The following is a 118,515-nucleotide window of genomic DNA, read 5'->3' on the forward strand; positions in this document are numbered from 1 at the left end:
ACTGTTTTGTCTTTTTCCCTCAAGCCAATTCAAATCAACCTATTTATGGTTTCATTATGCATGTGTGTCGGTGTTTTTAGAGAGACCATCCTTCGACTGGTACACACTTGAAGCTCCCCTGCTGATGTGTCCTTAAGCAAGGCAATGAAACCCCCTACCAGCGTTGTTTAACAGAAGAGAACTGACCTGCAGGGCTCAATAAAGTTTCACATTATACTGCATGAAACATTAGCAGAAAATGTTGACAGAGTAATTATGAGTCAGCAACAGTAAAACACCACTGGGGCTATCATTTTACAAGAGCAGCAGGCCTTTTTCTACCACTATGCTGGATGAAAAATCAGTTTTTGAAAAGCGGAGGAAGGTTTCAGAGAGGAAAGTTGTTGCCTAACCCTTGTATAATAGTTTGTGTCTATCGTTCTTATAATTACATAATAAAGGGTAATAATAATATTAATAATCTCAGATGCATTTGGTGGTTGTTAATATGACTCTTTGTATTGCCACCTTACTGTACAGTTACCCAGTCAATTTTGTCCCCTACATTAATCCAAGTTAAAAGTACAATGTGTACTGCAAAGGGCCTGAAGTGGTTCTTACATTTTGTCTCTTTGTCAAAGTCACGCTTTAACACATAAAAATCTAGTTTGAATACATACAAGTATATGAAATATCTGTGTATATAAAATATCTGTGTGTTGTTACGAACACAACCACTTGTGATTATTTCTTTATAAATATACATTCACCTTGCCGTTATCAGCACCTTTTGCTCTGCTGTAGACACTTTGACAAACCTTCTTCCTCTCTTTACCTTTAGTACTATTTTACACTAATAATACTTTTCACTGTTGTAGCTGATAGTAGTAGAGTAAATTCAGAACACACTGTCTTATAGGCTCACCCTGTGTTTTTGTGTGATAAAACCTGAATTCACAGAGTAGGTCCAACTATATTTCAAATGAACTGAGTTAGAAGTAACTTTCCTCTGCAGGCCTGGTGGGGTAAAAGAGTACGACCCACGTAGCTATGAAAAATACACAACAGTACAGCCTAAGAGCCTCAAATGTGTACTTAAAATAGGATACATGATTGAATGTAGGGTTCACCACTGAAAAGCAGTACTTCAGGCTCTTAATTAGGCCCAATTTCATCTGAATTTTGAATGCAGTGGACATGAGGAGTATTTCACATTATGCTAATGATTTTACTTGGGTACAGAGTCTGAATACAATCCAAAGCAGAAATATCAGAAGTAAGCTATTTGACCATCGTCCAGCATCTGTCTGATAATTTTCCTTGTGTGGTTGAAATGTGAGCGTCACGGAGCGCCCACCCCCTCCTCCTCCTCCTCCTCCTCCGTCTCTCCCCGCGACTGGAGTCCCACTGAGCGGCTCACAAACTTCAGTGTCGAGCCTGAAAGCGGAGGACGAAGAGCAGGAGCCGACAGACGGAAAGAAGTCGCAGTCAAACAGCCCCATTTTTTTCACCGGCGACAAACAGCGCAAACGGCCGCCGTGAAGTCTGCAGCTTATCTACGCTTTCTAACGGTGGCTTTGGGGATTTTACACTCAGCTTTCCCTGTTTGATTTTAATGATTTTTTTCCTCCATTGTTTGTCGAAGTTTCCGACTGTCACGTCTTAGTTACGGACCTTTATCGCTTCTGGCCGTGGGATTAATCAATTTAATTCAGGAGCGAATTATTCAACACTTAGCTGCTTTCCACAGAAAGCCGTTTTTGGAGGGTTTTCTCCTCTAACGGAGCGGTGACGGTAACGGTAACATTTGGACCAGCCCTTGCCATGGGGAAATAGCGGCGATATCTCTGTAACCGACCCCCGTGATTTTGACTTTTTTTATGGACGTTTTTGAAAGACTGAGCTCAGTTTTAGACTAAAATAATGAGCATGGACGGTTGTCCGTTGAAGGTGGTGATTTTCTTGTGGTGTCTGTTGGTGATTTCTGGCTCCAGCTTTGAGATAGGCTCTTACGAGCTGGAGCGAGGCAGACCAGCCAAGTGCGAGCCCATCGTGATCCCCATGTGCGAGGGGATCGGCTACAACCTGACTCGGATGCCAAACTTCATGGACCACGACGACCAGAAGGAGGCTGCCATAAAGCTGATCGAGTTCGCCCCTCTGGTGGCTTACGGCTGCGATGTGCACCTCCGCTTCTTCCTCTGCTCCCTCTACGCCCCCATGTGCACGGACAAAGTGTCGACCTCCATCCCCGCCTGCAGACCCATGTGCGAGCAGGCCAGGGAGAGGTGCGCCCCTATCATGAAAAAGTTCAGTTACACCTGGCCGGACTCGCTCGACTGCTCCAGGTTGCCTACCAGAAACGATCCCAACGCTCTTTGCATGGAGGCCCCCGAGAATGAAACCAGGACAGAGGGGAAGAAAGGCGAGGGCATGCTCCCGGTGCCCCCTCGCCCCAGGCAGCCGGGCACCAGCAGCGGCCGCTCTCAAGGCAGCCTGGGCTCCTGTGAGAACCCAGACAAGTTCCAGTTTGTGGAGAAAAGTCAGTCGTGTGCACCGCGCTGCTCCTCTGCTGTGGATGTCTTCTGGTCCAGGCAGGACAAGGACTTCGCCTTCATTTGGATGACAGTGTGGTCCATCCTCTGCTTTGTCTCCACAGCATTCACCGTCCTCACCTTCCTTCTGGAGCCTCACCGCTTCCAGTACCCCGAGCGCCCCATCATCTTCCTCTCCATGTGTTACAACGTTTACTCTGTGGCCTTCATCATCCGCTCAGTGGCCGGGGCTGAGAACATCGCCTGTGACCGGGAGAACGGCGAGCTGTACATCATCCAGGAGGGGCTGGAGTCGACGGGCTGCACCATCGTCTTCCTCATCCTCTACTACTTTGGCATGGCCTCTTCCATCTGGTGGGTCATCCTCACCCTCACCTGGTTCCTGGCAGCTGGGAAGAAGTGGGGTCACGAGGCCATTGAAGCCCACAGCAATTACTTCCACATGGCTGCCTGGGGCATTCCCGCTCTGAAGACTATCATCATCCTCACAATGAGGAAGGTGGCTGGAGACGAGCTGACGGGGCTGTGCTACGTGGGAAGCATGGACTCCGGAGCGCTCACCGGCTTCGTCCTCATCCCCCTGTCCTGCTACCTGATCATCGGCACCTCCTTCATCCTCACCGGCTTTGTGGCTCTCTTCCACATCCGGAAAGTGATGAAGACGGAGGGCACAAACACAGAGAAGCTGGAGAAGCTCATGGTGAAAATCGGCATCTACTCCATCTTGTACACGGTGCCGGCCACTTGTGTTATTGTCTGCTACTTCTACGAGAGGCTAAACATGGACTACTGGAAGCTGAGGGGCGTGCAGATGAAATGTGGATCGTTCAACGGGCTCAGCAGCGACTGCTCGCTGCAGACGTCCGTGCCCACCGTGGCTGTGTTCATGCTGAAGATCTTCATGTCGCTGGTGGTCGGCATCACCAGCGGTGTGTGGGTGTGGAGCTCTAAGACTCTGCAGACATGGCAGGGCCTGTGCAGCAGGAAGCTCACAGACAGAACTAGAAGTAGGAAGCCCTGCAGCGGTGTCAGCTGCGGCAGCACACACTGCCACTACAAATCTCCTGCTGTGGTCCTGCACATGGCCAAGACTGACCTGCACTCAGACAACCCCACACATGTCTGAGAGGGAGCATCACACACACACACACACACACACATGCCCTGAGTAAGGAGCTGCTAAAGACTTTGTGAGAAGATGAGCGGTTGAATTGAACTGTCAGTTACTGCTCTGCTGCTGCCAAGCGACATGCAAGTACAGGCATCACTATGAGAAACTTTCTTTAAACAGTATTCAGTGCATAAAGGGAATTGTTCAGTATTGTTGCCCATATTTTTCTGTTTCATAGTGTTCTGTGCAGTAGACATGCCCAGTGTTTCAAAGCAAAAAAAAGAGGAAAAAAAGAAAAAGAAGACTGTTAAGGGAGGTATCATGGGAAATATTAGTCTATTCTCCTCCCTGAAAGTGGCATGAATATCTGTATAAATCTGTATAAAAGTTTTATTTATTGTAAATATATTTAATTTAAAGTTGGCTCTTATCAGATTTGTTGTTTAGATGCATTTATTAAAGGTAAAGAGAAATGAAGTGCCTTTTATAAGAGCTCTGGTTCTGGCCTTTGTGGAGGATAGCCTAATAAATTTGTGGAATCCATGTTCAGCTTCCTGAAGTTATTGTCATTTTGGTTACCATCTTAGAGCAACTCATAGTTAATATTTCACCATTTTAGCAGTCTCAGATTTAATAGTCACAAACGATTGCTCATTTCAGTCCTGGTTTCCTGATTTTCCTTCTCCTGGGATTCACATATTTTTATGGGGGTAGCCTGCTCCCCGCCAAATGTGTTGTCTTCCAAGTGCACGCTGCGCATCCCAGAGGCATCCCCGACAATAATCCTCAAAGAGAATCGCTGATGAATAGAGTGACAATCCGTGGCAAGTATTAATGTTTGCATCATCGTCTTAAACATGCAGGAGCGGTTTGCGGAGGAATATATTTAATTAATGGCACTTTTAATCCTCACACAGAATTGTTGTTGTTGCCCTCTCAACTGCTCCATTTGATCCAAACACTCAGCACTTTGATCTGAGATGACAAATCTGAAATGTATTCCAGCCTCATTGCACAGTTTCGCTGACAGTTTTACGTTGAGCACAGGCACTTAAAATTGTGGGTGCCCATTGAGCAGATGGAGTATTAACTTAATGTTTAGCTTATGTGGGGTTTATGTGATATTAATTATTAATTATTATTATGTCTGAGTTTGATTCACCGCAAGGCGCAAAAGACAATCCACTGTTAATTCTAAAAGTAACACCAGGTATAAATGGTCACTGACAATGAAAATAAACAAAAAAAAAACAAAACAAATGCAATACATTATTTTCATTGCAGACTTACCTCAAGTTGGTCTCTTGCAACTAACATTTCAGTAATACTCTATTTTACTATGTACAAGAGCCACTATGTTCTCAGATGGACCATAAAAAATGAAAATAAATAGCTTTTACATTACGGGACTTTAACAATTTAAGTGCCAACGAAAATTGCAGCCTCACACAGCAAGTCAATTCACAGCAAAACACTGTGGAAATTACAGTGTTTGACAGCAGTGGAATTCATTATTATGTCTGTGTGTGTGTGTGCTGTGTCACCAGCAGCACGTGGGAGTGATAGCATGGAAAAAAATGTGATGACCAGGAGCTTGTTTTCATTACATTACTGGAGCCTCGACAGTGTGAAGCAGGCGTGTGCTCGCTAACATCTCCAGAGGTTAAAAGTTGTTTTGTTTTCATTTTTCCACCATTTGCAATTCCAGCAGTTATAATAAAATGTGTGTACTACAGCTTGTCCCATGAACATGTTAGTATTCATTTACTAAACTCACACCAGTCGAAATCAAAGCTGCATTATGTCTCTGTAGTAAATTAACCACATTTCCAGTCGGCGCAGTGTTGTATGGATCTGCGCAACGCCTCAGTTAACTTCAATTACTTATTCCTTCCTCCTGCAGAATGAGATGTGGGTTAACTACCAACATCCTCCCTCTACTTTTTGTTTTCATTACTCAGCCAGTGTAGACGTTGTACATGGCTTGGCAGGCAAACACTGCAAGTCCTGGACTCTGACACCGTGTGGATCACATTTAACTATTAAAAAGGGCTGTTTTGCTTGGAGCGCGCTCGCAGCCAGAGACTCGGCTGGTGGTGTTTCAGCCACATGTTCCAGTTCATGGGCGCCTGAACAGGGGCGCGTGCTTCCTCCCCAGTTTACACTCCAGTGACATGACCCAGAGAAGCCAAACACTTGCTGTGTGAGACACAAACCAGCTTGTCCCACCTGCGCTGAGCTGTGCTGATTAGATAGGGAGGAGGTATAGCTACAGAGGGTTGAGGACGTGGGGGTGGTACAGAGGGCAAGTTTGTCTTCTGCAGCAGAGCTTTGTATAAATTTCCTTTCCTTTCTAAGCATTTTTTTTTTTATTTTCTTGCCCTTTCTGCATTTCTTTTTTTAAGTTTCCATGTATTGCTAAATACCACTGAGGCAGGTTTTAAGAAGGTCAACAGAAACGACTTGTTAAAGCGGCAACAGGATGTCTCTGTTTCTTTTCCCACAAATATGAATTGTATCGCTACATTTCCAGGTCACTGACAGCTATTTTTAGTTGCTCTGTTTTGCAGAGTGAAGGAATCACACAGCACACAGTGCCTCAGATAGAGGCAAGAAAGAAAGAAAGAATGAAAGAAAGGTTCATTCCAGAAACAGAGTTTGTTTGAGCTGTGGTTCCTTTGGCGCCAGAGATGTAGCTGCCGGGAACACACCTTCCCTTCACACACACACATACACCTGAGGTCTGCAGTGCTGGAGCAGCGGCAGCCAATCAACAGCAAGCTTGTTCTGAAGAAGACCCCACCCCATCTTCCAGTAATGTCCAATTTCAGGAGTAAGTAAGCTCGGTCTCACTCGAAAGATTTAGTTTGGCTGAGCCTCTACGCTGTTTTTCTTCTCTTCTGGCTCTGGAGGTTAAATAGTGTCAGTCGCACTGAGCAGCAAGTCTGTCTGGGCCAAAAGTGAGACTACTCCCTGAAAAGGCAACACTTTTCCTTATAGCTTTCTCAGGAATATTTCATTGTGTTGACTGTGAGCCCAACAGTGTATTTATTGATCCTGAAGAAACACAGAACAGGTTGGTTTGCACAGGATTTGTACGATTTGTTTTTTTTATTCACAGGCGTAAAAACACCTTTGCGCTTTAGCTGCTGACACTGTGTTTTTGCCTGCTCAGGAGAAATCCTTCCATCTGGTCATGGGTCTGATTAAAGGCGATCATTATGGCATCAATGCGCCTCCCTCATAGACTTAAACCCCTACCCAGCCCTGAGGGGGGAAAAAAAAGAGAAAATAAAGCATCCTTCATTACCCTTCCCTCCCTCCTCCTGCAGTCCCTCACCCCCTTGAGCACTATCCCTTTCCTGTGCTGTTTTGATGTGTAAATGAGCGTATTGAAAACCTGCAGGCCCCCAAAGAGATGCTTTCCATGAAAATGCAGCAGTCAGAGAGCACCAGAGTTCACACAGCTCACCACTCCTCGCAACCGGACTCCTATCAGACACCCGGTACGCTGCTGCTGTCTCGCCTGTTGGAGAGAGACACAAACACACAAGAAAATCACACATCGCACACACACACACTCACTCACACACAGACATATGTTGACTCATATCGTTATGCAGACATAAACATTTACGTGAGGTAAAAGCTTGCACTGGGGAGGTTGAGAATCTGGTTTTCCAGTGACTCTTTTGTTCGAGCGAGGATACAATGTCAAGTGTCTGAAGTGGCTGAAGAGATACAGCAGCTGAAATATTTCTGCAGCATCTATCACGTCCATGAAATGAATGCAGGCCGGCTGAGAGATTAAAAGTGTGTTCTGGAGTACAGAGGATTGGCTGTGTTATTCAGTGTCTTGGAATTTCAGAAACGCTGCAGAGGAAGGAATACTTTAATTTATTCTTTTATTCTGTTCAAAATATGATGATATTTAATCAAGAGCAACACATCCAAAAGAAAAAGAATCTTGATTCTAGATGGTTTCATGGCTGAAATAACTTCAAGCCTCAAGCAGATTTTGTACTAAGACATTAAGACTGAATAGACAGACTGATCAGTTAACATGGAGGTTTTCTGCAGTCTGCACTTGAGCTGACCTGAAGGGCTCCTCATGTCTCAACTTCCATACTTCATATTTTCATCTTGACATAAAAAAAAAAGTGAAGATCAGAACACCACTGCAAGGAAAGTCATTTTGAATCAGAATGAACCTTTGGTTAAACATTCACCAAGGAGGACCCACAAAAGTTTTGTTCAGCCCAAAATCACAAAGCAACAAGGTAGGGATGCTTCAGGGGCGGCCGGACATTCAACATGTTGTGTGTACAGAGTAGACTGAAACAATAACAGTAGCATAACACTGGAACTCACACTTGAAGGATGAAACTCGTGCCATTACAAAGAACAATTATAATATTATAATATAATATCTAATGAAAAGAAAAAAGTGAAAAGCTTGTGAGTTGCTTTCATGCAAAAATGTAAATAATAATAAAGAGAGAGATGCAATTCAAAATAGATGCAAGTTTTTGCAAAGAGCAGTAAGTTCAAGGAAGTGTAGACTAAAAGAAAAAAAGCTAATATTTTGACATTGCAACTGCAGCAAAGGGAGGGGATTTCACTGCATGAAAACTTCATCTCAACACCTCCTGCAATCAATGTCTGTTTATTTGTAAAAGAGAAAAAAATGTGCTTACAATCTTTGATGGCATCTACACCTAGCTCCTACAGTGACTGGATGCATGTACTGTAAGTCACCTTGGACAAAAGCACCTGGCAAAGTTGCAGGCAGATCGAAAATGGATGCAGAAAGCTGTGACACAAGGAAGTTAACAAGTATAAGTAAAGGCTGAGCAGGTCATATTAACAACACGATGCAGGAGGAGAAAGTTTCAAGAAAAAGTTTCCAGTTTTTTGCTGTATCTTCTTCTTCTTCTTCTTCTTCTTCTTCTTTTTGTGTTTTTTTCATGTCCTTTGATCAATAAGCAGAAGACAGAGAAGTAAAGCTTTCTCATCCCTCTGTACTCATTCCTGTGCTCCGTCTGCCTGTGGCTGAAGGAGAGATGAATCAGTGAACAGAGGGAGGTTCCGCCGCTCGCTCTCGCTCTCTGAAGCCAACAGCATTGCTGTGATCACTGTTAATCTCCTTTGCCACTCTGCTGCCATCTCCTCAAATACATTCATCTCATTTCCAATAGTGCTCACGGCCTCTTCTTCCTTTCTAATTAGGCACCGTCAAGATTTCAGAAGTCACCCTTTGGTGTTCTGCAGCAGGCGAGATTGCTCTTTGAGCTGAGGGGTCAGTGATGGCAAGTATTTGTTTGAGGGTTAAATCACAGCAGGCCTTTCATCATGTTGTTATGTTGCACGATCAGAGGCTTGGGATTATGTAGGTCAGACGTTGGTGAGTGAGAGCGCCCCTTTTGTAGCTGCCATTTTTATTCAGTTGCTAGGCAGCACCCGCTCTAATCTCTTGTACCAAAGAGTCTCTCCCCGGAGAAAAAGAGAGGGAGCAGGAGTTACAAAGGACGAGGAAAAAAATGTGAAAACAGCATCAACAAAGAACACAAACCCATGCAAGGACTGCTTTTAGAAAGACTCTAAAGGGAGAGAGTGGAAAAGGACAGGATTTGCGAGTCTAAGATCAGCCCTGAAACCCACTCTGGCCCTCCTGAACATCTTTAAACCCCTGTGGTTTGGTTTGTACCATTGACTCAACAGCTAAAGGATGATCAACCAATCGCACAACTCCAACAGCAGGGCCGATTCAACGCCCAGCTCTGTGTGCATGTGCAAATACTGAGGAATTTTCTTTGGGTCTCGAATCTGGCTTTCAAAAAATGAGTGGGATGCTTCAGTGGGTCATTGAAAGCAGGACAGTTGATGTGAGTCAGAGTTTGGGCACAAGTTATTTGCCAACATGCACCAAGATGGATCGGAACCGCTCAGATTTTGGGTCTGGGTCGTTTGGCAAGTGTGTCTGCTGTCACATTGGCGCTGCACCCCCACCCTAAATGTGCTCATGTCACGCTCTGCCATCAAAGGCTCACCCCTTGGCTCTATGTTCAGAGAGAGGAGGCGCACTCCCCCTCACACACACCCACCTCCCCCCACACATGCACTGATCCCCTCCCTCCCACCCCGGCCTCGGGCTTGGTGAGGATCTGCTATTCTCCGTTGCATTTCACACTCTTTGATTTGGAGTTTTGAAGTTTGTTCTTGTCTGCCTTTTTTTCCCTCTTCCATCACTTGGTTGTGTTTCACATTGTCTTGATTCATTAAGTTTCCAGAGGTTGTGTGCTCTGAAATTTTGACACTGCAGCACTGCTGGTGCTGATGCTGCCTTTAATTACTTGTAATGCACCTGCTTTGAATTAGTTTTTAAAAAGAAATGCAACTTCAACTACTACCTTTAAGGAACAGTTGCTCCGTTTGGGAAATCGACTGATTTGCCTTTTTGCCGCGAGTGAAAAGGACTGACACAAGTGTGATGCACGGACAGTAAATGTGACACTACAGCCAGACAATCAGCTTAACTTAGCAAAAAGACTGCTAACAGGAAGAAACAGCAAGGCTGTCCATAGATTAAGAAAAATCTGCCTATAAGCAAGTCCGAAGCTGACCAGTAGAGAGGTGAAGCCCTGATGTTTGCCAATTTACAAGGTAGTGTTGAAAACCAAGAAAGTCACAATTTGTCGTATTGTGTGACAGTGAACTGCATCTCTCGTTAGTTTACCATAAATACTGAAAGAGATGGAAAACAACCATCAAAACGTGCAAACAGCTGAGTTTACACTCAAGTTTCATAGGAGGTTATGTGTTTTCATTTTCAAATCAATTAAATATAATGTGTTAATTAGTGAGCTTTTAGGTGCTGGTTCCCCTGTTTGCAGTCTTTTGCTCTCATGTGATTCCCTGAAAAGAGGCAGATAAACATAAACACAAGTCGATCTGTTCTTTTAAAATTAACATTTATTCTTATAGTGACATGAGTGGGAACCCATACAGCAGTCTGAAACAGAGGGGTGATTTTACATGGCCAGACTGGCTAAAGGTATAAAAGTCCTTTGTGAACCCGCTCAGGTTTGTATGGAGGGATCTAATTGGCTAATTATGGCGAGGCTGTGTATGCATGTGTGTGTGTGTGTGTGTGTGTGCGAGGAGTTTTCTTAACTACTCTTAGGTCCTGGTTTCTGTTCTTGGTTTCTCTGAATGACCACGTTAATTAACTCACATCTGTATTTTTGGCTCAGCGTGCACGTATCTGCTGAAGTCACCCAGGGTTGTTTGTATTTTGTGATCAAAATGATGTAAAATTTGACAGGACATTCTGGGGCAGTTCAAACACATTTGGCCAAAAAAAGTTTCCTATCATCAATTAAGCCCTTTTTCCGGCCAGCACTGTTGACTCAGACTGATCACTGTACATTAGCCAGTCTGTGTAGTAAAGGGAACCAGCTGGGGCCACACTCACTCTAACACTGGACCTTTTGTCAAGGTCTCAGCCCCCCTACAAGCTAAATAAAAACCTTGTTGCATGAGAGATACTCTTTGTGTGAAGCAGACATTGTTCCTATTGTGGCGTGTAAAAGCTGACATGCCAGGTCCAGCACAGTGCTGAATAAACTGTGGTTTGTGTACATACTGTAACTGTAGGCTGTGGAAAAGGAACGAGGCAGCGGTCTGTGATGATCTTGGCGGCCAGTGAGGATTTGGCATGCAGAGCCAGAGCTGGAGCAGCCGTACCACATGCAGTCCTATCCCTCAGGATAATAGCTGCTTGTGGAGCAGAGAAGGAGAAAACCTGCAAGGATCAGCCTTCCTGTTCACACCCCATCATGCATGAGCTGGCAGGATCCCTGTGTTGTTATGGTCATGAGACATTTCCTGTGTGTGTTTTGGGGTTGCATCTGGGCTTGTTTACAGCCCAGAGTAGAGCCTCATTAAGTAGAACATGGTATTCGGCGGATGTGGGGGGGCTAAAGTGCCTATTAGTGGGGCTGGTCTGTAGCCCCAAACCAGAACCCAACTGGGCCAGGTGCTCCATGCTACAGCATGGTTTGTGCAACACAACCAAACAGCACATAACATGGCTTACTCATTAGAAAAGTGTGCATCATTAAGTTCTGCCAGAAAAAAATCCCCTCTCAAACATTGCATTTTATCACGATGATTTGTCAGACTGGACACTGAATTTCAAGGATGTTGATGCTCTGTGTCTTAGCTGTTATCAGCAAATCCCACAAAAACACCAAAATCAAGCCATCTCAAATTACTTTTCAACTTATGTACCCTGTGGCATTTGTAGTCCCAAGCCTTTTGGTTACTACTGAAGATAGAAATCTGTGAAAATAGGTCACAAATAAATTTTAAAAGAATGATACATACGTTCCTAAAACAGCTTAGTATCCAAATAGTTATGAATAGTGGATTCGTTCATTTCATCCACAATTTAATACATGTCTGTTAATGTTTTGTGGCAACAAGACAGCGTGTGGATGTGTGGACTCCAGTGTCCACATGCATCATAATGAAAGAAGATGTCTCACACAGCAGAAGTGTGGCTCACTGCTGATCGAAAAGCTCAGAGGAATAAGCCATAGCAGACTTAAGATTCATGCTTCTTAGCAGCAGCACTTCATTGTTGGTCTTGTGATAGTCCAAAAAATATTTAATCACCACACTTGCTCTGTGCATAGTGTGAGCATGGCCACTAAATGAGGAGCCAGAAATATGACTTAAAACAGTCTGAGCACAATGAGGTGACCTTGATTCATCCTTTTTTTCTGCTTATGCATGTGCAAGTAGCCCTTCCTTGTTCATTTTTGGTATGTGTGTGCGCGCATGCATAACTATGAGACTCTCACATCCACTGGCCCCTCTCTCTCTCTCTGTCTCTCTCTCTCTCTGTCTCTCTCTCTCTCTCTCTCTCCCTCTCTCTTTCAGCAGCAGCAGCAGCAGCTACATGAATTCCTCCACAGCTCCAGTGTGAAGTGTCCTGCAAAGACTAAAGCTGTGCAGCAGAGGACAAAGCGGAGAAGGATTAGCGTCCCCCCCGCCTTCGCCCCCGTCTTTCTGCTCATGCACACCCACACCGTGTAACACTCAACATAATCAAACACTCACCCAGTGTGACACACAACACAACCAAACACTCTTCTGGGGCTGCGCTACTAAAACAAACCCTGCACTTGGAATCCCAGGGGCTGAGGAGGGTGGCGGAGGAGCTGAAGAGGCGGATGTGAGGAAGGCCAAGAACCCATGGTGTTTATGCTGAACCACCAGAGAGTGGGAAACGCACGGAACACGATCCCCATGTTTTCCTTACCCCGGCTAATCCGACGAAACGACAGAGGGAGCAGATTCCATTACAGAAAAAGCTGCCACTTAGATATTTATCCTTGCTAAGGCAAACATCTGGCCCCGGCGGGCTCTTTTCATAGGACGATATGAGAGAGTGTGATATTCAGCTACATTTATTTGGGTGTGAAGTTTTAATTAAAAGTGAAAATGATGCCCGCTGGCCAGCGTTTCTCCCCCGAGCTTCATCTGAGTGTGGAATGAAGAGAGAAAAGCAAAATTAGAGAAGAGGAGACAGGCAGATGGCAGAAAAGGCAGAAAATAGACAAACAAAAGCAGAGACGTGTAGGAGAACAGACACAGACAGGAGATATAAAGTAATTAATCCACTCAGGAGGTGCTCAGGGTGTGAGGTTCCCCATCTTGCTGTTTGTTTTCAGTTGCACTCAGCTGAAACAGCCTCAGATCCAGACAAAGTGCCCGTTGCCCCCACACATAGAAGAGGGTGTATTGCTTACAGAAAAATCTGCCTACTATCCACAGTCTGGTTTTCCAGAGCCACCTTTCCATGTAAGATCACCTCAATCGGACCAGAGCACATTAAGAACCTTTACAACTCAGAACCAGGAAAAACTCAGTGCCATCATCCATCAATCCTGTTTTGTGGTTTTCACAGTTTTGACTATGGTCGGATTGTAATCTTCTTTGGTAAAAATTTTTTGTGAGATTTTTTTAAATGCTGCAGCCTTTTCATTGTGGTCACACTCAGAGCAACAGTTTACGAGTGAGACTGAGCTCATGTTGTGTTTACCAAATCGCCTCCGGATGAAAAGTGCTGGGGCCTCATTTATGAGCTGGCACATGAATTCCCTCATCACTTTAAACTAAAAAAAGCTCATTGTACATACACCTTGTTTATAGCAACACAGGTAATAAAGCTAAACCCTCCATCTATCAGTTGTAATTGCTTTTAGGAGACAGAAAGTGTGTGAATGAGCTTCAGGGCCCCCCACGTGATAAATGTTCCAGACTTTTTAATTAAAGCTGGGGCTGTTTTTTGTGCTGATGCACAGAAGGGAACTTCTACACATTTGTCAAGTTAAAAAACTACAAATGTATATTTTCATATGTAGTCCAAACGAAACTTTATTTACACAGTTTTTAGATATTGTAGCTTAATAACCGGTCATCACACCACGACACACACAGGGCCTCTTGTCTTTTGACTGAGGTTACAGCATTTTGAAGCAGTTTGACATGTTGGGAGCTACACTGAGACTAACTGCTGTCTTGTCTAGATTGCTGTCGCTGCTCTCAAACTTGTACATTAAATATGAGGCGACTGGTTATTAACTTAGCTCAGCAATAGGAAAACACCTTGCATGGGTTTAAAAACAATAATGAATAAAATAATAATAATTAAAAAAACATTAAATGAGAAAATCATGCCGGTGAGGAACTATGAAGCTGTCAGCAGTCAGCCTGGCTCAGCATAAAGGTTGTAAACAGAGGGAAACAGCAAATAACGACAAATAATCATTTTCTTGCCTGAGCGGTGACCTCCTGGATTCCTGTCGTCATTGTCACTCGTGAGTTAAAACACGCTTGATCAGTGAGCTTTAGAGATGCGTGTAAACAAATTTTGTAACTTTTGGAAAGAGCCAGTTTAAGTGTTACCTCCTGTTTCTGTGCTAAGCTAAGCTATCTGCACCAGTGGCTCTCAACCTTTGGAAAAAAACATTGCCTCTGGTAGCATGACCAAAAGACTTCCAGCTCACGGATAAGTTAATGAGTCTCACCCCACTTGACTGTCTGCTGGGCTCTCTGCTAGAAAGTGTCTGGCCTATCATGTGTTACCTGGCCGTGTCCGCACTGTGAGAGGATGTGAATTGGCGGCGAGGCGCCAGTCTCTCCCCTCCTCCCTGGTGTCAGGCAGAGCCAGGAAAGGTGGCATAAAGCCTGGCCTCGAAGTGTTCCAGACTCTGTGGGTCCAGAGGGAACCAGAATGTATGATCCAGTGTGTGGAGGCCATCCTGAGGCACACACCTGGCTTGAACTTGTACACTTGAATGGAAAGCCTGCCCATAGAGCAACACAGGGAACTCAAAGTATTTCTTTCACGAATAAAAGGGAGAATTATTTTCAATTTAAAAGCCAGGGTGGCTCAAAGAAAAACTTCTGTCTCCTGTTCAGTGCCGTGCAGAGTTCCCTCCTGGCTGATTGGAGTTCACCCAATATGTGTGCATGTGTGTGCGTGTGTCTCCTGGCTCCTGTCTGCCGTCTGTGTGCCTCCCCTGGATTGGACTCCTGTCGCCTTCGCAGTGAAGGGCCACTCAACCTGGGTGGATATTCTTTCCCTCACATCTGCTATGAATTTACCAGAGCCAAGCCATTCAAAGGCTCCTTTATGGAGCCGTCAGCAGTCCTGTGACTGCTTCCTATTAAGACACATGTACGCTTGGTACACATGCACACCTTGGCGCGCACACACACACACTTTATTACACACGCATATTTAAGTAGGTGTTTTCATATGATCCATTGTCTTTCTTTGCCCCTCTTTGCTCTTAGTCATATACAGTATAAAAACATACAAACACATACACACATACATGTACACACTCACTGCCAGTTTCTTAATAGCCCAAACCAAAAATCTGAACTTAAGTCAGCTCCAACAGCTGCAGCCCTGCACTGCTTTCTTTTTTTCTGCCTTTTAAATGAATCACCCGTGCATGGTGTAGCTATACAGGGGTGGTTATTGGGCCATTACACACTTTAATGTATTTATTGCTGACATCCCCCTCACTGGGCATATGCACACTCCAGAGAAACATGAGCCAGGACAGCAGCAAGGCCATCATGTAACTTTAGATGGATCTGATTCGAAGACAAAAGAGGAAAAAAAAAGATGTAAAAAATAACTAATATGATCCATGATTAGTGTGTGATCATCTTAATTCTGTACAAAAAATGTGCTTTTGGAAAACATGAGAGGAATTTGTATATTCTTCATCTCAAGGAGGAATGAGAGCTTCAGATACTGAATTTGTTTTTTTTTTAAAGTAATAGTTGACATTTTGTTACCTCATTTGCTGCCTTGCTAAAAGTTATTTGTTGTGAGTTTTTTTTTAATCCATACAAAAAAAATTTTTCAGCACATAACACCCATAAAATGACAGCATTTTACATTTTGTCAGTTTTGTTTGGACAAAGCCAGGTTTAGCTTAGCACGCAGTCTGTAAACAGGAGGAAACAGCTAGCCTGTTCATGGGTAACAAAATATGCTGACAAACACCCCTTAAGCTCACTGATTAACATGTTTCATCTCATTGTTTCAATTTGTATAAAAAACCACAATGTAAAAAGTGAAGGTTTTACGAGTGGTCATGAGCCGAAATCATTCGTTTAGGGGCAGAAGTAGAGCCCGTCTAGCTTTATCCTTCCGTCTTTATGCTAAGCTAAGCTAACCTTCTCCTGACTGTAGCTTCATATGTAACACACGCATATGAACGTGGTGTGAATATTCTCCTGTGAATACGTGTTGACACATTATTATATATGTCACACAAATTTGCCATCAGTGTGTATGAGTCAGTGCTGTGTCAAGTGCACGTGTTGTAAGAGAAATCATCTTAATTTTGGCATTTTGTTGTTGTTGTTGTTGTTGAAAAATCACTCTACGAGCCCACTCAGAACAGTGTAATGAGGTTAATAGGCTCTCTATCATCCAGATGCTAAGCTTTACCAAGAATCCAGATAGACATATATAGGCCTACTCAACATTTGGAATCACTACCTTGACTGAACAGTAAGATGAAGCCTCGGTATGAATCATGAAAGGCCTCAGCCCACTTATTACGACTACAAGTTTGATTGCCTTTCATCTTCTCCTTGGCGCACTCATCCAATTGTTGATGCTGCCATATCTGGAGCCGAGAGTTCAAAGACATCCTGGAGTGATTCTGAGGATATTCTCTTCGGTCATTTTTCAGATTACCTTCAACATTTTTCAGATTTGCGCCTTCATGCAAATCTGGAATTAAAATAATATTGACAAAAAAAGGGAAGCAACATGTAAAGAGTAGCCTACATTTACCTGTTTGATGAGAGGCCAGCTGGAGTAAGTGGACCAATCGTTTATCTTGTCACTGATGTGTGTAGTTGCAGTCATTGCAGAGTCGATCTATAACCGATATGTTAATGCTGTCTACAACGAAGATTCAGACTGTTTCAGAACGATCCCCTTTGGGTTGAGAGCTCTGGGTTCCCAAGAGAAAAGCCATCGTCTGAACTCCTCTGCTTCTGCACTCCCTCGCTTTTCTCCCCTTTTACTTTGGTTATATCATCAAAGGGAGAGGACACATACGAGTGGAGAAAATTGGGGGAGAAAGCTCTGTTTTGTGAATAATGCATTAATAATCATTTCTAGTTGCACTTGAAGCAGAGAAAATTTAGGGCATGTCACTGTGGCGGTCACATAAGTTGGTTTTGGCACTCAGTTTCCAGTTTCACCTTTATGCTCTGTGAATGATTATGTTACTTCTCTTCTTTCTGTTCTGGCAGACTGTCAGGATTTTTCTGTCTCTTTCCCCCTTGTCCTCATTTTCTCTGTGTGTGTTCCTGCAGCTGCCAGCATGATAGACTATTGACTGAGCTCATTCTGATGCGATGACACAAATCCAGTTTACGCTCACAGCTCGACGCTTCATGCACTGCAACGCCGACTCCGGCAGGAGAGCTTGACTCACTGTGTCATTTTGTGTGACAGCACCGGTGGGACAGGTGTCAAAAAATGCAGCAAGCATGTCTCAGTATAACCTCATCTTAAGCTGAAGACCTGTGCACATGCGCGAAGGAAGATATTTATAAAGATCTGATCTCAAGAGTCATCTGAAGGTGATAGCCGCTAAAGGTACAGATTAGTGTCTTGGTGTCCATAACGGCGTCAGCGTGTATCTGAACCGAACCAGAGGGATGAGAGTCCTTCTTCCTTCCCTCATTTGATGTTTGGTTGAAGGTGTTGTGCTGAGTGCTGTCGGCCCAGTTTGACATCAGATGACTGTGAAGATCTGCTTCACACTGAAGAGAATGTCAGTGGAAATTTCATTATATCTCCAGCACATGATTCATTTTTATGCGCATCAACCCAGTCAGTGACTCCTCATTCTCTGTGTGGAGGCATCTGCATTCATTATCTAGAACTATTAAAAATATTCAACTTTAAAGCGCAACCAATACCAGAATGAAAAGCAGTGTTTCACCGACTTTTCTGGTTGAAACTTTTCAGTGTGTGAGTCGGGGTTGAGCCATTTTTGTTTTCCAAAATCAAGATGTCTTGATTTGACTTTTGGGGAGGTCTCATGTCATCCATCTTTATATACACTCAATGGTCTGGACACAGTGTGCTAGCGACCTCTGCAATTAAGTTGAAACACAATTTCAGGGCTTTTTCTTCTTTTTCCCCACAATGACAAGTTTGTATCATACATACGAGTCGAAAAATGTCTCTTGATGTGCATGAGCATGACACGCTCTTTGCATATCAAACAAACTACCTTTGGACCGACATTGTGACAAAATGTTTAGAAGTCCACTTTTGATTAAAAACCTGCCTTTCAGAATAAACTCTCTGTCGATCGCTAACATAACTCAATTGAGTCAGTGAGTGAGCCGACTTTAGGCCTTTAGTCCAAACTAAATGGAGATGGCTACCTCTGACAGAAACAAGTTAAATAGCAATACAGACTCATTGTAGTCGTTCACCTTGAGATTTGTGAACATAACGCTACCTTTTATTGATCTTTTTTTTCTTTAATGATGATGCTGGCCAGCTGCACTAATGCTGGGTGCACCTGTAACCACACCCAACACAGATGTCACTGATGTTCAAACAAATTCATTAAGTGATTGTAGACCGTTTATGAATAATTGAAACACTATGTGTTGTTACATTCAGTGAACACTGTGAGTATCACATTGATGAGCAGTAAAGCCAAATCTTGTCTCAATTAAATGCTTCGACTGTCGTTTAATGTGCTCACCGAGCTGCGGTACATCATGTCTGGTGGAATGAGAGCAAGAAACACACTTGTTCGCTCCTTGCCAGATGCTCTCTGCACTGACTTGAACCTGAGGTAAATATTTGCTAGGTGGGTTGCTCCTCTCTGCTATTACAAACACACACACACACACACACATAGATATACACACACTGCACGGATGGCCTGTTCATATCCTGCTGCTGTCAGTTTGCACAGGGTTCAAAGATCAGTTAGTGCAAGGCCAGTGTTTGCTTGTTAGAGAGCGGGAGCACCTGCTGCTGCTGCTGCTGCTGCTGCTGCTGCTGCTGCTGCTGCTGCTTTATCCTCATAGGCCAGATTTTGAAATACAACAGGTGAGGCAACATAAAACTGTTGGAAAGTTCTGTATAATTTAATTTAATGCATCTAGACACACTAAATCAGTGACAAATCCTGAATTGACCTTGCGTTGCTCAGTAGCTTGTCTAGTCAAACCCATACCCATTGGCTACTACAAGAAACAACACTCACAATGAATTATTTACATGTGTTATTCAAACCATGTGTGATCCACACACAGAATATGTCTGAGACACAATTTCACAGGCTCCTGGAAGGGTAGTTCTTCAACTTGCAAAAACAAGACAACATGAATACAAAATGGTGATGTTAGACATGAGAGATCCCTGAAACATTTGTTGAAGTTGTAAAGTGGGTCTTTAGAGCTTTTTCACTGAGAGCAGCTGCCGGCTGTGGCATGAAATGAGGCTATGAGACTGGTGAGAGTGACCAAAACTGTAAAGTTTCACGCTGTACAGCTGAACAATGAGCTGAAACTCACTATAAAGCTCCCGTAAAGTCCAGGAGACAAGCAGATGTACATGATGAGACCTCTTTCATACTGTTTTCACATTGTCTTTTATTATTTTATAGTTTAGTATAAAGACATTACAACGTCTTTGTGCTACATGACAGCATGTATAGTCACTGATTTCTTTTACGTCATCAGGGAGTAAAAGCTGGGTGATTAATGGACATCTCAACTATGTTTCACTGCGGAGGATTCACCGCGTGAGGAATGAACAATCCTTCATGTCATGAGTTTGGAAAGACCCTGACAGACCCACCAAACCTCTGAAAGTTAATATATCATGACTATATTGCATTTTGTTCAAGCTAACAACAAATTCTTACACGTTAAAGAGTCCGAGCCTCCTGAGAGAGCAAAGTGATCCATTTCTCAGGGTTCACTAGAAGTTCACTCAAATCGTGCAGTTCATTTTGGGATGCAGAAATATCTGGTCTGTTGTGTCTCCGTATCTCAAAACAGTCAGCTACCAAAACTGGCTGTCAAGAGCCGCTCAGTCAACATAAAGTGTCAGCCATACCAATTAAACAAAACCTGCGATGGCTCAAAATGCAGTGATGTCCACAAAGATGGACGTAAATGACAAACTAAGATTTCCTTTCATTTTACATGGAACTTAATATTTATAATAATTAACTATATAAATAAATGGAAAGGACAATTAAACTTACCAAAGTGAAATGTCATTTTAGGTTAGACTGCAGCTGCCGCCGTGCTCAAACTGTCACTAACCAAGTGCTACGTTTCCACTGACTTTTCTCTCTGACCTTTACTCTGATCCATCCTAGCCTCTACACCTGTTTCCAAGTTACAGACGACCCAGAGGCTGTCAGCACCTCAGCAGATATTTCATAAGATCTTGCTGTCCTCCTCGCACCCTCCTCTGCTCCATACATCAGAGAAGCACTCCTCATTTTGGCTGCGTGACAGGTGGGACTCATTGCTGCCGCCTACCTACCTGTACGGGCACGTTTTCGTGGAGCGAGCTCCTTGTGAAACCAACTGACCGTTGAGTCCATCAGAATCATGATGGCGGTCATGAAGGAGCCACAAAGCCACTTTCAGTTTCAGTCTAAACGCTATAATAACCATGTTTAATATTTAATGTTTCTTATGTCCAGTTTTCTACTAGCCAAGCATAAATCATTCTACACGTCCTTAGACTTTGTCTGCCGGTCAAACTAGTGAAATGGTATTGATCTTCCACTGTACAGTTCAATATAGCAAATTTCAGCCAGTACAGAACCTGCTGTGTCATCAAGGCCAAACTTAACCGTCAGCCTCACCTTCCACAAATTGTTATCATGGAACTGGTTTAGTTGCTCGTATGTCACTGAGAATAATGAAATTATTTATCCTGTGTAACTTTGGCTTCCACACACCATGCAGATGTTTGTAAGTAAAAAGTCCACACCAGCAAGTAGGAAAACTGGTCTTTTATTAAAAAGTGAAATCAGACATCAGTCGGTGGTCACAGCTCACCCGTTTTCCCTCCCCGTTCATTGTCTTATCACAAGGTTTACAGATGGCAGTGATGTCTGTCTGTCTGACCTGGAGATGCTCCTCCTCTCAATGCAAAATAAAACAGGGAGAAGTACGGTCTTCGTCCATAGCCTTTATTGAAAATTCTTTACATGTGATTCCTCTCAACCTGCCCAAACCCAGCTTTAGAGACTATAAATATTTATATAAAAAAAGGAAGTGTAAAAGACTTTTGCAGTTCCTCCAGCAACAAAGAAAGCATTTACAGTCAGGTCTCTTGAGAGGGGCAACCACCTTTTTGTCTGTTTGGTTGGTGAACAGTGATTATTGACTGTTAATCATGTCAGGAACAAAGCCGAATTAAAACAAAAGTAAAATGGGGAAAAGCAATCAGTGGCCGAGTGAAATCAGTAAAGTCTTAGTGAGAACAGCACTAGAGAAACACAGGAGAACAGCACAGCACAAAACAGACAGAAGAGGGAAAACCAACTACTGCCTTTTCAGTATATATATTTATATATACATTTACACCACTAGCAACCTCACCACAAACTGCAGGAACTTCTGCACATTAAAGAGGTTTTCATTATGTGGGCATTGTGAAAATTAAATCAGTTTGCTGGAGCAGTTTCCCTGCCCGATGTGCAGAAGTTATTACAAGACAATTCGAAATGCCAAAATTCACCAGCACTATGAAGCTCTCGCTGACCAATGAGGGCCCAAAGCAGTGGGGGTCAGGAGTTGCATTACTCCAGCTAACAGCACTGTCACTGATTTACTTGCAAAATGCTAGGATGAGACTATACAAAGTGCAGGAGTAGAGCACCACCTGGTGACTGAACCAGGACAGGCAGGAAGCCCTCCGTTTCCCCAACCGTAATCGTGTCACTAAATCCATCAAGAGACTAATTCAGCTATTTCTGCTGTGACAAAAAGTAAAACAACTCTGACCTGTTCTCTGCATCGACTTGGAGAGCCCTGCTTAAACCTTCGCAATTTATTGGATTTGATTAAGATTGACTAACAAGTTCTCATTTACAATACCAATAAAATGTGCAAAAAATATCAAATATTCAAAAATGCCCATTTTCTTAACAAACGTCACATTTGTTGCTTTAAACACTGCTTACAAATGTATGCACATAATTTCAATAAAGTGTGGTCCTGCAGCTGCTGGCATAATAGGTGCACTTTACACAGGAGTACAGAGTGCAAACTGACGGAGCATTGAGGTACCGGTTCTTTTAAAGTGGCAGGGCACTACAGAGGAGGAAAGGCTACTCAGCTCTACATGCCAAGAAAGAGACTCCATGTTTGGTGTCAACATCTTGGCACCAAAAGCTGAGATTAAACTCACGTTTTTGCACTAAACTGAGGTGACAACATGTGTGATCTGCAGTCTCTGCCCAGCCTCTGACAATGAATGTTAACCCGGATCGAGAAAAACAAAAACAAACACACGCACAAAAAAAAAAACAGCTAGTAAAATCCAATTTTTATCTTTAAAGTTGCATTTGAAGAAAGATAATCTCGGAGTCAAGATGCTTAGTAGTAAAAGATTTACAGATGATAGGAAAATTTCACATCAGCCACCAGCACTGTTGGTATTTTTCCTTTTAGCAAAGAAATGCTTCCTATAGGGTTTTGGGTTTCTGGACAACATTATGTTTAACAAGCACTTTTAGGCAAAACGCAATGATTTGTGACAGAGATAAGAGTGAGACAAACAGCTAAATTTACCTATCCTGAAATACCCCCAGTAAAGTGCTGGCTCGACTACATGTGCCATGAGTGACGACAGACCTCTGATTACACTGTACTGGTGTTTGGTGAGGGCAAATGTAAAAACAAAGCAGTTCACTGGACAACAAGTCAAATTACACTGGTGTATGTGTGAGATTGTAAACTGAACTGAAATTCAAATCAAAGAGTCTTAAGCGCTATAAGGACCTCTCTGTTATCTCAAATGTCTCCTTTTTTTTGTCGGTTGATAAACAAAAAGCATCACCAATATTAAACATGTTACAAATATAAATCAGTTTTCATTTTTCAAAATATGAACAGAAATTCAATAACACAAAAAAGTCCTTCTGAGGTGTAAGTCTTGCTGGCTGTCAGAGGAGGTGGAGGGCTCTTGATCATTAAAAGAGCGAGAGAAATTTTAAAGCAAAGAGACAAGAAAACGGAAAGCACCCTGAACTTCACAAGCGTTTCTGTCTCTTGGAATGTCGCTGCTGGCTGGACCGATCCTCGTCGCTGCTCGCCCCCCCAGCGTCGCCCCGGCCCCTCCGCTGACGAGTTCTCCGTGTGTCCCGCTCACCATCGCTGTCCTGTTCCCTGTAATCCTTCTTGCCTGAGGTGGCAGAGGTCCTCTTACTTCTCCTCCTGCCTCCGCCATCATCATCCTCTTCCTCCTCCTCATCTTGGTCGTCATCCTCCTCCTCCTCCTCACTCTCGCTCTCGTCATCCTTCTGACCCCGACTATTTCTGGCTTTGTTGCTTTTCGATTTTCCATTTTGCATCTTCTTCTTCGGTTCCTCCTCCCCTTCATTCTCCTCCTCCTCCTCCTCCTCCTCCTCCTCATCTTCTTCCTCCTCAGATGTAGCAGGGGCCTGGCTGACGCGTTTGCGTGAGCGCCGGCGGAGGTAGCTGAGGCCAGGCAGCAGCTTTTGGAGCAGCTCCGTGAACGTCTGCTCTGTCTTAACCATGCAGGAGAGCACAGTGCTGCCTTGCTGGTTGTACTCCTCTGCGTTGGAGAACACCAGTTTCACGTCTTCCAGGAAGTCCTGAGCGTGTCGATACGAGCCTTGGCTGAACTTTCCCAGCATCGTTTGGAAATCCATGGGCTGGGAGATGATGTCCAGGTAGTCCTCTGCTTCCTCTGGGGACACAGGCTCCCTGGGAGAGGAGCAGAGCATGAGGTGAGGACCACGTTGGAATAAAGACCATAATAATTCATAAAGTCTAAAGTCAGTCAGGTCGCAGGATATGTTGATGTTGTACGTCAAAACAACCACATTTGCTTGTTCAGTTTGAGAGCTAAGAAAACCTCAACTGAGTACAAACTGAAGGATGCAAATGTTGGGCGTCCATTAGGGAGCAGTGCATAGTGGAGTTGGCAAATGGTTGGACAAGTGTTGAGAGGTGAGGCAACTTCATCATCCTGAACTGACACTAGTGCCAGACAATCTTTTAACAATACAGGAAACTAATTTAGCTGCAGCAAACAGCAGAGTATGTATAGGTTGCTGGCTGAATTATCAAAACGGGTTGACAGTTGAAGTAAGCTACTCTGAATGTAAAACCGATGGACAGATTATGCTCTTTCCTCACCTGAAAGGCCAGCTGTAGCGGAATTTCATCAGTTTCTTGAGGATCTCTTCACACCTCTCCAGCTCCAGCGCCTGCCTGCGCACCCCTGACTGGGAACTCTGCCGCACCTGCAGAAACAATAACACAAATGCTGATTTATTCTGCACTCTCCTTGAAAATTTAGTAACAAGATATATCCTGTACATGGGATCATGCCCGTGGCTTCTTACCAATTCATCAATGTCTGCAGGGCTGTTGGGGCCAGCCCTCTGTTTGCTGCTCTGACTACTTGAAGAAGACTGCTTCTTGGACTTATTTTTTGAACTCTTAAGCCGAGACGAGGACTGCTTATTTTTCTTCCTTGGTCTCACTGTAGAGAAATATTGAGACAAACAGGTCCAATTCTGCTTATGAAATGTGAAATATCAAGTATCGTCAATGGTCACTCATTTGTTACCCCGTTACACTGAATTATCATCAAACCCAGACAAACATTTGAAATGAGAAAAACAATTCTTGGGTCCGTTGCCCTCCTGTCTGGACTTATTCAGCATCAACGTATAAAACTGTCTTAATCGTTGACATGCCGGCTTAAACTGACAGAGGGGATCATCCTGCCACATACTCTTGGTGAAGCTAGAGTGAGACATGGCTTCAAAGCAAAGGTCCAGACCTGAGCTGTGTTACATGACAACACACAGACAATAGAGACAAGGACTGAAATTCCCCATCAGCATTCCTCTCATTCCCAGCCTTCAGTACTAACGCCTCCCTTTTTGTCTAACTCAGGTGTTCAAATATGGGACTTCCTTAGTTTTGTGCTGTAGTTTTTATTACAAGATGTAACATACTGACGACATGAAGATTGCAGTTTTGAGTTTCTAGGTATAAAATGTAAACAATAACCACTTTGGCCACATTTATCAACATCTCTTTACTGACGTGTGACACCAGCAGACAAACTTATGGTGAACGGTCGTCGAGACAATTTCATGAAACCTGGACTCAATTATCTCTGTCAGATACTCACAGCTGTGCCCCATGGCTTTGTAGTCGTTCTCTTCCTCATCCTCTTCATCTTCCTCGGAGTCCTCCTCTTCAGACTCCTCCTCATCTTCTTCTTCATCTGTGTCTTGGTTGTAGTTCCTGCATTGGAGGGATTAAACAAAAATCTTAACACGAATGATGAGACAGAACACGATGTGTAGTTACAGAAGAGACAGATGTGCTGTCGTGTTTGTTTTTAAACGGGGGAATGTCATAGTCTCACTAATACTAGAGCCACCGCCATGTTATATTCCTTCAATATATATTTTGTGGGTCGGGTGATGCACAGTGGGGGGGGGGGGGGTGAGATAAGTACAGTTGCTTCAATGAAACTTGAGCACAACTGCAGCTTTAAGGACAAAGCAAGAAAAGACATTTGTGCATCAGAGACCTACAACGATATCACATAAAAAGCAGCTTCATTTTATGTCAACGGTCATGTTTAATAGATCTTTGTCTTTGTAATTCAGTAGAGGCTGCCATGACTTAAAAGAATTTGTCCTACTTTGTCGCTTATAATGTGACTGGAAAATCTCTGGGTTTTGGGTTGTTCATTGGACAAGAGAAGCAATGTGAAGAAATCACTAATCACTCTGTGCTCTGGAAAAATTGTGATGTGATAGAGCAAAGAAATAATTTGCTGCAGCCCTACTCCCCCAAGTGAGGGAGGATAAAAACTCTGTAGTTAGACACAATAGGTTGCATGGACAATGGAGAATAGTTACCGTGAGCGGGAGCCACGTCTTGCAACAGTGGGCTGGCAGGCTGGGCACAGCCATTCTCCAACAGGAATGCGGTACAAGGCCGGACGTAGACAGAACAGGTGGAAGGCCTTGTTGCACTCATCACAGAGGATGAGTTTCTCATCATCACCTGGAAGAGATCAATATGTATCAGAAAACTTGGCAGTGTTGAAATACATTTCCTGTTCATACCTGAAATGTACTCAGTATGACCTCAGGTTTGTTCCTCCTGTTTTACTGCTTCCCGGTCTTCATAACCCTAAAATGCCAACAAACTTTTTCCTTGTGTATCTGTTTGTGGTCATTTGTAGTCATCTTAGGTTCACCTGTTGGCCTGCGGAGACGCTGGCTCTGTACGAAGACCTGCCTGACACTACTAGTCTGTTCTGCTCTGAGCCTGCCGCTGCTGCCCTGTTTGGATCTGGGCTTAGAGTCCATCAGCTTCAGCACAGATAGGTTCTGCCTGAGTACTAGGACAGGGGGCAGGAGACCGTCAGGTAACACTCAAAAGACACCTAGCAGTAAGGACTGACTACTGTGTAATGAGAATGAAAGCCATATCTAAAAAAAAAAAAAAAAACCTTTAATGTCTCTAAAGAAATAAGACTCTCATCTTTTGTAAATAACCTGTGATGCACATACAATTCCTGTCCTTGGAGACCAAATGAGTGAGACTGCAGCTGATGTCATTACCTTTCCTGCGACAGACTTTGCAGCGAGCGTTCTCAGCAGACATGTCCCACTTTATGCAGGCATCCAACATTCCCAGCAGGACATGCATACGGGAAAAGGTCTGGGCCTCTCGGATAGCAGTCCTCCATTTCTCTACCGCTGTTGCTACCTGAGAGGGAAAAGCCCAGAAAGTCGATTAGTGGTAGTTCTGTCTGTATATGGGCCTTGAGTGTGTTTGATGAGCACATTTCAGTTGGTTTATGGACCTTGTTCCCTGTGGGGGGCACACTTGAAACATTTCAGCTCTGTTCTCTTACCCTGGCCTCTTCTGCCAGTCTCTTCTCCTCATCCACCTCTTCAGCCTTGCTGCTTTCTTCCCCTCCCTGCCTTTTCTTCTTTTTCTGCTTGGGGGCCATGAATCCCTGCAGGAACTTTTTAATTACACAGGCCTGAATGGTGATGATGCACTCACCAAAGTCTTTCAAACTCTCCGTATCTTTCAACTGTAAAGAGAGGATAAATGTGTTTTTGTTATGTGTAAATACAACGTCTCATGCCCAACAAAGACATACTACGTAGGCTATAAAATCAGAAATAAGCCATTTCCCAGTCTTGTGAAATTTAAGATCTGCTAATACTGTATGTAGTTGAACTAATTACCTGATCCTCAATGTCTACGTTGTCATCCAGGTATCCCAATCCCCCCTTTTGGAGTCTTGAGGCTACCTCCTGGATGTCACTGCGCAGGTATTTGAGCAGTTCTGCGTAGCCATCACAGGTCCTGAGGCCCAATTTGGCCTTACGAGTCAGATGGATGGAGTGAACAATGTCCTGGTATCTAAAACAGGCAGATAGACAGCTCTGTGTTCAGCTTCACATTTATTCCATCATTGTAGTCGCGGTCTTACTGAAAGCAACATTGTCTGCTCTGGAGTGGAGGCATTGGGTTGCTCTTCTTGTCTGCTGACACACTTGGCTTTCCCTCTTTTCATATCAATTTATTTTCACTTCAAACATTTCCATGATCTACAAAGGCTAATTTAGAAATGAAAGGGCGTTTCTCTATAAACAGAAACTCGAAAGAAAAAAACTTTAAATAGGACCAATCACATCAACGGTTCCTTAAAAGCTGAGAGCGCCGGGCAATGCTTTAGCAGGTCTGACTGCATTCGTGTTTATTAAAGCAATTGTCTCTTATAATGAGAGTACCTGCTTTGAATGTTTGCCTTCAGTTCACTCTCTCGAACCCCCTGAGGATGAAGACTTTCCACTAGTTCTTCCAGCTCGGCTGGGTTGTCACATATGAACCTGTATTCAGAGACAGAGAAATTGGAATAAAAGATAGTGTTAAAAGAATGAAGGATGAAATAAATGAAATGAAAGAAGACAGAAGCAAAGCTCTCACCAGAGGTTCTGGCCCTGCTTGGGAACAGTGGTTTCAATACAGATATCTGTTGCTGCTCCCTGCTGGGCTCCCTCACTAATAGCACCATCGACGCTGCCATCATCTTTCTCAGCTCCTACAAAACAGTAAGTACACAGTAAACAGTAAGCATTTATCCAATATCAGCTTAAGATTTCAGCCAATAATCATTTGTTCACATAAACACAAACATTTTGATGAAGATGAAATATACTTCAGGTATTGCACCTTGTGAACCCGTAGTGGCCGACCCACTATCGTCTTCCTCTTCTACCTCAGGCTCAGCCGGTTTGTCCTCAGGTGGAGGAGTGAAGTGGTAGTCAATACTTTCGTGCACCCAGCCTTTCTCAATGTACAAACCAGGAACCACGTCAGAGAAAAGCCAGTATCTGAACAAAAACCATCACACAAATCATGGTTATAATTTACTGAAGTTAATCAAAGAATGAATATTTATCTGTGTGTCTTATCTTACAACATTTGTGTGCTGACCTGTTGTGATTTCTGTCAGTACCCAGTTGAGTCCTGCGCATGACAAGCCTGGCTTTGGTTATACCATCCTGAAAGGCCTTTTCCGCAGAAGCCCGCTGCCGACGCATCCGCTCCTCCTCGGCCTCTTTCTCCATGCGTTCTGTCGGGGGAAAAAAACAAATAAGAATGAGGTGTCCTGATTAAAAAATGATGAAGTAATTCAACAATCTAACTGGCTTTTCTCTATAATTGATACATTTTGCTACAAGAGTGTTCTCAGTGGAGGAGAAACTACTGAGGGAACGAAATCTTAATTGTTATGCCACACAATGGTGCTGTGCAAATGAGAGTAAACTGTCTCACAGTTTTATGGATTAACTGCTCTGAAACTTACCTTTGTTCTGTCTGTCCATCTCCTCCTTCTCCTTCTTGGCCTGCATGGCCATCAGCCGCCGGCTCTTCACTGTGCTGATCATGTCCTCTGGCTCTGGCTCTGGCTCCACCTTCACTTCTTTTTTGCTCTCCTTCTTAGCACTGCCCTCTTTCTTTTTCTCACCTTTGAGCAAACAGGAAAAAAAGAGAAAAATAATTAATTAATGAATTAATTAATCAATCAATCAATCAGCATTGGTATTAACAAAAGATTAATTAAAGGCTGTTAAAATAAAATGCTAAAGAAGCGGAAATCACAGTATTAAACCTCCTCATCAAGTTCAGTGCTGCAGAAATTGGAGAGAGAACTGGTGATCCCTCCTACCTTTGCCCTCCATCTCCTTTTGCTTCTTCCTCTCTGCCTTCTTGCGGTCATTGACCTCTTTCAGCATTGCCAGGCGCTCCTTCCACAGCTCAGCAGACCGCTGTTGCTTTGCATCGACGTGGTCTTCAACCGAGTATGTCATCAGTATGCGGTGACATAGTGCCACCAGCAGGTTGACCTTCTCCTCGGGGCTCAGCTCAAACACCTCGACCGTCTCAAGCTTATCCAAGAACTCGCTGGTAACCACATCGTCAAAGCCCCCCAAACCTCCAGAGTCCTCTGAACCCTGGCCGCTCTCCTCGCCGTGAGCATCGCACGGTCGCAGGCACAACCGTGCGAGCTCAGATGCAGAGTGCATGGTAAGGGGTATCTCGGATAAGGGCATGTCAAGCTCACCGTAGCCCTCTGCCAGTTCATCCTGCAGCAGCGTCTGAAGGAGCACCACCAAAACGCGGTTCAGGTAGAGGAAGCCAGAGCGTTCCCCAGCCAGTGCTTCCATCAGAGCCACTGCTGTGATGGGATACTGGTCATCAGGCATCAGCAGCTCTGCATAGCAGTGAAGGAAGTCCACCACCATAGCCACATCACCAAACAGGGTGTTGGGCAACCCCTCTGGCATGTCTACAAGCTTGAACGCAGGCAGGGTCTTGCCGCCTTTGATCTCCTGGTCTTCGTATCTGCGGGATTGCTCACGGCGGACCAGCATCTCCTTCTCACGTCTCTCCTTGGCCTTTTCTCTGAGTTTCTCTTTGAGTTCCTCACGTCTTTTCTTCATCTCTTCCTGCCTTTCCTCTTCACTCATGGCTGCCCATCGCTTCTTTTGCTCAAGAAGCTCCCAGCGTTTCTGCACCAGCTCCCTGAGCTCCTCTGGCAATCGGCCTCGATCTTCTGCGGACAAGGTCTTAGCAGCCTTGGAGATGAGGGAAGAAAGAGAGTTCTTTTTGTCTTCTTTGCCCTTGTTCTCCTTATAGTAACGAAGGAGGTGGAGAGCCATAGGGTGCAGTGGCTTCCCCAGTTTTGGTGTACCCATGCCTGTACTACGGGCCCTCTTCTTAGGACTCCCAGCAGGGGTGCTCTTAGCCAGATGCAGCAGAGTCATCTGCTTCATTTTGGGTGTCTTAGCACCAGCTTTGCCATCTTTTTTAGAAGCTTTGAGGACGTTGAGCTTCTTGTCTCCGCTCTTTCCAGTTTTCTTTCCTTCTTTCCTGTCTCCAGACTTTCTGCCTGATTTTGGAGTGGAGGGAGTCGAGCTTTTGCCCTCTCCTTTCTTTGGAGTTCCAGAGTTCTTTACCTTGAGTGGGGAGCCGTTCATTTTTATTTTCTGAAATATAGAGAATATGAATCCATAAAGCAAAGATTAGACTTTTAAGGGATATCTCATAATAACTGAGACATGATAATGTGCACACAAGCCAGCTAACCTGCATGTGGCCCCAAATGGTTGGACTAAGGGGCATGCCTAAAGCATCTTTCTTCTTTTTGCTTTTCTTTTCTCCCTTCTCATTTCCTGAATCCTCTTCTAGTGAGTCAGAGGTCTTGAGCTTCTTGCTAGGCTTACCCTCCGGGGATTTTAAGCTCTTGCGCTTCGCAGAGGGATTCTCTGCTAAAAACTGCAGACAAACAAGTGTGAGCCGAGATCAAACAACACTTATAAATCAAGTAATATGTAAAAACATACCATGAGTAACTTACCTTGTGTGGATCAAGAAGAAAGTCACTGAATTTACTGGGCAGGTTAAACTTTTTCACCAGTTCATCTTCAACCACCCAGGGAGCACTCTCTCCCATGCCCAGCCTCATGGCGTAGTGCCTGATGAAGTAGCGCATGATCTCCTTGGTTGGGGGCCGTTCTGTTCTATAAAGACTGTCTGCCGGGACATCACTGATCACCTAAGAGAGAAGTCATTGGGGAAGATTAATTAAATCAAAATTTAACAAGTTCTTTCAAAAATGTCTGAGTCAACTTCAAAAGATCACAAATGGAAATTTTAGAGAGCGATTATGGACGAGGCTCGGGAGTGTAGCATAGACAAATATAAGAAATTAATAGACTGTCATGGGTTTGAAGAGGCAAAATAAGTTCAGACACTTTCTGTTGATGGCTAATAACAGGATACAAACCTTATCCTCATTAATGAGCTTTACGTCATATTTGTGAGGAAGAAATTTGGGCATTGCCCACTTCTTCTTCTCTTCTTTCATGGCAGTGGGAAGTTTCCTTGGTGAACGTCGTGCTCTGTCACCTGAAAGGAAGTGAAAGAATATAACTAAGAACATGAAAGAATATGAAGTATGAGACTTGTTCAAACATTCTAAACTATGAGTGAAGTCTTTTGAAATTTAAAAGGAATAAATTAAAAAAAAAAACAGTAGTTTAAGTATACTTAAACAATACAACCACCCGTACTGCAGATAAAAAAGGACGCATTGATAATCATTTTATAACAAGTTTGGTTGTATCCGTGTCGTGTGTCTACATTGTCTATGTGCTACAAAACTCTTTTATTGTTTGTTTGTGTACTGATTGTACTCACTGAGGCTCTCTCTCCTATTCTCCTCCCCTCGAGAAGGAGGTTCCTTCCTCTGGTTCTCCTGACTTGCATTCTCTTTGTCACTGGACGGAGAGTCACAAGCTCCTTCAAGCTTCTTCTCTGCTGTCTCGCCATCTGGGTTTTCTAGAGGATGGATCTTCACCACCTTCACTTGCAAAGTTTTGTCCTTCCCCACCTGAAGTGATAGAGTCTTGTGAACATTTCAGGATGCACCAAAAAGTAGTTTTCAATTAAAACAACCAGGTACCACTGCAGTACCACCGAGGACGGGGATTATTTCAGTTTTACATTAGTTCCAATTAACATTAGACAAGACAAGCTTTATTATAATGACAAATATTTTTGTGCAGTCGTTGCATGACCCCTAGAGAAACCAAAACCAACTGCATCCTCACATGCAGAATATTAATTTACAAGGTCAATGTACTTTGGAAAATGGTCAGCAATTCATTAAAATATGGCTACATTGTTATTAGTTTATTTGTTATGAAAAATACAAAATATTTCTACGGTCTACTAAAGATTGTGTTTATAGTGACAATATGTAACTCAATGAGTGAGAAATGCTTGAATCATAATAAGATCCAAATGCAAAGTTTCATAAGAGGTAACAGCCAAGAGTACAAATTTAAGAAGTCAAACTGACCAGGAAGTCACACTCTTCACCCACAGCATACTTGGTGAGGATTTCCACCCAGGCCATTTCAACCAGTTTGTCTAAAGACACTGTGTTGTGGTGGACCATCTCCAGGACAGGTTTCTCAAACCACCGCGGATACTCCTCCTGAAGCCTGGACACAGAAAATCATTAGTAGTCAGTACATAAAAGGTTCTAATAGCATATGAAGATGACATATAACGTAGTTTGTGTTTTGTATCTGCATCATAGGCTCCAGCTCCCCCGCGACCCTGCTCCTCTCTTTTCAATACAAATTTAAACACTGTTTTTAATAACTTGACAGCATTTCAGAAACATGCTCAGCAACTAAAGCCATTACCAGATCAGACATAAACTAAATTTGGTCATTGGTGTGAGGCCCTCTATGCATGACATGTGCTGTTTCACACTGTTTGGATTTCAGCAATGCATTCATCATGGGGACCAGGGCATTACATAAGACGACAACAAAGGGTTGAGCGTGACCAGTAGGGGGCGTAAAATCTCTTGGCTGATATACAGTAATTAGAGAGCGCTTAAATACAGAGTGAGATCCTGAGTGGCTTGAGCTCTGGGCAAATGAGCCTCTGTGCGGTCTTTGCTGTGATATTTCTTTGTGTAAAATGTGCCTTGGTCTCATTTCCTCTTGTGGACAACACATTTACAGACATTAAATGTACACCTGGTTGGTGGGAAGTGGACAGGTGAAAAAAATATGATCAACTATTCATAAAAAATTGGCAATACCCTTCATTTTAAAAATCAGGATGTGGGAACTCTCACCAGACTACTGCAGATTCAAGGATGACTCAATAACACACCCTCTAAATAGACTGAAAGGAGGAGCACCAGATTTATCCAATCACAGCAAAGCAGCCAGCCTTGTGACCTTCACTCAGAGTGTGGCTCTCTCCTGATACTACTAAGCATCTGCTAATCTGTATTTTTGGACAAGAGAAACTAGTGCTATACACCACAGGCTATAGAAAAACATGCAGTGGACTGTGATCAGCAGAGACTGGACTAATAGCTTTTACTTAACTAGCTGAATGAAATCAGGAACATGCACACAAAGCTGCAATACTAACAGTTCAGTGACTTCTTGTTCTTCCTCCCATGCTTCTTTGTGTGTGAGCTGGCTGCTTCCAGTGCTCTTGCATGTCCAGATGCGCTCTTCGTACCTCTTCAGGCGTGCCTCATACTCTCTATAGAGATTTTGTTCAGGAAATTAAAATAGTCATGTGTAAACAGTCCTTCTTTGGCCATTACCCTACTGATTACAAGTATGATATACATGCACCATAAACAAATAATGGGGCGTCAGTAATTCAAATGAAGTCTGGGGTCAAGGGGCACCCAGGATAGAGGGGCTGGGAAATGATAATGGTGAGAGAAGATGGAAAAAGTAAATACACTTCTGTGGGTAGCTGACTGGAGTAAAAAGTTTGACTTGATTGTTAAAAAAAAAAGAAACAACAGTAATGTAAACGATATTCCCATTCCCAGTGCAAATTCTCCGTATTTCTACACATTGCAATATATGGAAATTTAGATGGGACACAGCTGTTGTTCAAGAAGTGATGATAGAATTTGATATTAAAAGGAAGGTACAAACAGGCAACAGAATAACATACTTATGCCACTGAGGAATGAACGTCTATAACAAGGTTTAATACTTTAGGTGACCTTAAAAAGATTTCGACACTTGTAGCACTGTGTGTCACTTTGAGCTGTCATAACTGCCTTCATAATCTTGCCTAAAGGACCGCTGACGTTCAAAGCTCTCATTTAAAGACCAAAACAAGCGAGTTAAGTGTCCCAGCTGTTACTGAATAACCTAACTATCCACCTAAATATGCTGTTATGAATCAGTAAACCCTTTAAGACAGCTGTTGTCCTCTCTTGGCAAACTTAAAAACAAAAAAGGTACCGGTAGCTAAGGCTAGCTAACCCTAAACCGCTAACTAAACAGCCGAGCAACGTCTTCAGCCTGGCATACAGAAACATAATGGGAACGTTAGCAGCTTGCTAGCCAATCCTGCTAGCATCGGTAGCTGACAGCGGGGCCGCAAACCCTGAAAGTGAAAGGACGGCCTTTCAACACCTCTCTACAAATTATTAAGCACGGGAGCTGTTCTACGTAACATACATAATTTTATCTTTTTGTTAGCTTAGTAAAATAGCCAGCTAGCTACAATGAGCTGATTCGCAAAAGGGAACATTAGCTAGCTAGCAAGGATGTTATCCAGTGTAAACTGTGTACATGCGGGGAAATTCTAATTGTGGTAAATGTCAGGTAACCTCAAAACAGGTATATTAGCCATCTTTACAGTCCTTTGCATGTGGCTACGTGAACATCAGTGTAGCCAGGTAGACAAAGTTACAGTTACACAGCACGCCGGCTGGTTCGACAAGTCGAGACTGAGCATCGGCATCTTGTTAAAGGATACTCTTTGTTCCTGAAGGCCTCCTTAGTGTGCTCGATGATGTAGACCTCCTCTCCGGGGCCTGGTGGTTCGGCTAGCGGCTTAGCCAGTGGGTACGGTTTCCGGCCTAAAAGCGGTGCCATTTCAAATCCACAGATGGCACGGTTGTCAAAAGTAAAAATCGACCTTTTAGTGACAGGCTAGCACAATAATATTTCCTTAGCATGTATCCAAATGTCCCCAAATAGCACGGTTCACGTTACGGCCGGCAGGCCCGGCACCCAACGTGTAGCGGCTAGCCGACTAGCTAGTAGGCTGGATTGCTATCTCGTTACAAAACAATAACAGAGCGCTTCTTGCCACCCTCCTCATCGCATCATTCTTCTCGTCTCTGGTAACAGTGTCATGCTGGTTTCACACTGTGTTTTGGATGTAAAACAAGTTGCTAGACTTGTCGCTCGGTATAGTTGATAAACTTTTCGCTCCTCTAGATGAACATGAAGGGATGCAAACCACACCGAAATGAAACTCGCGGCAACAGCCAAAGCTCAGTTCAGCGGGAGGTCTAGCGGGTTGTACGGTCCTAAGTATTTGCAAACTAGGCCCGTTTTCCTTTCATCAGTTGCATGTCCGTATTATTAGAGCTCCTTATTATCAGATAAAAGCGTTCTGAATTGTTACGAAAAAAAAGTAATCTGGATCATTCAAGAGGTTAATTCCTTGTCGAAATGGCGGGAGTTTCCAGTCCACCGGCACAATTCCGTACACCGTCAGTACACTGTTTCCCCGGCAGCAAGCGGCGTCGCGTGCACGTCCCACCCTTTCTCGGCGTTCATTGGCTCCCTTAGTGAAGCGCCTTCGTAGAGTTGGTCTGATGCAGTCGCTCATTGGCTGATATTGCCTGTCTATTGTCAGCCTCGAACGGCCCCTTCAAATAAACCACACCCTTGTGGAATATAAATTAGGGGCTAGAGGTCAGCTGATGACAATACAGATTATATTAAATACTCAAGATATTAATACAAAAACACACTTGAGTATTTCCATAATATACCTGTTAAAAACTGCTTTAGCATTAATTCTTCTTTTAATTATGTAATTAATGTTTAGACCTATTGTCTGGGCTCCATTTTGAACCGGTCCTGTTAAACAATAGAGACTGTCTTCATTACAGCAGAATGATTGCCTCAAGATAGTGTGGCGCCTAAATACCAACCGTACAGCACCAATGACGCGAAATGGAAATAGAAAGAAGCATTTATTATGGTTTACAATGTCTTCCTTATAAACATGAGTAAATTATATTATAAATATTAAAAAATAACATTTTATTCTCACATGAAATAACCCAAGAGTATTGTATTCCAAAAAAGGACACATCTAAACATCAATCTGCATAAAGCTACGCATTTAATACCAATATGGAAACATGCAAAAGCAAAGGTTAACTGTATAACAAGTAAATCAGAAACAGTTAGTTGCCAGAAAAATTATATATTTACAATTGAAATACACCCTGCCAGCAACAGCAGCAACTTGCCACAGAAAGTTTGAAAAATCCTCTCCATTTATTTCAGAAATTGCCTAAAACAGAAAGACCTTTAAAAGTGAACAAAAAATTTGCAGTAAATACTTTTTTTGTCATTTGCTGAAATGTAATGTTTGCGTAAATATGTCAGGAGAACCTTAGACTAAGGACAGGGATCATGTGTATTTTAACAAAATCATTATAAATAAGCTATCTCAAAACAGCATTTTCTCCTGTGCAAATCTTCTTTAAAGGTGGTGCTCCTGATTCATCCAATTCATCCTGTTGAATAAAAAAAAAAAAAAAGCATATTAGATATTAAATTACTCCCATGCAATATAGTGAAAAATAGCACTGGATCTATTGCAGTGGCACCTGCCACGTCTGTCTTTATTATGGACTTTGCCCTCAATAAATAAGAAGACAGTCTGTGAGTTTATTTTTACTTCAGTGCAATAAAAGACGCAAAAACTTAGAAATGCTTCCAAACTCTTCACACATGTAATAGACCCTAGATATAAGAATTTAATTCCCTTTCAGCCAAGGAAAATGTGAGGTCTTCCTTGAACTCATTTTCAGAGAGTGAACCTGTGTGTCTGAGGTGCTCCGTCTGACAGTTCCTGAGGAAAGAAGGTCCTCCTTTATGAGAGTAGGAGGCTCATCAGCCCCATCCGGTCCTGCATGAACTGGCTCTGTATTCACAAGAAACAGTAAGAATTATCTCCTCACTAATGCAGCTTTGACAGTGAAACAATGCAGAGATGGTACAGGACACAACGGAATTACAACTGAATGATGTCAGTTTTCTTGTTAAAATGTCAGGAATAATGTGAAAACTGATAGAAAAGATCGTCCACATACCGTCCACACTCTCCTGGCCCAGCATTGGTGGCTGAGAGTCTTCAGTTCGGAGGCTGGAGGTATGTGGAGGGCTGACTTGCTGCGAGCTTGAAGTGCTGCTGCTGTTATCCATTTTAGGCTGGTAAACATCTGACAGAAAGCTCTGGTTGCTGTTTTCATCTAGAGGGGGAGACACAGGAGTTGTATTGAACATCAGGTTTTTTTGTGATGGAGGGATTTGGTTAAGTGAGATTTTGTCACATAAACATCATGATGCATGGGATGGCTCCAGTATTTAACATCCACAAAACTCACCAGTGAAATCCAGCAACGAGTTAGTATTTTCCAGGACCACATCTTTCAGTCCTCTAACATCTCCACCTGTGGATTTAGTGCGATATATCTGATAACAAAGAGGGTATTTTAAAATTAGACCGCTTATTCATCAGATAGATTAACATAAATAAATCCTTAACAGCAATGGTGTTCTTCTTTTTATTATGATGAGTACATGGCAGAGGATCCCACCTGCTTTGTTTCTGTTACTGGCACCCACTTGAATATGCGCAAGGATGTGTCTCCAACTGTCACCCATTTCTTCTCCCTGGGGATGAAATTAGTTGGAGATTTTTTGTTTTCTAAACGTACGTCACGTCGCAGATTAACGTTATTCAACCATGTGCTTTAACAGCATCAATGTGTAACATGACATACAATAACCTACATGCTCGTGTCTTCTCTGTGCACAGCAGAGGTGAAAGCTAACACACATCCCGTTACACTCCATCGTATAATTTACACGAATATGTAAAAATAATGACAATTAGTCGGCAGATGTTCTTTATTTGCACTGTAATGTGAAAACAGGACAGTCGTCTACATTGCCGCGCCGCATGTCAGGCTGTAGCCATATTGACAGCTCTCAGAGGGGGAAAAAAACTCAGCTAGCCCCGCCTCACCTGTCAACCTGGGCCTTTGATTGGCCGGCGGCTCAGTCAATCATCTAACTTTTCCGACTGAAGTTTGTTGAGCGACGCAGCAGATATCAAGCTACAGTCTACTAATACATTTCCTCCCATATTATCCCCACAGACAGACTACATACCATTTGCGCACTTTTTCAATGGCTGCCAGGACCTTTTTGATGTCATCTTTAGCGCGACTTCGTGTCTCGGCGCGGCCTGATCGTCCCGACATCTTGATGCTGTTATGATTCATCTACAGATGCATCTGAAAACTTCAAGACCAAGCCCCAGTCCTCCTTTACAGTCGTAATCTCGCGAGATTTCATAGTCTCACTTTTTTCTCTTTTTTTAGGTTTCATTCTCAGTTTGCATAGCATAATATACTCTATATACTGTAATGACAAGGTGGACACATTTGCTGTTATTATTATTATTATTTTTGGTTATATATTTATTTATGTACTTTGTGCTCAACTGCATTTATTTGACAGATTAGGTAGTTTCTAGTTACTCTTCAGATTAAGATCATCAAAAGTGCATCAAATTTTCAAGTGCTTTTTTTTTCTCATATGCAGAACAAGTCACAACGGGCAATTCTTAGTTTATCAACAATGCTCATACAAATATGTCTATAAAAAAGCACGTATATAAAATTAGCACGTATGTTAGAATACAGGAATATATCTGTCACATGGGGTGAATTTGGAACATATTTTAAGTACATTTAGCTCATGATACGTCTGAACTTTTAGTTAGGATTTTAAATGCAGGACATTTTAGCTGTAATGAAGTATTTTCACATCGTGGTTTTGATACTAGTTTCTGAGTACTCATTCTACCATCTATTTGACTGCGTAATTTTTAAGATCTGCAATAGCAACTTCAAGCTAGTCCCCCTTTGTTTTTGTTTTTTTGGGGGGGGGTTGTTTATTTTTTCTAATATATATTTTTTGTATTTTTGTGCCTGCGAAAACCCGGATTGTTAGGCTACTGTGTTCATTTAGACATTAAATTTACCCTAGTTTTGACTTGTGGTGGTTCTCTGTTTAACCAGTAGAGGGCAACATTGAGTTATGCAAAGCAACCAGGTTTCTCCTATGGTTGAGACTACTGCAGGTTTTATTCATTAATTATATGGAAGGTCACTGACAGGAAATTATCGTTTGCTTGCCTGTTTTCTCAAGGGATTATGAGAGAAGGGTCAGCTCTCTTTAAACAACTACTACACACTTAAACCCCAGAAAAGTGATCCAATTGGACTGTGTGGTTTACTGTTGGTATGGCCCCAAAGAAAACCTGTGTAAAAGTATTGTGTGATGATATAAAGGGAGCTTGATGACTTACGACAGTGTCACTGATCAGACCGTGCTGATAGTGTTTATTGGCATGACTCACTGACAATGTTCAGTGTCAGCTAATAATACAGATCGTGACACCACAGGGGAACTCATTCTTCATTTCCTGCAGAGTTTATGGCAATATGTTCTTTATTGTCCACAAGAAATAGCAGCATGCTTTATTGGTAAAATTTGATGTTGCACATAAGATTGTATAAGGGTTTGTGTTGGCTTTACTGGCCACATATAGCAGCACAGGTTATGTGATATTATTCATCATGTTCTTCATGATGAAACTCCTGACTAAGATAAATGAGATTCTCAGAGCAAACAGGCAGTAATTTTGAATATTTACCAATCAAATGAAACATAATTTCATCAGCTATAATAAATGAATCCACATCTATCATGGATTTTGTCTCATTTGACTTGAAATATCACACACATCAGCCTGGACCTGAAGTTGGGCTAATAGAATTCATTCTATTTGTATGTCACGTGTGTTTAATGAGACTGCTGGTGTAGTGTTCAGAATAGCTTTAAAAAAATATTAAAATCTGAATTTATCACTGATGCTGTGGGCGGGCCCTGCTGGAGCTCCAGCTAGTAGCCGAGTACAAGGGGAGGAGTCAGTGACAGTTGCCAGACAAAATATCCAAATAACACCGATGCTTAAGAGAGTGCAGCTGAACGGTGTCCACATACCAACAACAGAGGCTTGGAAGTGTTTCTCTGGGTGTGTAAAGTCTTTTCATCCGGGGTTTAGAGGCAGAGTGCTGTAAAGTGCCCCTAAATTGTTGCACATATCACTTTTGCTTTTTGTGTCTCTCAACAATCATTAATAATCTAGCTAACAAACAACTCTTTTTTTTGGCATGCTACAGCTTTAAATGTACAATTTAATGTCGCCCGCATTAAACAAAAAACAAAAGGGAGGAGTAGAAGTACCTTTATTTTGAAAAGTCAAAACCGGAAGCCTGACCGTCCTCTAACCGCGTCTCACTTTACAGCGATGCCGTGCAAACAGCTCCTGTCATTGACTCGGGGTGGTGGGCAGAAGGGCCAGATGATCCAGTGAACGGGGCGACGAGTCCGGCACGGCATGGACCGCTGCACGCCGTAGTTAGTACAGCTTTTTATTTTTGATTCAGTTTTTTATATGGTCTAGCCTGTTAATCGGCTGAAAGTTTATTATTTTTTTCCTCTCGCTGCTGTGAAAAGCAGACGACAATGGATCGAGTGAAAAGCTCCATGCAGCAAGTACCCAACGCTATTCCCAAAGTGATCCGACGGACCGGAGGGGCCAATAGTCTGGAGCTGGAAAAGGAAAACTTTGAGAGAGGGCAGGTATGGAGCAGAGGGGTCCGGGTCACATTCACGCAACAACATTATTTTTACTGAAAGCGTTGGACAGCATAGCTTAGATCCGCAATGTGGGATGGTAATTGTCATGCCAGGGTATGTGTTGTCGGCTTCTGTGACCTATGCATTGTCAGATTTTGTCTGAAGTGAGAACATGATCAGTAAGATCAAAACCACATTTTTATATTAACCTATTCATCATCTTTGCACATTTTAGTAAATTCTTCTGGTTTTGATCCTTCAGTTGTACCGATTTTTTTTTTGTTATCCCTCTGTTGCTTTCCCCGATGTCCATCTGCGATCAGCAGAGATGCCACTGAGTCAACTGTACAACAAAAGTGCCGTTGAAATGTAGGTCAATGGCCTTTTGAATTCAGATAACTGTGTTGTTTGTCTATCTGTAGGCTAAAAGCAGACAAGAGGGAAGCGAGTTAAAGCTCTGCGGAGCTGTGTCATGTATGACAGGCTGTCAGTGCCTTCTGTAGGCCCTCAGTCAAGGCAGGATCTCTAATGATGGTGGTGATGGTGAGATCTAAAGTGAGACGTGCCTATTTTAAGACTCAGGAGATCATTTTTCTTTGTCATGTTTTGTTTTATGTCATGGCCACCAGTGAATATATAGTATAGCCTCATGGACTGTAAAGTGCTCTCCAAGTCAACATATGTATGTAGGCTGCTGTGTGCTGTGGAGCCTGCTGCTTCCTGCCTGGTGGTCTCCCCCTCCCATCTCTCAAAGTCCAGGCACAGGGGAGGGAAGGGGCGGGGGAGAAAGTAGGTCAGATGAATGAAGGCAGCCAAACTGCCGTGGTAGTGCTGCAACATGCTTCTCCCATTTACAGCGGCTGCTAAATTGGACAGTTCAGTCAACACAGCCTAAATTTGCACAGGAGGTATTTGGCAATTCTGCGTCTGGATGCCCACGTACAGTTTGTCCCCCCCCCCACACACACACACACTCCCACACCTCCCCTAGCCCACACCTCACCCACCCGGGACTCTAGCAGCATGGATTAGAGGCTGGGAGAGACGCATGCGTCCGAGCCAAGCCTGGTCACTAGGTCAAAGCTGGGCTCCTGAGATCACACCCTCTGGAAGTGTGTCAAGGCGAAACATCTATAGCATCACAGCATCATACGTACACATAGTTCAGCTTGCATGCAGTTTTAGGCACCTGCTTAATACAAAGCTTTGAATTACACCGGATCACTTAAACGAAGCAAAGAGTTTTTGCAGGCGATTAGCTGTGGAAAAACATTCATGCAGGTTAAAACAAGCCCAAGTCTGATTTGCTATTAGTTATCAGTGTTCCAACATGTCTAGACCGGCAGCATGACACATTTGCTGTTTTCTTCTCGCTGCTTCACGATGTCTGCCTATTTCTGTAATAGTCCTGAGTTTATGCAGTGTTTAGCTCACTGATTAGGATTTGTTGCTCCTTTAAGTTGTGCTGTTAGTGTTTCCTTTTTTTCTCTCTCTCTCGTGGCTGATTTTTGACTGGGGATCCAGAGCTGCGGCAGGCAGCGCAGGAATCAATGAATCTGCTGTCTACTTTACAGGGGCTCAGCGCGAGATAATCTCATCTGATCTGTTGTGCTCTAAAGCTGCCTAAATGTACTGGGTGGCTGGCTTTCACCTCCTGTCTGTCTGCTTATCCGTCTGTCTGTCTGCCTGTCTGTCTTAGCTTTTTTCAATTTAAATCGTACTTCAGCCATTTCTCCTTTGACATAATGTGGTGAGAACTTTATGTTAATAGTTTTTCCATTTTGAGTCAGAGATACGTCAACTTTTTTGAGTCGATGAAGTTTATTGCCGTGCGTGTACAGGATAACTTTTCTAATTGTTTGCATTGTATGAAGAGCAATTTGCGCGGAGAGGAAACCGTCAGCAATATGTACAAAGAGTCAGTAGATTATACGGCAATTCGTTCAGCATGCAACATGAATGAAGTATTCTGCAGTAGCATGCGTGTGAATGTGAGCAGTGTGCACTGCACTGCAGACAGCAGGGTCAACTACCTTGGCTTTAAAGCCATAGTTGTGTAAAAAGCTGATTCGGAGAAGTGCTCGCCTATCTCTCTCTTTTCAGTTGGGTAAACAACCAGGGTGTGCTCACAATCTTCTCCGTCATAGTGTCCACACACGGGTTATAAAAAGAACGAAAGAGCCAGATAGCACACAGCACTTGCTTTTAATAACATGTTTAGCCTCATAATGGCAGCTGACTCTTTAATTTAGAGTTTAAGGGGGATTTAATCTGTGCTGTGTTTGTCTCGAAAGTCGTTGCATGTTTTCGAGTTCTGTTGTGTTCTCCGTAGCAGTGAGAAAACCCAGTGAATAACTAGTTAGTACTGAACAACACTACATGTTTTATAATCTTTATTTGAAGGCTGCAAAATGTGAAAGATGCCAACTCTCTCCAAGACTGCAAAACAGCGTCTGAGCTGTCAGAGGCCAGACGAGATTTTTCATTTAAAAGCTTATGTAGGTAGTAATCTCTGGACCAGTATGAACCATAATTAGTACCTGTGGAAAACTTCTGGGGCACCAATTCCTCAGCTCGGACATGCAGTGTGAGCCCCTAAGTGACACCACATTGTGTGTCACATAATTAAGACTTTAAAATTAGACTGCCTGCCAGCCTCCTCCTTCCTCTCCTTCACGTGTCCACACGGAGGTCACTCCTGTTTGTGTCTGTGTTTGAGAGTGTTTGGTTGTTGGTGTGACCATGCACAGCAGTGTTTCCCAATCTCTACTATCCAATTGAACCGTCAGTATTATGATTGACTGGTTAAGTTTGTATTCCTTCTGCTATGACTTGGAGAATTTATCCATTACTTTTAGCTATTTCCTATTTTTAGCTAGTACTTTTAGCTAACAGTTTTAGCTGTTTAAGTTCTCTACACGTAGCAAATTATTTCAATCATTTATCTGTTACTTTTAGCTATTTCACCAGTCATTTGTTACTTCCAGCTCTCTGTTTTGACCATTTAGCTCGTTACGTTTAGCTATTTCAGTTGTTTATCCATAACTTTTAGCTGTCGCAGCCGTTTATCATTACTTTTCCCTAACAAAACTGTTTATCCAATACTTGAAGTTTTCTGTTTGAACTGTTTATCATTTGCTTTTCTAATAGTCTTAACTGCCGTACTTGCATGCTAACTAGATTTTTCACTCTCTCAGTACTAACACAACGTAACAGCTGGCTCAGTATCTGACTTTTATTTCTTGTTTTGTTTTCTTCTGTATGTTTTATCAAATTAGTTGAGTTGCTAAGTACTCCATAATCTTCCCACATATTGCCAATCCACCCCACCCCACCCCACCCCCCACATATGCAGAAGTACCCCCTGTAGAGTGCAAGTTCCCTGGTTGGGAATCACAGGTGTTCAGTGCATGTGGACCTGCACCACTGGACACCCCTCGTCCTCCTGGCCTGCACCCTCTCTTAGCGCTGCTTGGCTCCCCAGCAGCTGTGGAATTCAGGGGAGGAGCAGGGCCGTGGCCGTCGGGCACAAGCAGGACTCAGCAGGGCGGATGTAGTCAAGAATTTTTTAATCACCCCGTCTCCCTGCTTCTCTTTTTTTCTCTGCCTTTTGTCTTTCTTTTTGTCTTGCCTTGCCTTCCCTCTCCATCGCTCATTGTCTCAAGTCTTCCTTTGCTTCTTTTTTTTTTACATCCTGCGATTCAAAATGCAGGGAAGTTATGGAAGGACCTCAGCGTACATACAGTACACACACAGACTAGCATGCAAGCATGAAAGCGAGACCCGTTAAAAGCACTGAGGCAGCAGAAACAGCAGGCGGTGGTTTGTGGCCTCATTGCACTGACTGGCTATAGAATAATAGAGCTGGACGTGAGTGACAGGTCAGTAAGTGGAACAAAGTGCAGCGATGAGTTCCTGGCGGCTTTAACAATGGCTTTGATTTACAGATTGTTTTGGAGTTCTCCTCTGTATTTTACAGCACAGTAAAGCGGAAAGACACATAAGGTGGAGTGTTGCCTTTTGTTTCACATGCAGCAAAGGTCAAGAGTCAGACTGAAACCTAAGTCATCAGTGTAAGCGTGTGGTATGCAAATTAGCCAGATACAACATGACTGGCCTCGTTTTAAATAATCATCCGGATACCATGCAGTCCTCCGCTACATGACTGAAGACACTCTGCACTCATTAAGGCTGAAAGGAAAGCAAAGGAATTTACAATCACATATAAAGTGATTAAAGCGATGTTTCATGCAATAAACCGAGCCTTACTGTTCCGCGTTACATCAGCCAAAACATTTTTGTAAAGCTAAACTTTAATTAAATTTTGCCTGCTCACTTAGAATCATTAATTTGCACAACAGTGGTCTGAAGAATGATTAACATGGTGTGATCATCGGGCCCATTGCTCTGCATCAGCATTGAACACACCAGCCCTCATGGATGGATGTTGTTAATTTATACAACAGACCAGAATGAAAGGAAAAACTTATTTATGGTTAAAATAAGCACAGAGGGCAGAAGCAGGACTTTAACTTCTGTTCGCTTGTAGCGTGATAAAGCCTAAAGTCTCTGTATTTACAATTCGCTTTCTGAGACACACAGTCAGCCTAAAACACTTCATGTCATAACGTTAGAGTCATTCCTGAGCGAGGTGAAGACATGCTGGACGTGTTGCAGGACTTTAACCACTGTACTTTGAGCCTGTTTGCTCCACACAGACCATGTTTTGTCTTTGCAACTCAACTGAAATGATTCAAAGGTAATTAAAGTGGATTTCCTATGAGTTCTGTAAATCTGTAATTATGGAAATGGCTTATATTTCACCAAAAAGTCAGTCATTTCTCAGGTATTGAGGGACTTTTAAATTAACCAGAAGAGAAACAAGCAGGCTCTATGATGTCACTGTTACAAGAAGAGGTTTGAGTTAATGTTTGATAAGTTAAATTTTGTTTCCATGACTAAATGGGAGTTGGAACTTCGTCTACATTCTTGTCTCCTCATCTTGTCCATCCCTGTCTGTAAAGCCTGAAAAAGAAGAACTATTCGGTGTTATTCATCCTTAACCTTGTTTAGAGAAGCTAACTGTGATGGAAAGGAGGTGCTGAGGAGATGACACAAAACAAACAGCCTTTAGTGAGGAAACAGCGGGTGCTTTTAATATTTTATCCACCTGGGTTAAGAAACCAAGACTTGCAAAGGACAAGGTTGGTAAATTGTATAAAAAATGGAGGGGTTTTGTGTGGCTGAATGAAAATCCAGGCAAGGACAGAGTGGGAGTATGCTGTATGTGAGAAATGCTCTGTGAGGCAGCCCTCACAGTGAAGGGCCCACGCCGTACCAGGAAGTGAAGCGACTCTGGGGGGAAAAGAGGCGGCATTGTCTCGAGACAGACTGTTTATGTTGAGCAGCCTGGAGGTATAATGTGCAGCCCTGATGGTATAATGAGTAGCATATTGATTACTGTGGCTGGCCTGGTCCCGGCCGGTCAGCTGATGGCCTGTGATTCTATGGAAAGGCCTTTTTGAAACAGTTGACTGGATTTAAAAATGGATCTTGTGGGTTTATTGGTTCCGATGAGAATAGCATTAACATCCTTTTAATAAGCCAATTTACATTTGCAAAATTAACTATTATAGTAATAATAATGAAAATGTTCGATCTTCAAAGCACTAAAATCACGACCTAAAACTCCTGAAATGCTAACACACGATGTATCAGATTGCTGCTGTCACATGTCGTTGAATTCCCACAAATCCAGAATATCACACATCAGTTTAGTTGTTATTGCAGCCATTTTATTAGATACACTTCAGTAGTGACATCCAGTACAGCAGCTCTGCCATTTATCTACCTTTTTCTTTAAGACTTTGCAAGAAGTGTTCATTTAATAATGTGTTAATTACTGTGGTTGTAGTTGTGGTGTTGTAATATAAACCCCCATCATGCTTGTAAATGGGCAGATTTAACATTATTATATTTGTAAATGAAGGATTTATGGCTGAGCTGTTTTGTTGGAGGACGTTAAATTTTACGTGTGTACCTACTAAAACACCCACCGTGTGTATATTTATGGTTTATTACAACTGATAACAAAGATCTCTCAATACTGTGCTCACTGCGAGAGACACTTTGACTCTGTTTTACCACACAGCATTTAATCTGTATGGATTTACTGGATATAGTATAGTATTACAGCACATCAAATCTCATGTCCTCATTTCCTCTAAATCTGGGAAACGTTGCAGACGGTCTCCAGCATTTGTTGCATGCAGGGGAAACAACTGACAATGTGGGCGGTGGTTATAAACTTCCCGCCTCCACGAGGAAAACATTGTGTTGAGGAGGCGGGAGGAAAAAAGTGTCTGCCACTTCTCTGGTTGTCTTCTTCTGTATGGATTGTAATGAAACTGGAAGTCAAAAGGAGTCCAGCTATGATGATAATTTATTTATTACAATTATGAACATTGTAGAATTTGTTATAATAGATTTAACACTTAAATTTAACACGAAAAAGACCGGGACCCTGAAACTGAAGCACTCAGCTGTTATTTAACATGTTATCTTTTACACCTGTGCCAAAATGTCATCTTTTCAAAATCTCTTTGAGAAGACCTGTGCCTTTCCTGCTGTGCCAGGCGGACAGAAGATTTTGGTTGACAGTCTCAGAGAAGCCAGATGGGGGCATCAGTTACCTAGAATTGCCCTCTTGGTGGAAGCTGAGCTCCCCCCTGAAAACCTTTGCTCATTTCAAGGCTTCATGTGTTTTCCTTAACCATAAACAAGAATTAAAGATAATTCACAGCTGACACAGGCATCATCCCTGTGAATATTTTAGCCAGTTGTGATTAGCACATAGTATATTTGGAGCAGGTTTCAGAGGGGGACACCATCACAAGAGGAACATCCCTTAGGAAGGTTTAAGGGCTTTATTTTTGTTATATGCTGCAGGTGAGGTGAAGCCATCTATAGTTAAATCAATGTGTGACCACGCTGCTTCCTCATGAATGGAGCACCGGTGGAAATTCAGCTGTTTTTCACATTCCCTGGACTTCACCACCCCTCTTACAGGACCCCCGGCGGTCCCCGCACCCCAACTTGAGAACCACCGGGTTTGAGCCATCCCACTCAGCAGGCTCCATGCTAGCTACTATTGTCTAACAGGGGAGCGGGCTATTTGCAAAATAAAGGTGGCCTACTGCCTTAGCTCTCAGCCGCTATGTGGGCTGATACATAACAACCGGAGTGATATATGTTCTAATGCAAAGCAGCGGCGAAATGAGCGGGTATTATCAGCGGTAGTCCTCTGGGGGGTTTCATACCCAGACAGCTTCGGGCTTGTCGGCGGTCGGATGCTGGAAGTCCTCGCCGATAAGGGAGCACGTAGGGCTCGCAGAGAAAAAAGGAGAAGGGACGCGGAAAGAAGGAAGGAAGGGAGGACGGAAGGAAGGAAGGATAGAGGAGCATTTTAATACCAAATCGGGACACATGTTGAGCTAACTGGCCGCTCCACCTCCCCCCTTCTTCTTCTTCTCCTCCCAAATGCATTTGTTGCCTCAATCGCTTTCCCGTTACTAATTACTCCGCGTTAGGATAAAGCCAGCGGACCTCCTCTCCGGCTCCTCACTCACCGCTTTGGGGGACGATCATGGATCTCAGTAAAATTGTAAGTGTAGAAGATTTGTTTGCTTTTTTAAAAAAATAAAATAAAATACCGATACACTGTAGGTTTTGCATGTTCTTTTGGAGGTGGTGGTGGGGGGGTGGTGTCCAAGAAGTCCTGTTGCACACACACTCACGGGCTGTTTGCGCCAATACGTGCAAGTTATGCTGAACGCAAGCAGGGACTTGTTGTCGTCTGCCGATATTCGGGCTAAATGAAGCCGTGGGAAGTTTAGTTGTTGTTGTGGAGAAGAAGAAGGTATGAAGGTCTGAGCAGTGGTCTTCTCAGCAGAAGGTGGTGGTGTTGGAGGCGTCCCCAGCTACATGGAAGAGCAGTTTAAATCCACTACAATTCAGGGAGGGATAATCGGACACCCAGACCACATGTTTCTCTTTTCTTTCACTGTTAAACAGACTCTTCAACAAGGCTGGCAAAACAACAGCAAGCAAAACCCATCCTCTAATGAGGGCAGAGCTTGAACATGTTGGGGTTTTGCTGCTTTCCTCGATTTCTCAGGGGTCTAAGATGTGAAAATGTCTGAGATGTGCTCCTCTGTTGCCCCGAGCGCTCTTGTCTTTTTCGTTTCTCCAGCTGCAGGTTGATGGAACAAGTTCAGCGGCGTGCAAATGTGCTGTGAATGTCAATTACAGGTGGTATTGATGTCTGGTGTTGGAGACAAACCTGAAAGACGGAGCTAACAGTGTGGCTTTGTGTGACCGTCAGTGTGTTAGATACTTGGTATGAATTTAAAGTCACATTAAGTGTTGTGTTTTCTCTGTCACTAGCAGGACAATAAAAAGGTGCGGCCTTTATCACACGTGTGGAAGCAAAGCAGATATCTTGCATGCATTTCTTTTTCCTCTGACCCTGCGTGCTGTGAATGATGCGATAGAGACTGCAGAGTTGTCCAGGAGCAGGTGCACACGAGCCAAAGCAACACAGCCGGCCTTTCACTGGCAGCGCGGGTGGATGGCTGTACTTTTAGCCCTTGAGTAGGTGTGGGTGGGGGGGGGGGGTGAAAGCACACCCAGAGCCCTCTGTCCCCAACGTTGTATTAAATTAAATAACTTGAAGAAATGGTACACAATGATAGTAGCAAATGCACTGAAAGGCACCCAATTCAAACAGGAAACTCACTCTCCAACTCTTTGAAATAAATCTCAGCTGCCCACATGAAGTCAGGCGGGGGCATGTAAGCACAGACATGGTGTAGGTGTAGTGATGGAAAATCTCCATTCAGTTGTACATTCCTGGTTATTTGAGACAAACCTCTAGAAGGTATTGTGTAGCTCTTTAGTGTTGTAGAAGTAGCAGAACTGTTCAAGGCCGTTCTCCTCCCGGTTCTTTTTCTGCTGCTTTGTGTTGGCTGTTTGGCACGTAGTGAGACACGGTGGCATGAAAACAATCCTGCATTCCCACACTGCATAAAAGTTGGTGATATACTTGCTGGAATCTGAGCTCTAGGGAACTTGATTGCAGTTATGTATTTTGTTTAGAGCTGAAGGACATTTTTACAGCTAAACAATCATTTTCAGTCTCGCTGTGGCAGATACTGATGTGTCTCACTTTCCTACAGTAGCAGTTTAGATCACAAAGTGGAGTTCAGTTGCTTCAGTGACACACATTTTCTGCTGGTACTGAAGAGTTTTCTGAAAATAAAAACACAGAGACTGTTAACTCATTAAAAACTGGCTTCAAACCAGAGGTGTTATGATTAGCCAATCAATAAATTGTTTTGTATTTTCTGATATTTTACAAACCAAGCAATTCATCAGTGGGGATGAAAGAGGAGCAAACTGTCTTATGCCTGAACAACAAAGCTATCTTTGGCTTCACATAACTTAAGTCTCTATCGATGCACATCAGAAAGACCTTTTGAACGCTCAGAGTTGGCAGTTGCCAGTCAAGCAGACTGTAGTGCTCAGAAGAAACCACCGACAACAACTTTACTGTAGAGGGACAGTTTAATTGGTGTCAGATCTCTATGTAAACCATCATCAAGTCCTTCAGCAAAACACAGCCCCACACTCTGTGATCTTCATGTGTGTTCAGTGTTTGCGAGCGACGAGCAAGTGGGATGAGGAGTGTCGGCGAGCTGCACAGATGTTCCTTTTATAACCCGGCGTCGTGACATCACCAGTCCTGCAGGAAGTTGAGCTTTAGAGCCGCAGCTCCTTCACACGAGGTTGCAGAAAGCCATCTTATTAGGAGAGGCTCATAAACCTGCCATGGGGGTGTCTGTCTGAGAGTTTAATTACGCTAGAGCCTGGCCTTCAGCACGTGTGTGTGTGTGTGTGTGTTTAACCAGCTCCTGGCATCCACCTGTGCCCCCAGGAACAGCAGCCCAGTGCTGTGAGGTCATACACTCCAAATATCCTGAAGCTCCATGTTTTCATTCTTTTTAATGGGCTCTTAAGAGACCGCGTCATCCCACTGGACTTATCTGCATCAACAAATGCCATGTTATTATGTTATTAATGGGACAGATGCAGAACTCGGGAAAACAGGCTCCCGGTTTACAGTCTTAGAGGCTTTATACATGACTGACATGTCAGCCTATCAGCTTCTATGATGTTGCTCTCAATTGTGATTGCGCTGATAGCTGCTAGGGCAACATAGATGGGCTTTTTAACCATAGCTTATGGGCAGAAATATTAATTGCATATTCAGTGCAGTGCATATTCTGTTCACTGTGTTGATAAAGGTGCAGATCAACACACAGGCTCCCTCAGTCCTCTCCAGTGAGGCCTGTATAGCAGGACTTCTGCAAACGTTCCCCTCTCCCAGCTTTCCCTGTGTGCATTCAAGTATGCAGGAAAAATAGCTGCTCTAAAAAAGACCATCTTTTCCACCACCTTCCTCTCCCCTCAGTGCCAGCCGGGCTCCTTTTTCAAGAGGTGTAGAGTGACTGTTGTATGAGAACGGATGTTCATGTCAGATGCAACAAGTAAAATGGTCCTTAAACAAGCAACACAGAGGGCTCTGTTCAGTGAAGTGACCTTTGGATTCGGGTGGAGTTACTTTTGGAAAAATGTTTAGGCCCACAACACTTTTCCATTTATTATCTGATTTTTCAATGCATTTGTTTAAAAAAAAAAAAAAAAAAAAAAAAAGCTATTTCATGTGTAGGGAGATTGTGTGTTTGTGTGAAACGCACTGTGGTGAGGCCAGCTTTCGGTTTTCAGTGTTTATTTTTGGCCATGCATGTTGAATTGTGAAGGAAGTTCTGTTATTTTCAAGGAAATTGGCATGTATTTTTAGTTGGTCAAACCTTTCTTTAGACTGCGAATATCCAAGTACACAAGAAATGCAGATATTGGATACTAAAATTGCAGATATAGGTTCACACACAGATATAAAAAATAAGCAGTTTGTGGATTTTTCAATGCTATATATATAATTTATCTAGTTTTCATGATACCTCCACATTTGTGCATCTTACTAACAAACCAATAACTGACTCCGAAAACATTAAAGCCACTTTAAAAAAGGCCTTTGTTTTCTAAGTTCACTTCAGCACATGTTTATGAGTTGTTGTTCAGTGGGGACCATATATGAAAGGTATATAAAGTAGAGAGTGATAACTGGCTCTGATTTGGTGTTTGGATTTTACTGTTTGGATTGCAGTGTTAATTATCAGCCCTCTGTCCAGCTTCTCAACACGTAGATGCACTTTAGAGTAAAGTCAAACAGTAAAACTGAATTGTGAAATTCTTATCCAAACTGTCTGTTGTAAACAACCATCACAGTTTACAGGTCAACTTCCACTTTTGCACTGTTTGTGCACATTGCTCTGCGGTAAAAGATGACAGTATGGGTGTGCTCACTTTCAGTTTCACACCCAAATAAAGTGGTTTAGATAATCCAGTCAAACATCTGTCTGATCATGTTTGTGACCCCATGTTTTAAACAATATTGCCTTGCTACCAGATTTCATCAATTACTTTGGCAAGTTCAGTTTTCCTCACAGACAGCCAGAACTATGAAAATACAACCCAGGTTGTTATGAGCTGTAGTTTTCCTTTAAAGTCACCTGGAAGAGTCTGGCAGGAAATGTGAGACGGCTCAAGGAATGAAATGTTCGGCTGGCTGGTCTGGGTTGACTGAGCAAGGTTTTTAGCTGAAGGGGAGTGGAGCAGCTGGGCATTTTCCAGCAGGCAGGCAGGAAATGGGCAGTACAGGGTGTGCCAAGGCAGGAAGCCTAATTGAGCGCCTGTAAACCTCCCCCTCGCCCCAACCACCACCACCAACATCACCACTACCTCAAGCTCCAGTATGTCAGCCACAATGACCGAGCCTGCGCTGCCGCACCTCAGCATTACAGTGCTGTTGCATTCACAGACGGTTGTGGATGTTTCCTGTTTTCATTCCTCCCTCCATCCCTTGTCTGTTTACTCATCTCCCTGCACACTACAGTGGCTGGACAAGTCAACGATGTTGTTGCCACCCTCCTCCATGGTGTGGCATCCAAAACATAATTCATTTCTACTGAAACCTCTTAAGTCTGAAGTGTTTTTTTCTGTTCTCTGCTGCAAGGGTAAAGTTGGATTGGAATTATTTATTGATAGATGGATATGAATGTTAAATACACTTCATGTGCTTGTCCTCAGTTTGTTTTGATGAGATTTCAAAGACAAGAGATAGTTTTGATAAAGAAGATGTGTTTGATAAGATCACTGCACTCAACATTGTAATACTGAAGTACATGAAGGACCAAAGCATCAAACATTGAGAATGGAAGGCTCTGCACACTTTACTCCAGTACAAGTATTATCAAACTAAGCTGTCAGTCTTGAGGGCCTCCTCAGGACGAGTGCCGGCCAACTTCCTGATGTGTTTGAGGGTTGTAGTTGGGAAGCGCATTTTTCCCCCAGTGCTTTTGCAATGACTTTGCATATCTGTGCAAGTACAAGAGAAATGCAGTTTTCACGTGTGGATCCCAAACTAGCAACCAACATTTAATTTCATTATGCAATAATCACAAAAAAAAATCACTGAGTATAAAAGGGATCATTTTTATGTGGTGTGGGTAAGGACATGGACTCAAAAGCTCCACAAGGAAAAATCTCTGATTTTACTATCTTGCATTATTCTGTAAAAGTTATGAATTTTATTAGCCAATGCGCGAATCATTTTTCTGTTGTCCAGCTTCATCCAACCGACGATAGCGAGTGCCAGAGCCATCATGTTTTCGGGTTGTCCATCTGTCAGTCCGTCCATACGTGTCAAATTCCCCCATACTTATGAGCGTGATACCTAGTCCAATATGCTCAGGTCCACACAGATACAGTCACAGGAACTGACGACAAATCAAAGGGAGGCAAGTTTTCCTTGAATTTACGATTAAATACTGCACTGCGCCTAACTGTGCTGGGTCTTTCTTTCTTTCTCAGTAAGAAGATTGAAATAAAAGCTTCCCAAATCTGTGTCCTCCTGCTACACCTAATTGACTGGAGTTGGATAATCATAGTACTGTAACTAAGATTAATCACTCCACTCCCATACTAAATCATTGGGGTCACACAAGGATACCTCCTCCACCTCCTCGACCATGAGAATTTTATCTTCTCGTGAGAACAAGTGTTTCCGAATTTACTCTGCCCTCTTTCATTTGGCCCTGCTGCGGTTTTCCACAGTCATTTTCTCATGATTGAACGCTACTGGCTGAGGGTACGTCCCATCATTAATGTTGACATAAAATGTGCCACAGTGGAGACTAAAATAACCAAGAGCGCTGCCTTTTCTCTGCTGGCCCCATGGAGTGGCCTTGACGTGCTGACATATCTCTAGGACTAAGGTGGAAATCGAGTGGGTCACAGGAGTCGCTCAGAAGCGAGGCAGAGGGTAAGGAAGTGAGTCAGTGAGTGAGAGCTGCTTCGTTTAGCAGGCAGAGGATGCTTCCTCTATCCGGGCTCTGTGGACTGACCCTTCAGTGGACACAGCCAGGCGACGATCAGCATATCAATGCCCTGCTTTCTACAGAAGGGGCTGATTAGGGCTTGCCAGGCCTGAATTAACATGCTTTCAACACCGTATCAATAACACTTTGTTCGAAAGCAAAGCTGGAGTGGGAGCAAGAAGATGTTTATGTAGATACCAAGATGAGAGTTTTGCGTTCAGCTTAGGAGTAACTGATTGAATCCTTACTATAACTGTTGGAAATGAGGGGAGGATTAAAAAGGAAGGCGTGATGGAAAGATGCTGGGGTCGGCTCCCCCGTGGATGCAGCGACGTAGGTTTCTGTCCACATTAGCTCATGTAAGGAAGACTCCCTCGGGGCCCATCTTTGCTCGTTATCCTCATAATCACTAGCCTCTCACCTCCGATTTAATTTCTCATCGTTGCACTTTGTCAGCTGGTCTGCGTGGCCCCACTGCGAGGAGCTAATAGGCCATTGATGCGTCCATGCCAGCAGCCAGTGCCAGGAGTCCCAGGCAGCTGGCACTCTCATTCAACCCAAACACAAAGTACAAAGTCTCACTGTGGGCTAATTGGGTCATCCTCATGTGGGAACCAATTGCACCGGGAGTTTTTAAATCATCCCTTGATTTTTGTATGTGACTGACAGAAAGAAAAGAGGGGGTGCAACATGAGTTGAAATGACACAGCACTGGGGGAAAAAAATCAAATTAAGGCAGGTTCCCTTTTTTGGGATCTCAACATCAACAAAAATAAAAATGGTCTTCATAACTGCATGACCCTTGTACTAATGACAACACAAGATAATGTCACATTTGTTGTTGTCACAAATCAACAACCAGGTCAGCAACAGGAAATGGTCCCAAAAACGCTTACCTCTCTGATAATAAAGGCACGTGTTGCAGATGGTGTCAACAAAGATGATTTGGTTAAGCTATATGCTGAATTTGATTTTGGAAATATAACCTTCCTGAGCTATGGACTTGAGTAGTTTTTGGATGGGCGTGAACGAAGTAGATTACATGTTAATAGTTGCTCTGAGCTAAATGTAGAGCTATTATTTTTAATATAGCAGTGCAAATGAATCTCAAAAATCACAGGAGCCAGCTGCAAGACATCCAGTTTTGTGGGTTTATGGAAACAGATACTGATTAGAGTCAGCATAGCCAAATGAGCTAAGGTGTGAACACAGCCTTGACCACAATGGCTCATTCATAACCTAGTCGGAAATAGACTGACGACAAAATAATTTTAACTCGTTGTCCACTTATTAGTCTTTCATTAGCCATAAACCACAGCTATTGGTCCGAGTCAAATACTGAAGTGATTAAGTTTAATTCGGAATGCCTACTTTTTCTTTCAAGGGGCAATTTCATGACAGCAGGTTTGTAAACACACTCACAAAAATATGATAATAAAAAGCTGAAATATACTAAGGTCAATGGCAGTGGTCAGTCTGAAGCTGTGGGATGTGTGGTGTCCTTGATAACTTTATATACCTTTTTATTAAGCTGTTGTCTTGTCTGCTCTCACCAGCTATGAAGGACGCAGTCAGGCTGTTGTGTTTGCAAACATTCATTTGCAAACAGGAAGTGTAACGTCTTACAAAGCACGTGCTTAAATTTAGCTCGGCGACCTTTCACTCGTGGTCTCGATCAGAGGAAACAGATTGTTTGTTTGACCACAGTCGCATTTCGGCTCTTGTCTACACGGCCTGGACAGGACGACATAAGCCCTGCTGTGTTTGACCTTTACAGCACACACACACACACACACACACACATGCTCAGTCTCACAGCCAGTGTTGGCTCAGGTTATGGCTGCTGATGCACCAGGACAGGTGTTGAACTCCAGTGCTCGTGTTTAATAAACGTTGTGCATTTTTAATGACAGGAGTGGAAGCGCGGTCAGTCATCGTCGTTACGACACACTGTGGTGTCTCCTCGTCGCGTCACTGCTTACGAGCAGACCATGTGGAATTTAAATTCAGAGATGTCGAAACAGTAGCCAGCTCCACATTCCTCCTGTCCTCACTTTGCTTGGCCTGAGCCGCTCCTGTGACTTGATCTGAATCTCACCCGTAAATTAGATTTTTGTGAATACAAAACTCGTGTCTTCCATCTCGCCGGAGCTGGTGATAACATGTCATTCAGATGACACAGATGTGACGTGTGAAGGATGCAGTCTTTTGTCTTCTGTTCCTTAGGCAGGACAGGAGCTGAATTTTGAACTAGATTGTTGTTCCCTAAAGCCCGTTTGTTTTTTGTTTTGAGCAGTTATTTGCAGGGATTTCTGCTTATGAACATCTCCTCTGTACTGATTTTCCAGCCATTTTAGATTTAAAATCTGGAAGCTTATGTGCTTGTTCCCTGTCTAGTGACACTGATAGCAGCCAGTGCTCCCACGTTGTTGCCCCTCTAATCTCTCCCTCAGTCCTGCTTCCTTCCCTTCCCACCCCTCTTGGTCCACTCCTCCTCCTCCTCCGATGATTCCTCGTGGTGAGCTTTCAGTCAGCTCACATACTGGAAGAGGAGGAGCAGACTCAGGACATCTGTGGGAAGTGAGATTATGAAACAGGCCTCACCCGTCCTCTGCTGACCTCAGCCACCAGGCTCATTATATAGTGACGAAAGCATGTCAGGCTTTATGCTTTTGAAGTCTGCCATTTCAGGTCGATGTTGAGATGCTTGATTTTCTTGTTTTGATATTCCTCTCATGTGCAACGTGATATGTTAGCCAGATTCTCCTCCACATCATGTCCATTTGAAAACCATCTGAAAGGGCTTAGACTCTCGAACAACACGGGCCTGGATCTCAGGGCAGGAACATTTTGTGTATTTATTTCATCACGCAGCTCCCCTGTTTGGCTGCCTAACCTCGATGGAACATATCGTGTCACGCAGACGCATCACAGGAAAACAAACACAAACGTAACAAAAAAAATGTGCAAAGCCTTTGGCGGCTGAATGAAACTGAACAAATTGTGACGCTGCCACAAGTGATCTACTAGCCCACAATCCAATTTTTTTCCTACCCCCGTACCAATTGTTATATTTATTATCAGACTGAAGTTAACCGTCATACTTAATCATATCTGCCTTGCTCTTAAATATGCAACAAACTGCACAATTCGCAGGGAATAAGAGTTTAGCCCAAGTGCTCTGACACCACCCAGCTAGACACACTTTGCCAGGATAACTGAAATGTTTGCTTGTGCTTAACCTCACCGCCATTTTGTCATGATTGCCCAGTCTGTAGAGCTCATGTGCCACTCTCAACAGAGATAAGAAGGAAGTGAGACAGCTCACTCCTTAGGTACCTTCATCAGCACATTCGAGGAAAAAAACAATATATTTCCATCTTTTTTTAGTCTGTACCTGATCCAGCAAGTGAGTTTGGTGTGGCATTTTACTTACCCCAAGCAAGTGGGGGATATTTGTTGTTGAGACTCTGGTCAGTTGAGTTTAAAGATTACAAGTCTGAAAATAAATACATCTGGTGTTGTGGAGTTAGAAATAAGTGAGCTGAACAGATCCCTGCAGCCCACTTGCCATTTCTGCTTGAGACAGCAGCATGAAACTACATTAGCTGCTACTAACATTACACAAGTGACACACCATTGCATTCTGGGTAATTTGGGCACCAGGTTTTGAACAGGAAGAAGAATTTGTGGAATAAATAAAAATATCTCTGGTTTTGTCCTGTAACTGTACATTGCGAGCTTGACAATGTTTTGTTGTTTATGACATACCAGACGTTTTTCCTTCAGATTTTCTTTCTATCAAATGGCTAAGCTTCACTAAGATTCACATGAATGCTCATCAAGGCTAAACGCTGTCAACACCAACTCAGCAGCCGCTAACACTGTCTTCTGCCCTGCTGCTGCTTTGTATTTCAGCAGTAATTCACGTTTGCCGTCAAAATGCACACGTCAGGGTGAATCTTTATCTGCGTCCGTCTGCAGGATTCATATGTATATAACTGAGAAGAGGTGACCCCTGTCTAGTGTTTACGTAGGAAGATTCGATGCTTTTAGTTTGAGCTGGAGGTGGGGGGGGGGGGGGGGGGTTCACTTTTAGCCTGGCTTGGCCCACATTCCTCGGTAGGTTTCACTCCACAGAGACACACAGACAGACAGGAACCCTTGTTTCCCCGGCAACCTCCAGATGTCAAACAGACATCTTGATGAGGCGGGAGACAACGACGTCAAACAAGTTGACACACAGACCATCTATATGCGAGTAATTGTTGGTGCAGTCTCATTCGGGTCTGCCTGCTTGCGTTCACTGAAGACTGGTCGGTTCCTAATGTGATATACATTTTACGATCCCAAATCCTGCGAATCGAGAGCATCACACGAGAAATCCCACACACTTAACATGCACATATGTGACTTGAGGAGACAGGTGTTTGCCTCTGTAGAGCTCCTCAACAAACAGAGAGGAACTCGGGCCTCTCAACTCCTGCCTTGAATATCAAATGTGCAGAAAATGGGTCAGTCACCCTGTACTAAAAACCTCCCATTCCCCAGGTGGTTAGCGAAGGAAAAGGCAACTTTGTGAAAGGTGGAGGGCTGCCAAGTTTTAAAATGAAACACTTGACACTTGAAGGTTTTTGTATTTTCTTTCTCTGCAAGTGGTGTGAAAAAAAAATAGAAGAAGCTGTGGGCTGATTTGTGTTCTCTTCTTCTCTCCTCTGCCCTTCCTTCCCTCCTCTTTACAGGCTGTCAGCATCAATAAGGCCATCAACACACAGGAGGTCGCTGTCAAAGAGAAGCATGCCAGGAATATCCTCACATTGTGTGTGTGTATGTGTGTGTGTGTGTGTGAGTGAGTGGAAAAAGTATGTTTAACCTGATTTCCATGTGTGCGTGGAGCCGTCTCTCCATGACTGGAGGGTTATGTTAGTACAAGATTAAAACAACAAACTCAGTGATTCCTCGTCATCTACACGTGGTCCTGCTGGAGAGCTAATTTAGTCATGTGTTAAATTAAACGCAAAGCTACACAGACAGAGAGGAGTGTTGTTCTCTAGAGTTTTCTCATCCCATTTTGTTTACTTCAAACACACGCACACACAAAAAGCTATCAAAAGTCTACCTTTTCAAAAGGTACATAGCTAATGACCTGCAGCTTATTCGTCGTTGTAAACTTTAAATAAACAGTTTCTGGCTATGAGACATAAAAGACGAAAAGCAAAACTCTTTTAAACTGATCTTAAAATATGTGTTTATGTATGAAGACTGGTTAAGAGAATGCAGAAATAAATAGCCTGATGAAAAGGATGATTCTTAAGTATATCAGAGTCACATCTCTCTGATGGACACATCAAAAGACAAGAGAAACAGAGGATGAAATGTACCATTGGTCAGAGGCCACAGTCCTGCACTGTCACTGAGTGATCCTTGACTGTCCCTGTCACCCTGCATCTTGGGGACCCATCATGAGAAGGGCGCCCACACTTTCTGGGCAGCGGTCAACCGGCTTCCCCTCTCCAGCAACGCGGTGCTCTGCTGGAAGTTCTGCCACGTCTTCCACAAGCTGCTGCGAGACGGCCATCCAAACGTACGTAAAGACGACGTCCTGTAACGCCGTTTCCGCTCGCGCGTCATGAAACACATCTGACGTCTTGTCTGTTTCATTGTGGCTTTATCACACCTCGTGTACATTTAGCCAGTTAGCCCTGATGAATCCTGTTATATTAACTCTAATACCCTGCTTACCCTCCTCCTCCTCCTGTTTCCACTGCTGTCCCTGCAGGTGATAAAGGACTCCATGAGGAACAAGGCTGATTTAACTGATATGAGCAGGATGTGGGTAAGAACACAGACATTTTTATACGAATATGGTCATATCACAGCATGCTGTCAAGGAGTGTGCAATAGTTTCCCACTAGTATATTTGGAATAATAAAAGGTTAATCATAGCTGACTAAGTTTGACTCGTGAAGAAGGAGAGAAGGATTTTCCCAGTCTGATAGATCAGTTCTTAAAAGCAGTGGGCTCAGACAATGAAGGAAAAATATTTGGAGCTCATCAGACGGACTGTTGAAAGATTGTGTTACAGATGATGGTGTTTCTTTATAACAAAACTGATTTTATGTCCAGAGAGCCGCATGCATCACCCACTGCTGCAGCTGCCAGTCCTGTTTTTACCATAAAAACTAATCGACGTTCAGACCGAGACATCTGGATAGTTTGCAGCTGTCTGTGTTAATAATTGAACTGCCACTACATAATTACTGGTAAATAATGCTGACATTAAAACAATACTAAGTCCATGGCTGATGAAAGTCAGCTGGTTTTACCGCAGCATCTTTTCTGACGTCGCGATGAGCGTGTGGACCGGAGCGCAGCAGCAATTTTTGTTGATTTGCCTTTAAAACATAACAATTGTAATTAAGAAGGCCCGTGTTCTGTTTATTAGCATTAGAGCACAGCCACCAACTGTGTCTCCTCGTTAGGGTCATCGGATTACGTGATTGTTTGCGGCCGGCCTGCTGTCTCCTCACAGTGACAGACGTCCTGTGTCCTGTGATGGACAAAGCCATGTAAAACACGCCAAGTGTGTTTGTCAGAGCTCACAGTGCATCGCCTGCCAGCTAGCTACATGTTGTGCCTGACAGACAGCAATGTTACGTAAGCAAGTGTGTAAGCTGCTCTGTTGGGAAATCTCACCTCTTTTTTTTAAGGTGCCAGCGCTAAAACTTCAATTTAGAAAGTCTAATCAGCGACATTTTCATTGATCTGAGTGAGTAAAACCCTCTTCTCAGTATTTATGCGCACCCCTGATACAATTAATGAGGTTTATTGTGAAAACTGTGCTACATTTAGCCACAAAAAGATCAGTCACTCCTAAGTTATGTCTTAAGCAATATTGCCTTGGGTGGAGAGCCCACCCTGCTTTGGCAGTTTTTTCTTTTGCTGAGGACACAGGAAGTTTGGTCTCTGTGACCGGGGTTGTGGCCTCTGTTTCCTGTTGTATCATCACCACTTGAATACTCAGGCTCAAGGAAAAAGGAAGTGAGAAGCAATTGGCCAAATAGCTACTCTGATCAACTTTGTCCACACTGTCATCAGACAGGGACATTTTCACACAGAGTGAACTGAACTGAACCTGCTCTGGGAATCAGCTGGTTTATGGTGTTTTCCAGTCACAGACACTTTGGCTGCTATGGTGTAGTTTAGCCCCACAGTATGAAAAGTATGAAAACCTTGTGCTCACTCTCTTCATGTTTATTGTGAAAGCATTACAAGAATTTCTTCAAAACACCAAATGATTTGCCTCTCTAGCCAAGCAAACCCAGATGTCTTCCGGGACAGGAGGGGAGGATTATTTTCTACCTTTGATCGTGTCTCCCTTATGTCTCTTAATGTCTCTCTTCCGCCCTCTTTCTGTCCCCCCTCCAGGGTCATCTGAGTGAAGGCTATGGAAAGCTGTGCAGCATCTACCTCAAACTGCTCATCACCAAAATGGAGTTTCACATCAAAGTGAGTTGGCCTGGCCTATAAAACCCAGTGTCAGTCTCCCTCATCACTCATTATCTTTGTATCAGGCTCTCCTTTTAGTCCAAGTGTGTCTCTGCGGAACAGGGGGGTGGCTTCATAGAAAATTCTGGCTTTTACACTAATGGCCTCTCAAGAATCGGTGATGTAGCTTTTTTTTTTCATGAGACAGTGGAGCAGAGCGGTGCGGGGACCAAAAAGGCGGCGTTGATTTTATCGCAGGAAGATGTGGTTAGTTGTTGTTCTGTTGAATTCTTACCAAAGGGCGACGGCGGATTTCCAGGAGGTAACTTGAGAGTCAAAAGAGTAATGTGACGCTTTGGTAGATAAAATCGTTGCTCATGTTTTATTTTACCCTCTGTGTACTTTGCTACATTTGTTATTTAGAGATCAGCGCGCAGGCAGATCTTAAAGCCCCACACGGTGTCAAAAACCACAACTGAGCTTAAAGAGGAAATACATATTCTCACATCGCACACTAGACAAAGGTCAATCACTCAGTTCAAATAAAGGGAGTCTTATATCAGCCTCAAGTCTTAGATCACCTGCAAAGAACCCCTGAACTGAAAAGAAAATCGGCCTGGATAAGCAGAGAAACGGCAACAGATTTTATGTTTTTACGTTGTATTGGTTTTGTGACTCACAGCTGAACTGTTCAATCCGTTGTTCTCCCCAGTCTTATCCTCAGGTTTTCAGCAACAACAACAACAACAACAACAGCAAAAGAAAGTAGCCTGTTGCTGAACATAGTGAAAAATTTAGCAGCTTAAGAGTTGTGGAGACCAAAAACAGGAGAGTGAATGTTGTGGATTTACATCATCCTGTGGCCAGAAACGCGACTCCAAATGATTTATGCTTTGTATCTGCTGGGTGTGAAAATAAACAACTGTTTTTCTAAGAAGTTCACTGTATCAACTTAAAAGATTATGATGTGCAAATGTCGAAGTAGTTAAGAGCAAGTACCCTCAAATTTAATCCTCCTCCTTCTTCTTCCTTGTCAGAACCCTCGTTTCCCCGGCAACCTGCAGATGTCAAACAGACAGCTTGACGAGGCGGGAGAGAACGACGTTAACAACTTGTGAGTGTGATGAGTCGCTGCCTCACCTGTTGTTGTTGTTGTTGTCATCGGCATTGTTGTTGTGATGCGTTGTTGGGTAGGACCTCAGGATCCTGACGTGAATGAGGTTTCAGTGTTATTTCTCTAAGTGTGAAATGAAGTCATTGCACTGAATTAATAGTTTAATCAGGACGCACGTGAATGGGCCACAAGAATTCATGATCATTTTAGAACAAGGTTGTTGTTCAGAACAAACTAGTTTTAAAAAAATAAAAAATTTAATTTTGATTGATTTAGTCTTTCATCAAAGTTTATTTTTTTACACTCACATCACTCCAACAAATGGAGCAGAAAGGTTTCATTTCTTTATTTTTGTCAATGGTTCTGCTTTTTTTTTTTTAGTTTCCAAGCACTTGAGCTCTGGGACTGGTACTTTATCTGTTTCAATAACTACTCTACTGGGGTTCCCACGCTTTCCTGCTCAACACCCCTTTAAAACAAGCTAATGTTCACTAGCAAAGCTACATTACAGGTTTAATGAAATGTTAGCAATTCAAAGAGATTTTCCTTTCCGGCTTCTTAAATTATTCAGATTTTCAGAGGTGTTTCCCAAAGAAAAAAGCAAATATTTGGCAAAAATCTAAAAAAGGAATAATTTTGTGTAACTCAAATGTGTCAACCAACTCGTCCCCACTCAGACTGAGTCAGCAAATCTGAATGCAAGAAGGAAATGATAATCAAAAATACAGGAAAACACTAATAAGCACCTCGATGGTAGTTATGGCCAACCAGGATCATTTTGTTTGGTGCAGCACAGAGGGAAATTACATCAATCAGAAATCAGTCTCTTACGCTCCTTGATCACCTTTCGCCGCAGTGATACTATAAAAAACCAGACCTGAAGTGTGTTTGCTGAAAAATGCTCACGTCTCTTTCCCCTCCTCCTTTAGCTTCCAGCTGACGGTCGAAATGTTTGACTACCTGGAGTGTGAGCTCAACCTCTTCCTGGGTGGTAAGTTATTCTTGTCCAAGCGTACCAGCTGTGCTTATCTGAGCATGAAGTAACACACACACACACAAAGCCTGTTGAAGTTCACACCAACAGACAGGAAGACGTCGTCTGACCGACACAAATAGACACTGTGGATGATATCTACACTATCGTCAGAGCTCCACATTGTCTGCTGCAGCGCTGTTAATGGTTACCTACAGTACAGTAGCTCTGTTGTGGTCAGGGTGAGTCATCCGAGGCTAATGTCTCTTAAAGTATGGACTGGACTAAAAATAGACGGCTGGGATGTGGCCAGGAGCTCAGAAGAAATGCAGGAAAATCTGTGCACTCCAATTCAGGAATGAACAAGAGGAAATTGGAGTCTTGTTTTTATGTGTGATGATGATGTCACACATGTCTTCTCCTCTTCCTCTTTGTAGAAAAATTGACATGTCTGCCAAAACCACATCTCTACATTGGTGTTCAGGACAAAAGGACTTGATGTGCTCGTTTTTAGCACATTACAGTCTGTGTTACCTCACACCCAAATGTCAAAGACCTTGTCAGCTTCCTCCTGTGGTCTAAAAACATCGCGTAATCCAGGGTTAAAGAGGGCAGGCCTTAAGTGTCCGAGTGTGTGTGTGTGTGTGTGTGTGTGTGTGTGTGTGTGTGTTCCCTAACTGTACAGGAAACCACACCTTCTGCAGAGCACAGAGGCTCTCAGGGGTCTGGTTTGAAGGTGGTGTGAGCAGGGTGGCAGGGAAATGAAGGAGAGCCCTAATGATGGAGGCAGACGGGGAGTCAGACAATCCTGTTAGTGTTCAGGTTGCTGCTGCCTCTCTGCTCCACTTTTTTCACTAAGCAACAGTGAGCTGCTTGTTGCATCGGGCCATTTTATGGGTTCATTTCATAGTGTTTGCATTAATAAACTGGTCTGTGCATGTGGCGACTCCTGATTTGTTTGTGATGATACCTGATGGGTCCTCTGAGAACATATTGATCTTGTGAATACATGTATTGATCGGGTATGTGTGTCTGTCTCCCCTCCCAGTATTCAGCTCTCTCGACATGTCTCGGTCGGTGTCTGTGACGGCGGCAGGTCAGTGTCGCCTGGCCCCCCTCATTCAGGTCATCCTGGACTGCAGCCACCTGTATGACTACACCGTCAAGCTGCTGTTTAAGCTGCACTCCTGTGAGTGACGCTCTCCTCTGTTGGTCAAAGCACACAACTGCAGGCTCAAGTAGAAGCAGCACACAGTAAAGGTCGTTAGATGTTTTTGGTCACAGTACAAATGTTGTGCGTTTTTGTAGTGTTCGGAAAACCTTAAAAAACTCCAGTCTTGGTGCGTGCATTGATTTCAAGCTAAAGGGAAATGCCACCGATTATAATAAATCATTTTTGTGAACTTTTTTCTAATGCTACAATTAATCATCAGTTGAGTTATCACGCTAAATTACCTTGAACTCTTTGGGTGCCAGAACTTCACCAGAGTCTCTTATTGGCCAGTAAAGTCAAGCTGGTATTTTTATCTGTTATTTTTATTTTTGTTGTAGGGTTTGCTTGTTTGAGTGTTCCAGGTCAGATTCACCAAACTGTAACTGCACAAACTCGTCATAAATCGAGTTGATTTCAACCTCATGAGTGCCTCCTGTTAATGATTGCGGTGCACGTTCATGAAATTTGACCAGTTTAATCATTAGCATAATCAACGACTCTAAACTGACCTAAGGTGATCTGGTCTGCTCCATTTGTGGGCAAGTTTTATTCATAAAAATGAGAGTTAAAGGCAGAACTCGGGAGATGAAAAGCATAACAAATTTAGATTGTCAACTGGCTAAATAACAACTAGCAATTAATTATATTATCAGTGATTGTGTTGATTTTCAGGATGGATCATTCAGTCTAGAAAAGGTCAAAAAGTGAAAGATCACAACTTCCCAGAGCCCAAAATGATGTCAGTTGCTTGTTTTAATTTAACAGTCACAAAACACAACATATTGAATTTATTAACATATATGATAAAGTCCCTCTGAAACATTGTTTATATACATACATATATATACTGTAATTTCCTGAATACTGAGCGCACCTGAATATAAGCCGCACCCACTAAATTTAAAAAGAAAGAAAAACGTGTACATATATTGGCCGCAATTGTCTATAAGCCGCAGGTGTCCACATTGTCAGTCTCTCTTTCGTTGTCACTCTCAATGTCACTTTCGTTTTGAGGCAAAATCCATAAATTAGCCACATCATTGTTTAAGCCGTACAGTGAAAAAAAGTAGTGGCTTATAGTCTGGAAATTACCGTATATATATATATGTACACAAACACGCACTCACATAACTGAATTCATTTGGGAGATGTCTGAGTATGTTTGTGTTTCGTGTGCTTGCAGGCCTTCCAGCAGACACTCTCCAGGGCCACAGAGATCGCTTCCAGGAACAATTCAAGAAGTATGAAACACATCCAGTCACAGTTTGACTTTACTCACTGACTGAGTGTGACCCTGAGGACTGAGCGCTGTGTTGAATGAATAACTAATGTCCAACTTCTGGCTTTCCTTTCCTCTTTTTCGCTCTGTTTCAGGTTAAAGAATCTGTTCTATCGCTCCAGTAACTTGCAGTATTTCAAGAGGCTGATTCAGATCCCACAGTTGCCTGAGGTGAGGACGTCCTCGAGTCGTAACTGCGACTAAACCCCGAGTGAACCAGTGACATTTAATTAATACTTTCATCATTCACAGCTGCTGTTGTGTGCGTCTTATAATATTATATTGATGTCTTTATTTCAAGTTCTCAGCTTTTATCGGCTCATTTTGCTGACATGCTCTGGCAGCAGCAGCTCATGTATATTTACAAAATGCTTCTAACTCATATCCATTACTTACATGAAATGGCAAAAAGTTGCCCTGCACATTATGGGAATGAATTTAAATATTCAAAAGTGTTCTAATGGAGACATTTTACTTTTCTAACTGCATTATGTATGTCTGTTCCTAAACAAAACAATTTAAAACTAATATTGTGATTAAAAGTGTGCTCTTCGCTTCTTGCAGAACCCTCCTAACTTCCTGCGTGCGTCAGCTCTGTCGGAGCACATCAGCCCCGTGGTCGTGATTCCCGCCGAGTCCTCATCCCCGGAGTCAGAGCACGTGGTGGAGACAGACGACCTGGTGGACACAGACGTCCCTGTGCTGCCGGTAACTAAACAAGACAACTCTCCCTGAACTGCCCCCCCCCCCATGAAATGCAGCTCATCTGTTTTGTGGACGTGTGCTGTTGTAACTGGCTATCGAAAATGTAAGAGGGATGTTGCGCTTGTGGGAGTAGAGTGAAGGGATGCAAAGTGATAAAGTGAAGGAGATAAAACAGGAAATCACCTGGCAGCAGTGCAGACCTCAATAGACTCCTCTGTGTAAAGAAAATATTCTTTAGATTCCTGGTAGCACTACTCCAAACATGTGGTTTATATGAAGTTTATTCACTGTCTTATAACTGGTTGTTGAAGTTGAATATTTGTCGTCTTGTGGACATGAGGGATAATGAGGTAATTAATGGCACAGTCCAGCAGCAAATCACCTTGGATTATAGGGAGTTTAAGACATAAAACCACTGACATGTAAAGATAATTCTCATGACATTTGTCTTTGTTTCTCCTCTAAACCTTCAGGCCTCTTTGGAGACCAAGTTCGACGATCTGTTTGGCACCTCAGCGGCTATAGACCCCTTTAACTTCAACAGTCAGAATGGCATGCGGAAGGACGACAAGTGAGGCTTTAAAATGTCACATTACACCGTAAAACACCACGTGATTCTACTGATCCCAAAGATCACTCTGACGTTTATTTTAAATGCACACAGAACTCTAAAGTTTTGCTTTTGTTCGATGTTTTGTCTGCGTCCATCAGAGACCGTCTGATTGAACAGCTGACGAGGGAGATCCAGGCACTCAAAGAAGAGCTGGAGTCTTTCAGGCTGGAGGTGACAAATGCCATCATGTCTCGCACGCTAAGAAATCTTTGAAAGAATCAGCTGTTCACCTTATCTGTTGCTCTCTATCTGTTTCTTATCTTTGTTCCCTCCCCGTCTCTCTCTCTCCCTCCCATCAGAGTGGTCGCTTGTGTCAGGCGCTGAGGGGGCGTGTCAGCGAGCTGGAGGCGGAGCTTGCAGAGCAGAGCCACCTGAGGCTGCAGGCTGCAGGGGAGAGCGAGTTCCTGAAGGCGGAGCTGGAGGACCTGCGGAGGGTCAGAGAGGACACGGAGAAGGAGCAGCGGAGCCTGACGGAGATAGAGAGTAAGGCGGGACAAAATGCACCTCTGTCACATTGTTAGTGTTAGTACAGAAAACATTCACAAAGATATCGGTCACATGAAAGCAGTGAGTAATTGTTGATGATCTCCACCCATCTGGCAATTACTTTAAGCTATCTGATAAAAGTGTGTGTTCCACAATAGATGCTGTGTCCTACTTTCACAGAAAAGGGGACGTTATTTGAGATTTAATGCGTGAAGACTTTTAATGTTTAATGTCTTAGCCCTTTAATTTTTTGGATTCCTCTGTTTGTGTCCATGACTGAACTAAACATGTGTTGACTGCAGATATTTTAGAAGATGTGGCAATTGTGGAAACTCTAGAAAGTTGATAGTGTTTCAAGGTGTGTTTGAAGGAACGAATAACTGACTTAATTGTAGTAGTTAAGTAATTAATTGTCGTAAGTGATTGCAGTATTAGAGGAATTCTCTGATGTTTCGAGCAAAAGAAGACCAGAAGAGACAGAAAATTGCGCATTTACAAATACAAAGTTTCCTCTTAAATAAACACAAAGAGAACAGAAATAGAAAACCAAGAAAAAAACTATGAAAATACATTAAACTAACGTTGATTTACATGCATTTTTCCTCGTCTGCAGTCATTCACCGTGTCTCCTAGTGACTGTGTGTCTGTCACTGTCTCTGTCGTGTTTCTAACCAGAAAAGGCTCAGGCCAATGAGCAGCGCTACACCAAACTGAAGGAGAAGTACACAGAGCTGGTCCAGAGTCACGCAGACCTGCTGAGGAAGGTGAGGAAGACGAGTCTTCCTTCTTATTAGTGTTCAAAATCAGAACTTTCTCTTTGTCCTTGATCCCTGCCGAAAAATCTTCCAAGATGAATTAAGTCCTGTCCTTCTGTTGTCCACTGTCCTAACTATTTTTCATCTGCGTCCCATGTCGTTCTGTCTGTGTGTAGAACGCAGAGGTGACCCGACAGATGACGGTGGCTCGGGCTGCACAGGATGAAGTGGAGGCAGTGAGGAAGGAGATGCAAGAGAAGGTGAAGGCTGCTCAGGAGATGGCAGACAAACAGGTGAGTGTGAGATCATTTTAGTTATGGCTGCCAAACAGGAGGTCAGCCACATGCTTTCAGCTCAGTGGCTGTGGCTCCAGCAGTCACTACTGTAGGGTGCCTGTACTCAGAGCTTAGGTGGCGAGGAAAATAATGAGGTAAATATCAGATGTTTTGGGCCTCACAGCGCATTCATTTGGCTACAGAATGAGCTAAACGGCACAAACTGTTTTGAGATTGTTTTGTTTGGTTTGGAAGCTCGAGCTGATGTGAGCTTTTTGACTTTTCTTGCTCAGGAGAGGGATCAGCTGGATCAGCTTCAGGAGCTCCAGAGAGAGCTGGTGTCCAGCAAGGTGGAGCTGGAATCCCTGAAGTCCTCGGCGGCCTCGTCACAGCAGGTCACTTTCTTTTTTACAGACCAATTTGTAAAGCGATAACTGCAGCTGCTGCAAGAACGTGTGAAAAGATTAATGATGTGAAGTTTTTCACACTGACTAACAGACCTATCTCATGCTAATGAAGTACAGTCTGGATGGATGAATTCTAATAAGAGAGCTGCTGGCGTCATCATCAATTATTTGATGATCTCACTTACGCCCCACTTTTCTTGTGTTAGTTGGTGCTCAGTATGTGCTTGTGGAAGGTTGACAGTGTGCATCAGCTGTAGATCAGTCCTGTTTTAAGAAACACTTTTCCAGTTTGCTTTGTTTTTCATTAACCAGTAGGCCCGGTCTGTATAGTGACCACAAGAGCTACCAGCAGATTCTGGTTCCTAACTATGAAAGCAGTTTTGTGTTCCTTTTCGACTTGTCACTCCCATTATCTCAGTTTTTTTTTTGTCTTTTGTTGTGCCATCTCCCCTCTTAGTCACTGACTGTTCCTCCCACAGTCTCGCACAGATCCAGTCTCTGACAGAATTGACGTGCTAATACATTTCTTTGCCGTTAGTGAATTGGTGTTGAGCGCGGAGGACTGTTTAAACATCAGCAAACTAGTTTTCAGCCCCTGCTCTTCCTCCTTAACTTCTCTCAGACCAGCGTTGTCATCACTGCGCAACCGAGAAGCCGAGCTGATGTTGGAAGCAGGCAGCTGAAGGCATTTATTTAAAAGCAGAGGACCTGAGTGAAAACGCACACAAGCTGTAAAATCTTCTCCAACACTGTTTGTGTAAATGCAGCAGTGCTTCTCTTTGAACAGCCAGCAAAATCTGTTTTGCAGAAATATTTTCAAGGGGAGTGGTTGAAATTAAGTTCAGTAAGCTGTGAATTCACGCTATTAACCCTCACAACCCCACTCAAAGCTTGTGACTCCCTCCACCTCCAGATGCGTTTCTGTATCGTTTCCCGTACCTCTCATCTGTCTCTGCCTCCCACTGCCGACGTCCTATTGTTGTATCCACTACTCAGCAACTCCGTCACTTTCTGTCCTCCTCCTCCTCCTCCATCTCTTTAGTCCTTTTCACACACAGCCCACGTTTTATCGCTCTTGTCACATGCCTCCAGCTCCTGCCATGCAGTTTACATCCATATTCTTAACAATTCTGTTTCTCCTTCATCTCTCAACGTTTCTCTTCCTCTGTCGGACCTGCTGGCTCCCAGGCTGTAAGTCTGTCCTTCTAACCTGCAGAACACTTTCATGCACATTATTTACCTCCTCCTTACAAAAATGAGGATAGTTGATAGTCTAAAAAAATGTAATGTCACATATTTCCAGTGCACAGGATCTGATGTAACTCTTCATTCTGTTGTAACTCATGATTGTTGCGTTGCAGCCAAGTTGCACAACCACAGCTTCCTATTGTTTGTTTGATTGTAAACCTCTGCCCAGACTTCTCATGGATTGTTGTACGCCTCTCCACAAACCTAAATGGAGGCAATATTGTCATAATCACAGGCTGAGGATAAAGTGTTTCTGTATCGTGAGGTCAGCGCAGGCCCATCGTACCACATCCTGACATGTCATGACGGCTGCGTGTTATCCTGACCATGTCCTCCTGTGCAGTCATTGTGCCTTGAAATCATTTATTTCTATTGTTAACACCCGCAGATGAAATCTTTCATTTCATCCCTGCAGTCAAATGAGGTGCTCAGCACGCAGCTGGCTGCCCTGGAGTCTGAGAAGGTGGAGTTGGCGCAGTCTTTGTCGAAGGTGGAGGTGGAGCTGACTGTCCAGAGGGAGGAGTTAGAGCGAGTCCAGAGCTCACTGGCTACCGAGAGGGAGAGTGGGGTGAAGACAGCAGAAGCTCTGCAGAATCAGCTCAATGAGAAGGTGAAGAATTGTAATTTTTTTCCAATTATCTTTCTTAATTAGCTGTAATAAATCAAGCAGATGTTTCAGGGAAACTGTGAGAGAGTGTCTTATAAACCCTTTTTTTGCCCCCTCACATTTGGCAAGGCTGAAGTGATGAGTTCAAACGTGTGTGTTTGTGTCCACAGGAGAGCAGGGAGCAGGCGTTGGAGAGTCAGCTGGTCACGGCTCGCTGGTCCAGTCTGCAAGGAGCTGTGGAGGAGGCAGAGAGGATCATCCAGGACTCGCTGGCTCAGATAGACGACCCGGCGCACATCAGCTGCACCAGCTCTGCAGGTCAGAAACTGGTGGCTTAAACACATCACAGAGCAGCTTTCAGGCAGTGCTGGTGATGCTGGTTGGCACTGTGTGTACTAAAGTTGTGTCTCACTGATGTGTTTTTTAAATTCATCTCTGCAGACTACCTAGCATCCAGATGTCAGGCCTCTTTAGACTCCATGGACCGACTCCAGTCTGCCAGAGAGGCCTACTTGGCGAACAACAGTGGTGAGAGGACTCAGTTTAGCTTTGCAGGGGATGCACTATATGTAGTAATCGGTTTAAACTCCTACATAATTAGCCATTTTAAATGAGTTTGAGGTGCCTTGGATTTATTCTTCTGCAGCTGTAGTTGCAGTTGTATAGGAGCTTTGAAACATGAATCATAAAAAGTCGACATGAGGCTTTTTCTGGGCGTCATGAGGGTTGGAAAAACATTTGCTCACTTTTTAGCTGAAAAATTAGTTTGTCCAGTTTAGCTCTCTACATTCAGGTAATATACTGCACTTAACCTAACCTGCAGCTAATCTTTATTTATTCATTGTTTGCAAGCTACTTGCTAAGATGCTATTATCCTTCTAATGACCCTCATAAATTGTGTTGTTTTTTTGTTTTGTAATCATGCAAATCATCAAGTTAAAACCTTTGCATCAGTGAAGTCCATATAGAAGAGTAAATATGTGGAACAAGAAAAAGATATCTTCAAAACAGCAATAAGCAGTGATGTAAGATGACCAACATTTTATATGTGTATGTTCTGATGTGGTTTATTAATTGTTTTGTAGGTGTATCTGAGCTGGTGCGTGTGGTCATCCAGTGCGGCCACCTGGTGGGCGACACCATCGTGCAGGGTAGTGCCACCTCCCACATGGTGCCTGTGGAGCAAGCTGATGGTAAGCTTGCGTGTGTGCCAAAGGAAGGAAGAAAGAGAGAATGAAAAGGAAGAGAGAGGGAGCGATTGTTGTCTCCTTCTCCTCCCTGATATTAATCTGTGGGTGATTCAGTCGCCCAGACACACATGTTCTGACATGTCTGTGGCGGTTCATACCTCTGCATGTGTACAGTGCGGTTGGCCGTGTTGCCAACATGGCGACTTGGTAACTCCCAGAGGCAGGACAGAGCAGGGTTCAAAGCTAAGTTGGAAGTCTATTCAGTATGGCTTTATTTCTCCCTCCCCTTACAGATTTTTAAACTTTGATTTATTTTATGTCAATTAAAGACAGTGTCCCTAATTATTTGGATGAAGAGTTTTTATATCGCGTAATGTGATCACTCCCTCGTTGCTACCGACGCAACAACTTATGTAAATTAATGCGCAATGACATAACTCGACATGCAAATAAATGTATGCCGCCGTCTGGCGACTTTGAGCGACTTTTAGAGCTAGTGCTGGCTGCTTTGATTGGAAAAGAGTTGGCAACACTGAAAGTAAGTGCGAGTCAAAACTGTTCTTTGCTGGGATATACGTTTATGGTCGTGTGGTATGACAGGATTTCTCTGGTGAGTCCATTGTAATACAACACTGTAATTATTAGAAATGATCATTAGAATGTCATGTCTTTCAACCAGAACATGCATAGATAAAGCAAAGTTGCTGACTTCATACAGGAGTAATGTTTGCCGGATTTGCCCTCTTGGGATATTAGCATTTTTCCAAATATGTTGGAGCTCTGGCCAGCAGTTGCATAGCTGTAATGAAAAACAAACGTGGAATTGAAACTGGGTCAAACCGCGTCTGCGTCTGTAGCTTTGTAAAATCACCGGAGAGCCCCCCGACCCTGGGTTTGTCTGTATTTTTCTGAAGCATTTGAACGCAGCATTTGAAAAAATTTTAAAAAACAAAACAAAATCAAAAACGGGTCAGTAGCTGCTGTCGAGGTAGTTTTGGTCTTGCATCCGAGTGGCTGTTTCAGCTGTTAGTTGACACTTTGCTTGAGGGGATGTCAGCATAAGTAACAGTGCAGCTGCAGCCACTAGTGGCACTGTCACACTTCAGAGTTTATGGAGGACAGAATATTTTGTTGTGTAAATAAATGAATATGTTAACACTTAAAACTATATCCACGAGGAAACCCGACTTTGTGATGGTTTCATTTCACTGCGTGTTTGTGTGTTTTGGGATGATAACACTCGTTGTCTCTGTCCTTGTCAGCCCTGTCAGACAGTGTGAAGGCGTGTGGGGCCGAAGCTCTGGCTCTTCTGGGCCAGATGAAGCAACAGGACAGCCTGGCTGCAGCAGACAATGGCAAGCTGAAGGCAGCTCTGGAGGCCATCCTGGCCACTGCAGAGGTCCATATTTCATACACACATACAAGCTAATGTTTGTAGTCTAACACTGCGGAAATACAATGAGTCAAAGCATAACAAGAGTTTCTGTGTGATGAAAGGAGAAATGAGTTTGTTCTTTGACCTTGATTGGTTGAATTGTTTGGCTGTAAGTTCTTTTGCTTTCATGCTGACTTCAGTCTCTCTTGTTGTGTCTTTGTGCAGAAACTGCGTCCCCGGGGTCTGGAGCTGCAGCAGGGGGAGCTGGGAGATCTTGTGGAGCAGGAAATGGCTGCCACTTCAGCTGCTGTGGAATCAGCAGCTGCCAGGATAGAGGTTTGTGTGTGTGTGTGTGTGTGTGTGCGTGTGCGTGTGTGGGGTCATCTGTTGGCAGATGTGTATTTGTATTTGCTGTGTGTGTGTGTGTGAGAGAGAGAGTCGTCACACTGTGTGAAAACACTGACCGCTCTTACAGCAGTATTAACTTCAAAGTGTCTTTTTTTGTCTCCTGTGTGCCTCTGTGGATCCCAACAGGAAATGCTCAACAAGTCTCGAGCCGTTGATACAGGAATCAAGATGGAGGTCAACGAGAGGTAAAATGCGCATTAGGGCTGGGCTTGTTTTAGCGTCACATTAGGTTTGAATGTCTCTCTGGCGAAATGTCATCCCAAGGGGAAAAAGACAGCTTAAGCCTCAAATTAACTGAATACTTAGATGAGATTCAGAAGATCGAGATCGACCTCAGTGTGCTTTCACATTTCCCTGAAACAGTAGTAGGTTGTGACAGGATAAAAGAAGAAACAGAACACAGGAAAACTGGAACTATCAGCTGTGAAAGAGAAATGAAAGTAGCTGAAAATATCTGAAGATTGAGGAACTGACTCAACAGCTGTAGTTGCATACAGCGAGCCAGATCTTTTGTTTGTAAAAGAGTTAACCAGAAGACGTAATAGATGTGAACAAAATGCAGTGAACTGGAAAAAGAAATGGAGATGCCTCTCAGCAAGGCAGCAGTCACGTGAACAGCAGAACTTCATCAGTTTTGCCACAAAGCTGGTGCAAACTGTGCAGTCTGAAGCCAGTGCGTCTGCATGATGATCTTTTATCACCCACTCAAACCTGGAATCGGTTTCTCCAGTTTGTATTTGGTGGTTTTAATGTTGTCCTTCCCTCTTCACTGGGTGATAGACGTCTTACATCAAATCGGCTTGTTTATATTGTGCTGCTAGTAGCCCCAGGAAGTTTAGAGATCTCTTTGATTACATTACTGGACAGAAGCTTGGCTCTCTGATCCAGACATAACCATCAGTTATATGTTGTCACATAAATCGAAACCATAAATGGAAATGTCAGTTCTGCTGCTTTTGTTTCACACTGATCCGAACTTGTGTGTCAACTAGTAATTATGTTTGTGTTTTTTCATTTTTATACTCTAAAACCCAAAGAGAAAATTATGTATTATTTGTCCAGGAGGTCTAATAAGGCTTTTTTGCGCCAGTTAAGCCAATTAAGCCAATTAAGCTTTTTCTCATTCTCTCATCCACTGACTTGGTAATTAATGATAAAAAATAAAATAAATAAACAGCTGCTGCACCACTGTTGTGTGAGGTTATTATGAAAGGGAGCAAACAAACCACTGCATCTACAAATACTTCATCGAGAATTTGGGTCAGTGGCGCATCACTCATGCAATAACCAGACTGTGGGGAAACAAACTGCTATGTTCAATTAGTGAGGAGGCTGATTTCTTCCTGTTTTGAGCTCATTCTTTCGAAAACAAGGCCCCTCTGTCAGGTAGGATGATATTTTTTGGCTCCTCGCAAGCTGAGCAGACTGAACTATAGTGTATTCAGTATATTTGCAGGCATAGCAATTAAGATGCTTCATATGTTTCTACCTATTATGATGGAGACATTAGTCAGTATTGGCAGCTGCTTTATGTGAGCTTTTGTGTCCTCTACTCTGTCGCCCCCTGCAGGATTTTAGCCTCTTGCACGGAGCTGATGCAGGCAATCAAGGAGCTCATTCTGTCTTCCAAAAATCTGCAAAGGGACATCGTGGAGAGTGGCAGGGTGAGTTGTACTGCAGCTCATCTTCTTCATTTCTTCTCTAAAGTTAACACCAAGTACGAGAGCAGGTCTTATATTATTAACGTGATAATAAAGCGTGGCATCATTTTTCAAATTCTGACGCCTAACTACTGAAAACTATGCAAGGATATAATATATACAAGTATATAATGTACTTGTATATGTTATATACAAGTACATTATATACAGCTTTCCAGTATTTTAATTGCAATTGATATGTTTCATATTCAGGTTCAAAGCATAACTTTACTCTTCTGCTGTATGTGTGTATATACAGTTTATGGTTTCTTTTTTCTCACTAAGAAACTACATATGTAGCTGTGAAACAATACGTTTAAGGCGCTAACACACTCTGAACAACGGCTGCATCACTGTGTTGCACTTTGTTGTTCAGACCTTCGTGATAGTGCAGCAGGTTAGAGCTGAAACCATTAACGGATTGGTTGACGTTTCCAGTGTCTCCAGCGTGAGAATTCGCTGCTTTTGGTCAGAGGACACAAGTCATTTCAGTATGTCGCCTTTGACTGATGGGCTGGTTTGGGCAGGTTTTTCACCGTTTCACCAAGGAAAATACATGGCAGATTAACTGATAATGAATTGATAATAATAAAAATCTCATTTTGTCCACCAGGGGGCAGCCTCCATGAAGGAATTTTATGCCAAGAACTCCCGCTGGACTGAGGGCCTGATCTCTGCCTCCAAAGCAGTGGGATGGGGCGCGACGGTCATGGTGTACGCATCACTCATGTTCATAAAGTTAGCAGTGGGGAAAGTGTACTGCAGTCAGACAAGTCAGGCTTAAAGCATTCATAAATCTGGTGGTTCCCACACTGATTTTCTTTTCAATGGAGTTGATTTTTTTGCACTGTGTTGTGTCTTTCCAGAGATGCAGCTGATCTGGTGGTGCAGGGCAAAGGGAAGTTTGAGGAGTTAATGGTGTGTTCACATGAAATAGCTGCCAGCACAGCACAGCTGGTGGCTGCCTCGAAGGTGAGCCAGGAAGGCATTCATTCCCCCAATGGTGTCTAAAGAGGTCACACATTTGTGGTGATCTTGCTGGGGAAGCATAATTGTGTTTCATACTAGAAAATGGTAAAATGATGGAATGGTGTACATCTTATATCCGCTGCTCTCGTTCTCCAGGTAAAAGCAGATAAAGACAGCGCCAATCTGCACCGTCTGCAGCAGGCGTCCCGGGGCGTCACACAGGCCACTGCGGCTGTGGTGGCCTCCACCAAGTCCGGGAAATCTCAGATTGAAGAGACAGGTGAGAGACTCACACTGACTTAAGGGCTGGATTGCTTGTTTCAACAACTGACTGTCGAGATGTTTGTGGTATTTTTTTGTGTTGAGGCTATATTTGATCATAACACAATATATTCAGTTATTTTTTCTGGCTTTCCATTTAAAAATGTCTTGAGGGCATTTGAACTGCGAAGACGTGTGAACATACTTTGTTGTTTGTATCCAGATACGATGGACTTCTCCAGCATGACTCTCACCCAGATCAAACGACAAGAGATGGATGCACAGGTGAGCAGAAGAGTAGAAACACACACTGAGCAAAAATCTCCATCCTAATAAGCCACACTGCTGAGCTTTCTTAAATGAAATCTGAGAAAGTTATTTTAGGAATGATTTAATAATTATTTGGGTGGGGTCGATGATGTGAGTTTGTGAACTGCTTAGTTATTCTTCCATTGTGAATGAAAGAAAAACACGGAAAGGCCTGGACCCGCTCTCAGCTGCACCGATTGTTCTTGTGAATGCACAGAGGGCTTCTGTTTGATTGAAACCTGTGTAAATAATCACTGTTAACTGGAAAGTATCCACAGATACAAGAGAAACTGGAGAAAATGATACAACCAGCAAAAGTCTGATTCATCACTGCTCCGTTTAGCCCAGTTTAGCCTGGATGACATTTTTTGTTTAAAAGAGAAATTATTAAGTGGATGTCCATGGTGGCCTCGTGTGACGGCTCACTAATTCTGAAAAGATTGTGTGTCTTGCTTGATATTCAACAAAAACAATATTGTTAAACGGAAAATAAGAATTGACAAATCATTTATTTTATAGCAAGAGTAGGTTTTTCCCCTCCCTGTCTGTTTCTGTTTTCTGCATGTGACTCATAAAAATAATAACTTATTTAGGACTTTTGGTTGATTTTGAGGGAAAATAAAAGGTCACGGGGCAATGACGAGTATGTGTTTGTCCTCTGCCTGTTTCTGCGTTTCCTCAGGTCCTGGTCCTGGAGCTGGAGACTCGTCTGCAGAAGGAGCGGGAGCGTCTCGGCGAGCTGAGGAAGAAACATTACGAGTTGGCTGGTGTAGCGGAGGGCTGGGACGAGGGAGAAGAAGGTGAAGACGGAGGACAAACACTGTACAATGAATATACCCCTAAAATATTGTCATAAAAATGTTGAAAGTGGCTAAAATCCTTTATGTACTCCACAGGCACAGGTTGAGACTTGTCGGCCTCATCATCCCCCTCCTCTACCGGAAGACGGGCTTCTGTCTGCCTCTATTTATACACACACTCTACAGTCTCCTCTTCCCTTGTTTTCTTCTCTCCTTTTTGTTTGTTATCTAAGCCAAATTAAAAGGTGCTTCTTTTCTAAACCTGCTTTTCTGCCCGTGTCCAAAAGCTTCCATAAAAAAGGACGGCACCAAGGGCTTAGCGCCTGGTTTTTTTCTCCTTTTTCTCCTTTTATTTTTTATTTTTTTGGAAGTTACAAGCGATAAAGCTCAACTTCACAGCCTGACATCCTCCGCCCCATTTTACCTATCCGTTCTACCGAGTATTTATTCTGTTTTTCCCTGGTTTTATAAATGGCGTCTTTGGAGGAATCACAGTGGAGACGCTACGAGCACAAGTTCTACTCAAGACATCCCAGGATGCACTGCACAAGGGCCACGCTCTCAGCTGCAAGAGGGGCGATCAGTGACTGTCTGCCTTGCACCATCCCCAGAATCATGTCTCAACATAGATGGCATGCATGCTCGCCCACTCAAATATGCCCCACGTTGTGAGCTTATAAAGCTGTTGGAGCCCGAGCTGCTCTTTTATTTGTCTTTCTCTTCCTCCCTGCTTTCTTCCTGTTCTTTTCTCACTGTGAGTTATCACCTTATTAAGTCCATACGGCTTCACTGGCTGGTTCACTGGACTTTCTGCCTTTCACCTTTCCATCGTTGTAACGACCTGTGACTGTTAACTTGAGCCAGCTCCCTTTTTTTTTTTTTTGGGTTTCTGTTTGTTTGTTTTATTTAACGGACGCTTTGCTTAGAAGTCTCCAGACTGTAAGTGTGCAGAGGAGTCGTTTCTGAATAGGAAAGTAGCACCCCTAACAGTCTTTTCCCTGTGAGCTCCGAGACTGCCAACTACCTCATGCTACATCGTCAGAGGTAGCGGTGCATCATGGGTAGGTCTGATGAGAGAGAACCATTGCCCAAACACTAAAGACATGGGGTCATTTTTGTCTTTTCCCTTTTCACTGGTTAAATGTAGGAAACATGGCAGTGGGAGGAAAACTTCTTTTTATACAGAAAAAGTAAAGTTTAAAATCCCTACTTGGTGCATATTTTTTACAAATGTAAATGGTCAAGCATCACTACAGTGAATCTGCCACAGAAGCAGTGGCAGCATTGAATCCAGTCACATAATGAACTGTTTAACAGCCGTGCTCCTGGAGACAGGACTGCCCACTTGCTGCAGAAGCGGCAAAAAAGAAAAAAAAAAGAAAAAGAAACAAAAGAAAAAAGTCTTGGATCAAACTTGAATACCAGTTTTGGGAAGTGCACAAAGCTTTTCTTCATGAAATGTTTAAGATTTATCTGGTGTATCACATGATCCTGCCTCTTCAGATAACCTACAGGCCCAATTGTTGACTGCAGTTTTCTAAACCCTTTACTAACAGTCTACCAGGACCACAGTGGACAGTGTTACCCTTAGCCTCCTCAAGACCAAGTAGCTGTGTATATAAACTACAAGCCTTCTATTGTTGGAAATTATCTTCTGCTTTTCATCTAAAAGCATTCAACAGCATCAGTTTTGGCATCTCTCCACTTAAGAATTCAGTTTAATTGAATTGGGGATACAAAGTGGTGCACCTGAATGCCACACATGACTAAATCATTAATTTTTCCATAGGAGGGTGTTATTTAAAAGAATTTCCTACTGAGACTGATGGACTGACTTTTAACGTGTTGCCAGTGGGCTCTGTAGAAGACTGTTCATGCCTTGACACGAGGAGGCGTCCGTTTTGAAGCCCACACGTTATTTCTTCTTTCCGTTTGATGGTGGCAGTGTTGAACCTCCCGGAGTCTGCTTTGCTCTATGTCTTAACATACTTAGTTTTGATGCTCCGCTTCAGCTGTGTATCTACAAAGTTGTGACACTGGTTTATTTAACAGATGCTGGTTTAAAGAAAAATATATATTGTTTGCCAATAATTCTTTTTTTTTTTAAAGAAATTGTTTTGAATCACATGGGAGAAGTGGATGAAAGAGAAGTGTTTTGTTGATCACAGTTATACTTAAGTTTCCCATCTGACAGCATCTGCTGCTCCAAGCAGGTTAAAACAAACAGCAAGTATTATGTGCAGTACTGTTGGGTCCAGGTCTTTGTATTGAATTATGATTTTTTTTAGCTGTGCCCTGTCACTGCCTCCACACAATTGGAATATAGAACAAAAAAAAATACCATGAAAGAAGGATAGATTCATTTTTTAAGGTGTTTTGAGTATATTGACAGATGAACTGAACGCACCCCGAGTGACTGTTTGGTTGTATTTTTGCCACGATATTGTTTATTAACCTCTCTCTCTCTTCTCTCCTGTGTCTGTAGTCCTACCAGCTCAGCCAGCCTTTCAAACTGCCTCACATGGTAGTCAAAGAGAAACAAATACTCACATAGCAACATTGAAATATGTCTTTGTATGATATACTAAAACTATGTTGGTGGGTTTGTTTTTATTTTTTCAGTTTTTGAAATAAATATTTCAACTCGTTAATACAGACTCGGGAGTGACTGTGGTTTTTACGACGTTACGTTACTTTTAAATAAATTTAGCTTTGTGTCTCTGTCCCTTGATGCTTTATGTTTTTCCACCACATGCTATTGTTCTTGGAAAAGTTGGCCATTGCGTAACAATCACTGATTGATAAATTGCTTCAGCCGCTGTTCTATTAAGCCTCTTAAGCTGCTGATGCTACACGTAGAAAGACCTTGAGGAATACTAAGAAAAATGGTTTTTATAGATTAGATAATATACGTTTACGTGATGAAGAAGACTGTTTTCATTGCAGGCTTAATGAGGTGCTTGTTTCTACGTGGGACTTGTGTTGGCTCCATAACTGTCTTTTACAGAAGCAATAACCTCACGTCTCCATCAGAGGAGGACTAAAAACCTAATGCATCTAATTGATTTTTTGGGATGTAGGTTCTTTTCCAGTAAAAGCATTGAGTCATGCAATCTAAACTACTCTGTTGGCATTCAATTTAAAATAAAAATGCTGTCAAATTAGAAACAAAAAACATTAACTTTGAAGAAAGGGAGTGACTTCTACAGCTCCAACCTACCTGCTATTCCTACTGTAGAAAGAAACTGCAACACAATGCAGCATTGCGGGACTAAATGAATCGTTGTAATCTAAACCCACTGTGCTGAGATTACAGAAATCCCTCATCTAGGGCTAAAATGTCCTCCAGGATCAACCACATCTTCTGATAAGCATCTTATTCTGTCGTATCTGCAGGATGACAGACTCCCATTGAGACAGAAACACAGAGAAATAATGGCAACTCTTAAGTTTCTTGCTTATTTCTGAAGCCTACATTGATCCACTAAGATATATCCACCTTTAAAGTTTTGGATTGCTTGTTAACACCTGGCGTGCATCAACTCATAAAGTCTCAGACTGAACAGGTGTTCCTCCCTGACTGTTAACGAGCCACACCTGTCGTCAGGTACAGACCAGGTGTGCCTCATTAACAGTGCAGCCCCTCTGGTCAAACAGAGCAGTAAATTCTTCAGTGGTTTATTGAATCCAGTGAGACGACTTTGTTCAGCAACAACAACAACAGGCTGAAGAGCTGTTATTTTCACTGATTAGACCTCTGCTCAGGTTGAAGGTGGGTACAAAGAATTAATAAGAAAGGTGCGAAAAAGTTAACAGTTCCCTCAATGAGGGAGCTATCAATCAAAAAGAATGTAGATATGAACTTAAATCACACTGATGTTTGGGTGGGTGCAGCACAAGTAGGAGAATTTTACAAAATGTTGTGGCTAAGTCAAGACTCATGGCTGACTGAACTGCAGCTTCAAGTGTCTCTGCATATGGAGCCCTGAAACTGACAAAATGTAATAAAAGATTATTAGGTAAGCTGAGTACATAAAAAAAAAATCTTGGTTAAATAAATATAAAAGACCAAAAATGCAAATGTGAGATTAAATACAAAACTTTATACTTTTTCTTTAAACTTTAATTGCTTTTTAAAAAATATATTTACCACCAGCCAAGGAGAATTAAATGGGTGTCTTGGACACTTTTACAACTTTGTTAGCTAGCCAAAGCTTTAGCTGTTTATATGAAAGTTTATGCACTGCTCCTATTGTGGTAATGCTGTACAACATGTGTGAGCACTGATGGTGATTCAAATGAGCTAAGATTTAGTTAATTCCATCGCACAGGAAAATCTTCTGATGTGACTCAGATCGAAATGTTTACAGAAGAGTTAATGTTACATTTATTCACGTTTGCTGACTTCCTTCCTCTCTGACTCTCTCGTGAATGTTATCGTGACAGACAACCAAAGAAACACAAACTGGTAGTTTGAATAAAAATAAGGATTTCTCTGAGTTTGAACATAGTTCATGAGATATTGTAAGTATGTGTACTTACAATATCTCATGAACTATGTTCAAACTCAGAGAAATCCTTATTTTTTATTTTCTAAATAAAACACATATCGAAGGTCTCATCATTTTTGACATTTTAATGCTGGAACAGATTATGTCTTCAACATGTCTGATAACCTGCTCCTACTTTTTGGCAGCTTCTTGACTCCATACTGTGAGCTCCAGCACGTTTCCGTGAAACTGACTTCATGAACAATTCCTCCTGAAATCACGTGAACGTTTTGCTGAGAAAACTGAGAAATTTCAAAGGTGAGCAAAGCACAACAGACAGAACCCATAATATGTACTTTATATGTTACTGTAGTTTTCCCACTGGCTGCTTTATGTTCAGATCATCAACTGAGTCATGTTTTCCTGTTTTCAGTGTCAATTGTCACAATGGAAATACAGTTAGAAGAAGGTATTTTCTAACTTGTTAAACCCAAATGACAGAGCAAAAAGCTGGGCCTATACCATACCAGGCCAAAAGATTTCTTTGGAACCAGTTTCTGGTCTCCATAAGCCAAGCCCTCATTAAGGAAGACTTGCCCACTTCTTCTGTGTCAGTTTCTTGGCATCACTCATTATCCACATTCGGCAGCGAGCAGGTTACCTCTGATCTGATTTGGTGGTACAGCATGCGGTGATGTTTTGCTCTGCACTGCTGTTTTGCCACATGGGTAATGTGGTGGGTGGTGCCTGTGAAAAAGACAGGCTGAGCTATTTATAGTCTCTGCAGTCCTGAGCTGGGCTGCCTTACAGCAGGTCTCCTGGCAGCAGCGGTAAAGTCTGCGTATTTTCCCCCTCTGCTCTCCAACACAAGCAGGATCCAGCCGAGACCAACTAGCCTCATGCTTTAAATCAGCGAGTACAGGATGATTTTTCAAAGTCACTCATGTGGCTCCACATGGTTGGAATAGAAGCCTTATTTTGGACCTCTGACAAGCAACATGTTGTAAAGACCAGATGCTCACAGTGTAATAATATGTAAAATATGTAAAATCTGGCATTAAGCCTACGGGAAGCAAACTCTGTTTTGGAATTTGGTCTTGGTCTTTCGTCTTTCTTAGTATTTGTTTAATAGTTTAATTATTTGGTTTTATTCATTCTTGATTTAAAGGCCCAATTCATCCCAGATTTTCCCCTAATGTTAAACAGTGGGTCTGCTAACTACAAACCTGTTGAACTGATCAGATTTGATTGTTTTGAATTCTGCTTCAGGAGTTTCCATCAGAAAAAATAATCTTGTTTGACCTAAAAAAAAATCTACATCATGAGTTATTCTCTGTCTATATTCAGGTCCTTCAAATATTATTTTCATCAATAAGGAAATATCTGTAATTGTAACTGAGAGTTTCAACCTGTTTCCAGTACAAAACAACTTGCAAGAGACAGAGAGAAAAGCCGGCCGCTGCACTGGACTCAAGAAGCTTCTCATATTTTCATCAGAGATAAGTACATCACTTTTCACTTTTTTGGATTTTAAAGACGTAACACTGAGTGTAGTGAACCAGTGTTACGTCTGTCAGCAGCCCCAGCGTTTCCTCGCAGCCCTCCTGACCCCTCAGACCCTGTCCCTCCAGCAACACAGTCACATGACACCAGAGTAGGCCAGCTTTCTCAAAATCTATAGTTAACCCTCGTCATCAGTGTTTCTAAGCAGCGTCACATTTTATCCGCACTGTGTTTATCGCACACACATATGGACTTTGAGCTCTGTAAACACAGCTGAATTATACCCACTGGTGAGCACTTCGGCAATGCAGAATTACAGGTGAATTAGACTGAATTTTCATCAGAATTTTAGTTGTGTATTTACTGTGTGATATCCACAAACATACGAGCCAAGTGGCTGTATGACTCTAAAAATCAGTGTTCAGTCAGTGTTGTAAGTCCTGGAATTATTACTCATGACGGTGACATTTTGAGTGGAAAAGGATTTAGGACCACACTCAATGATCATGTCTATCCTTCTGTCCCAAATTGTTGCTGGTCACAAAAGACTGCTGTGTTAAGAAGCCAAATAAACCAAACCACACTCAGTCCGTGCCAGTAAAATAACACACTGCCTCTTAGCTTTTTTAAGGAGCTGTAAATCCAAAATAACTCCCTTTTTAACAAAGGACAAACTGTCCTCTACCTTTGACAGAGATATTAGGAAGTCCGGCCCTCATGTGGGACATGAGACAAGACATTTGTTCATTTTGAATGTCCTCTCAAACGTATTTTAAGACATATATAGGTTAAAGTACTGTACTTTGAGTGTATCTAATTTGTGTCTCATCCTGTTTCAGTCCAGAATTTATGAATATGTAAATATTTCACATAATTCTGCTCATACGTTCATGTGTTAAACTGACTTCTGAAGTCCAACTGACATCACGTTTAATTGTTCCTTTTTTGCATCACAAATAATGTTTTTTGCCTTCAGATTTTTTTGTCTCAAAGTAGAACAGACAGCAGACGTGTGCACTTTATACCAAAAATGCAGTTCATTTGTCACTCTACACCACAGCTAGGGTTACGCAATAAAATACAGATTTTAGTCCCTTTATGTTTGCACCACAAAAGGTTATGTTTTTATAGTGGAGTGCAGAGGATGAGCTGCAGAGTCCCACAGGCTGAGGAATGAAGCTGCTCTGTAGTCTGGCGTCATGGCTGCAGATACTTCAGTGTCAGGGCGAGCAGGCTGCTGCTGGGGAGGTTATTGTAGTTTCATAGCTTTTTAATTTCTGTTGGACATTTAGATGAGATCTGTGTAAATGAATCTGAGCCATTATGTTTGGTTAATGTTTTGTTTAAGCGAAAAAAAAGAAACATATTGAAACCTAATGTGACCTGTATTCTGTTCACACTTGAGATGATTTGGTGACCTCCCCCTGGTGTCTTGTTCAGCTGCTGTGCCGCTTTGTGAGAAAGAAAAGAGGAGTTCAGGTTGAGAAGGGCACCAGCTGAAAGAAGCAAACTTTGTATTGTAAGCCTGTCTGAAAGCACTAACTGTTTATTGGAGGGTTTGCCTGAATACTGTCAGCCTTCCGAACGCAAAGTGTCATCACTAAGGCCGCCCTCACTGAAGGCCTTTGAATGCATTGTTTTCTGCTTGCCTTGCACATTGCTCTCCAGCCGGCCTCGGGCCCGCTTTTGAGTGCCTGATACAGATATGAGGTCATAGGATTGAGGAAAAAAAAACTCTCCCTCTCCACCGAGGCCTGTAGGCACTTCTACCCGAGTAAACAAATAAGCAGGCGGCACTTTGCTTCCTTCAGGGGCCAATGATCCCCCTGAAAAAGAATGAAGAACCACAAAGGCAGCTTTTAGATGCCGGTGCAGACGATCACCTCGGGAGGCTTCCATCGATCATTAATATCTGGTGCCACTTAGGTGTATAACGGAGGCTTTTAGAAGTGAGACAGCACATTTTTATTTATTGAAGATACACAGAAAAAAGTTATGCATTGCACTCATGAGGCATGTTGTTGTTCTATGTGCTTCGAGTCAAAGGGGAATGATGAAGCGTTTGTGTTGCCTGTGTGATGCAGCTGGAAAAGTAAATTACAGCAATTAATCAAGGGCAGCAAGGCATGTGGCTGCCATTTGTATTGTGTTTTTCCCTCTGCAGTACAGAAATGGTGGTTTTGTGTCTGCGTGTTTGTCTGTCTGATGGATCTATGATGGACAATTACTCTGTGAGCCTGAGTGTTTAAAGAATCCAGAGGCTTCTTCTTCTTCTTCTGTGTGACTGCGCTTTTGAATGTCTGCACTTGTGACGATGAGTGTTGCCACAACAATAAAAACATGGACAGACAGAGTTTAAAGGAATAGTTTTGGGATTTATGATTCTTTGCTTCCTTGCTGAAAGTTATAAACAAGCATGTACTGTAAATACCAGTACATTTCAAGGAAATGTACTGCATGAGAGGCTGAAACCAGCAGCCAGGTAGCTTAGCTTAGCTTATCAAAAAGATTGGTGAAACTGCTAGTGTTGTTTTGTCCAAATGTGGGCTAACAAATTTATCATTTGATTTCAGTACAGATTAAACAAATTAGGGCAGCACGGTGGTGCAGTGGTTAGCACTGTTGCCTCATAGCAAGAGGGTCCCAGGTTTGAATCCCGGTCTGGGCCCTTCTATGTGAAGAAGTTGAAAATGTCAAAAAGGTATACTGTAACATTTGAGATAAAATGTGACATTGTAACTTTCCCTCTTCTTATTACAAAAAGTAGATGATAAATATTTACTCATTATTATTATTTTAAGATGTGCATTATGTAGGTTACCTAACTATTTGTTTAATTAATCTCACATTGAGAGGTGCTTCAGAAACATTGTATTTCTTACTTTGGAAGCTTTAAATTTGTTTGAACGTAATATCCATATGTTGTTTTCTTCTCTCTTGTATAAAATGACACTGTCTCCCCTCAAATGTACTGAGATAACTGTTGAGTGTGTCTGCAGCCTGGAAAGCACAGGCCAGCATGAAAGCAAGAACCTATGCCATGTCAGGACGCAAGTCCTTATTTGTCCTCCCGTCTTTGTAAAGTACAGTGTGTGTGTATGTGTGTGTGAGAGAGAGAGAGAGAGAGAGAGAGACTGGGCAGAGCAGACCGTATGCTGTAGCCTGGCAGACTTTCTACATGCAGACCTGATGGTGTATATTCATTAGCATGGCTGCTAGAATGATGATAATAAGTGATGATTACAGGCTTGAGCTCCTAAACCCATTCTTCAAACTCACTGTAACCCAGATGTGATCTTTCTGTGCCTGTGGAGAGAAAAAAAAAATAGGTCGCATAGAGTTAAAAATCACATTGGATGTTTTGTCCTGCTTTGCCCATTTTCACATCATATTTAATCATTGCACATGTATAGTAATCCAGACAGTCAGCCCCTGTCCTACTTTTGCATTCGAGAGAGGCTGAGGCACAGACATAAACATAGACATCAGCAACGAGAGGCAGTCAGGTCAATCAAAGAGGAGGGGTGGGCATGGCAGACCCAGACAGTGCATGACACCAACTCCTCCACCGCTCTGCTTTAGGGAAGAGAGAGAGAGGGAGAGGGAGGGAGAGAGAGGGTTGCTAGGAGACCAGGCCCAATGCAAACACAGCACCATCTGCTGCAGTGATATTTAGAGTGGGTTTGCCAGGTCGGACAGAGAGAGAGAGAGAGAGAGAGAGAGAGAGAGATCAGCCCTGGAGGATCAGTGGAAACAACACTACAGGGAGAGACAGAGGAGGACAGAGGACAAGGGGAGGACTGGGAGGGGTATAGAGTGATAGTGGAAGATGAAAAGAGAGAAAAGAAAAATACGATATGAGAGAGGAGGGGAGGGTGAATTAGGATGAGAAGGGAGAACAGGGAGGGAGGCAGGGGAGGACAGTAAGCAGGACGAGAAGCTTGATTAATGTATGACTAACAGGTGTGACGCTTGTACCACCCACTCATAACCCTCCTCTGCACACACTCGCTGACACACACACACACACACACACACACACACACACACACACACACACACCCATAACACACATAACACATCTTCGAACACATTCTCACAGAAAACATTGCGTGAATCATCCGCAAGTTGTACGTACATCTGTATTAGGGTGCTGCTTTTTTTTCCCTGTCCCCTGTAATAGTAACAGATGATACACTTGTTACCATGGGGACAATAAAATGTCACCATCAGTTAACACAGTTCAGTCACAGCAGGCTTTGTGCCCACCTATTCCGATGATGCCCGCTGAGTTCATGAAAATATTCACCTCATAATTGGTGTGAAGGACTTTCTCTCACCACTACTGTTATTATTAGTGGTTTTTAATATGACAAGCTACCTAAGACTTGCATGAGTTATCTACATTTCAGATCAGGCTCCAGTTTGTGCACACAATCCAGTTACTTAAAGAGGCTCGTCGATTTTACGCGATGCCTGCGAAAGGAGCATTTTTAGTCAACAGACTCATGCTCAATTCAATACACTTGGCTTTTGATGCTGCCTCACTTGTTTTAGTAGCTTATGGTGTCTAATGTTGGCTAACCTTACATTACAGTCCAACAGTATTTGGTCAGAACTGACTTATAGCTGACTTTACCATTAACATTATTTTTAAAATGTGTACATTCTGCAGAAAAAACAGCATGAAAGAGGTAAAAATCAAACTGCAGGTCCTGTACCCCAGTTAGCTAAAGCTTATTTACTAACTTATTTCCTGTTTGATTTTGAAAAATCAATTCCAGGTTTGAGGAGATTTAAGATTTCTTTTTTCTTCATTTTTGCATGAGAAGAACTGCTTTATTCCATACAGATATCAAGGTGCATTTTATTAGATGAAGATCCAACGATATATAGTCAACATCAGCATCCTCCTTTACAAAAGACATTAAAATTGAAACATTTTCAGTAAAAAAGTAGTATCGTACAGCCAATGTGGGGTACCAGAGAGAAAGCATGACATGACCTATATAACATTCTTTCATCATCGTATGGATCATAGATAAAACACAATACATTAACAGTATTTACAGTCTGTAACACAGAGGTTGAACATGAATGATAATCCTCATGGTGAATACAGTAAATAGAATATATTCATATATTAAGATCTTTTGTTTACAAAATCATAATGCATTATATATAATCACAGAGAAAGGCTATCCACGACCTTGGCTTTCAGCTATACACACCCCCATGTTTGCCCAAGCAAAATGAGAACATTTGTTTGGTCAATTTATTGTTGATGGGCGGGTTCTTTGGTTGTGCTGGGTTTAATGTCGTAGCCTCCGACTCAGCAATAAGCTGCTGAGTGTCACTAATGAGAGTTATTTGTTTAGGTTTGGTTGGAACTGGAGAGTATTGGACAGAACTTGCCATTGGACAGGGCAACTTCTTGAGTAATGTTGGCAGCAACAGGAAACCAAGTGTGACAAACAGGGCAACAACTTCTACTTTTCTAAACCAGGATCACAATTAATCTGCAATGGTTTAGTGCTGAGATGAAACTGAAAAATACAGTATGTTGTATTACAGCACAAGGTTTCATTGCACAAGCACAACTCTGCAGCACAAAACTGCATTGAACACTTGTTTTACTTCATGCATGCGTTAATGTTGCATTTCCATGGGATGGAGGCAGCTAGAATGGATTCTCTCATTTTAAAAAAAATACATTTCCATCCAAGAATGACCCGTTCAGCACATTAAGTAGGATCCTGGCCTTAGCAAAGAAAAAAAAAAAAACTCACACCAAGGTACCTGAGCAATGCTTCCCATTAATGTAACCTCAAATATTACCCAGGTGTCATAGCTTGAAGGCAACATGGGGTGGGTAGTGGGTGAGGGGGTGGCGGGAGTTATGAAAAAGAAAAATTATCTAAAACTGACAGCAAAACCTAAAAGATAATGTGTCGGTAACTTTAAGACACAAATAAAAATAAGTGGGTCTATCTAGTGGATTGCTTCATGACATTGCCCTGTAGGTTTGACGTAATGTTTTGTGAGTGCCGGTTAGTGAAGATCAGAGTAACACCAGTTAACCAGTAGTCATCCCAGACTGAAAGAGAGCCAAAGAGTGATAAGTATTACCATTTATACATAAGCATTTACAGTACGCACCTCTGTGGTCATGTATATATCTCATAACTTCAGTAAAATCATTACTTACTTTTTCTGTTTTTTGTTTGTTTTTTTTAATTTGCATTTTCCCTTGGCCCATGAAACCAGTCATGCATTGGCCATTTGTTTCTGAGTTTCTTCAAATCTTACTGTTTCAAGGGGTTATGTTCGTGTCGAACTGATTACCAGCTGACCCCACCCTCCACCCCGGCCAAGACTGCAGGGTCTACCTTTGCTCATCAACCTACAACAGCAGAAAGATGCTCACAGTACTTGCAAACCTTTGGGAATCCCAGCCAAAGTTGTTCACCTGAGACACGCTTGTGTTGTGTAATTCTATCCGGTCAAGTAACAAAGGCGGGGCCCAGCAGCAGATCCGCCTACATCAGACATATATAGGACGGATCAGCAGATCACTTTACAAGACTCGTTGTATCGAAAGATGAATAAAACCCAGGGGGAGCTGCTTTGCTGCTACAAGGGCAAATTCCTGTTAGGGTTTTAGGACAAGCTTGTGGCTGTCTGTCTGTATCTCTTTCACTCTCGGCCCACCCTGCCCAATCTGAGCTGCATTGCTGGCAAGACATGGAGTGGATCCCGGCCAGAAGCTGTCAATGCCACTGCATAACTGGATCAGAAGCTTCCTCTCCCTCCGCGTCGAGTGAGCAGCCTGGTAGGCAGCAATCCCTTCATCTGCCCCCATCACATTACACACCACCCTACCCCCATGTGCTCGGGCCTCCGTGCCAAGCCTGAGCGCCAGGCCTCATCACTGGCCCAGCTGACATGGCCTCGATCAGCTGGATTTGCCATAATCATCTTAGGTCATCTCATTCAGAAAGAGTAAATGCTTGTCAGCTCTTCACCCAAGGCCAATGAAGCCCACCAGGCAAGCCCAGCTGGCGTCCTTCTGGCTAAATTTCCACTGAATGACCTGTTAACAACTGGTTTTACATTATTGTTAGACAAGGTGAAATACTTCTGACAGTGAAGATGTCTCCTAGCAGGTACGGAAGGAGTGCTGCCACCTTTTTAAGAGCTGTCAAATAATGTTTAAATGTGAAAATGACATCTTGTCTTGCTGGCCAGTCACCTAGTCTTGCTAGCTGCATACTAGCCTGCCTAGGCTGTCTCTCTGTCAAGCTGGGATGTCTGGGACCTTGATGTGTGTGTTTTTATATACATCAAGAGGCATGGTAGAGAGGGACGGGCAGAGAGTTACAGAGGTTAATGGTAAATCAGCCAAACCAAAGTCACACACTCACCCACTGCACACAATCCCTGGCTCCCTCCCTCCCATCCATTTGTCCATTCACCCAGTCATCAAGCCCCCCAAACCCCACCCCCCTCTACTGTGGTCGTGTCCCGACTGCTCATGCCTCAGTCCCAGCCGTTGTCCTTGATCATGTGGGCCAGCTCGATGATGAACTTGCCCTCTTTATACTTCTGACTGCTCTCAAAGGCATGCTCCTAGAAGGTGTGGCAGAGGACAGGAGAGACCGCATTTAATTCAATTGTCTTTCAATTGGTTGATGATAGATAATAAAATTTATAAAGCACAGTGTAGGATAGTTAGAAAAAGACATAGCAACATAAAAAAAACCTGCTCATGACAATCCTTTCAGCTGACTTGAAAATCCTTGACTCAGTCCTGGCCTGTCTCAGCGACTGGCTCTTTGGAAGCTGGTTATATAACTGCCAGTCACTCAACACTGCAGAGGACCCTGCAGAACCAAAACTCTGACTTCTTGTAGGATGGATCGCCATGCCTTATTCTGTCAAAAATGTGTCTCTATCCCACTAATAAACTGCAAAAACCAAAAAGCCACATGTCTGAGCCTCCCAACAGCTAAAACAGATGCAGAGTGGTTCTGCTCTAACCTTGCAGGCTGTGACATGCATTTCTACCATTTGGTGTGTAATCCAAGATTCCTCTTGAAAACATTAATGTGCCAGAACAGAAAGCCTGAACCACACAGAGGCTTATTAGAACACTTAGTCCTGTTCTATTAAGTCAAATATAAAAACTAACAATATATTTATATTAATTTTCGCCCTTTAATTAGTAGTTTTACCTTCATATACACAAGGATACGGTGAAATTTCCATCATTTGAAAAACACAGGGGCAACAATCATTAGCATAGCTCACAGGCTACTGTATGCCCAGTTAGAGAATCAAGTAAAAGTTCATCAAAGCTATGATGCCAAAGTTGATGCTGGTTGGCAACTTTCTCGAATGGCTAACGTTTAGATTTCAGCTAAATACCAGCAAAATTAATGATATTCCCATCATCCTCATCTGTGTGTACCCTACTTTGTATTTAGTGTCAATGAGCAAGCATTGGCAAATGTTAGCATGCCAACACACTAAACTAAGACAAGACCATAGTGAAAATCTGCTTAGGATCGGTATGTGACCACTGTCATTGTGAGCATTTTAGCATGACACTGTTAGCATTTGGCTCAAAGTACAACCTCACAGAGCTGTTAGAGCAGCTGTAGACTCTTTGACAAAATATTTATCCTCATTGCTTAACCTTCCTTTTTCTAATAGGAGATTTTTAAAAGTGCCATTTCAACTTAAATATTTAAATATGTTTTTAACAGATGTCTCATGGCGGTCACGTCACCACCATCAGATGCGGTATGTGGTCTGTGTGGGTTTTAAACATCTTTTACAGGCCGTGTGGTGTCTGTGGGCTTTCCCTGACTGTTGGCTGTCAAAGTGAAATACTGCCACATTTCGCTGTGTGTGTCTGCCTTGTCAGCAAGCCATGACCAGCCAGTAAGACCACTCGTATTTGCACCCATGCCTCTCCTTTTGTCAGCATGAAAACTGAAGTGTGCATGAGAGTAAAGAGACGGCACACACACTATGCCCGCAGGCCCTGGAGTGTTGCAGGCTGAGTGCAGTACACTGCCCCACTCTGTGACACATTGACGCAACTCATAAAACAGCTCCCATTCTCTCAAAGCACTTATTCTTATGCAAATAAAATGGTTTATAGCACCATTTATGGTGGCAATATATTGTGATACCTCTCTAGTATGATATACCATGAAAAACTACCCACATCTGCTTGATCCAGTTCTGCCTTTTACATCTCCAAACTGAGTAACTGACAATAAAAGCAGTATGTAGTTAAAAATAAAGCTTCAAAAATCATTTGACAAAACCGTTTTTCCATTTTCCAGCAGAGTTGCTAGTAATTGACATAAAAAAATAACAACTTCTGCTTCAAGTCCAAGTCCATTAACATCCTTGTGTTCTTGTTCAAAAGCCACTCACTTACAATAATCCTCTCTGTAAACCAGCGTAGGCTGCAGAATAGGCTGATACAAATCCACTTTCACAGAGGAGCGTCTGTACCTGGTTTTGTCTTTGGCTATTCTGGGTCAAAGTTGCAGATGCATGTTATCAAATTTCTCAGTTTCGAAGTGCAGTAGGTCAGGCCTCTCAACGGAACTCTGACAACTGAGAAAACCAATACTGATGCAAATGATATAAAGGGCAGCTCTCCATTAAGTCATATCTAGTGTCTGTGTGTGCTTGTGCATGCATGTGACTTCTTTGCCTTGTGGGGTCCTGACAGTAATAGAGACTACCCAGAAAAGTTTCTACTTTTGTAGCTGGTTTACCAAGTATTCAGCAGGCATCCTAAGGAAAATAATTATTTTTAGCCTGAAAGGTTAAAGAGTCAGGTTTAAGGTTAAACTCAAGGAGGTGAATGTTATGGTTGGAAGTTAGACAAACAGTGCTGGTCAATGCAGCCTTCTCGTAAGTCACAAGAATACTGTGTGTGTTGCCCCCTTAAGGATACAGTCAGAAGCCCTACAGTATTAACTCTCACGTCCATGCCGACAGGGCTCACCAGTTCACCAGCTGCACATGCTCAGCTCTGTTGATATATGAAGACAGCTAACATGGGTGTATCCTGCTTAGTCCACCCTGACATGGGACCTAAAATACCACCTGCACTTGAGAGATGCTGCACGTGTGTTTTGACTGATTATATCACAGCTTTACAGAGGCTTTGATTGAATATATAACTGTAGCTCTTATATGAGCCATTACAGCTGCAATTAACTACACTATAACTTTGTATATTCAGTCAACATTATTATAGCAGAAGTGGCATCCACTATTAAAGCCTGAACACGAAAACTCTATGTATGTAAATCTCCAAGTTTTTGTGAATAATGAAAAGAAAACCACCACTGATCCACATGTTTTAAAGTTTTCAAACAAGAAACATCAGAAACTTATCACATGTCACATTGTCTCACAAGCCTTCTCCTCCTTGTCTCTATGTGTTTGGAAAAATCTATCTCATGATTAATTCTGCCAACAGCCCACAGTCCAACCACTGCACTGACCCTGAGAGAAGAGGAGGTCCAAATATAATTAGGATGTAAATACAATTTGGGTGCTCTATAATAACAACCTCCCACTTTATCATCCTCTAATCTTGGATGCAGTTCGTGGTGCTGTGCATCAGATCAGCCAAGGACACTTACGTATTTCCAGCCGAGGGTCGTCTTGCAGTTCTCACAGTAGATATCTGCTACAGCATGAAGGCCTGTGAGCAGAACTCTCTCCTCTGCAGGGCCACACCCAACGTTCACCCTGAGAGAGGGACATCGGTTTGTGGGTAGGAAAGTAGAGAGGAAGGAGACATAAGTGACAAGAGTTAAACATTAGTGCTGTGCAAGAGGCTCAAGGTGTTCAGCTGCATGTAATGTTCGATGTACCCAGAGTGAGTCACCGCCTCACACCCGCTCACATGGTGCATACAGATCGGGCACAAGGCCACGCTGCATGGATTCAAACAGCTTAATTTTCACACTCAATTCGGCTGATAATGACAACATTCTGAGGGACAGACTGGCAGCAGGGCTTCAAAAACAACACAGCTACTCTGTGGAACAATATGTATTAGTAACCTATTTTAAAACACCTGAGCACGTAAGCTCACTTGTCTCCTTTCTAGACCGGCATGCAGAACAGCTTTCCCTAATGTGCACTGTCAACTGCAAAACTACTTGCAGACAAGTGGGTTTAAATGATTTTTAGAGGAATACTCACACAGAGTTGAACAGGTAGGCTCTGCCTTGGCTGCCCTGGAACGACTGCAGAGTACAAAATACAAAGATGAAAAGGCTGGAACAAGAATCTACCTTTTCATGCAGTGTAGTAACTCTCTTTAATTTATATAAGCATGTTTTTAAATTTGCAGAATGCTGCTGTCAAATAAAATGTGTGGGTTGGTTTCCTTATAAACATGCTCACATGTTGATCTAAGACATTGCTTTGGCTGTAGGGAAAGTCTGTTTTAATATATAATGGTGCACAGTCTCCCAGTAACAGCCCATATTACACTGACAACATCATGGATCTTTATGACAAGCAATTTTCTTGAAGGCCTCTATTTGCAACAAAACAAAAGCTGCTACTGAAGAGACACATTAAACAGATACATGCAGTGTGACTGTGTCACAGCCAACAGAAGGCCTTAATACACAGGTGAGGAATGTTTTCATAATCGCACATGGAAAAAGTGATAAAAGCGATGTGGCGTGCACCCATAATCCAATTCACTAACCATCTTATAACATAATCCATCCACAGGCATTACTGTGGCAGCAGCTGACACACACATACAGGTGTTTTCAAGCTGCTGCTTATTTTTATAATTCCTCATACATTCTCACTGTTTTTTTATTCTCCAGGGCTTGTCCTTCTAATTGCTGTTAACACTTGTAAATTATACTCTGCAATATTAACTGTTCTATAAATTGAAAGCGACAAAAATTACACATTGCTTCTTTGAAAGTAAAACCTGCGAAATCCAGTCAGCTTTCTTTTTCAGTCTGTAATAATTAGCAACCTGTCCTAACAGTTTATTAGGGCAAACACTGTCAGATAAGATCAACCAAAAACCAGAACTGCTGTCACTGCTCACCTTGGAGATCAGCTCGTCATGGTTGGCCAGATGAGCTCGGCAGTGGATGCAGCTGTAGGTTCGATGGCAGCTGGGCAGGTATGCCTGAAAGGTCTTGGAGCGCGTCATTCTGACCATGGGCGGGGTTGGCGGGCGGTGCAAGAAGGGACTGCCAGCCCAGGTCGGCTCACAGGGGAAGCACCGCAACACACAGGTGAGGGCCGTGGTGGGCGGTGGGTTGGGAGGCGAACACCTGAGCACAGGAAGCACAGAAGAGCAGCTAATGGTTAGACCGTTGTGTAGCAGCTGCTTCTTTAAACTGGTGCTGCAAACTGAGCCACAGGTGTATACTCGCTGATGGGATTACAATCTGTTCTCCAGCCTGCTTGCGTCTGTGAAAGTCTTAAAACCTCAAAAAGATATGATGCATTATTAATGAACCAGTGTTTCAGGCTGAGTCACTAAATCTCACAATTCAGTTTCAAGCCGAAAATACCAAAGAAATTGCACTTTATTTAGGAGATGAGATGCAAACAAAAAGAAAAAAAGAAAAATCTATTCCATCTTCCATTTGTTTACATGCTTTGGCATACATACGTATATATGTGTGTGTGTGTGTGTGTGTATAGAGAGCGAGAGAGAGAGATACTGACTCCACTTCAGTGCAGCACATACAGGCAACAAAGTTAGCTCACATTCTGTGTTTAAGTCTGTGATGCTGCAGAGATAATCTGCTTAGCCTAGCACAACTGTGAGGATCGTGCTCTGCTCAGTCCATGATATCCAAATAGACCGAGCCCTTAAAATACTTTTGCTGGGGTGCCCTAGTGACTGAGAAGATTAGTGCGCTTGCCTGGGAACCCTTCCCAAAGGCCCGGGGTCAGGAGGACAGGACTATGCTTTGACTAACTGTACAGGAAAAACTAAATGGCTCGAGGCCTCTGCTCTCTACTTTATGGTACAGTCATTATCTTTGTGTTTTTATTGCTTAATGCTACCTTAATTGTGATTTCAGCACTGTAGCCCTGGTGCTAAACACAACTCATCACAAGTTCTAGTTCTGTTCCCCAATGCTACTTTGCTGAGGAGCCTCACTACACCAGGATGTTTTATTGTCTGCCTGCCTACTTCACCACTGCTCTTGCTAATCTCAAACGCGACCTTTCTAACTGAATGAAATCAATTATTTCTACCATTTACAGGACTATGACTCTATAAGATTCTGTAATAACTAGCTTGGTTTTTATGAGTCATTTCATCACCTTCTCGTAATTCTGTCCCATTCTGTCTCCTCTCCTTCCAGTCTGTCTTTACTGAACCATCTGGAAAAACTAATAAAATACTGAATGGGAGCAGAAGGCATCTGTGAGTTTAGGACAAACATGAGAGAAAGAGAGGCTCTTTACTTTATGGCAGTGCATTATGTTTGTTTTTAGTGTCAGGCAGAGGCTGATAAAGACTCCATTGCTAATGGGAAGGACCAAGGGATATAAATACATAAGGCATTGAGACGTGCCCTTGTTTTCTCTCCTCTGACTCTGTGCCAGCAGCGTGGGATCGGGGCACAAAGACACGCTTAGTACAGTTGTCAAAGATGACCCCTGACACACACACACACACACACAACAAGAAGGAACTCTGTGCAGCATCCAGACCCAGTGAGATTTGTTCAAAACACTGAGTCCTGCCATAAAGACCTTGCACTAGTATATTTATCTAATAAAAGATGTTAGCCCATTGATTCTTTAATGTTTGGCTGCTGTGGATTGACTGATTAGTCAATCAACGCAAACTGAATATGCAACAATTTTGATAGCTGTTTAAGTCATTTTTGAAGAGTGAATGACAACATTTTCGTCCTCAGCTTTTTAAACATGAGTATTTTCGGTAATTATTCTCAGGTCCCATAGGTGATCCAGGAATGTAAGCTTCAAACTGAAACATCAAATTTAATTACATTAAATTTAAGCTTCCTCTAAGCCTCTACATCTGCATTTACTAAAAGTCACTCAGAATAGGGATGAACCAGCTAAACGTCTAAAATATAAATGTGACGTATGAACGAGAAGCTGTCCGTCACAGCTGACAGACGAGATGTTTAAACTCTCAGCTGCAGAAAAGCCTCTGCGAGATGCTGTTACACTAAACTGTCAGCGTGTTGACGTATGGGCTATCATGGTACTAACAGACATTGAACAGCAGTGCTGGATTATGGTATTGAACATGTGACATATCCTCTCATGGGTCATACATAATCCATGTAAAGTTCTCTCTGTGTATTATCCCTGAAAACCACTTAACAGCAGCCATAACAACAGCGTGCTGCAGCCCGTCAACAGCTTTGGATGAAAACTGGCACCTCTTCCTCATCTGATTAAAAATACATCAAAATACTATTCATGTATAATGAACTTTTGATAATAATAAATCAATTACTTACATCATTTTTCCAACCAGAAATTGCCAAACATTAGTTGCTCTGTTTCAGTTATGACGATCTACTGTGTTTTTATCATTGTCAGCTGAATACCTCTGAGGAGTGGACTTTTAGTGGGACAAAACAAGGGACATTAAGATTCTGGAAACTTGTGACAAGCATTTTCCAGTCTTTTCTGATGTTTTATAGACCAAACAACCAAGACAGGAATCAGCAGATTAATCGATTACAAAAATAATCATCATCTCCAGCTGCAATGACGACACTGATCTTGGTGGGTGGACATAACTTTTCACAAGGCAACACTATTTGTGGGAACGAGGATGCTGACGAGCTGTAAAACGCTGACGCAAAGATTCAGTCTGGGCTGCGTTGAATTAAATAAACCTCTTTGACAGTGTAGCAAATTGATGACTAGAAGAACTGAAGGAAACTGACACGTCAGGATGACGACTGTCTGCTTGAAATCAGTGTGCATCTTTGGTGCTTGTCCCTCTTTCATCAGTTTCAGTCAGCCTGCTTGTATATTTATTTTGTCTGCTGTTACTCTGTCCATTCATCAGCTGGGCCACAGGTCGTTTGAGGTCACCGAGCTGTCCATTCTGGTCATTTCTGGGTGTCATCACAAAAGGCTACGTGCTGCGAGTCTCAACAGCCAAAAGGGCCCTTGTATCCCAACAAAAAAACCTTTGTTATGTAACGCACTGATGCTGCCGCTGCTGATCCTGACAATGATAGAGAGCAGGAGACACACACCGAGGAGAGGAAGGGATCGGGAGGTGGTTGAGGATGAGAGTCAGAGTTAGTAAAATGAGCCGTGTGTTATACTGCCCACGAGCTGCACAACACCATTTCTGTACTTCATGTACTTTCATGCTGCTCTCCATTCAGTACCAAGGCCAACAGCAGCATACAGCAGCATGACATCACTGACTAAAGGAGAAACAAAACTCCTTCCCCACCCCCCACCCCCGCCCTCCATATCAAATCTCACTGATGAGGCGGTGCTCCTGCATCCCAGGTGTGTGTGTCTGGTTACCGTTGCTATGTTTGATCTCATTTCTAATTTTCTTCTGTCTGTGTCTGTTTTGTCCTCTATGGAGAAAGAGGCAGCTTGATTTCTTTAAGACACTTATACTCATGTATTTCCTTGCCAGGGTTAATAAAAAGTCTGAGGGACACATGCTTTACATATTGCCAATCATGCTCACGATCATGCTTGCGGCTACAGCCCAAGTGTCAAAAAACATAGTGGGTGATGAGTCAAACAGACCTGTGAAAGTACAGGCGCAACACATTGTACACAACTTTTGTTTATGTACATGAGTCTTGCCTGTGAAGGATCACCTTTCAAGGCCTGTAACTCTCTGAACACCATCTTCGATCCCTGTGTATCGACGGCGCATGATCAATAACTATCTGTGTGCACGCTCTGCGGTGAAAATGGACAGCGAAGAGTGCAAAGGTTGTGACTTGATAAAAGCTTCTGTTCTTAAACTGTCTGTCTGGACTCTCATGGACTTTATTTAGGAGATGTTTTGGGGGGAAATCCACCTGCTGGCCTACCAGTCATTGACTTGCATGGGATGGTAGAGTGGCAGCAGTGCCACAACAACTCAATAAATGAACGAAAACATGAAGGTTTAAGGTTTAGAGTATGTGTGTGTGATTACTGGTATGAATCAGGTCACAGGCAGTGGCGCACTTCATCTGGGGCAGAACTTCGGCCACCACAGATGGTGGGGATGCCTCAGCTCAGCAATGCTGGAATACACACACACACACACACACACACACACGCACACACGCACGCACATACACACGCGCGCTGCCCACTCTGAGAAAAAAAAGCGTTAATGTCTGCGATGACTTTGACACATCGATGACAATCAGGCGATTGTCGTCAGAGTTTATGATCACATGAGAGAATTACACGATAACCGACATTGATCGCCGCTGACGTGCAACATCACGGCCACGCGCGCGCACAGGGATGATGGCGCATACGTGCAGGACTGCCACCACAAACAGCAATGTGTCCTAATAATAACCACTAGATATTGCAGCTCCACTGCAGGGTAGACCTCTGCATCCCGTCCACGGAGTAAACATCAGTTCACGCACGAGAAAGACTTATGGCAATCTCGTAATGCATGCTATATGCAAAACCATAAACTTGTTTCATTATTGTGATGTAACAGCTTGCCTGGACTACCTGCAGCCTATGGTAAAAGTTGCGTTGGTTAGAAAGTATTGGACGATCTTTAGCTGCATGACTACATCGACGCAGGAATAAGCCTCACAAGGGGATAGAACAACAGTGCGTGACAACAAATACACCACAGTGGAAAATAACGCAGAGGAAATCATTTCACCTTTGAAGGGAAGAAAAACTGATCTCCACGTAGCCTTGAAAATGTCGCACCTCCTCGTTTTCCTCGTGGCAGTGCCAATCCTAAACCCTCTTTCGCATTCCTTTCCAGGCAATTTTCCCTGACGGCCCTGACAAGTCCTGCAGAGACGCAATGTTTTGACGCGCAATGATGCCCAGCTGAGTTTAGAAGAGGGAGAGAGAGAGAGAGAGAGAGAGAGAGAGAGAGAGAGAGTATGAGAGAGACAGAGAGAGATGAAACAACCAGTCGGAGAGCGTTCACTGCTACCCACTTCCATGTTCGCACAAACAACAGTTATACAGTGAGGACGGCATATTAGTCGGTTTCTGTCCAGTGTCTGATTATTTTTTTGTGTTGCATTTAGACACCGGATTTAGACCCTCTGTTACTTTGACTGTAATAATACTGGAAATACCAGCTAATATTATAGAAACACCACGTAGCGCATGCTCAGTGTAAGTTTAGTGGTGGATAATTAACACTGTCATTTGTTGCATTTACTGTTCGTAAGAAATCACTATGTTGTTTTTATAATTTAAGGCTAGTGAGTATCGTGTTCAGGTTTTTGCAAGCTGTAATGGAGAAGCTATCTGAACGAGACAGTTAGCAATACTTTCAGAAATATGCTTCATGCAGAATACTTTTTCTCTGGTTGCTAACAATCGCAACACTGTTTTGTCATACAGTTTAACTTAATTAACGCTACTTAACTGCTTGTGGCGAGAGACCAGCTTCTCCTACCGTTGGCCCAACATATCACAGAGGGACACTCCGGTGGACGTGAACTGTCTTGACAATCAAAGTGACGATCTTTGGCAAACATCACACTGACAAGTGGTGATGGATAAATGACAGCGGCTTCAGCCAATCAGCAAACGTATAAAGCATAGCAACATAGATCTTATTGGTCGAGAGTCGAAGCGAGTAACCAATAATCTCACTGAAATCGCCTTTTTTTTTTACTAAATTGTCAAGAATGGACACTGGTAGCAACTTTCTATTTTATGGAAGATCAAGCAAAGGAATAGTCAAAAGACCTCGGCTGTTCTTGTACGAAAGAGCATGAAAAAAATGTCTGAGTGGATGGTTTTATGTAACATGTCCAGCATCTCTCGCTTTCCTGTAACTAAGAAAACCTGTTAAATCCCTTTAGTCTATAGCACCACCTCCTGTCGGTCTGCAGGTGCCTACCGAGTATTTGTCTTTATAGTGTCAAATATGACGTGTTGGTAAAATGGAATATTTGTGGTCAAAAATGTTGAAGCTGTTGTTATACTAAATACATAGATGTATAGGATTATAGCAATGTTTTATTGTTTGTTGACATTGATAAAAGAACACGTTTTCAATAATGTCTCAGTCAAATTATATGTAATTTCATTGAGTATCCATGTGGGATAAGGCATTTTGACAGGCCTAGGAAGTCAGGTCCCACAGACTGGCTCTGTCAAAGTTACAACATATTCCAACAAATCAACGTCACAAATATTGATTTAAGCATGCAAAACAAATGTACACTCAGTACAGCAAAGACAATTTAATTATCATATTGTAGAGTATATTCATTAATGCCAGATCTGTAATAAGAGTGGTAAGAAACAATAACGATTTTGGATGTACAGGTGCTCTCAAAACACATCAAATATCAGTCATCAGTTTGTGCAAATTTTACACATGAAAAATATTTAGTGACAATGCTAAGTAGAAAATGAAGAAAAAAAACCCCCAAAGAAAACAGCAATACTGTGTTACAATACATTCAAACTGATACAACATTTATTACTGGCCCTCACTGTGTGGTCACAAGTTTGGATTAAAGAGCAACAGTGGTATGATAATCCTAATGGTCTTTACACTGTGGCACCCACAGAGAGGACCTGCAGAACCACTGCTGTCTTTAACACATTTCACTTTCAAGTGAACAAATCAATCAGTCATCATGTATCAGTACTTTTACTTAATTGCTAATAATCCTTTAAAGCCCACACATTCAAAATGTTCATATTTCTTGAATATGAAGTTCAATGCTGCCAATCACATCATCACAGGTGAAAAAGGTACAACGCAGATTCTTATTTTGTGCAAACATTTCTCTCAGATTCACTAGCAGACAAACGATACCTCAATCATTTCATTTGATTCAGAGCAAAATCTAGAGACTAAGCAACTATGCACAACCACACAATACAGCTATGCAACATACAGCCCACTGTCTTTAAAGAACAACATATAAAATTTTTTTTATAGGACACTCCACAGTTGAAGAGAATGTACCTCTGAATTGTAAATATAAAGCAGGGGCTCCACCCCATCTCAGTACTCACACTGCTCATTTGAAACCTCAGTGCAGTTGAGGGCTGCATTGTGTCTGCAGCCTGTTATTTATGACAAGTAGCAAATTGTTGGCTGCATCTGGCACAAAAATGAAATATCTCTCGACATATTTGTGTATTGGTGCAGCCACAGTGAGACTGTAAAAAACAAAGAAAAAATCCGAACCTCAAAATATTTTAAACCTGCTGGTGATTTAACATAACACTACGACATCAAAGTGCTGGGGTTTTAACTAGCTCAATACTCAAACCATACTGCAGTAATATTGCAAGCGGTCATTTACTTGAAGGTAACAAAGAAGTTAAACGAATAAAAGAATAAAACTTTTAAAAAAATACTTTCAAGTCAAAAGCCACCAATCTATCAAGAAATTCAAGACTGGTAAGACTTGCAAACTATTTTTCGACAGCCAAGTATAAGTACAAAGATTGTGTGGTTTGACTCTTGTATTTGTGCGAGGTGTGCAGCGAGGAAACAAAAAAACCTAAAAAGAGGACTACTCAAAGGAGATGATAATATATGTGTCCTTTAAGAGTATTTTATGTGATTGAAAAGACAGAGGTAATGACAAGGGGTGGGTTGAGGTAGAATTTGGCAGGTCACTCGAGCTTAGAAATGCTATTCCTGTCCATGAAGTCTTTAAGCCTGGTGGGAAAATCCGTCATAACTCCTGTGGCTCCCAAGTCAAATGCCCTCTGGAAGTCCTCCTCATCGTTCAGCACCCAAATGTAGACCTGAAACCAGATGCAGAATGCATCTTTACTCTAACAGCAGTGTTACTGGCCACTCTAGACTATTTTTGAACTTGTAGGGACCTTGGACATTTCCCAGGAACTGCTTTCAGGCACAACGTAATTCCGTGGCCACAACAAACAGCTCTCAGATGGTCTTGGTATTGATACGTTATATTAGGGAGAGCTAAAGTACTGCTAAAGTGACTTAGTCTTGACACAGTTCTGCATGTGTCCCCGTTTGTTCTTACTCAGGTTTATGACAACAAAGAATACACTAAAAAGGCCCCAGTAATGTAAGCAATCAGACCTGGAGCTCAGAGAAAGAGTAAAAATGGGGGGAAAAAAAACCTCCTTATTACTCCTCATCAAAGTGCATTTATCAGATTGTGAGGACTACAATAGCAGATACATGACAGCAGCCTCACCTGTATTCCTCTGGCAGTCAGATGCTGAAACAGAGCTTTCCTCATCAGCAAACTGCAAGAGAAAAATTAATATTTCTAAGCAGGGAGAAACTCCAAGCATAGCAAAGCTAGAGAGAAGTTGAAATGGCATCATGGTCACACAATAATGTGTGTATTATTTTCTGAGGTCAACAAAGCATCAGCACTTTTGAAAAATACAAATGTACTAAGTGCTCACCAGAGGGAAACACGTGAATGTAGTCAGAAATAAAAACAAAAACACAAGTTAAAAATTGCTACAAAGCTAGAGAAGTTTAAAATAGTGCTAAGATGGTGAGTTACAAACACCCACTGGCTCAGCCACTCTGACTTTAAAATAAAGACAACACAGGGATTTCAAATCTTCAGACAAATCAGTGACTCACGTGTCAGCCAGCCAGGCGATGAATCTTTGACTTCTAGTTAATCTGTTGGGATCCCTAAGTCTGAGGGGGAAAAAAATTACATAGAAGGTTAAAAAGTGGCAGGAAGAGACAACATAATTCCTTACATTTTCTGCCAAAATTCAGCCAATGAAATGAAGGAAAACATTAGCTAAAGTAGACGCAAATGAACCAGCCAGGGAGAAAATGAAGACATCAAATGTCAAATAACAACAACACTTCATCATACAATAACTTGTCAAGTAAATTAAAACACCAACAGACTGATGATACATGAACATGGAGTAAAATTGTAAGAGTGTTTGAGGGGGGGACTTGCATTAGTTGTTAATCCTTAATGAATGTTCGGCACATATAATCTGCTCTATGACCCAGATCTTTTACGATCCTCAAACACAATCTCTCGAGGCTCTCCAGAGTTGTGAATGTTTCTTTTAACGACTTGATTAGCGAGTGAGATCATCTTTGGAACAGCACTGTGATCCTGATACCAGAGGCAGAAAGGACACACTGCACAGAGTTGAACAGTTCAGTGTATCCACCTCAGCAGAGGACGTCAGGTGCCTCTTGCATATTTGATAAACCAAAATAAAATGTCACAATTACATTTCATGAAAGTAAACAAAGTTTGTGAAACTTTTAATAGCCCACTCTACTGTCAGCATCAAGTCAATGTTTTGACCTTTGGAGGAATTAAAAAAACAAACAAACTATTCCACACCAACAACTTTAAGCTCAAGGTCAATTTACGGGAACATTTCCAGGGCTCTCAGCCACATCTCTAGGCCTTCATCAGCAGATACAGCTGGCACATACAGTGTGGAGCTAAAGTTTGTCCCTGGCGTCCAACATGATGATGTGTCAATCTGTCAAGCTTGACCACAAACCTTTAACGCTCAATTCAATAAATTCTTCACTCTGTCGATCAAGTTATCAACATTTCAGTTTAATGACTACAAATGGATGTTGCATTAATGTAGCATTAAGAGAACATTTTCCTCCAGCTACATAACAAGCCGCAGCTAAGAAGTGCTGCCAATGTCAATTTTGCCTTTTTAAGCAAAATGTTCACCTAGCACTTTATGACAGTGTGTATTACACAAGTCTTTTAAACCGGCGCTTTAATTAAACAGTAGCTTTGTTCATGTTCATATTTTAGAGTTTGAGGCAGAATTATGGTCTTATCCTGTGGCACATTAAAACCTGCAAAGCTCTGTCATATACAGACTATTTCTGGAACTGAGCCATAGTAAAGCTGAAAGAAATGACTACTCATTCGAGACCTCCAACTACCAACCTACTGCTATCATATCATAAGGTTGTGTGTTGCAGACTGATACAGATTACCTTTGGTGGAGTGTGGTGTTAAAATGTAATCATATTGTAAAACAACCGGCGGAGTACAGTGTCAGTGTTGTTTGGCACATGCTGCTGAGACTAACCCCTCTTGTCAACTCTTCTGTCTGAAAGCTCTATAAATGCATCTCTTCTGAATTTAACCCCATTTGCATTTTCATGTGTACATGTGTATACCTACTTGGTGAGAATCGAGGGCATGGGGATCTCCAGAAACTGCTCCTTTAGGGGAACAAAGGGCAGAAGGCCGGTGTAGAAGAGCCCTAACAGCTGCAATACTCTGGGAAGGCTGAACAACACTGGAATACGAGGGTTCTACAAAACATGAACACACAACCCAAATTCAGGGTCGACTTTGTTAAATTCAGCCACTGCTGGTGACAAGTGATGACATGCATGTGTACTCCAGACATCTGAACTTTACTCTCTCTACAGTGAGCCATTGAGGGATGTAAGAGAATTCATACTTGCATTGGAAAGTGCTTTCTGTGGTAGTGGTAGGAAGTGCTTTAAGAATGGGAGATGAAATTGAGATTTGTATTTTATGTAAGTGTACCTCTTTATAACACTTCTTCACAACTTGGTTGCTGGAGTTACCCCAGACAGTCAAATTCTCTCTGTCGTACTTCACCACCAGCTCAGAGACCTGCAAAGATTGCGGTTGTTACTGCAGAATAAGGCTGTCAAAAGTACTGGAGTATTAATATTTTTCACATAGCGTGTTGAAAACAAGATATCTGCATTTGATAGTATTGAAAGTACCAGAGTTATATATGTTAAACAAAAAAGATCTTCAATGAGATTTTCAACCTGAGGCTACACAGATTTTTTCATTATTACAAATGTGTTGGTATATGTACAGTGACTGCTTCTGTTGCAGCAACTCTTATGTTGCCACTCTTATGTTTCTGACTAATAGTAAACAGATTTGCATTTATATAGCACTTTTCCAGTCCACAGACAGCTAGACAACATTCACCCACTGACATCCACATTCATACACTGTTCATCAGGGGCGATACAGCACTTCCTGTCCAAATCCATTCACACTCGCACACTGATGTGAAAGCCGTCAGGAGCAATCTGAGGTTTAGTATTTCGTTCAAGCACAATCCGACATGCAACCAGAGACTGAACCACCAACCACCCAATTAGCAGACGACCCACTCTACCTCCTGAGCCACAGTGGCCCAGATTAATTAATGTTTAATGTTTAGCCTATAAAATGTCAAAACTCTTCATTTACCATCATAAATTACAAAGAAAAGAAGCAAATTCTTACATCTCAGAAGCTTGACCCAGCAAATGTCATTTTTGCTTGAAAAAAATGAAGATTAATCCATTATCAAAACAGTCTGCCACAAATTTTCTTTCTATTGACAAATCAAATAATCAGGGCAGCTCTAGTAACCAAACACTAAAGCTGTTTTTAAGGACTTGGCTAAAAATCAGTGGATAGGAACAGCATTTAAAGAGACGTAACATGTGTACACAAAAAGAAAAAAAAACAGGAGAAAACAAACAAACAAAAAAAACAAACACACATACACACACACACAGTCTTGTTTCCATCGCTTCTGGGAACATTACATGGACTTACATTCATTTTCTGGATGCCCAACCACCACATAACCATAACAATAAACACTACTGACCTTAACTTTAACCTCAGCCTAATCTTAAAGCAAGTCTTCCCCCTAATATTTAATGAATTACATTGTGGGTACTTGCATTTTGTCTCCATAAGTAAGGCACAACGTGACTGTATAAACGCAGTTTTGTCCCCACAACTACAGGAATACACACACACACACACCTTTTTGATGAGCGTGTCGTTGTTGACCTTGATGTCAATGTTAACAGGAGTATCAGGAAATGCATCAAAAACGTCCGTGAGGAGAGGGATGCGTTTGTCTTCTCCCCCCTCACAGAAACACTCTGCACAGACAAGGACAAGTCGAAAACACAAACAGCTGCAGGTTACACTCAGTGTGATGGTCGAGGGCACATTGGCCCAAGTGTATTAATCATTTTAAGTGTGGCTTTCTGGCTACTTTACCAACAGACTGTGAAGATAAACTATATTATCTGCCAAAATGATGGTCGAGGGCACATTTAATACATACATTTACCACATTCACTACATGCAGTAAGTCTTTGGTATTTTAAAACCACTGAGGAACACACTATTGATGTTGCTGATATGCATCTGTGTGTAAGTGATGTTAGCTTTGCAATAATCACTCACCCCTCTGAAACGTGACACCCAGCTTGCAGAGGTATGGAGGGAGCTCCTGCAAAGAGCACACAGCAGTTAACGGACAGGAAACACAGCCGACAGACAGGGTCTGCGAGCTCAGGTCAGCTTCCGAGGAGGTTAAACAGCTAGCTTAGCTTAGCAGCTACAGTGAATATTTCAGCTTAAAAAAGGGTGCAAAAATCATCTTTTCAAACTCTGCGGACGGAAGCTGTATGGAGCTATTTTATGTGCAGTGTGTATGTGTTGTTTTTGGTTGTGTTTTTACGTTCTAAAAAATTCCCCAGCTTCCTCAATTGTTCTGGTGAATACTGCAACACCGTTAGTGATGGGTTAAGTAGATAATAACTGAAGTTTCATGTTTGGGTGAACAGTTCCTTTAAGGGACCTTAAGAAAGAAAACCAAGATCTTTGTTTAATTATATATCATGTATAAATTGTATACCAGTGTAGGCCATCAGTGATGTGTAGGATAGCAGAACTCCTGAGTAAGCAACAACTGATCAAGTACCTCACAACAAATTTCTACTGGATTTTTTTTTTAATCACGCAAAAGTTCACACATCAGGTGACTCGGTATGGATCACAGCTGATCACATCACATGATCCACCACTGCTGTGCTCATGTGAGTCTAAAATTGAATGAAATGAAATTGAAAATGAATTCTAAAAAATAATTTTGGCTTCAAGTTTTTAACTCAAACGTTTATGGTCCCCTTGACTTCTGTGTTTGACACATGTTAAAGGGACCCAAAATGTTATGCACCAAAATGTACGGCGCGCACACTTCAGTTCTAACAGCTGAGTATCATAAAACATTTGCAACACTGAGAACCTTTAATGCAAACTACAAAATAAACAAATTTGTATTTTGTCCAGTAATTTGAACACTTTAATTAGCATTTTTCTTTCTTGTAACTTCCTTGGGTATAGGAAATCTGACAAACAATTCACTGAGCTTATAAAACAGTTAAAGAGGTAGTTATTTCTCTGAGCTGACTGAGGAGTCATGAGAAGATATTGTGGAGAAATAACTCACAGAATAGGTCAAGTCGGAGATGTGGGCATTGACACCGGTGGTCCTCTGCAAGTTGGCATCATGTGAAACCACTACCTGTTCGTCTTTGGTCAGGTGGCAGTCCAACTCCAGCATGTCAGTGCCAAGATCTACAGCGCTGCATGGACCAACAAACAGTGGACATATTGTATTTAAAACTGCACCCGGAAGGAATCGTTCATTTTTAATCTCACCACTGAGGGCAGTGAGGTTAAGCAAACAGTCACCAACAGCGACAGTATGAGTACAGCAGATATACATTCAATAAAATCATAAAGGACATCGCTCCCACTGTGTCAGCAGCAGTATATTTCTTAAGGCAACACTGTGCCTTGTGACTGTGGTCACAATCTGACCACCACCGAGCTCAGATGACACACACACTGTCACTCCATAGTCACAACTCCAACCACCAGTTATGTTTCACGCACACAAAATTCAAAGAAAGAGTCTTGTCACTGTGACGAAGGTTTCTACTCACTGCTTGAAAGCCGCCATGGTGTTTTCTAGGTTTTCAGCTGCTCCTGTAATGACAAAAGGTAAACCCTGAGCAGGGCACAGTCTTAAATTTTCAGTGGCATCACTGTGGGACTCATAGTGGGAACATTGTCCTCGCTGCTAGAAAAGACCAAACAGGGACACCAACAATGTTCTCAGCGCCCTATGTGGTTAAGCAACTATGTGTGCAACTTTATTCAATTTCTTGTGAAAACTACTGCAGCATACGAGTCAATAAACAACAATGACAATCCTGTCTGATGGACACACAGTAATGATTATGCTGCAATATAACCAAAACCATGCAAAATACATCTGTTAATAAAATGATAACAGCCTAATCAGAGGTAAACAAAAATAAAAACCAAATAGTGAACAGTGGGCTTAATATTACTTTGTAAATCTAGCTGTTAGTGAGAATTAAAAGTAGACCAAATAATTTCACTTATACTCATTGCTTAATAACTGTCACAACATCCAAATCATACAAACTCTAACTATTGACAAATAAGTAACGAGTTCAGTGGGGAACTGGAGACAAATTGTCATGTACCACTGTCTCACCTCCACGATGGGAAATGTGCCTGCTGAGGAAAGACTCTCGCTTCCTCCGGTGCAAAAGAGATGGGCATTTCAGCAGCAGGGCAGAGGTGAGCACGTAGCCCGTTACTGTTGACAGGACATACACAGCAGCACACATCTCCTGTCAGGTGGCTGAAAAGCAAACAAAACCCATTAGAAGTCAATATCAACAGTGAAGCAGGATTTCAACAAACTCACTGACTGTCTGTCCTTTTCTAGACAAAGAAATAGTTGATTTAAAAAAAAAAAAAAAACTCTGGAGAACAGTAAAAGCAGAGCTGCCATGAATGTATATTTTCCAATTAATTAACTGAATAAAAGAGGAAAAATGAGAACTAGGTTTAAGTGAGGTTTTAAAGCTGCTTACTAAGCCTGAACAATAGCCAAAACCTCAAAGTATTACAATTATATAATAACAACTTTGCAATTGAGTGTAGAAGTCACACTTCACAAACTCTGACAAATGATCAGACATATCTGTGTGAACTGACCATACTGCACTGTGCATAAGCTGTGTGATATACAGGATTAATTCGTATTAGATGCCAGGCACAATTTGGGGCTATATGATTTTCATACTGTGGGACAGAAAGCCACAGTATTTATTATTTTATTGTCTCTCATTCATTGTCAGTTGAACAGTTCGAGCTGTTTTGTTTTCAAGGCAGAATAATGGGTTTACATTAATATATTAATAAAATACATTAAGGACGTAATTTCTTCAAAACAAAACAAAAGAAAATACACTGATGCAACAACTATTAAATGACAATAACATTAACCAGCCTACCGACAACAGCATACTAGCTACAATAGGCTAACATTAGTTGAGCTGGGGTCGACGGCATAAGATGAAATCTTACCTTTGTCATCAAACTATTTGGGTTTATTTTCTCTTTTGTGTGCTGACCAACCTATCGCAGTATGAGTTGGTCTCCGGGCAGCAAGCTACTTTGTATGAAGATGAACCGATGAACTGGCCTCTCTTCAACAGCTCCAGTGAGCTTTGCACTACACAGCTCACAGCTCAGGGCAAAACACTTGCCGGCCGCTGTCAGTGTGTGCACGTAACATTTCCGCTTCCGCCTGATATTTCAGAATAAAAGCCGCAATGTCGAAAAATCAGAATTTAGGCCATCTCTCATGCTACAGTTAACAATCAAATATAAATTGCACAGATGACACTTTGGGTGCATTTGTCAGTCCAATCAATTTTCAAGAGAGACCCAAGAACAAAAGCATTCACAGGAACACAATCAGCAAAAGGAAGCTCAACTGGACTGGACTGACTGTAGTTTGAGGGAGCATAATATCTGAACTCAGTTCTGCCAACAGTGGTTCGTCTCAAACTGATATCTAAGGTTAAGAGGTGTACCACAGTTATTATAAGAACACCAGAAGAGAGCAGATGGTGATTAAAAGTGCCCTTTCCACTTTCCATTTAGCATGTTTTATGACTCACGTTGTCTGGAAGTAACAATGAGATATCAATCTTGATGATGATTATCCCACGTAACACACTTATTGCCTGCCTCCTGCCTGGAGCTGTGATGACACACAAATGTGGATGACATAAGACAAACAGTATAAACCTGAGCAAATATTGGCTAATGTTAAGTGTTCAAGTTATCTAATTGTGTCCTTGCTATACCAGTTACTTTTCTCATTCTGAATTTGTGCTATGAGTTCAAGTTATTCTATTCAACAAAATAAAGATTGACTAGATTTTTTTCACATCAGCTTATGTTTACTGAGACCTACAGTTTTATTGTTGTTGTTGTTTTATTTAAACCATTAGTTTTGATTTGAGGACAATATGATAATTAAAGCAATTATATTTTTGCAGCTTTTGTTTTACAGTTTATTAAGGGGGAATTACAGCCTACTCTGACACCACTTTGACTTTTATGCTGTTAGTCATTTGTGCCATCATATTACAATACATTCAAGACACCTTGACACCAGTCCTTCTCTTAAAGCAGGTTGATCACTGATTTAGTCTTTTCATCCACCAGATGTTGCTAATGTGCAGCTATGTAAGTGACAAACAATGCACAAAAGGTAAAATGCGCACAAAAGCAACATCTAGCTAACAGTGAGTGGTGTGAATCATGGCAAAAATAAAAATGTAGACTTGGCAATCTTTAGCACTCTGATTAACAACTGAACAATGTTATAAACTGAGAGCTTCCAGAGAACAATGTCCAAGTCAAAATCTTACACATTTGTACGAGTCAAAGTTCACTTTATGCAATAAACCACGGAGATGTGACACACACTCTGCGGAGAAATACTTCAGCATAGCCTCATGTGCTCGACTTCTCTTGGTGGTCAAACAGTTAAAAAGCTATACTACTGGGTTTGCTTTCAATACAGTGTGTACATTTCAGTGCAAGATTAGTGTTGACAAAATGCCTCAGAATTTAACAGCCATTCTGGAGGAGTGGAAATGTCTGGAGAAAGAGTATCAAGAGCTTCAGGTAAGAAACTGTATCAGCTAAATTCACATAGAGCAGTCACACAAAGTCAACTGTTTAATATACTGCTCGCTTTTGTGTTACTCAGACCTTACTGTGAAAGGATTTAGACCTCCTTTAAAAATTGCCCTATATCTGCTTGGTCAAATGTCGCATGTCTTGGTTATGCTCCAGTTTGTAATCGAGCACATTCAGAAAGTTTAAATACCTTTAAGAGCTATATTTTCTTGTTTTTCTCATGCAGGAGACACACAGAATGTACATACAGAAACTGGATGAAATTTCCAAACTACAAAACAACTGCTCTTCCTCCATTTCTAGACAACGCAAAAGACTGAAAGAGGTTTCCCAATTAGTGAAAAAGTAAGTTTACATCCAAACTTGCATGGACACACATTTATAACATATACAGAGAGATAGCGAACATCTGCCCCCCCCCCCCCCCCCCCCCCCCCCACACACACACACACACACACAGGCCTATATGCCACCAATACAGACCTATCTTATGTACTTATCCATCAGATGCAGCACAGAACCATCAGAAGAAGATGCTAAGGCCCTGGATGAAATCAAAGAGGAAATAAAGACTCGACCAAATGCTTTTTTTGAAATGGAAGCTTTCCTTCCCAAGAAAAATGGGTAATGGCTCCTGTTTAATCAAAAGCAGAAACTGAAATATAAGCTGATGTTATAGCTCTGCTTACAAACCAGAAACTAAATCAAATACATTTATTACCTGATATAAAGTTCAAAAGAAAAAAAATAGAAAAAATAATATGACTGTTTGATATTGCAGGTTGTACCTCAGTCTGGTTCTTGGAAATGTGAATGTGACTCTTTTCAACAAGCAGTCAAAGTAATGACCATCAAAGCCACCACACAACCTGAAGTTCACTTTTCACTTGCATGGAAGAAATTGAACAACATTTTCCAGGCAGATTTATCACAGAGTGATGACTAAATCTCTGACGTGCCAATAATCTAACAAGCACGTTAACATTATATTGAAAGGATCAAACACTTACTTGGATGTTGATTTCTTTTTCTTTCTTTTGTTGCCAGTTTAATCAGCTTTGAAAAACCTTGTACTGTACATTTGGTGCACTGTACCTTGACCCGTATGTGTCACATCCTTGTCAGATTTGCCTACAAAGATGAATATGAGAAGTTCAAGCTGTGCCTCACAATTATCCTGCTTCTGCTCTCCTTCATGTGTTATTTCTTTGTGAGCTACAGGTGAGTATCAGCACATCTCACATCAACAATGAGTTAATGACATGGACACCTCTTGTACTGTCATGATACAGCACCTATGTTGTGTGCTTGACTTCAGATTTCTTGATGCAATCCTCAATTTCCTGCTGGTGTGGTATTATTGTACACTAACTATCAGGGAAAGTATCCTCATCACCAATGGCTCCAGGTCAGTCATATGCCTCCCTTCTTACCATCCTCCCCAAATAACGAAAAAATGCAATTACCATATATTAGAACCATAACATACCATATATGGAACATACAATATTCCTGGTCTCTGACGTATCTAATAAATATCTGACAATCTTTGTCCTGCAACATAGAATCAAAGGCTGGTGGGTTTTTCATCACTATGTCTCAGCTTTTTTGTCCGGTGTAATGCTGACATGGTGAGTAGAGGAAGATAAACCCCCTGAATAACATATTAATAAGGGAAGAAAGTCTATTTTTGCACATTGAAACACATAAAATGTAACTCATACTGCCACTGATTCTCATGCACACTTATTTTTGTCCTTGTCAAAAAAAGAAATCGTAGCTTTTCCTGTGCAGTAACAAATTTCCTCTCTTTCAACCCAAGGCCAGATGGGCATCTGCATAAGACATTCAGGAACCAGTTCCTTGCCTACTCCTTCTATCAAAGTAAGGACGAAGTACTTGAAACACATTCATGTTTCAAGACTTTCTGAATCAGACCAAAGCCTCATCAGTTTTTCTTCCACCTGGAACACACAGGTTTTGTTCAGTGCCTGCAGTGCTATTATCAGAGTGGGTGTCTGTACAGACTGCGAGCTCTGGGAGAAAGACACAACATGGATCTGACCGTGGGTGAGAGACACCGGCTCAGTCTCTCCACAGACACCTTCAGCAAGACATTAATTAAATACATATATAATTTAAAAAAAAAAACAATGATGCCCTATCTGGCATGTCTGGGGGTTCTCATTGTCACTGCTGCTGATGTAAAAAAGTGTTTTAAACTCTTGTCTGCGTTTGTTTTTAGAGGGATTCCAGTCGTGGATGTGGAAAGGGCTGACGTTTCTTTTGCCCTTCCTCTTTTTTGGTCACGTGAGTATAGTTTGTGACAATAACATGGTTTGCAATCATGCTTTGTCATGGTTTAGACTGGATGACACAGACATGCTGATAGAAAATGTCTTTATTCTGCTGTGTAGTCATGATTTGACAAAATGTTTAGGTTTTTGATGATCTGAATATATCTGATATATTCTTTCAGTTTTCACAAAAGACATCCTCTGTTTTGTCTTGTAGTTCTGGCAGCTCTTCAACAGCCTGTCTCTCTTCAGATTGGCTCAGCTCCCAGACTGTAAAGAATGGCAGGTCGGTACTTTCATGGTCATCAGGTTATTTCACTCAGTTCTTTTATAACTGTTAAATATTTACTATGTCTATTTATCTGTGATCAAGTCAGCATTCATTTATTAACACATGTTTACACTGCTAGAATGTTTATGTAATGTTTATATAACAGTCATTTTGTGCATCTATTTTTTTATTTTTGTTGTTTGTCTGAAAAAACAGCCTCATAAATTTGCATTTGTATGTTTGACTTGAACTGCACATGACTGCTGATTGCTTCATATCCACCTGATCCCCTCCATACATGAAGAAAGCCATCATGAATTAAATGTTTTTTGCTTACTCACGTATTGTCCTGTATGTTCCATGTGATGCCAGGTCATGATGTGTGGTTTCTGCTTCCTCATTCTGTTCATGGGAAACTTCTTCACCACTGTTGCTGTGGTCCGCCAGAAGCTCAAAGGCAGGAATCAGAAACCAAAGAGACAGTGACACTCACTAATAAAACATTATACCTACAAAACATTTCTCCTCTTCAAATGTGAGCTCATATCATCAGTACTGCCATCATTGGTTGATGGAGTTAATAACAATAATAATCCATAATGTTAATATTATTTGCTATGTTACTTTGCTACCAAATTACTGATACCAGTAGATATAATGCAATACAGGAATATGAAAAATGCTATTTATAATGTGCTCTGCAATGCCGCTTTGTTCTTTGTATAATTGGTATAAAAGACAATGAATAAAAATACCCTCCAGTAAAGCATCATCATCGTCATCATCGTCATCGTCATCATCATTTTAAAGCCTCTGGGAAGCCGTTATTTAATATAGCTGCTTATCTTATGCTTGTGCTTAAACATGTGCATGAATGTTTGATTCCTTATTTTGTCCCAATATCTGGTTGAGTTAAAGTTGGGTGAGATGTTTCCCTGTAGAGATTTTAAATGTGCAACTGTTTTTGTCTCATTTTGTTGCAGTGGAAAATTATTTTCTCCCCAGAAATACAAAAGGCAGCCTTAGCTGAAAATAGGACCAACGTCACTTAGTACATTCACTCCTACATTTAAGTGAAGTTTTGGAGTAATTTATTTGAGTATTTCTATTGTCTGTCATTTTTCAACTCTACCATACAAAATTCTAGTTAAAATGATCTATAATTACTCATTGTAATTATTTATTATACATTAGTATAACTGACAGGCAATGGCAGGAGAACTATCTGTATTATAATATTATGTACTGAAGTAAAAGCATAAACGCCATGATATAAGTACCTGCATTCCGATGTTTACTTTAAAGTATATAAGTAAAAATTGTGCTCCAATGATCAAAACAAAAGTACTCATTGTACACAACGGCCCCTGTCAGTGTTACCACATATTCCTGCATTACTATTAATATGTTAGCAGTAAGCTAACAGAAAGCTTCAAATCTAGCAAGCTTCAAAGTGGGGCTTATTTCAATAGCTTTGTGGACTACTGGGAATCTTGTTCAGTCTTTCTTATTTTCTAAAATATAAAAATTAAATTAAAATCTCAATCCGAAGAGCAACTATAGCCGTGAAATAAATGGAGTGGAGTATAAAGTTTAACATTTCCTTCTGAAGTGCTGGAGAATATGAGTATACTGCAGGCTATTATATAGATATACAAATATAATACTTCATTGAACTCAGTGGCATATTGCATAAAAATAAACAACATGAGGTAATACAAAGAGGTAAATAAG

The 118,515-nt window shown here is 42.3% G+C and overlaps 7 protein-coding genes across 12 annotated transcripts; 3 read left to right on the top strand and 4 right to left on the bottom strand.

The window, feature by feature from the left end:
* Nucleotides 1–1,357: 1,357 nt before the first annotated feature.
* fzd9b (frizzled class receptor 9b) lies at nucleotides 1,358–4,864 on the top strand. The gene has a single exon (XM_046389318.1). The coding sequence runs from the start codon at nucleotides 1,903–1,905 to the stop codon at nucleotides 3,658–3,660; it is 1,758 nt and encodes a 585-aa protein (XP_046245274.1). The 5' UTR covers nucleotides 1,358–1,902; the 3' UTR covers nucleotides 3,661–4,864.
* A 16,572-nt stretch (nucleotides 4,865–21,436) lies between these two features.
* baz1b (bromodomain adjacent to zinc finger domain, 1B) lies at nucleotides 21,437–36,194 on the bottom strand. 2 transcript variants are annotated; one of them, XM_046388730.1, is made up of 22 exons: nucleotides 35,404–36,194; nucleotides 34,042–34,158; nucleotides 32,942–33,086; nucleotides 32,278–32,470; nucleotides 31,865–31,986; nucleotides 31,436–31,633; nucleotides 31,165–31,353; nucleotides 29,744–31,064; nucleotides 29,381–29,542; nucleotides 29,008–29,146; nucleotides 28,744–28,904; nucleotides 28,498–28,612; nucleotides 28,302–28,400; nucleotides 27,753–27,930; nucleotides 27,410–27,595; nucleotides 27,114–27,261; nucleotides 26,747–26,890; nucleotides 26,403–26,550; nucleotides 25,661–25,776; nucleotides 24,861–25,000; nucleotides 24,652–24,758; nucleotides 21,437–24,216 (listed from the first exon to the last, which is right to left on the bottom strand). In XM_046388730.1, exons 1-22 carry the CDS (start codon nucleotides 35,520–35,522, stop codon nucleotides 23,520–23,522), a joined length of 4,944 nt encoding a protein of 1,647 aa, XP_046244686.1. In that variant the 5' UTR covers nucleotides 35,523–36,194; the 3' UTR covers nucleotides 21,437–23,519. The 2 variants fall into 2 exon arrangements, with proteins under 2 accessions (XP_046244686.1, XP_046244687.1); XM_046388731.1 differs by lacking the exon at nucleotides 26,747–26,890 and having other exon boundaries at nucleotides 35,404–36,192.
* A 424-nt stretch (nucleotides 36,195–36,618) lies between these two features.
* bcl7bb (BAF chromatin remodeling complex subunit BCL7B b) lies at nucleotides 36,619–39,023 on the bottom strand. The gene is made up of 6 exons (XM_046388732.1): nucleotides 38,853–39,023; nucleotides 38,276–38,351; nucleotides 38,063–38,150; nucleotides 37,769–37,927; nucleotides 37,496–37,599; nucleotides 36,619–37,189 (listed from the first exon to the last, which is right to left on the bottom strand). Exons 1-6 carry the CDS (start codon nucleotides 38,963–38,965, stop codon nucleotides 37,118–37,120), a joined length of 612 nt encoding a protein of 203 aa, XP_046244688.1. The 5' UTR covers nucleotides 38,966–39,023; the 3' UTR covers nucleotides 36,619–37,117.
* A 1,744-nt stretch (nucleotides 39,024–40,767) lies between these two features.
* hip1 (huntingtin interacting protein 1) lies at nucleotides 40,768–81,784 on the top strand. Of its 3 annotated transcripts, none has more exons than XM_046388733.1 (33): nucleotides 40,768–40,785; nucleotides 41,060–41,171; nucleotides 41,271–41,396; nucleotides 59,695–59,758; nucleotides 60,394–60,536; nucleotides 60,732–60,788; nucleotides 62,381–62,461; nucleotides 63,478–63,554; nucleotides 64,484–64,545; nucleotides 65,576–65,716; nucleotides 66,924–66,981; nucleotides 67,115–67,190; nucleotides 67,584–67,727; nucleotides 68,198–68,295; nucleotides 68,436–68,508; nucleotides 68,637–68,820; nucleotides 69,499–69,587; nucleotides 69,755–69,871; nucleotides 70,147–70,248; nucleotides 71,924–72,118; nucleotides 72,286–72,433; nucleotides 72,557–72,643; nucleotides 73,201–73,308; nucleotides 74,568–74,704; nucleotides 74,906–75,016; nucleotides 75,215–75,273; nucleotides 76,659–76,752; nucleotides 77,402–77,502; nucleotides 77,655–77,760; nucleotides 77,914–78,037; nucleotides 78,242–78,303; nucleotides 79,010–79,127; nucleotides 79,224–81,784. In XM_046388733.1, exons 3-33 carry the CDS (start codon nucleotides 41,280–41,282, stop codon nucleotides 79,232–79,234), a joined length of 3,144 nt encoding a protein of 1,047 aa, XP_046244689.1. In that variant the 5' UTR covers nucleotides 40,768–40,785; nucleotides 41,060–41,171; nucleotides 41,271–41,279; the 3' UTR covers nucleotides 79,235–81,784. The 3 variants fall into 3 exon arrangements, with proteins under 3 accessions (XP_046244689.1, XP_046244690.1, XP_046244692.1); XM_046388734.1 differs by having other exon boundaries at nucleotides 41,274–41,396; XM_046388736.1 differs by lacking the exons at nucleotides 40,768–40,785; nucleotides 41,060–41,171; nucleotides 41,271–41,396 and adding an exon at nucleotides 46,933–49,056.
* Nucleotides 81,785–88,266: 6,482 nt separating this feature from the next.
* Nucleotides 88,267–102,419, bottom strand: LOC124059412 (protein yippee-like 2). 3 transcript variants are annotated; one of them, XM_046389364.1, is made up of 5 exons: nucleotides 102,036–102,419; nucleotides 97,245–97,476; nucleotides 96,368–96,411; nucleotides 95,800–95,908; nucleotides 88,267–88,426 (listed from the first exon to the last, which is right to left on the bottom strand). In XM_046389364.1, the coding sequence occupies exons 2-5, from the start codon at nucleotides 97,359–97,361 to the stop codon at nucleotides 88,361–88,363; spliced, it is 336 nt and encodes a 111-aa protein (XP_046245320.1). In that variant the 5' UTR covers nucleotides 97,362–97,476; nucleotides 102,036–102,419; the 3' UTR covers nucleotides 88,267–88,360. The 3 variants fall into 3 exon arrangements, with proteins under 3 accessions (XP_046245320.1, XP_046245318.1, XP_046245319.1); XM_046389362.1 differs by lacking the exon at nucleotides 88,267–88,426 and adding an exon at nucleotides 89,970–92,749 and having other exon boundaries at nucleotides 102,036–102,408; XM_046389363.1 differs by lacking the exons at nucleotides 88,267–88,426; nucleotides 102,036–102,419 and adding exons at nucleotides 89,970–92,749; nucleotides 101,334–101,465.
* A 926-nt stretch (nucleotides 102,420–103,345) lies between these two features.
* On the bottom strand, nucleotides 103,346–112,779 carry gdpd1 (glycerophosphodiester phosphodiesterase domain containing 1). The gene is made up of 11 exons (XM_046389448.1): nucleotides 112,582–112,779; nucleotides 111,701–111,850; nucleotides 111,120–111,162; nucleotides 110,621–110,756; nucleotides 109,573–109,618; nucleotides 109,141–109,262; nucleotides 107,881–107,970; nucleotides 107,506–107,639; nucleotides 105,951–106,010; nucleotides 105,547–105,598; nucleotides 103,346–105,121 (listed from the first exon to the last, which is right to left on the bottom strand). The coding sequence occupies exons 2-11, from the start codon at nucleotides 111,834–111,836 to the stop codon at nucleotides 104,987–104,989; spliced, it is 954 nt and encodes a 317-aa protein (XP_046245404.1). The 5' UTR covers nucleotides 111,837–111,850; nucleotides 112,582–112,779; the 3' UTR covers nucleotides 103,346–104,986.
* A 1,350-nt stretch (nucleotides 112,780–114,129) lies between these two features.
* Nucleotides 114,130–117,290, top strand: LOC124059029 (ion channel TACAN-like). The gene is made up of 12 exons (XM_046388740.1): nucleotides 114,130–114,198; nucleotides 114,440–114,558; nucleotides 114,721–114,837; nucleotides 114,995–115,054; nucleotides 115,339–115,434; nucleotides 115,532–115,621; nucleotides 115,779–115,844; nucleotides 116,036–116,097; nucleotides 116,191–116,283; nucleotides 116,459–116,523; nucleotides 116,728–116,796; nucleotides 117,154–117,290. Exons 1-12 carry the CDS (start codon nucleotides 114,130–114,132, stop codon nucleotides 117,265–117,267), a joined length of 1,020 nt encoding a protein of 339 aa, XP_046244696.1. The 3' UTR covers nucleotides 117,268–117,290.
* The last annotated feature ends 1,225 nt before the right edge of the window (nucleotides 117,291–118,515 follow it).

The sequence above is a fragment of the Scatophagus argus genome, chromosome 5, assembly GCF_020382885.2.
Source record: "Scatophagus argus isolate fScaArg1 chromosome 5, fScaArg1.pri, whole genome shotgun sequence".
Lineage (NCBI taxonomy): Eukaryota > Metazoa > Chordata > Actinopteri > Scatophagidae > Scatophagus > Scatophagus argus.

Coding starts and splice junctions, on each gene's coding strand:
- fzd9b (XM_046389318.1), top strand. CDS start 1,903: ATGAGCATGGACGGTTGTCCGTTGAAGGTGGTGATTTTCTTGTGGTGT.
- baz1b (XM_046388730.1), bottom strand. CDS start 35,522: ATGGCACCGCTTTTAGGCCGGAAACCGTACCCACTGGCTAAGCCGCTA. Junction 29,543..29,743: donor AAAGGAGATGGAGGGCAAAG/GTAGGAGGGATC, acceptor GTTTGCTCAAAG/GTGAGAAAAAGAAAGAGGGC. Junction 29,147..29,380: donor GATGGACAGACAGAACAAAG/GTAAGTTTCAGA, acceptor TTCCCCCGACAG/AACGCATGGAGAAAGAGGCC.
- bcl7bb (XM_046388732.1), bottom strand. CDS start 38,965: ATGAATCATAACAGCATCAAGATGTCGGGACGATCAGGCCGCGCCGAG. Junction 38,352..38,852: donor ATTGAAAAAGTGCGCAAATG/GTATGTAGTCTG, acceptor TTTCATCCCCAG/GGAGAAGAAATGGGTGACAG. Junction 38,151..38,275: donor CAGTAACAGAAACAAAGCAG/GTGGGATCCTCT, acceptor CTTTGTTATCAG/ATATATCGCACTAAATCCAC.
- hip1 (XM_046388733.1), top strand. CDS start 41,280: ATGGATCGAGTGAAAAGCTCCATGCAGCAAGTACCCAACGCTATTCCC. Junction 66,982..67,114: donor TTCCAGGAACAATTCAAGAA/GTATGAAACACA, acceptor GCTCTGTTTCAG/GTTAAAGAATCTGTTCTATC. Junction 72,434..72,556: donor CAGCTGCACCAGCTCTGCAG/GTCAGAAACTGG, acceptor TCATCTCTGCAG/ACTACCTAGCATCCAGATGT.
- LOC124059412 (XM_046389362.1), bottom strand. CDS start 97,361: ATGGTCAGAATGACGCGCTCCAAGACCTTTCAGGCATACCTGCCCAGC. Junction 95,909..96,367: donor GCCTACCTGTTCAACTCTGT/GTGAGTATTCCT, acceptor TCCCTCTCTCAG/GGTGAACGTTGGGTGTGGCC. Junction 92,750..95,799: donor CGACCCTCGGCTGGAAATAC/GTAAGTGTCCTT, acceptor CACACCTTCTAG/GAGCATGCCTTTGAGAGCAG.
- gdpd1 (XM_046389448.1), bottom strand. CDS start 111,836: ATGTGTGCTGCTGTGTATGTCCTGTCAACAGTAACGGGCTACGTGCTC. Junction 107,971..109,140: donor ACGACACGCTCATCAAAAAG/GTGTGTGTGTGT, acceptor CAATCTTTGCAG/GTCTCTGAGCTGGTGGTGAA. Junction 105,599..105,950: donor ATCGCCTGGCTGGCTGACAC/GTGAGTCACTGA, acceptor TTTCTCTTGCAG/TTTGCTGATGAGGAAAGCTC.
- LOC124059029 (XM_046388740.1), top strand. CDS start 114,130: ATGCCTCAGAATTTAACAGCCATTCTGGAGGAGTGGAAATGTCTGGAG. Junction 116,098..116,190: donor TGCCTACTCCTTCTATCAAA/GTAAGGACGAAG, acceptor TGGAACACACAG/GTTTTGTTCAGTGCCTGCAG. Junction 116,524..116,727: donor CCTTCCTCTTTTTTGGTCAC/GTGAGTATAGTT, acceptor TTTGTCTTGTAG/TTCTGGCAGCTCTTCAACAG.